This window comes from Hypanus sabinus, chromosome 24, assembly GCF_030144855.1.
Source record: "Hypanus sabinus isolate sHypSab1 chromosome 24, sHypSab1.hap1, whole genome shotgun sequence".
NCBI classification, from domain to species: domain Eukaryota; kingdom Metazoa; phylum Chordata; class Chondrichthyes; order Myliobatiformes; family Dasyatidae; genus Hypanus; species Hypanus sabinus.
In genome coordinates, this window is record NC_082729.1 from 5,920,192 (window position 1) to 6,051,367 (window position 131,176).

The following is a 131,176-nucleotide window of genomic DNA, read 5'->3' on the forward strand; positions in this document are numbered from 1 at the left end:
TCCCATACCAGGCAGTGATGCAGCCAGTCAGGAGTTAGAAAGGTTATGTTAAGCGATATAAAATGGCAGTTCAGCAAAGTACAACGTGCAGTTCTGACCACTATGTGAAAGGATATAATCATTGTATTATTTTACATATTATAATCATTAACACTTCTTCCTGCAGACTGATTTGCAGCATAAGAATTAGGTTTAACATCACTGTAAGATGTGAAATTTGTTAACCTTGTGGCAGTAGTACACTACAAAATACTACTTTAAAAGCTTAATTTAAAATATTGAAGGGGAGATTTGATAGAGATGTACAAAATTATGAGGGGTATAGATAGGGTAAATGCAAGCAGGCTTTCCCCAGAGGTTGAGTGGGACGACAACTAGAGGTTATGGATTAAAGGTGAAAAGCTAACAGGAACACGAAGGGAAACTTCTTCACTCAGGAGGTAAAATTGTGTAATGAACTTCCAGCCCAAGTGGTGGATGTGATTCTGATTTCAGTGTTTAAGAGAAGTTTGGATAGGTACATGGATAATAGGGGTGTAAATGGCTATGGTCCTGGCACAGATCAATGGGGGTAGGCTGTTTAAATGGATCAGCATAGACTAGATGGGCTGAAGGGCCTGTTTCTGTGCTGTGCTTTTCTATGACTCCAAGTATAAATTACAACAAGAAGCAATTTATTGAGCTACAGTATAGAATGGGCAACTCCAGGCCTTCAAGTCATGCTGCAGAGCAACCCACCGATTTAACCTCAGTCTAATCATGGGACTATTTACAAAAACCAGTTAACCTACAAACCCCTGTGTCTTTGGACTGTGGGAGGAAACCCACGGGGGCATGGGGAAAACATTCAAACTCCTTACAGGCAGCAGTGGAAATTGAAAAGTGGGTCGCTTGTTCTATTAAGTGTTGAGCTAACCAATACCCTATTAAAAAAAAATTAAATAAGTAACACAAAAAGAGAGGGAAAAAAAGAGAGGCAATGTGCATGGGTTAATTGTCTATTCAGAAATCTGACAGTGGTGGGGAAGAAGCTGCTCCTGAAACGCTGAGTGTGCCTTCAGGTTCCTTTACCCCCTCCCTGATGGTAGCAATGAGAAGAGGGCATGTCCTGAGTGATGGGGATCCTTAATGACCAAGGCCGCCTTTTTGAAGCATTGTCTTTTGCGGTTAGTCCTCGATACTGGGGAGACAAAAAGACCACTGGGTTTATTGGCCACTTCACTCTGGTTTGTTCTGAAGTGCCCAGAGATGTGGACACAGCATAAACTTATAGGTCTATGAGAATATTTCACCCCAGACGCAAAGTGAAGATTTAGTTTTAAGTTACAGTATTTCCAAGAAATAAAACAAGGCAGGCACTTAGTCAAATACTGGATTTATTGAATGGCTGTGGAAGTGAAAAGGTACCTGAGGAGCACTCGATCCCAGTACAAAGAGCAGCTCTCAATTAAAATGCTTTCTTAAACACTAACCCAGAGATCTTTACCGTGTTCCCATTCTTGTCCGGCTCTGAACCCAGTGGGAGCAGAACAGAATTGGAAATTCCTTCTCAGAATATACGTGGCCACGAGAGTGGCCACACCAATCAGTTACCCTTTGAGCTTCAGTGTGAAGCATTTCACTGACCTCAACACTGAACTGATCAGAGTCTATGGGCTCATTTTCAAGGACTCTACAACCCATTTGTTTAATTTATTATTTGTTTCTATTTTTGAATTTGCAATTTGTCTTTGTTTGCACATTGTTGTTTGTCAGTCTTTTTGTGCAGTTTTTCATTGATTCTACAGTTGTTGTGAATGCCTGCAAGAAAATTAATCTTTGTTGTGTATGGTGACATACATGTACTTTGGTAATAAATGTATTTTGAACTTCTAAAACTGGCTCAAACAACAGCAGGGGTGAGACTCTATTTGCTCAGTCCCTCGTTGAAGAAATTAGCAAGATACCTGAATCAAACTATTGAGTACAGGAGATAGGATGTTATGTTGAATTTGTACAGGACATTGGTGAGGCCCAATTTGGAGTATTATGCGTAGTTTTGGTCACCTATATGTAAATAAGGTTGAAAGAGTACCGAGAAAATTTTACAAGGATATTGCCAGGACTGGAGGACCTGATTTATAAGGAAAGATAGAACAAGTTAGGACTTAATTTCTTGGAACGTGGAGATTCGGTAGATATACCCCTCATAATTTTGTATAGATAGAGCAAATGCAGGCAGGCTTTTTCCACTGAAGTTCAATGGGACAACAACTACAGGTCATGGGTTAAGGGTGAAAGGTGAAAAGTTTAAGGGGAACATGAGGGGAAACTTCTTCAGAGGGTGGTGAGAGTATGGAACAAGCTGCCAGTATAAATGGTGGACGTGATTTCGATTTCAGTGTTTAGAAGAGTTTGGATAGGTACATGGATGAGAGGGCAATAGTCTGAATGCACGTCGATGGGTCTTCGCTATTTTTAATGATTCGGCATGGACTACATGGGCTACATTTTTCTGTGACCTCTCGGAGTCATTTGACCTTCCAATGACTTTTGAGGATTGAGAGATTTGTCCCGTAATACTGGCTTTGCTGAATACTCTCAAACTCAAGCCATGCAACTGTGACAGGGTCCTGGGTATTTAGACCTCATTTTTAATACTTCACACTTTCTCCTGGCTCAACATAATTACCCCTGGCTCACTGGAATTGTCATTAAAAAAAAATACCATGGCACCATATGCACTCTCGTACTTCCACTGTGCAACAGCACTTTAATTGCATCTTGTAGACAAAATACCCCCTAAAGTTTGTAAAGTATAAAAAAAAATTAAATAGTTCATCAGCTTAAAGCTCAATTATGCATTCTCCGACTGGATGTAACAGCACAACTTAAGACAGAATAATTCCACAGTACCGCAGTTTCACGGGTAATGAACACCAACAGATCGTTCAGTAAGTAAAATATAAAGCCAAATGCTGCAAAGTTCGTATTTGTCCCCTCCCAGAGGTAGTGTTGGATAAAACATACAACTATAAAATGGAACTTAGGAGTTCTGAACAACTTCAAGTGATCAAGCAATGACAGATAGTGACGTTCCAATTCCTATCTCCATTCACCATGTTTGCTTTGTACAGTGGTAGAAAACATTGAATTTGAAATCTAAAAGGCGTGAAAAAGATTTCAAATTCTTTCATTTAAAAAAACACGTACCATTCATTATTAGCAAAAAAAAACAACTCAAATCATTAAACCCCTCCCACCTCAGCAACATGATGATTATGGATAGATAATACTGTGATATTTAAATGGACACTGCAGTTCAGACACACGCATCCTGATTCTGTTGAAGTAATCGATACCTGTATATAAAAAGAGATGTAACACTGATGAGTGCTGAGAATGAGGGTTTATTTATTTATTTATTGAGATACAGTGTAGAATAGGCCCTTTGAGCCTTGCCACCCAGTAATCCCCCAATTTAATCCTAGCCTAATCATGGGACGATTTACAACGACCAATTAACCTACTAACTGGCAAGTCTTTGTACTGTGGGAGGAAACCCAAGCACCAGGAGAAAACCCATATAGTCACGGGGAGAACGTACAAACTCCTTACAGGCAGCAATGGGAATTGAACCCCAGTCACTGGCACTGTAACGTGTTGTGCTAACCACTACACTACCGTGCCATTTGGAGGAGACTGTTTCTAGTTTAAGGTGACGCTGGTGAGTCTCAGCGACTCCCGGCTGGTTGCTAACAAAACAGGGAAAACAACTAAGTAATTTGTTAATCGCTCTTTTTCTGGCAAATGATCGTCTTTAACCACCCTTTGGATTTGGTGGCAATTTGATGCGGCAGAGCCGAGGTGTAGTAGGGGGCTCACCACTGAGAGCCAGGAAGACCTGAGGTTTAACTGATTTAAGCACCGGGCCCCAGAGCACACCGAAGCAGATGTTTTGATGACAATTTAAGCGCTAGGCCATTTGAAAAGGCCAGGGTGTCAGGGCCCCCTCGAGGGTAGGGCCATTTCAGCTCAATGCTCCACACCGAACAAAGTGTCCCTGGACAAGCTGTTTTTGTGGACTTCGGTTCACAGCGTCATTTGCTTGAATGATTTGGGTTTTTTTCGTCTTCACATTGAGTGTTTGACAGTTTTTTTTTAAATACATTTTTTTTTGGTGGTTTGTTTTGTGGCTGCCTATAAGGAGACGCATCTCAAGGTTGTATAATATATACATACCCTGATAGTAAATGCACTTTGAACTTTGGAAAGTCAGTCTAGTCTCTCTGGAACTCAATCAGCTGGGTGACGGTGGACAATCACGCACCCAGTGGACATGCAAGATCAATGGACTTCTTAGCGAGGGGGCCATGGGCATGAAGCGGAAGGGGAGCAAATATTATATAGCAACATTACAAGTTGCCCAGTGTCATAGATTTACACGTCCCCAATGGGAATTTAAAGATCACAACTGCTGTCATAGAAAAGCAGCATTCATCATCAGAGATGCCCACCACCCAGGCCATGCTCTCTTCTGGCTGTTGCAAACAGGTTGGAAGGTACAAGACCCATAGTCTCACACCACCAGGTTCAAGAACAGCTACTACTGCTCAACTGTCAGGCCCATCAATAAAAGGGGACACTCAGTTGCCCTGCTGTAACTCTGGACAATGTCACCGGATAAACACTGAAGTGTTTATTCAGCAAAACGAGTAGCTATTCGAGACACCCGTGGAAGAAAAGGACTGGCCGACCCAGTATTACATGACATTTTTATATGCTAAAGATCAAATATAACAGCAGGACAATTCTATAGTTAATGTATCTACAGTACTTCCTTTGAATTACATATTGTTTTCAAACACCACCTTCACATCTACACTCCAGACATCCAAAATGAATGTTAAATCAGCATCGCCCCTCTCTCTCTCTCTCTCTCTCTCTCTCTGGATTCATGCATTTGCAGACATCAAGTGTGTAACCTGGTTTGCAATCCATCCCAGCCTGCAGCTCCAGGAAGACTATTGTTAGAGCTGCATTTTAAATTCAATCTACAATCCACATTCAGATCGGAAGATTGGTTGCTGATGTTAATATTTGCTATATACCCAAATCCAGAATGCACCCTAACACATCCCATTGATATGTCCTTATAGCCAATGATCTCAATTTAAGGACTCTATCCCATCATTTCATGTTCTTGTTCTTTATTGCTACTTATTTATATTTGCATTTGCAGTTTGTCGTCTTCTGTACTCTGGTTGGCCTTTCATTGCTCCTGACTGCATGAGTAATCTACCAGAAATATTCGGTGATCCTGTTCTCACTTAAGTTGAGACTTTTGTTGATCCTGTTATAGTTACTATTCTATAGATTTATTGAGTATGCATGCCTGCAAGAAAGTGAATTTCAGGATTGCATATGGTAATACAGGATAGAATTTTCTTCACACTTTGAGATGGATCAAAGTACCACCCACAGTGTATAACTAGTTTGTGTGTGTTCCCTCCCTCCCATAAGGTTATCTCTAAATTCAAGGGAAAATGTCGTCCAGATTTGATGAATAAGTTAATTTAAATAAGTAGGTTCTATAGTAGTCTGATAGCAACAGGAGTCCTCATGCATCCGGAGCTGTGCTGGTTAGGATTGATCATTAATTGGGGACCCAAATGAGCCATACAGGGAGCAGGCAGCCGCAGCGGAAACCAAACTGAGGTACACACAAGCAGTGCCTAATTAGGGTGGATGGAGTTTAAAGTTCCATTCTCAACCTTGGACATTTGTACAGGCCATAAAACAGACCCCTGGAAAACTTGCCCCTCTAAGCACCAGTTAACCAACAGACGACACCAGAAGACACACACAGCATTAAGCTAAGAAGAGGTGAACTCTCTCTAAACAAGCTGCCCAAATAGATTAACAGATGTCTAATACCTGGGGGTATGCAGCGAAGGTGAGAAGGAGCAGGTTCAAGTGGGATGTGAGGGGTAAGTTTTTGTTATATGTGGTCAGGGATGTCTGGAATGGTAGCAGAGGCAAATAAATTAGATGCCTTTGAGAGACATTTAGATAGGTGTAAATATGTGAGGAAGATGGAGGGATATGGACATGGCATAGGGAGGAGGGATTCGTTTTTTTGATTTGCCTTTTAGCTGGTTCGGCACAACATTGTGGGCTGAATGGCCTTTTGTGTGCTGATGAGGCCATCCACAAGGTGGAGGATTTAACAGCTTATATTCAACCTGATGGCGTGAATATCAATTTCTCCTTCTGGTTAAAAAAAAATTCCCTCCCCTACCTTTCCCTATTCCCCACTCTGACCTTCTACCTCTTCTCACCTGCCAATCACTTCCACCTCCCCCTTCCTGTTCTCCTATGCTCCACTCTGCTCTCCTATCAAATTCCTTCCTCTCCAGCCCTAGGCCTTTCCCACCCACCTGGCTTCACCCATCTCCTTCCAGCTATCCTCCGCCCCCTCTACCACCTTCTTATTCTGGTGTCTTCCCCCTTCCTTTCCGATCCTGAAGCTGGGTCTCAGACCAAAACATCACCTGTTTATTAATTTCGATAGACATCGCCTAACATGCCGAGTTTCTCCAATAGTTGTGTGTTGCTATAGAAATGCATGCTTTTCCCCAGAGAGGGAGACTGCCTCAATAGCTCTTTTTTTTTTAAGTTGACGCACGCAACTGTACGAGGTGAGGACTTTGCAATGCATGTCACAGAACTTACCCAAAGTTACGCAGGCGTCAGATTAGACGGCAGCTTTAGATCTACAATTTCAGAATCCGGGGAGCTGCTGCCACTGTAGTCACTGTACGTATCCCTGGGGGAAAGCGGCAGAAACACATGTTTAAAGTGACATTTGGAAAAACTACCAGTTGCAACAAGCACCTTCGCTCTGTCCACAACAAGCATGACTTCCTGGTAGCTAACTACTGTCAGTCCACAGCCTTCTCTACTACCAGGATGAAGCCTCATTCAGGTTGGAGGAGCAACAACTCATATTGTCTGGGAAGCCTCCAACCTGGCAGCATCAGCATCAATTTAAACCAGAAGGGAGCAGAGTTAGGCCATTCCATCAAGGCTGATCCATTTCTCTCTCCACCCCAATCTCCTGCCTTCTCCCCGTATCCCTTCATGCCCTGACTAATCAAAAACCTATCAACCTCTGCCTTAAATATACCCAATGACTTGGCCTCCACAAATGCCCGTGGTGACAAATTCCACAGATTCACCACTCCCTGGCTCTAGAAATTCCTCTTCATCTCCGTTCCAAATGGACAATGCGTTATTCTGAGGCTGTGACCTCTAGTCCTGGACTTCCCCCCCCCCCCCCCCCAAACAAAGGAAACATCTTCTCCACATCCACTCTTTTAAGGCTTTTCACTATTCGATAAGTTTTAGTCAGATTCCCCTCATTCTTCTGAATTCCAGTGAATACAGGCCCAGAGCCATCAATTAAGTCCTCATATCGTGGCCCTTTCATTCCTAGAATCATTCTCGTGAACCTCCTCTGGACCCTCTCCAATGTCAGCACATCCTTTCTTAGATTTGGGACCCGGAACTGCTCACACTACTCTAAGTGAGGCCTTACAAGGCCTTATGAAGCCTATCCTTGCTTTGTATTTCAGTCTTCACAAATGAATGCTAACATCACATTCGCCTTCCTCAACCTGCAAATTAACCTTTCAGGAATCCTGCATGAAAACTCCAAAGTCCCTTTGCCCCTCAGTTTTCTATTTTCTTTCCATATAGAAAATAGTCTACCCTTTTACTTCTTCTACTAAAGTCCATGACCGTACACACATCTGCTACTTGTTTGCCTGATCTGGCCTTCTGTAGCCTCTCTCCTTCCTCAAAACTACCTGCCCCTCCACCCATCTTCATATCGTTCACAAACTTGGCAAGCCATTGCAGCCATTACTCCAAAGACTGCCCACCACCCTCTCGAGCTCATAGGAAGCAAAATAGGTCAGACAAGCGCAGGTCTCGTCATACCTGGGTGACAGTCTACAGCCCTTTTCCAAATAACTCTGCAACTTGCCCGCAGCGGCCAGGGCTAGGCCGAAGTACGGGGGAGACGGTTTCATGGGCCTCGAGGTGAACTCCGGGTGATACTGCACGCCGACAAAATAGGGATGATCTAAGGGAGAGAGCAGACAGGAAACAAAACTCATTTAGATAAGCACTGGATTCATCAACTAGTCAGGAAGAAAAAGCCATGAGCAACATATGCAAGATCAGTCCTGAAGTGGTGGATACTCACCGTGAGGCCATAAGACAAAGAAGCAGAATTAGGCCGATCGGCCCACCAACTCCATTTCATCACAGCTGGCAACTCCCTTCTCCTACCTTCTGTCAGTAACTTTTGATGCCTTTACTAATCCAGAACCTATCAACCTCCACCTTATTGGCCAGGCCTCCACAGCTGTCTGTAGCAGTGAATTCCACATATCCACCACCCTTTGGCTAAAGAGATTTCTCCTCGTCTCTGCTTTAAAGGGACACCCTTCTGATTCTGAAGCCATGCCCAGTATAGAAAACATCCACTTGATGCCATTCAGTATTTGGAAGAGATCCGTGCACCCCCCCCCCCCCCAATTCTCCCTAACTCCAGCGAATACAGGCCCAGCCCTGTCAAACGCTCGTCATACATCAACCCTTTCAATCCTGGGAGCATTCTCGTGAATCCCCTCCGATCCTCTGATCCAGGGGTCCCCCATCTTTGTTTAATGCCATAGACCCTTACCATAAACCAAGGAGTCTGTGGACCCTAGGGTGGGAACACCTACTCTAACCATTCCCTGGACTTTCCTTCAGATTTCCAGGTCCTGCAGAATTTTTCTCGAGAAGGTAAAGTCGGTAATCGCGTGACAAAAGGTTGGGCACAATTCAGACTCTTTTGCTTCACCCGTCACCTTTTAGATATCCTCCTTCCCCCTCACCTTTTTATTCTGACATCTTCCTTCTTTCTTCAAGTCCTGATGAAGGGCCCCGGCCCAAAATGTTGACTGTTTATTCATTTTCCACAGATGCTGCCTGACCTGCTGAGTTCCTCCAGTGTTTTGTGTGCGTGTTGCTTCAGATCCCAAGACGTTTCCCAAGTTCTGAATTCAGCAGGGTCGAGTTTATAAAATCACGTGGTATATTTGGGGATTATAATCGAGATTTTCCAGTGTGAGTAATCTTTATTCAAAACGCTGATGCAGATAATACATTTTACAAGCCAAAATCTTGAGGAGCAATCGAAAATAAGATAAGAAGGTGGATTTGTGGGGCCTGATGCTGGTTTAACTCTGTAGTCCCGACACCCTCTCACTTCCATCCTTGTCTGAACTCTCCTAAGGGCACTCCAGTCAGCACTCCACACAACCAGCCAGTACCCTACCTCCCCATCCTCTCACCTGCAGTTTACCGGAAAACTCAGCACCCTAAGTTGAGGTTGACACCCGTCCCTGTAGGCTGGTTAAACACACTGAACGAGGATCTGGGTTTGTGAGAATTAGTCAAAGCAAAGAAAGGCACTGACTCTGACCCAACCGCCGGGAAATCTATTCATTCATCTGAGTGTGCACAGTTCAGGCTGGCTCCTGAAACTTGAGGTAACAGCAGTGGCAGACAATGGGTCAAAGGAAAAGGTTGATGTGGGCCAGACCCCTCATACTGAACAGACATCGTCAGCAGATGGGAGTGAAGACCAGGAAGTTCAATAACTTCCATCTGTTCCCCTTCCTCACCCTGACTTGCCTCTTCACTCACCCTCAAGCTCAATAACTTCCATTCGTTCCCCTTCCACATCCTCCCCAACGAATCGAAATCCCCTTTCCTCAAAGCTTTTCTTCATTTCTGGATTGACCTGAAACACAACCATTCAAGAGATTTTAATTCTGTGAATGTGGTGAGATCAATTCTCTGAATAAATGCAGGAAGGAAGTATCTAGTATAAAATGATTTGCATGCAATTAAGAGCTTAATCCTCCATGAGAACAACCTTGTTGTAGACGGTTTGGAGGCTTGTGTGCCTCAATGACTAGGAGAGCTATGTTGGCCGAGAGTCAGGGTTTTATATTTTGGCTCTTGGTAAGGTCACCCAAGCCAAACAGGTCAAAGGGTAGAGGTCAGACTAAGAGTGGTCCACCAGTCCTCCAGGTTCGGGCGTTCAACTCAAGGCCAACCACCCTCACTGCTGAAACAGAATTTTAACAGAAACAGCAATGAACAGTCCTGCTACATGTGACGGTATTCCCGAGTCTCCATCCGGGACTTGCATGATATAGACAGAAGTGAAAACCGAGAGGAAGCCACTGACACGATGAAGGAAGCCCTGAGCACTGCCAGAGATGGAGGACCTTCATTGCTGTCCTCAACGCCAGCGGCATAATGGACAGTAACAGGAGGTTAATAAGTAACCGACCGGAAAAGGAAGGAGGAAAATAGAGAGGCAGTCTCAACATTCACCAATGTCTGGACAACAATTTAAGTGCCAGGCCAGTTTGAAAAGATCGGGGTGCCAGAGCCTCGAGGCGCAGGATGCACCGATTCAGCTCACTGCTCTGCTGAGCTGATCTAAGGGTCTGTGGGAGGAATCTCTTCGCGGACTTCAGTTCTGAACACTACTAGCTTGTGTTTATTGTCCGCATGGTTTTTTTTTTTTGTTTCTCTGCACGTAATAAATGTACTTTGAACTTTGACTCAAGAAAAAAAACGCATTGAACAAAATGCTGTAGGCTTTTGTGGAAGCAATTCTAAGCCTTTTCACATTAATCACAGCATTAAGGAAATCCAAACCTCGTATCGATGCCTGTGTCTTTCCTCAATGGAGTCCAAATCCTTGTACAACTTCCCTGGAAGTTAAAGAGAGCAGGTATCAATTTAAAAGGAATGTGACAACACCGATCAAAAGCGAACACACTAGCCAACTATTTAAACTATCTTCAGCATAGTGATTTCTACTAATTGGGCTGAGTTTAACCCTTCTGGGACTTCTGCCCTTCCTGGGCTTGAGAACTGCTGTCGAACAAAATAAACTGGCTTACTACTGTCACATAAATTAATGTACAGTGGCGGGGAGATGTGAGGCACTCCTTCCCTCTGCCAGCCAGCAGGTCACCCTTGGGCAAGGTGTAGCACCAGCTTCGCGCCCCGATCAGGATCACGCGAAGCCATGGGAGCAGATGGCGGACGGTCGTATGAAACAAGGTAAAACAGTAACAGAATGCAGAATAAACCATTACAGGTTCAGAGAAGGTGCAGTGCAGATAAAGTGCAAGATTGGAACGAGGTGAACTGTGAGGTCAGGAGTCCAATTCATTGTACTAGGGAGCCAATCAACAGTCGTAACAGCAGAATAGACACCGGCTGGAGTCTGCTGGTACGTGCTTTCAGGCTTCTGCGTCTTCTGCCTGACAGAAGAAGGGAGAAGAGAGAATCTCCAGAGTGGGTGAAATCTTTGTGTTGGCTGCTTTATAGAGGCAGCTGGAAATGTACCCACGGCTTCATGTGACCATGATTGGGGGCTAAACAGGTGCAACACCTTACCCAAGGGTGACCTGCGGGCTAGCGGAGGAAAGGAACATCTTGCAGCTCACCCCACTAGCCAGCTCTCACAATGCCAGCTTTTCATTACATATTTAATTAATTATCCATCACCTGTCTGACCCTTTAACACAAGCACTCAGTTACAGCATAAACAAAATGCTTAGCAAAAGGAAAAGGAAAATAAAAGCTGCTTGCAATTTGAAAGCAGGAAGCAGAAACCTTACTGAGTATTGAATTTTTGTCTTTGAACATTGTGGTTCTCTTGCCGAGCCTCATGGTTCCTCCCATATCCCCAGGATTGTGCTCTGGCATGTCAATCACCTGTAGGAGAAGCGACAACAAATATTAAAACTCAGCCACAAAGAAAGGTGGTGACAGTGAATTCCCGATGCGGGGTTAATGCACTGCTGTAGAATGGTACAGCAAAGGGTGGCACGGTAGTGTCGTGGTTGGCACGACGCACTGCAGTACCGGCCACCTGAGTTCAATTCCCGCTGATGCCTGTAAGGAGATTCTACGTTCTCCCAGTGACTGCGTGGGTTTCCTCTGGGTACTTTGGCTTCAACGACTTACAGGTTAGTATGGTAATTGGTTAAGTAGGAGTAATTGGCACAGGCTTGTTGGATTAGAAGGGCCTGTTACAATTCTGTATCTCTAATTAAAACAAAGCAAGAGGTTAAATGCACCGTTTGCCTCAACAACAAACACAATCCGAGGATGTGCTGGGAGCAGCCCACAGGCATTGCAATGTTTCTAGCACCAAACCGTACATCTTTTGGAATGTAGGAGGAAACCCACACCAAAAACTCTCCCCACGAGGCAATCGGGAGTTCAATTCCCATTGCTGCCCATAAGGAGTTTGTGCATTCGGCCCGTGGCCAAGTGCATTTCTTCCGAGTGCCCTAGTTTCCTCAGAGAATCCAAAGGCCTATTGGCTGGTAGGTTAATTGGTCATTGCAAATTGTCCCTTGATGTGATTAGGCTAGGCTTAAATCAGGGGATTGCTCAACAGCCTGGTTCAGAGGGCCTGTACCATGCAGTATCTCAATCAATCAATAAATAAAGGCCTTTTGGCCCACAATATTGTGATGGCCTTTTACCCCAATCCAAGATCAATCTAACCCTTCCCTCCCACTTGGGCCTCCATTTTGCTGTCATCCATGTACCTACCCAAGAGTGTCTTCAATGTCTCTGATGCAACTGCCTTTACTGTCACCCTAACCCCCACCGCTCTGTGTAAAAAATCTACCTGACATCCCCCCACTATACTATCCTCATATTAGCCATTGTCGCAATGGGGGAAAAGAGGAATCCTCTTCCACACTCCGCTGATGGACATCGCATGCACCTCTAGTAAGTCTCTGCTTATCCTAGATGATAAACTATTAGTCTTGCTGCTATACCGCTTTCAACCAGTGAGTGTGAAAAATACACAAGTTTGTTTAAAAAAAAAGTACAAATCTTATAAAAGAATTATTTTAAAAAAGTGGTTACAGGCATCGTGTCAGATACTGGCATGAGTATAGATGGGTTCCTGATGACCTACATAGACATTGTGGGGCAAGGGGTCAGTTTTTGCAATTCTTTGTATCAGAGGAAAATGTCTAAGCAAGTTACCCTGAACTTTTGAAAGAGCTTCAAAAAACAAACAAAACAAAACCAAGCAAACATCCACTAGGATCATAACACATACATACCACAGGGTAGCTGGTGTTTGGATCAAATTCAGTAGAATTGGCATCTACAAAAGGTTAAAAAAAAAATCACATAGTGAAACACATCGTATGGAAAACTCAGTTTTATACTTTCATAAATTCTGGTTGCTGATTCGAGTGTAAAGTTGTCATTTCAAAGTTCAAAGTGAACTTATTATCTAAGTACATATATGCTACCATATACAACCGTGATTCAGTTTCTTGAGAGCATACTCAACAGATCTATAGCGGGATCAATGAAAGATCAACCAAGTTGTTAATTTAACTAGATATACGTATACCGTCAAACGAGACAATGTTTCTCCAGACCAGGGTGAAAAGCACAGTAGTACACGCAAAACGCACAATAACTTTGGAAAGTAAGAATAAAATCTACAAGTGAAGTATGCATAAACAAAGTAAAGTGGATAAATTAAATATTGTAAGGTACAGAGCAGATTAACCAGTGAATGTGATGTGACAGGGAGTTCAGAAGCCTAGCGGTCTGAGGGAAGAAATTGTTTCCCATTTTGACTGCTCATTATCAGAGTCTCCTGCCTGATGGTAGAAAGTCAAAGAGGATGCTGGATGGATGGGTGGGATCCCTGATAATACTAAGGGCCCTGTGGACGTAGAGCTCCTGATAAATGCCCCGAATGGATGGTAGGGAGACCCCTACAACCCTCTCACAGTCCTTTGTAGGGACTTACGGTCCGATGCTTGGCTGCTCCCACACCAGACGGAGATGCAGTTTGTGAGGACACTCTCAATGGTGCCCCTGTAAAATTCAGTTAAAATGTGGGGGGGGGTTGGATTCACCAATTATTACCGGTGCCAACAATGGGACAGAGTGCCTGGGGTGATGAAGGTCATTCTCTTTCACCGAACAACTTCCCAGCTCTTTATTTCACCCCTCCCCTCTCCCAGAGTCACCTATCATCTACAACCTTGTACTTCTTCCTCTGCCCCCTCCACCTCGAGACTTTGATTTCAGTCCCAAAGAAGGGCTTCAGCCTGGAATATTAACCGTTTACTCTTTCCCACAAATGCTGCCTGTCCTGATGAGTTCCTCCAGTATTTTGCGTGTCACTTTAATCAAGCGAAGGAAAGAAATTTGCCCGTACCTGACCAGTTAAGTTCATTTCGCGCAAACTCCACAACAGCCAACTGCATTCCAAGGCACACACCTAACAGAGACCAAACAACTCAACATTAGAATCCTTAATAACAATGAAATACCTCAAAATATTTAGCAGGGAGGGGGAAAGTGAGGTGGTTCATTGATTAAAATTTGACTCAGATGGTTTTAATCAAAGTTCAATGTAAAATTTATTATCAAAGTACATATATGTCACCACACCCAACCCCGAGATTCATTTTCCTGCGGGCATACTCAGCAAATCTATAGAATAGTAACTATAACAGGATCAATGAAAGATCAACCAGAGTGCAGAAGACAAACCATGGAAGCAAAAATATAAATAAATAATGAGAACATGAATCCTTAAAGTGAGATCATTGGTTGTGGAATGATGCGGCAAGTGAGTGTAGTTATTCCTTTTTAATCAAGAGCCTGATGGTTGAGGGGTAGTAACTGTTCTTGAACCTGGTGGTGCGAGTCCTGAGGCTCTCGTACCTTCTCCCTGATGGAGGCAGTAAGAAGCGGGCACGTCCTGGGTGACGGGGGTCCTTAATGATGGATGCAGCCTTTTTGAGGCATCGCTCCTTGAAGACGTCCTGGATACTACGGAAGCTAGTGCCCATGATGGAACTGACCTGAGTTTACAACTCTGCAGCTGACTTTGATCGTGTGCAGTAGCACCCACCTCCCACACCAGACGGGGATGCAGCCAGTTAGAATGCTCTACACTGTACACCTGCAGAAACTTCCAAGTGTTTTTTTAAGAGAGGCCAAATCTTTTCGAAATCCTAACGAAACATAGCCACCTTTGTGCTTTCTTTGTGGCTCTATCGATATATTAGGTTTCTGTAACTTTAACATTTTATTCTGCCTTCCATGATTGCTTTTTCTTGTACAACCTCAATGTAAATTTGCGATGAACAGATGCCATGCAGATTAAAGTTTCTCACTGTAAATGGGCACATTGTGACAGTGACAAATAATTCAGCGACATAATATTTTAGCGGCTAACGATGAAACTGGCAAATTTTTAATAATTTATTTATTGACAGGATGTGATGTCACTGACATGCTAACATCAACTTCCCAGGTTTAATTCCCACTGCTGCCTGTAAGGAGTTTGTACGTTCTCCCCCCTGACCATGTGGATTTCATTCAGGTGCTCCAGTTTCCTTCCACAGTCCAAAGATGTACCAGTTGGTAGATTAATTGATCATTATAGATTGTTCCGTGATTAATCTAGGATTAAGTTGCAGGAATGCTGGGCGGTTCGGCTTGAAAAGCTGGAACAGCCTATCCAGCACAGTATCCCAATAAATAATTGCCCTTGACTGAGGAAATGGTTTGAAGTCAACATCAGTTGTGGGTGAGGAGTCATTTTCAAGGATAGAAGGCTTTCTTTGCTGAAGGTTACTCTGTGGGTTTTCGTATGTATGTTATCAATTCCATAATCATACAAAAATTCAAAATACATTTATTTTCAACATATCTACGCAGTATACAACTGGGAGATTCACCTTCCCCACAGACGACCAAACACAAAGAAAACTACGGAACCTGTTCAAAGAAAAATATCAAACCCCCACACAAACAACAAAAAAAAACAAATTGCACAAATGGCAACCAAAAAAAAAGTTATTTAAGTGGGAATACAGACTGAAGGCAGTACACCAGACAAAAAGCTAGATAATTCCTCTTACCCAGAAATGGCTTCTTCTGCTTTCTGGCCCAAGCAATAGCGAGAATCTTCCCCTCCGTCCCTCGGACACCGAAACCTCCGGGCACGAGAACTCCACTGCAAGAGGAAACCATGGACACCGAGTCATCCAGCAACACGAGTTGGAACTTTCACAAAACCTAGAGATTTACCCAGTGATGCGTTCCAACAATCTGCCTACAAAGCAGTTGTAAACTCAGCCAGCTCGATAGGGCGATAGCCTCCCCAACATCAAAGACATCTTCAGAAGGCAATGCCTCAATAAGTTGGTATCCATCCACCATCAAGGACTCTCTTCTCATTGCTACCACCAGAGAGGAGGTACAGAAGCCTTAAGACACACACTCAATGTTTTTTAAAAAACTGGGATACAGCACGGAGTAGGTCCTACCACCCAGCATTCCCTCTAATTAATCCTAGCCCAATCATGGAACTATTTACAATGACTAATTAACCTACCAACAGGTAGGTCTTTGGACTGTGGGGATGGGAACAAGTGCACAAGAGGAAACCCACGAGGTCACAGGGAGAATGTACAAACTCCTGGCAGGCAGCGACGGGAATTGAACCAGGGTCACTGGCACTGTAAAGTGTTGTGCTAACCGCTATAAATGGTGTTGTCCGGCTCACCAGAATGCTGCCTAGATTAGAGGGCATGTGCGCAAGGGGAGAGTGGACAAACTTGGGCTGTTTTCTCCAGAGCAGCAGAGGCTAAGGCGAGATCTGCTAACATATTTTCACATTAAGTGCACAATTAATGGAATGGCAGTTAAAAGCAGGAGTTTCACAGCACCGATATTCAGAAGGATCTTGGATCCCAAGTCCAGAGCTCCCTGTGGCAGCGCTAGTAGATTAGGTCGGGTCTGAGAGCAAGGACGTTTGGACAATTTAAGCGCCAGGCCATACTGAAAAGGCCAGGGTATTGGGACCAGAGGCGAAGTGAGGCAAGGGCTGGTTCTGCTCACCGCTCTGCAGCGTTTACTCAGCTCGGCTCTGAACTGAGGTGGTGGCCTGTTCCCGTTACATGGACACCTGGCTTCACATCTGTGGCTTGTGTTTACTCAGCTCTGTGCTGAACTGATACCGTGGCCTGCTCCAACTGCAGTGATGCCTGGCTTCACGTCTTTCAGAAGACTTCAGTTCTGGATGTTACCTGCTGACTTTTATTGTTTGCACAATTTTTTTCCCCTCTCTCTGCGCATTTACAGTCTTTTAAATGGGTTCTTTTGGGCCTTGGTTCAGACTGCTGCTCCACCAGCATTGAACTATGGGACTCGGTTCAGAATGCTATCTGCTTGAGGTTATTGTTTACATGGTCTCTTACTTTTCTCTCTGCACACTGGGTGTTCCATGTTCTTCCTTTTCACAGGTTCTTAGTTTTGTGGCTGCCTGCAAGGAGATGAATCTCGAGCTTGGATAATATATACATACTTTGGTAATAAGTGTACTTTAAACTTTCACAAAGACGGCCTACAAAAAAAACTAGCCTTCATCACCATGGCAATGAGTCTAAGAGCTGGAAAGTTGAGTTACAGTTCTATAAAACTTTTTGATTAGGTCACATCTGGAGTATCGTATTTAGCTCTGGTCACCCCGTCATAGAACGGTTGAGGAAGCAATGGATAAGAGTTCAGACGATGTTTACTAGGATGTTGCCTGGATTAGAGGGCATGTAACAGGAGAGGTTGGGCAAACTTGGTTATTTTCTCTGGAACAGCAGATGCTGAAGGGAGTTCTGATAACACTTATAAGATTATGAGAGGCAGAGATGGACAGCCAGTACCTTCATCCCAAGACCTGAATGGTTAACACTAGAGGGTTAGGGTTTGCATTTAAAGTGAGATAGGGTAAATTCAAAGATATGCAGGGCAAGTTTTTTTTTTAAAAAGTTGGGTGCGTTGAATGTGCTGTTAAGGGTCATAGTAGAGGTGTTTAAAGAGGTTGGGTGGTGGAGCGGAGATGCATCTCTACCAAAGGAGATGTAAGGCGCTCCTTCCCGCTGCTAGCCCGCAGATCACTCTAAGCCCCTTGATCGGGGTCACATGAAGCCATGGGGGAGGGGAGGGGAGAAGCAGGCACATGTGGTGCACATCACACATCACAGCAGCTGGTGCACATCACACAAGTCCTGGTTCTGCGACCATGGGAGTCAATCTCTGAAGAGTACTGATAATGGCTGGGGTCACCCGTCTTGTAAAGACACTTCCCAGAAGAAAGCACTGACAAACTGCTTCTGTAGAAAAATTTGCCAAGAACAATCACGGTCATGGAAAGACCATGATCACCCAAGTCATATGGCACATGATGATAATGTCATATGACATGGCACACAATGATGATGTTTTAAGAGGAACATGGATGTGCAGAGAATGGGGCGATATGGACATTGTGCGGTTGAATGGATTAGGTCAGTCAGGCATTTGATTACTAGTCTATTTAGCCGAGCACAACATGGTGGCCCAAAGGGCTTGTTCCTGCCCTGGAGTGCTACTTGTTCCACTCGAGACAATGATCGCAAGATGTCCTCTGCCAATTCCATGCATCCCCTGCATAGTCCAGGGTTCCACCGAGTTCAAGTCAAAGTCAAAATAAATTCAATATCAAAGTATGTACTGTACATGTCACCGCGTACTACCCCAACATTCATTTTCCTGCAGGCATTTACAGGAAAATAAAGAAATCCAACGGAACTTATGGAAGAACGATGTATAAACAAAAGACCAATGAACAACCAATCTGCAAAAGGTGACAAACAGTGCAAAAATAAATAATAAGAGCAAGAGTTGCAGAATGCTTGAAAATGGGCCTGAAGGTTGTGGAATCAGTTCAGTAGAGGTGAATGAAGCTGGACAGTTGTAGGGTAATAACTGCTATGGAACCTGGTGGTGTGTGACCCAAGGTTCCTGTGCCTCTTGCCCGATGAGTATTAGTGAGAAGACAGCATGGACAGTAAAGGGTCCTTGATGATGGATGGTGCTTACTTGGGGCAGTGCTTCTTGAAGAGTTGCTCAGTGGATTGTTGGAATCCACTGTAAAACTAAAGTTGTCACTTAATCTTAATTTTGTTTTTACAAACTCAAGTATTTTTCAGCATGTGGCACTGGCAGAAAGCGATACAGCAGTTACATAACAGGTGACCACCTTTCTCATCTTTCATCGGCTAAGTGTTAGCACGTAACCATGTGATGCAATTGTGCAACCAGTGATTGGTTTATTCTTATCAGAGGAATTTCTTTTAGCTTGACTATAAAAGTGATGGATGATTCAGGCTTCTTCATCTTTACTTTTCACTGCTGTTTCTCAGCACTTCACTTAGTTTGATTAGTATTTGATTGTTTAAACTTTGAAAACAATGATCGACAAGAATTAAAACCCCCCGCCATTCTTGATCCTTGGAAAAACCCAAAGGATCAGAAAAATAACGGAACAGGATCAAGCAACAATTTCTAAACAGTATTCAAAAGACATGCTTCACACACTTTGGCAGCTGATCTGCATTTTGCGGAGACATTTATGAAGGGAAGGCTACGGCAGATGGAATTTCAGGGACTTACTTGGCACTGCATAGATTCTGCCAGGCCTCGTGGTATTTGACTGGATCTTCCTCCTGTCTTGCTGGCTCCAAGTCAGCTGAATCTATATACTGCCAAGAAAATAGTTAAATATTTAAACCACCTTCCACTTGCCCTGTGCAGACACATCAGCAATATTTAAAGACAAGGTGAGAGTCTTCGACATTTAGTGACAGCAAAGTACTCAACACAAACTGTTAGTATTACTTCCTCTCCAGCCCTTGCCCTTTCCTACCCACCTGGATTCACCTACCAATTTCCAGCTATCCTCCTCTCCTTCCACCCCACTTTTTAAGTCGGCAATCTTCCCCCTTCCGCCTCAGTCCTGAAGAAAGGCCAAGTGGTTAGGGCGTTCGTCTAGTGATCTGAAGGTCGCTAGTTCGAGCCTTGACTGAGGCTTGTGTGTGTGTCCTTGAGCAAAGCACTTAACCACACATTGCTCTGCGACGACACCGGTGCCAAGCTGTATGGGTCCTAATGCCCTTCCCTTGGTCAACATTGGTGAAGTGGAGAGGAGAGACTTGCAGCTTGGGCAACTGCTAGTCTTCCATAAAAAAAATCCTTGCCTAGGTTTGCGCCCTGGGAACTTTCCGAGGCTCAAATCCATGGTCTATCGAGACTAACGGAGGCCTACAAAACGACTGGGAACCCCTGATGTAGATCAAGCTCATCTACTGCCCTGACCTCATTGATCTTCCATCAAAATAAATGTTAAATTTGTAAGACTCCTAACTTAACAATACAGAAACTGAGGCAAGGAGTGAATCAGTACCCAGCCTACCTTCACTTCCAACTTCTGGTTAATCGCTAATGCGGAGTGCTCCAAGGCCTTGATCACAGAAGCATAGGAGTCCGAGAGTTTGGTATATTTGCCAACCAATGCAATGGAACAAATTTCTAACGTGCGGTCATATCTGGTTGGGTAAAGAGAAAGACAGAAAAAAGAACTATAGTCATTCCAAGACAGAACTGATTGAACTGGTTAATACAAGATAGAAAACCTCTCTGGTCAATGCTTTAGATAAGATATGAAATCTTTAATTCTTAGTAAGAACACAAGTTTAAGCCACCAATTCATATTTCATTAGTGGTTCTGATTTCACTCCTACTCAAACATAAAAGGAAAAGTACTATCGGTGTCATTAGCTACAGGAGAGGTACCCGTTGTGGTCTCCTGCTGCTGCAGCCCATCCAATTTGAGACTCTTCACCACACCATTGTTGTAACACGTGGCTACTTGAGTTACTGTCACCCTCCTGTCAGCTCGAACCAGTCTGGCCATTCTCCTCTGACCTCTCTCATTATCATGTATAACTTGTATTTACCCTATCTATACCCCTCAAAAGTTTGTAAACCTCCACTCAATCTACTAAATTCTAAAGAATCTAGTCCTAACCGAGCCAATCTTTCCTTTTACTCAGGTTCTCCAGTCATGGCAACATCCTTGTAAATTTCCTCTGCAATCTTTCAACCTTGTTCACACCCTCCCTGTAGGTCGGTGACCAAAACTGCACACAATACTCCAAATTAGGCCTCACTAATGTCTTATAAAACTTCAACGAAGCATCCCATCCCCTGTACACTATACATTGATCCATGAAGGCCAATGTGCCAAAAGCTTTCCTTACGACCCTGTCTACCGCTGACACGGCTTTCAATGAATTACGGACCTGTATTCCCAGACCGCTTTGTCTGCCACACTCCTCAGTGCCCTACCACTCAATGTACAGGACCTACCCGGGCTGGTCCTACCAAACTGCAACACCTCACACTGTCTGCGGTAAATTCCATCTGCCGGCAGACTTGGTAAGATTTTCCCTTATGCCGATTGAGCCACGAGCAGTTAGTTTTAGACTGGGGAAGACATGTCAGTAAAAACAGTTCACACCCAACTCAGATTCACTCTCCACAGCTGAACCCAAGGAATTCTTTCAGTGCAGCAAAAGTCAATCCTGTAAGCCAGATGTTATTCCTGAGGAATCCTAGGAAGTAGCAACACCATGTGGGAAAGTTGATTTGAGTACTGAACCAATAATAACGAGGCCATCCTCTCTGTAATTATTTGCAAACTATTTCATTGGTGAAACACAACACTCCATACATAAAGCACAGGGAGTTAATAGAATCATACGGTGTACTGGTAGTGGGGGAGATGCATCAGTGCGAGGTAAGTCGCTCCTTCCCTCCACTCGCCTGCAGGTCACCCTTGGGCAAGGTGTAGCACCTGCTCTGCCCCCCCCCGATCAGGGTCACGTGAAGCCGTGGGGGCAGGTGGTGGATGGTCCTACGAGCAGCCGGTGCACATCACAAGTCCTGGTTATGCGACTGCTGACGCCAGGCAGACGATCTCTGCTGAGTAGCGCTAACGGCTGGGGGTCACCCGGACTTTGCGTCTGCGGGCTCCTTGACATTTTCTCCACTCGTTGCTGAACGGACACTGCAGCTGTGGGGCTGCTCCAAGTGCCTCTGTTCTACAAGCTATTTGCTTACTCTTAATTTTTGCACGATTTGTTTTCTCCCCCCCTCGGTCTCTGCACATTGATGCTCGTTTTTTTTAAAAAATGCGTTATTTGGCTATTTTAGGTTCTTTTGTTTCATGGCTGCCTGTAAGAAGACAAATCTCAAGGTTGTATAACGTATACATTCTTTAAACAGTGAAAGCTCAGATCTTTTGCCTTGTGATAGAACGTGACTGAAGGGAACACAATTGTTGTTCCTTTCCGTGCCCTGTGACGCATCGGGTGGCAACCTTGCCAGCTTTTTAGCATTTTTGTCTGTTTTCAGACAAAACTCTCAACCCAGCACGGATGGAAAGCACGCAAGGAGTTGGTCGGATTCGAACCCGGGACCACTTGCCCCGAAGGCCGGTGCTGATGCCACAACAGCACCAGACCGCCGAGAACTCGAGATCGTAAATAACCAAGATTGAGAAGCTACCGTACCTGTCTGCCATATCCTTCCATTTGTTCAGTAGTCTTCTAGGTTTAGTTTCGTACTGGAGGTCAAGCCTTTCCTTAAAGTACTGCACAACCCCCTCGGCTTCAAGTAGCAAGGGAACTCGATAGAGAGAACAAACATCATACACGCAAATAACCTGGAATGAAACATATATTTAAGCCTGAGAAACATCACTAGTCATAGATTTATAGAACACTACAGCACTGAAATAGGCCATTCAGCCGAGCTATTAATCTGCCTCGTCCCATGGACCAGAGCTCTTCCTACCCCTCCGAATCTTGTGCCCATCCTAATTTCTCTTAAATTTTGACATTGAAACCAAATCCACCACGTCCATTGGCAGCTCGTTCCACACTCGCAGCGGCACGAGTGAAGGGGTTGTCCTTCAGTCAGTTTGTCACGTGGCACAAGTGGGGCGGTGGGAGGTTTGGGGTTCTGATGTTTTTCCACCATTCATACTTTGGGGTTTCTTATTTCATGGATGTTTGTGAAGAGCAATAATTCCAGGTTGTGTACTGTAGACATTCTCTGATATTAAACGGTACCATTGAGCCCATGACATCTCATTCTTGTCTCACCCAACCTCGGTGGAAAAAGTTCCTGCTTGCATTCACCTTTTCTATAACCTCAATTTTGTATACTAGTACACCAATATAAACAGTGTGTATCCTTCCCCAATTATGATTGGGAAGGATTAACTCAGCAAATTGTACTGGAATCACACTAACCCAGAGACTACAGAAGCTGGAATCCAGACAGGAAAATAAAAGCACTTTAAGACTCAGAGTTGCGCAGACCATCTTGTCTACGTTGAGCAAGCTGCATACCTTAGCTAATCCCATTTGCCTGCATTTGACCCATATCCTCCAAATCAGGGGTTCCCAATCTTTTTCATGCCATGGACCAATACCATTAAGCAAGGGATCCTTAGGCCGCAGCTTGGGAACTCCTGATCTCCATCTTCCCTATCAATGTAGCCGTCCATATGAACCCATCTCTACCATTTATGCTGGCAGAACATTCCATACACCCACCGCTGTGTGTGGAAAAACTTGCCGAGTTCCTCTCTAAAGACTTCTGTTCTCATCTTAAACTTGTGCCCTCTAGTTAAAGATTCCTCTACCCAAAGAAAAAAAAACTGCTACTACTACCCTATCTTCGGTCCTCATAATTTGATAAATCTCTTCAAGGTTACCTCATTGCTTCTTGGCTCAATGGAAACCAATCTCAGCCAAGTCTCCCTCTCCTTGTAATTGGAACCCCCCCCCCCAATGCAGATGTGTTCTTGTCGAGAAACTCTGCAGATACTGGAAATCCAGAGCAAGAACGAACACAAACACACACGCGCACACACCCGGAGGAACTCAGCAGGCCAGGCAGCATCTATGGAAATAATAAGTCGATAGTTCTGGCTGAGCTTCATCTTCAGAACTGAGAAGGAAGTGGGCAGACGCCAGAATAAAAGGTTGGACAAGGGGAGGTAGGATAGCTAGAGAGTGATAGGTGAAGCCAGGTGGGTAGGAAAAGTAAAGGGCTAGGGAGGAAGGAATTTGATAGGAGAGGAGAGTAGACCAGAGGAGAAAGGGACCTGGGGAAGGTGACAGGCAGGTGAGAAGAGGTAAAAGGCCAGAGTGGGAAATAGGAGGAGGAGAGCAGGAGGGAATTTCTTTTAAACCAGAAGGAGAACTTTTATGCATTCTCTATGACCAAATCACACTTTTTCTTTAATGTGAAGACAAGCTCACAAATTCCAAACTAGTCTCGCCAATGGCCTGTAAATCTGCGACACAATCTGCCAGCTCTTGTACTCACACAAAATGCTGGAGGAACTCAACATTCATGGAGGGGAATAAACAGTCGGCATTTCAGCCCAAGGCCCCTCTCATCAAGACTGGTAAGGAAGGAGAGAGAAGCCAGAACAAGAAGCTCGAGGGAGGGGAAGAAGGGTCTGTACCTGAAATGTCTGTTTATTCACATTCAAGATGCTGCCTGACCTGCTGAGTTGTTCCAGCACTTTGTCTGCACTGCTCAAAATTTCTCGTGTTCATTCCCATTACCGATGAAGGCATGTGTGTCACACACCTTCTCCCCCACCTTGACTACAAGAACGGTCATTTTTTTAGGGATCTGGTGTAGGTACTTGTACCTCTGTGTCACTCCCCAGGGCCCTGCCGAACACTATGTTCTGGCCTGGTTTATCTTCCCAAAACATATCACATTGAACTTGCACCTGCTGTTCCTTCGCCCATTTCCCCAGTTGATCAATCGTCATACCAAATGTCATCCATCTCTTTCCCTCCACTGATGCTCTCTGACCTGCAGACTTCTTCCAGTAGTTGTTCTTTTGCTCAAATGAAATCACAACAGCAAAAGACTACAACATCTTACTCTGAATACATTGGATGGGAAAGGTTTTGCTTCCTGAATACCTTTGGGCATATCTTATGGATTGTGGGCTACTGATCATGAAAATCGCCATGAAATTTCCCTATCATGTGCCATTAAAAACACTGCCTATATTTATTTGAATTCATAATTCAAGGCAGATTAACTGATGCCAAGATTGAGGAAGGCATTTCTGTTGGTCCACAAATCAAACAGGTCATAGTGAGAGGTAGTTCAAAGACCTTCTAGTGGGACCGGTGAAAATCACATGGAAGGCATTCAAGCCTGGTGTTGAAAATTTTCTTGGCAATTACAGAACACCTAACTATGTGCAGCTGGCTGACAACGTGCTTCAAGCATACAGTATTATGAAGTGCTACATGTCACTTTAGATTTGTTTTCTGCATTTCCATTTAGACTCCTTCCTGGCAAATCTGGGCACTGTCAGTGACAAGCATGGTGAAAGGTTTTTCCAGGACATCCAGGTCAGGGAGAAACTGGATCAGGCCAACTGGAATCCATCAATGCTGGCTGATTATTGTTGGACATTTAAGTGAGAAGCCTCAGACACTGAGTACAAATGAAAATCATCACTGAAACATTTTTAGCTGAATTAACTATTGCAAAGCATTAGCACTGTTATGCAATTAAATGCATTACATCCAATAAAAAGTTAATTTCTTGTTTCTCCAAATTCCTGTGTAATACAAGTAGTCTGAAATTATGTGTTCAGCTTCAAGCAGTCTATCATAAACTAAATTAAAAAAACTGAGGAAGCAACACTTCTGAAAAAATTTGGTTGTCAAGTGATATCTAGAGGTGATCATCGACTGTTCAGTCAGCGTTATGTAACTCCCGATCCCGGATGTTTACCTGTTCGGGTTCTACATGGCAGAACATCGAGATTTTTTCTTTAACAGACTTCTCCATGGGCGTCGTACATCGGCAGACGATCTGCAGAGACGGTTAGAGACAAGGTTTATTGAATGCCAGACCTACACTCACCACAACTGGGGACGGAAAGTAGAACATCTGTGGAGGTGTTTCGGAGGGGAGGGGGTGCGTACAGACCCTCCGGCGCACAATCTACCTCGTTATGACCTTTGCACTTTATCGTTTACCTGCACTGCGCTTTCTCGGTAGCTATTACACTTTATTCTGTGTTGTTATTGATTCTCAATGCACAACTTGATCTGTTTGTGTGACAGAGAGCACTTGGTATACTCACTCCTTACACATACCACACAAACATAGCTTTGCCATTCTGCCATCGTCATGCTGAGTGCAGACGCTTCAAAGTCTCCCCCTGATATATTCTCATAATGGGTCCCAAGCTGAGATGCAGTGCTCGGGTTGGCTTTACGGAGCCTTTCCACCATATATGACAGAATATTCCATTTCTTCAGTAAAGGGGGTGTGGCGCGGGGCCAAGTGGTAAAGGCGTTGGACTAGTGATCTGAAGGTTGTGAGTTCGTACCCCAGCCGAGGCAGCATGTTGTGTCCTTGAGCAAGGCACTTAACCACACATTGCTCCAGTCCACCCAGCTGAAAATGGGTACCGGCAAAATGCTGGGGGTTAACCTCGCGACAAGTCCTATCCGGGGGGGAAGTCTCGTACTCTCAGTCACTTCGCGCCACGGAAACCGGCATAAGCACCGGCCTGATGAGCCATTTAGTAATGGGAATGTGTAAGTCTACATATGTTGTTTGTACCCTGCATTTGATGTAGACACTTCTGTTTATAAATGATTGTAACTACATTGCGAGGTGGCTCATATTCCAATTCACGTCTAGTCTTAAGTTAAATTATTGGTAATTAAAGAAGGCATGTCCTAGTGCCTGCAAAAAAGGTCTTTGCCTCAGTAGGGGAGACAGAGAGGCTGCTGGGCATTTGCACTGGACAACAGTATGGAGCTATTACTGCATTTTCTGGTAGAAGGCACTGTAGCGTGGTGATTAACAGAACGCTTTATATTACAGGCGATCCAGGTTCAATTCCCGCCGCTGCCTGTAAGGAGTCTGTATGTTCTCCGTGATTGTGTGGGTTTCCTCCGGGTGCTCCGGTTTCCTCCCACAGTCCAAAGACGCAGCAGCTGGTGGGTTAAATGGTGGTTGTCCCATGATAAGATTAGGGTTAAGTTGGGTGGGAGGGCGGGGTTGGTGGGTATTGTGGCTCAAAGGGCCTACTCCGCACTGTATCTCAATAAATAATCCATTTTACTCAGCAGCCGGACCAATGAAAATGTTGGAATTGTTTTTGAATACTTCTTGTAAGATAATAGTTGAATTAATTCAAGACTTAAATTGTAGTTTTTATTTACTGTATAATTTGCATTTTTAACAAACTCATGTATTTTTTTTAAACAGAATGTGCTTCATCCCAACCTTACTGGCACAAAGCAGTACAGCTGCCATACAACGGTTTATCATGGATCAGTTTTTAATTTGCTGAGTATGGCAGCAGGAAAATGAATCTGCAGAGGTATTTTGTGACACATATATGGTGATGAGTGTTGGCGCGTGGCTTAGTGGGCAAGGCATCGGACTAGTAACCTGAAGGTCACTGGTTCGAGCCTCAGCTGAGGCAGCGCGTTTGTGTCCTTGAGCAAGGCACTTAACAACACATTGCTCTGCGACGTCACCGGTGCCAAGCTGCATGGGTCCCAGTGCCCTTCCCTTGGACAACGTCGGTGACGTGGAGAGGGGAAGGCCTGCAGCTTGGGCAACTGCCGGTCTCCCACACAAGCCCTGGAAACTCCAGGCGCAGATCCATGGTCTCTCGAGACCAACAGATGCCACCATCACATGGTGATGAATTTCACTTTGAACTTTTAAAAAGATTTAATCAGTATGAACAGTGTGCACTGTATTTCGGTACACGTGCCAGTAATAAACCAATCCCAATACACTAAGGCCTTGACCTTCACTGCCCAGTGACAGGGGCTAGGCTGTATTACCCGGGCTTCCACTTACCAAGTCCGGGGACAGGCCAAGCCCTCGGAGTTCCCGGACGCTGTTCTGCGTCGGTTTCGTCTTTTGCTCTCCTGTGGTACTTGGCTGAAACAAGACAGAGGCGATCAGGTCGGACTCAGAAACGTTACCTCTGGCTGAGAAATCCAGAGCACTTGGTAGATAAAACAGAGAACACAATTATTTTGACGGCTAATACCGGGAAAAAAAAGAAATTTGGAAAGCAGACTCAGTAACTCGTTTTACAACCCCTTCCAAAGTGTACTGAGAGCAGTTTTGGGCTCTGTATCTAAGAAAAGGATGTACTGGCACTGGAGAAGGTTTACAAGAATGATCCTGGGAATGAAAAGGTATGAGGAGTATTTGACGACTTTGGGATGGTACCCACTGGAGTTTAGAATAAGGGGAGATGGGGTGTGTGTGTCATCTCAAGAAACCTACTGAATTTTGAAAGCCCTGGTTGGGTTGACACATTCAACAGTACACGGACAATATCTCCTCACACGGTGGTGAAAATTGCCAGATTCAGAGAACAACTCAACCCAACCATCAACCACCCTAGATACACGTCTGCTGAACTATTTGCAATAAAAAGCCTAGACAGGGTGGATGTAGAGATATTTCCTATACGGGGGTAGACTAGACCAGAGGGCACAACCTCAGAATACAAGGACGTTCCTTAACAGCAGAGATGAAGAGGAATTTCTTTACCAGATGAAGAGGAATATGTGGAATTAATTGCTACAGAGGGCCATGGAGGCACAGTCTTTGGGTATATTTAAAGCAGAGGTTGATAGTCTATTGATTAGTCAGGATGTCAAAGGTTATTGGGAGAAGGCAGGAGAATGAAATTGAGGGGGAAAATAAATCAGTTATGAGGGAACGGCGGAGCAGACTCAATGGGCTGAACAGCCTAATTCTGCTCCTATGAAGTGTCATGGACTCTGAGTAAAGAGTTTTACAACCTCCAACAAGACTCCATATGTCAGGATGCATATCAAACATCACCTGGTTGAATCCAAGGAGTGTTTGAACATGGCTTCAGTCATTCTAGTTTTATTGCTAGCTCTGGTGAATGAGTCAGAGTCATGAATTTAAACCAACTGGATTTGGCAATCCTACACTGGAGAGGAGTGGCAAGACAATAACTCAGCTCCTGTTCTGCCAAAGGTTATCAAGTTCTTTTTTTAAAAATTATGCAGCATCTCTTGAGGGAGCAACGTGCCCGAAGTTGTGTCAGAAGCTTAACCACATTTAACATCACATCACAGTACAGGCCCTTCAGCCCACAATGTTGTGCCGACCTTTTAATCTACTCTAAGGTCAATCTACCCTTTCCAGCTCACACAGCCCTCCATTTTGCAATGTGCTTAGCTCATCATTATGAGCCATGTCATATGACATCATCATTACGTGCCATAATTTTTGACATGGGCGATCGTGGTCTTTTGACCATAATTGTCCTTGGCAAATTTTTCTTCTGGGCAATGACTTTACAAGACGGGTGACCCCACAGCCATTATCAATATTCTTCAGAGACTGTCTGCCTGGCATCAGTGGTGGCATAACCAGGACTTGTGATGTGCACCAGCTGCTCCCATGGCCTCACGTGACCCTGATCGTGGTCGGGGGCTAAGCAAGTGCTACACCTTGCCCAAGGGTGACCTGCGGGCTAGCGCAGGGTACACCTCTCAGACGCATCTTGACCCTGCCAGCTGGGTGCCGATCTATAACAAGCCAAATAAGCACCTCGCAGAGCCGACTGAGTGGTAATGTTTCTAAGAACCATCTCACCGAAAGACAGGAAGGGGCAGGAGGGGTATTCAAATGCTCACAATCTGGACAGCTGAAGGCACCGCTACTAGCGGGGCAGAGCATAAACGGGGGACGAGAAAGAGACCAAAATGCAGAAGCACAAAACGGGCGGTACGACAGCGCAACACTTTACAACGCCAGCACTCACTGATCAGGGTTCAATTCCCGCCGCTGCCTGTAAGGAGTCCCTGTGACTGCATGGGTTTCCTCCCATAGTCCAAAGATGTACAGCTGAATACGTTTAGTCAGTTACTAAGAAATAAAATTTCAACAAAAGCCAAACCTGCCAGTAAAGCATTAAACAAGTCAATATCCCCACTGGCTACTAAGACTGAGCAAACCCTGAGAATTTACACGGGTGTAATTGGGGGACATAGGCTCGTTGAATTAACAGGGCCCATTACAGTGTTGTATCTCTAAATAAATCCCTCGTCCTTGGTTTGGAGGTTTGTATGCCTCAATGACCTAAAGCCACGCTGGCTAGAGTCAGGGCCTTGTGCTGCGACTTTTCGTTGGTCACCCTTGTCAAGCAAGTCAAAGGGTAGAGGTCAGACTAAGGGGTTCTGCTCTGACTGGTAAAACAATATTGTTATGGAAACAGTAACGAAGAATCCTTCTACATCTGAGTGTGATGGTATTCCTGAGTCTCCACCCGGGATTTGAATGACTGACGGCAGTGAAAACCGAGCTACTGACACGATGAAAGATCCCTGAACACCACCAAAGATGGAGGACCTTACAACCCTGAGTGGTCAAGAAGTCGCCACGGAACAGCAATGAAGAATCCTTCTTTATATGCAATATGCACCGGCTGCTCATACAACCATCCACCACCTGCCCCCACAGCTTCATGTGATCATGACCAATTGGGTGGAGTGGTGGGGGGAGGGGGGGGGTTAGTGAGCAGGTGCTACACCTTGCCCAAGGGTCATACATCTTGTATGGTACAGAAATCTCCACTCCACCACACACTAAATAATGGTCAGCACAACAGTGTGGGCAGAAGGGCCTGCACTGCACTGTACGATGTTCTACACATTAAACAGAGAATTAAAATAAGTGGAGAAATTGAAAAAGCCAATAATGGACATAAGGGAGAAAGTTAATTGGATCAAAATAAATTAAAATTTTGAAATTTTATGTTAGGTTTCATGTTTCATTTGGATCACAGGAGCGCAAGATGATACATAACAAATTAGCAGGAAGCCAGGGTGTACAAAACCCCCGGTTGTTATATGCGCCAGATGGCCATACCTGTTTCAGAGAGGCACTACCGGGAACCTGGAAGTAGATTGCCCATTCTCAGTCACTCAGGGACAGTGTGCAGAAAAGAAAAGAGACATTATAACCACACTGGAAAAAGTTAAAATCCTTTTCTTCCCATCTTATTAAACTAATCCCTTGGGAGAATAGATCGGTCTGGATTTTTACGAACGAAAGCATTGACATTCGACGTTGGTCCCCCTACCAAATATTCCACAACCTACCACGATGGTAATTCCATTTTGTGGAATTCATTGCCACAGACGGCTGTGGAGGACAAGTATATTTAAAAGCAGAGGTTGACTGGTTCTTGATTAGTTAGGGTCAAGAGTTATGGGGGAGAAGGCAGGAGAGTGGGGGCTGAGAGGGTGTCTGGGTAGCATAGTGGTCAGCACAACGCTTTAACAGAACGGGAAAGCCAGGTTCAATTCCTGCCGCTGTCTGTAAGGACTTGGGCTTTCTCCCCCCCGTGGCCGTGTGGTTTTCCCCCTCAGTCCAAAGACGTATCGGTTGGTAGGTTAATGGGTCATTGCGAATTGTTCCATGATTCAGCTAGGATTAAACTGGGGCATTTCTGGGCGGCGTGGCTCAATAGGTAAATAATTCAGTCATGATGTAATGGTGGAGCAGATTAATTGGCCGAATGGCCCAATTCTGTAAGAACACTGCAGATGATGGAAATCTGACACAGAAACAGTGGGTCAGGCAGCAGAGCTGGGAAGAAAGAATTCTGACAAAACATCCTCAATCTGAAGTGTTAATTTTGTATTTCTATTCACAGATGCCTGACTCACTCAGTGCTTCCAGAATTTTCCATTTTTATGTTAACTTTTACCAGATTGGGATCATATTATTTCAGCATTTAAACTGTTAGGATTTTTAAAAAATGAACACTCAGTTGCCATTACATTAGCTACCTTCTGTAGCTAATAAAATGGTCGCTGAGTGATCTTCTGCTGCTGTAGCCCATCTGCTTCTGCACACAGAGATGCTCTTCTGCACCATGTTGTAACATGTAGTTATGTGAGTTACGGTCACCTTCCTGTCAGCTTGAATCAGCCTGGCCATTCTCCTCTGACCTCTCACCCACAGAAATGCCGTTCACCGTCTGATTTCGTTTCCCACACCATTCTCTGTAAACTCTAGAAACCATTGTTTGTGAAGATCCCAGAAGATAAGCAGTTTCTGAGATATTTAAAACACCCTGCCTAGTACCAACAATCATTACCTGGTCAAAGTCACTTAGATCCTATTTCTTCCTCATTCTGACATTTGGCCTGAACAACTGAACCTCTTGACCATGTCTGCATGCTTTGATGCATTGAGTTGCTGCCACATGATTGGCTGATTAGATATCTACATTAATGAGGTGCATGGGTGTACCTAATAAAATGGCCACAGTGCAAGTAATCTTATGCCTCTTATTTAAGATCACCTTCTCTCCATTCAATTTCCCTCTGTTTACTTAATTTTCGGAGATAACATGTTGAATCAGTTGGCATTTTCTTGTTCAGAGACTGGGTCACTCATTAATAACACTGGACAACAAAGATTTTGCTTCCTGAACACTTCTGGGTGTGCATCTGACGGATTTTGGGCTGTTGATCATGAAAAGCACCATGAAATTTCCTTATCACGCACAATTTGTTGAAATCGCCTATATTTGCATGTTAATTCATAATTCAAATCAGAATAGCTCATGCCAAGATTACGGCAGGCATTTTTGCTAGTCCACAAATTAAGCAGGTCATCAATGAAAGGCAATTAAAAGAACTTCTACTAGGACTGGAGAAAAATCGCATGGAAGACATTCAAAGATGCTGTTGAACATTTTCATGTCAACCTCAGAGCACCAAACTAGCTGCAGCTGGTTGACAACATGCTTCAAGCATACAAAACCATAAAGTCAAGTCACTTTTATTGTCACTTCGACCATAACTGCTGGTACAGTACATAGTAAAAATGAGAACGTTTTTCAGGACCATGGTGTTACAAAAACTAGACTGAACTACGTAAAAAAAAGAACAGAGAAAGCTACACTAGACTACAGACCTACCCAGGACTGCGTAAAGTGCACAAAACAGTGCAGGCATTACAATAAATAATAAACAGGACAATAGGGCAAGGTGTCAGTCCAGGCTCTGGGTACTGAGGAGTCTGATAGCTTGGGGGAAGAAACTGTTACGTAGTCTGGCCATGAGCCCGAATCCCAGACAGCAGGAGGGAGAAGAGATTGTACGAGGGATGCATGGGGTCCTTCATAATGCTGTTTCCTTTGCAGATGCAGCGTGTAGTGTAAATGTCTGTGATGGCGGGAAGAGAGACCCCGATGATCTTCTCAGCTGACCTCACTATTCGCTGCAGGGTCTTGCGATCCGAGATGGTGCAATTTCCGAACCAGTCAGTGATGCTGCTGCTCAGGATGCTCTCAATACAACCCCTGTAGAATGTGATGAGGATGAGGGGTGGGAGATGGACTTTCCTCAGCCTCAGTAGAGATGCTGCTGGGCTTTCTTTGTTAATGGAGCTGATGTTGAGGGACCAGGTGAGATTCTCCGCCAGGTGAACACCAAGAAATCTGGTGCTTTTTATGATCTCTGCCGAGGAGCCGTCAATGTTCAGCGGGGAGTGGTCGCTCCGTGCCTTCCTGAAGTCAACAACCATCTCTTTTGTTTTGTTCACATTCAGAGACAGGTTGTTGGCTCTGCACCAGTCCGTTAGCTGCTGCACCTCCTCTCTGTAAGCTGACTCATCGTTCTTGCTGATGAGACCCACCACGGTCGTGTCATCGGCGAACTTGATGATGTGGTTCGAGCTGTGTGTTGCAGTACAGTCGTGGGTCAGCAGAGTGAACAGCAGTGGACTGAGCACACAGCCCTGGGGGTCCCCGTGCTCAGTGTGATGGTGTTGGAGATGCTGCTCCTGATGAGGTCTCCCAGTCAAGAAGTCTAGGATCCAGTTGCAGAGGGATGTGTATTGGCCCAGTAGGCTCAGCTTTCCAATCTGTTTCTGAGGGATGATTGTGTTGAATGCTGAACTGAAGTCTATGAACAGCATCTGAACGTATGTGTCTTTTTTGTCCAGGTGGGTTGGGGCCAGGTGGAGGGTGGTGGCAATGGCGTCATCTGTTGAGCGGTTGGGATGGTACGCAAACTGCAGGGGGTCCAGTGAGGGGGGCAGCAGGGTCTTGATATGCCTCATGACGAGCCTCTTGAAGCAATTCATGATGATGGATGTGAGTGCAACGGGACGGTAGTCATTTAGGCAGGACACTGAAGACTTCTTTGGCACAGGGATGTTGTCTGGACCAGCAGCCTTCCGTGGGTTGACCCTGCACAGGGTTCTTCTCACATCGGCCACAGTGTGCAACACCGTCACTAAAGATTCATTTTCTGCATTCCCATTTAGAGTTTTTCCCTGCATATCTTGGCACTGCCAGGGACAAGCATGGTGAAAGGTATCACCAGGACACTGCAGTCATGGAAAAACTGTATCAGGACAACTGGAATCCATCAATACTAGCTGATTATTGTTGGGCACTTAAGTGAGAAGCCTCAGACACTGAGTACAAGTGAAAATCATCAATGAAACATTTTTAGCTTAGTTGAATTATTGCAAAGCATCAGCACTCTCATGCAATTAAACACACTATATTCGATAGAAGTTAGTTTCTTGTTTCTCCAAATTCCTATGTGATACAGGTAGTTCAACATTATATTTGTGTTCCATCTTCAAGTGGTCTATCATAAACTAAAAAAATCTTTGGAAGCAACACCTTTGCAAAACTTTTTTAGTCCAGTACAATCTTCCACGGCCAAAGTCACTTAGGTCACATTTCTTTCATGTTCTGAAGTTTGGTCTGAACAACTGAACCTCTTGACCATGTCTGCACGCTTTTATGCATCGAGTTGCTGCCACATGATCAGCTAATTAGATATTTGCATTAACAAACAGGTGTACATTATTAAAATGTGGCCAATAAGTGCCTCTTTTATTTAAACCCACTCTCTCTCAATCCAATTTCCCTCAGTTTATTCCATTTTCTGAGTGAGATAACAGGTTGAATCCACTGATTGAGACCCGGGGGGGGGTGGGGGGCACTCGTTAATAATTCTGTGCTACGACTTTCTGGAAAGACAGACTATGGTCAGCTTGCCGCAGTACAGCAGGCAGGTATTTTTTGGATGCATTTGGCAAACGTACTGCGGTATCTATAAGCGAGTGCCAACCACCAGAGAAACCAGCTCAACGACAATGAATAGGACCTTAATAGTCCACACACAAACAGCCGAGAAACAATGAGAACTCACCAGAGGCACTAAACTGACGTGAATATTGCAGAAGTTCTCTCTCTTAACTTTAAACTGGAACTGGCGAAAGGCTTCGATGAAAGGCATGCTCTCGATGTCTCCCACAGTTCCACCCAGCTGAGTGCACAGAAGGGAACAGCTGATTAGGTTACATGCTTTGAAAACAGGCAATAACCAAAGTTAAACAAGCCTTGTGAAGAATAGTAACAGAGCAAATGTTTTGAGACAACTTTATATATAACTACGGATCATAAAAGGAAAATCATAAAGTGAAACTATAATTAAATAATGCATATGTGTGTATAATGCATGGGGTGGCCCAGTAGCGTAGTGGTTAGCACAACGCTTTCTAGTACAAGTGACCTGGGTTCAATTCCCGCTGCTGTCCTGTGAGGAATTTGTACACTCTTCCTATGATTTTGTGGGCTTCCTCCGGGTGCTCCAATTTTCTCCCACATTCCACAGGCCTATGGTCAAGTAAGTCAATTGGGGTAATTGGGCAGCAGAGACTAATGGGGCCAGATGGGCCTGTTGCTGTCCTGTCTCTCTCTATAATTTCAATAGCTTTGTCTCATTAGCAGTGATTCAGGCAAATGCCCGCTCAGTTTACAAATGCCCTGATGGTCTTCGGTGAACCTGCGAAATTCATTGCCACAGGTGGCTGTGGAGGCCACGTTATCAGGTACAGTTGGCCCTCCTTATCCGCGGATTCCGCATGCATGGATTCAACCAACTGCGGATCGGGAAAACCCAGAAGTTCTCTCTCTAGCACTCGTTATTTGAGCATGTACTAACTACTTTTTCTTGTCATGATTCTCTAAACAATACAGTATAACAACTATTTACATGGCATTTACGTTGTATTAGGTATTATAAGTAATCTAGAGGTGATTTAAAAGTACAGGCAGTCCCCGGGTTAAGAACGAGTTCTGTTCCTGAGTCCGTCTTTTAGGCGGATTTGAAGTCGGAACAGGTACATTCAATATTATTGAGCGTCAGTTAGTCAAACGTTTGTCTTAGTATATAGTACAAATTTTACCTTTCTATGCATATAAAACACTTAACATACGTATTTCAATAATTAAACCACTGCATTGCCCCATTTCATCGGGGCAGGGCCTTTCACATGCTCCATTAAAATTGCTCTGATCATTGACCGACTATGGCCTAACGCATTTCCAATGACCGATGGTGTTTCACCTCTTTCTGATCGCTTTATTACTTCCACCTTATATACAATCATGATTATTTTCGTGAACAGAAACACCACGGATTCAGAGCTGCACCGCCAGGTCCTAATGTCCACCATAATGAGCATGTTAAACAAAGTCCGGGGTTCCACTGGGTCCTAAAGACCACCGCACTGAGCCAGGTTAAATAAGGGACTTGAGCATCCGCAATTTTTGGTATCCGCGGGGGGGTCTCAGAACCAATCCCCCGTGGATAAGGAGGGCCGACTGTATATACAAGGCAGAGGTTGATAAGATCCTTGACTAGTCAGGGCATGAAGGGATAAGATTAGGGCGGAGGGAAATGGATCCACCAAGATGAAATGATGGAGCAGACTCAATGGGCCAAATAACCTAACGCCGCTCCTCTATCTTATAGTCTTCAAGTCAAGTCACCTTTATTTGTCATTTCGACCATAATTGCTGGTACAGTGCATAGTAAAAATGAGAATGTTTTTCAGGACCATGGTGTTACATGACACAGTACAAAAACTAGACTGAACTACGTTAAAAAAAAAGAGAAAGCACTAGACTACAGACCTACACAGGACTGCATGAAGTGCACAAAACAGCGCAAGCATTACAATAAATAATAAACAGGGCAATAGGGCAGTAAGGTGTCAGTCCAGGCTCTGGGTACTGAAGAGTCTGATAGCTTGGGGGAAGAAACCGTTACATAGTCTGGTCATGAGAGCCTGAATGCTTTGGAGCCTTTTCCCAGACGGCAGGAGGGAGAAGAGATTGTATGAGGGATGCATGGGGTCCTTCATAATGCTGTTTGCTTTGCGGATGCAGCATGTAGTGTAAATGTCCATGATGGCGGGTAGGGAGACCCCGATGATCTTCTCAGCTGACCTCACTCTCCGCTGCAGGGTCTTGCGATCCGAGATGGTGTAATTTCTAAACCAGACAGTTTTGCAGCTGCTCAAGATGCTCTCAATACAACCCCTGTAGAATGTGATGAGGATGGGGGGTGGGAGATGGACTTTCCTCAGCCTTCGCAGAAAGTTGAGATGCTGCTGGGCTTTCTTTGCTATGGAGCTGGTGTAGAGGGACCAGGTGAGATTCTCCGACAGGTGAACACCAAGAAATTTGGTGCTCTTTACGATCTCTAACGAGGAGCCGTCGATGTTCAGTGGGGAGTGGTCGCTCCGTGCCTTCCTGAAGTCGGCAACCATCTCTTTTGTTTTGTTCACATTAAGAGACAGGTTGTTGGCTCTGCACCAGTCCGTTAACCGCTGCACCTCCTCTCTGTAAGCTGACTTGTCGTTCTTGCTGATGAGACCCACCAGTCATGTCATCAGCGAACTTGATGATGTGGTTCGAGCTGTGTGTTGTAGCAGTCGTGGGTCAACAGAGTGAACAGCAGTGGACTGAGCACACAGCCCGGGGGAGCCCCCGTGCTCAGTGTGATGGTGTTGGAGATGCTGCTCCCGATCCGGATGGACTGAGGTCTCCCAGTCAGGAAGTCTAGGATCCAGTTGCAGAGGGAGGTGTTCAGGCCCAGTAGGCTCAGCTTTCCAATCAGTCTCTGAGGGATGATTGTGTTGAATGGTGAACTGAAGTCTATGAACAGCATATGATCCAGGTGGGTTAGGGCCAGATGGAGAGTGATGGCAATGGCATCATCTGTTGAGCGGTTGGGACAGTATGCAAACTGCAGGGGGTCCAGTGAGGGGGCAGCAGGGTCTAGATAATTCCAGGCCTTCTGCAGTGTGGCTGACACTTAAGTACCCTCGCAATGCTCCAACAAGTACTCACTACAAGGACAATGTAATGACAAGTAACTGCTACCATACCAAGTGTCGGCGCGTGGCCAAGTGGTTAAGCCATTCGTCTAGTTATCTGAAGGTCTCTATTTCGAGCCTTGGCTGAGGCTTGCGTGTGACTCTTGAGCAAGGCACTTAACCACACATTGCTTTGCGATGACACCGGTGCCAAGATGTATCAGCCCTTGCCCTTGGACAACAATGGTGGCACGAAGAGGGGAGACTTGCAGATTGGGCAACTGCTGATCTTCCATTAAAAAAAAACCTTGCCCAGGCTTGCGTCCTGGAAACTTTCCAAGATACAAATCTATGGTCTATTGAGACTAACAGAGGCCTACACACCGTACTGTCATGGGTAACCCTAGTTTGTAACGGGGTCCAGAATAGACCCTATGAACTGTGCTGCTATTAAGAGAGAGAGAGGGAGGTGTCCAGCACAATGTGAGAGACAGACAGAAACTGCTCGAAGGATTGGTGTTATGGTTTCTCTGCAAACCGCAGCAACCTCGGTTTTTATCTCCCCATGTTGGACACCGGCTGTCCATCAACCTGCTCCACCCTCCTCTTTCTGCAGGAACTCTACAAGCAGGCAAGTGACCTTGGGGCAAGGTAAACAGTTTGCAGAGAAACCATAACATCTATCTTTCGAGCAGTTTCTCACTCTCTCTCATTGCTCTGGACTCCTCCCCCTCTCTCTCTCTCTTAATAGCAGCACAGTTCACAGGATCTATTCTGGACCCCATTACAAACTAGGGTTACCCATGACAATACCAACAATAAGGATTGCAAGAATGTGTCAATCTCATGTTTAATCTGACACTGCTAACTGAAATCTTATTTCACTCAGCGGGACTGGTGGTGTTTCCCAGAGCTATGGTGACAGGAGGAGATTTAAGAGGAGCTGGGAGGGGAAACACTTTCATCCAGAGGGTAGTCTGTTTTTTATTGAGATCACAGCACGGAATAGGCCCTTCCAGCCTCTCAAACCATGTCCCCCAGCAATTGCCTGATTTAATCCTAGCCTAATCAGGACCACAACCTTGTCGTAGGGTTTGGAGGCTTGCTTGCCTCAATGACTCGGAGAGCTACGCTGACTGGAGTCAGGGCCTTGTGCTTCGGCTCTTGGTAGGGTCACCAATGCCAAACAGCTCAAACGGTAGAGGTCAGACTGTTCTACCAGTCCTCCGGTTTCAGGAGTTCATCTGAGGGCTAACAACCGACTGGTAAAACAAAACTCTTACAGAAACAGCAATGAAGAGTCCCTCTACATCTGAGTGGCCAAGGGCAGACTGATGGAGAACCTTCACTCTATCCTGAACACCAGAAGGTGTAACAGGCAGTAACAGGCTTTAAAAAGGTAATGATCATACCAGTGCCTAAGGAAAGCAGCATGATCTGCCTTAATGACTATTGCCCAGTAGCACTCATATCTACTATGATAAAGTGCTTTGACAGGTTGATTATGTCTAGAATCAACTCCTGCCTCAGCAAGGATCTGGACCCACTGCAATTTGCCTATTGCCACATAGGTCTACGACAGACGCAATCTCAATGGCTCTTCACACTACCTTGGATCACCTGGACAATATAAACACCTATGTCAGGATGCTGTTTGTTGACAATAGCTCAGTGTTTAACACCATCATTCCCACAGTCCTGATTAATAGCCTACAGAACCCAGGCCAGTGTACCTCCCTCTGTAATTGGACCCTTGACTTCCTAACCGGAAGATCACAATCTGCGTGGAAAGGTGATAATACTTCCTCCTCGCTGACAATCAACACTGGTGCACCTCAGGGGTGTGTGCTTAGTCCACTGCTCTACTCTCTGTATACCAGGAGTCACCAACTTTTTTTGTACCGCGGACCAGCCAACCAGGGGGAGGGGGTGTTAATCATGACCAAAATGTAGGTGATAAGTCAGCTATAAGTGGCTAATAAACTCAATTTCGTTTCTAAAAGGGTTTACCTAACGAATTTAATATTAAACACACAGCGCATATTTTCCTTGTATGAACATATAAAATCATTGCAACACACCAATATCGCAGAATCAGTAGGAGCCCTGGCCTTGTTTCCCTGCAACAAGACGGTCCCATCCAGGGGTGATGGGGGACAGCCAGACTCAAAGGGATTCCTCATGCCCAGTTTATTCCACAATTTAGTTTTCGTGGCTGTCAGCAGTTGCCTCTGTCCCGCTTGTTTTTTTTCCTCACTCAAAACTCAGCGAGTTTGTCTTTAAGTGCAGGGTGCTTGGACTCAAGGTGCTGAAGCAGTTTTGAGGGCATCAATACCTCATTAGACAGCCTCCAGGCCCAAACTCCAGCCTCCCACCCGTCCACCGCCAGATGCCTTAGCCAGGTGCGGCTGGTCGTGGATGGGGTGAGAGGACAGAGTAAGGGCCAGAGGTCCCCGTGCCAGGGCCGCAGCAGTCGCAGTCCGGAGAGCGACGGGTGCCTGCGCCCGCACCCCCCCCCCCCCCCCCATAGGCAGGTAGGACCTATCGGCCGACAAAAGTTTGGCTGGAGGGATGACTTTCAGTAGGTCGCAGCGAGGCAGCTGCTCTGCTACTTATGAAACCCTGAACCCCGAATTAGGTTGCCTGCGAATATTTTAGCACTGGGTTCCCCACGAACATTTGGTGTGCTAAACAGGTTTAGTGGCGGCGCCCATCTGTCCACGCTCCAGGCCAGTAGCAATGGCACTTCTCACCGGCCAGTTACTCGAGGCCAACAAGTGATCCCTAGCGCGAGGGTATCACAGCGTTTAGGCAACTGATGACCTCATGTGTGTTCAAGTACAACAGTGGGCACGACAGGGAATGAGGAAAGGTGCAGCTGACTCATATTGTTTCATATCACCAAATCATATCGTTTCCTTGCGAACTGGCAGCACACACTTTGCAGCCTGGTGGTTGGGGACTACTGCTCTATACCCATGATTGTGTGACTCGGTATAGCTCAAATAGAATCTATAAATTTGCTGATGATACAACCATTGTTGGTGGAATCTCGAGAGAGATAAGAGGACGTACAGGAGCGAGATTTACCAGCTAGTTGAGCGGTGTCATAGCAACGACCGTGCGCTCAGTGTCAGTAAGACAAAAGAGCTGATTGTGGACATCATAAAGGGTAAAACAAGGGAACATGAACCTATCCTCAGGGGGTTCAGCAGTGGAGACAATGAGCAATTTCAAGTTCCTGGATGTCAAGATCTCTGAGGATCTAACCTGGTCCCAAAGTATCAGTGCAGTTATAAAAGAAGCTATATTTCATTAGGAGTTTGAAATGATTTGATTTGTCACCTAAAACACTCAAAAATCTCTACAGATGTACCGCAGAGAGTGTCAATGTCTGGTGGGGAGGGGCTACTGCACAGGACCAAAAGAAACTACAGAAAGTTGTAAAATTAGTCAGCTCCATCTTGGGTACTAGCCTCCATAGTATCTAAGACATCATCAAGGAGTGGTGTCTCAGAAAGGCAACATCCATTATGAATGAACCCCCCCTCCCTCCCAATCACCCAGGACATGCCCTCTTCTCACTGTTACCGTCAGGGAGGAGGTACAGAAGCCTGAAGGCACACACTCAGTGATTCGGGAACAACTTCTTCCCCTCTGCCATCCAATACCCAAAATGAACATTGTACCCATGAACACTACCTTACTTTAAAAAAAAAGTTTGCTTTTGCACTTCTTAAATTATATATATGGTAATTAATTTCTGTATCATCTATCACAGTGCTTCCCAGCATTTTTTAGCCCAATGCCCCATAATGTAAAAACATGTCTACCCTATGCTAACATGAGAAAAATGATTCTGCTTTAAAGTTTTTGTCTTTAAACCAGCTTACTCAGTACCTGTGCGCTGTACAGCAGCTTCGATATCAATGTGGTCTTTGAGCTTGATGGGTTTTTTTAAGTAAGAGTTGAAATATCTGGTTTAAGCTGTGACAGCGAAGTCCAGGAGTCCACACACTTAACAACGTCCAAGTGGTTTCTGACTTCCATGAGTATGTAGTTCACTGCACTGAAGCCTCTTTCAACAAGGTAGGAGGATAGAAATGCAATGAAGAGCAATTTGGTGAAAGAGTGCCATATTTTCCATGTGGGGAAACTGTGAGAATATCCTTCTCCCGATGCTTTGCTCTCACATTTCCAATTTCAGATTAAAGAGGACACTGCATTTTTTTTTGCCTGGATTAAATTGAAATTCTTACCCTGCTGTTTCATACTTAGAATGCTCATTTTGTCATTAATGTCGGCTGGGTATGCCACCTCTTCACTTAGAGGTTCAATCTTGTTTCCCAAGCTCTTATTGACCTTGAGCAAAAAATTCAACCACAGTGTCAAAAAGATCAAGGAAACATTTTAAGCATCAGCCTTTTGACAGTCAATGCACTTCAGTGTGAAGAAGCAAGCGTTCAATCTCTTTATCATTATCTTGGCAAAAAATTTCTGTTATTTAGTGGATGAGCTTTAATTTTGTTGATAGCAGGTATAACGAGAATCATGCCTGAAAGAAGTCGCTCGCTGAGTTTTTTGGCTACAGAATGCTGACGATGAACTACACAACGGATTGCAAACAGACGAGAAATTTCTTTTTTCACTAAACCAGCATGGCAACCTGTCATAATTGCTGTTCCATCTATTGCACAAGAAATTATATTCCTAGTCAGAATACTTTTATCCTCAATATACATTTTAAGTTTGTATAGACTGATTCTCTGTTGATATTTGTTCTTAAATTTTTACAAGAAAATCTCTTCATAAACTTTCCTTTTTAATAAACCGCACATATGCCAATAGTAATGCCTTTCTGTCTCGCAGTTGACTTAACCAAATGCAACCCAAATTCTATTTCTCACAGCTCTGTGCATAGTTGTCTTCACTCGTTTTGTCAATACGATGAGCTGCAGAGTTATTACTCGGAAGAATTGATTTTAAAATACTGGTATCCACTTTAAGAACAGTGGTGAGCACTTCTGACACAACAGGCATTATTAACCTTTCACCAATTGTACGAGATTTTCCATACTTTGCTATCATTTTGGAAGTGTTAAAAGAAGCAATGAAACCACTATCAAGGTAATTTTTAGCTTCTTGGCAAATGATTTGAGTGTGCAAAGCTTTTCAAATGCTTCTTTCATCTTCTGGAACTGAATAATGCTGTAAGTAACCTTTTCAGAGCGTCTTCTATGGAAGCGTTCCTGGAATCTTGATGGTTTCGCGGCTTCATTAGACAGTACTGTATTACAAATGAGACACATGGGGCACTGCTGCTCTGACGGGAATGGAATAAAATCATACTCCAGGTATGTAACATCGTACTGACACACTTTCTGTAGTTTCTGTTTCTTAGCAGGATTAGAATTCAAGGCTTCACTGCCTTCACTCAGATCAGGCTGTATTTATCCAACATTAATGGGGCTAAACTAAAAAAAAATTAACAAAAACCAGGAATTACTATTGGATGTTGATGACAGCAACAATTTGACACGATCGGTCAAGTCTTGTGCCTCAAGTTAAGGCCCCCCTAAGAATCTTGAATGCCTGATTTCCCCCCCCCCCCCATGACCTCTATTTCCCCAAATGCCCCTTTGAGACATGTAACTGCCTCCACTGGGAGTCACTGACCTATTACATTGTACCACTGCTGTTAAGTTTACTAATTTTACAACACATGCTGGTGATAATAAACCTGAAGTAATCGCGTGACAATTCACAATGACCAATTAACCTACCAACCAGTAGGTCTCTGGAAAGTGGGAGGAAACCGGAGCACCGAGGAAACCGACACAGGCACGGGGAGAACGCACAAACTCCTTTCAGGCAGCGGATGGAATTGAACTCGGGTCAACTGTAGTGTGAAGTGTTGTGCAAAACACTATGCTACCATGCCACACCCACGTTGACTATGCTGCCAGGTACATTAACAACACTTAAAGAGGCACCTGGACAAGTACAGGAATGAGAAAGGTTAAGGCATATGGGCCAAAGCTGGGCAAACAGGACAAGCTTAGATGGGAATGTCGTGTGCACAACAGTAATGGGGCTAGCACAACACTTTATGCAGTGCCAGTGATCGGGATTTAATCCTTGCCGCTGTTTTAATGAGTTTGCACGCTCTCCCTGTGATCATGCGGGTTTCCTCCAAGTGCTCCGGTTTCCTCCCACATTCCGAAGAGGTACCGGTTAGCATGCTACGTAGGCGCCGGAAGCACGGTGGCATCAGCAGTTACCCCGGCACAACCCCGGATTGTGGCAGACTCGATGAGTCTAATGGCCTAACCCTAATCCCACGTCTCAGGTTTTAAAACTGAGGTTTGACCCTGACCCGAGTAAAGAACTACTAAGGCAGATGCAGAGAATACTATTCCTCCCCTGTATTCACCTCTCTCCTCTAAGGGCACTACGACCTCACCGTAAGGTTTACAGGCTCACGTGCCTCAATGACCCAGAGAGCGATGTCGGCTGGAGTCAGGGCTTTATGCTTTGGCTCTTGGTGGGACTAACCATGCCAGACATGTCAAAGGGTAGAGGCCAAGCTTCGAGTGGTCCACCTGTCCTCCACGCTCAGGGATTCGGCTCAGGACTAACAACCCTGACTGGTCAAACAAAATTGCTACGGAAACAGCAATGAAAAATCCTTCTACATCCGAGTGTGATGGTATTCCTGAGTCTCCACCCAGGACTTGTATGAGTGGCAGTACTGAAAACCCAGAGGAAGCCTCTGACTCAATGAAGAAAGCCCCAAACACCTCCAGTGGTGTAACGGGCCGCAGGTAAGTCTTTATCGCTCAACAAAGGACGTCCCAATAAAACAGTCATTCTGGCCACCTCAAATGGCTCACTGAACGTGCAGAAACCTCACACCGAACTGCTCTCACACTGCCGCGACTTAAGTTAACTTGAATTAAGTAACTGGATTTCTGTGAGGTGACACGAAGCCACGGTAAACAGCACAGAAGGCCCAACGTCCTCACCTCGATAACGCACACTTCAGGTTCCACTCCGTCATTGTCCACCGGAATGCGAGCCTGCCGCAACACCCACTCCTGGATGGCGTCCGTGATATGAGGGACCACTGCAAAGGGGACAAAGGTTAACATCAGCCACAAAACCGCTTCCAGACAGACACCACTTCCCCTGACAAACTGCTACCAGCAGGCCGGCCTGCTGCATGAAGTCCCAAAGGGCAGAAAGATAACTTCAGCAGAGAGTTAGCAGCTGCTGGAAAATAGCTGGCAGACCAACTGAAATTACAGTATTGCGCAGTGTGTGTGCATCTGTCTGTCTGTGTGTGTCTGTCTGTCTGACACACACACACACTAAGCTAGGGTGCCCAAGACTTACTGGACTGCCAAAAAAAGAGAGCAAATTTCATGACTTGTGAGAGTGATGATAAACCCGGTTGTGCTGGCAAAAGGGCAAGGGAGAGGGGATGGAGCGGGAAGCACCAGAGAGACATTCTGTAACGATCAACAAACCGATTGTTTGGAATCAAATGACCTTGCTTGGCGTCTCGGAGCTGGGTGTGTCCGCATCCGCACCAATCCTTCTCTGCCACTTGTCTCACACTGTTGCCACGGTTTATAAATCTAAAACTTTTGCACAGTACTGGTGCGTAGTGGCACCCTGGTGGTGAGTGTCCATCGTGTCCGACAACGACAGGAAACCTGTGCAGGAGAGTTTGTAAAGTGGAAAAGCCACTGCACTGGGGCAACTCCACTCTCTTGACCTCGGAAGTTCGGATCCAGCGGTACACACAAGCGTCACAAGTTGGGTTCGTCCTTGGTTGCACTGGATGACCGTGACATCTTCTGTGCCTTGTCGTGACCTTCCTAGCTGTTGGATCTCACTGTAGATCTCATCCACCCAGTCTGCCATAGCGGTTGGCGTAAAGCTATTACAGCACCAGCGATCCAGGTTCAATTCCTCTGCTGTCTATAAGGAGTTTGCCCACACTCCCACAGGGCTCCCCTCACATTCCAAGAACATATGGGTTAGCAGGATAATTGGTCACATGGGCATAATTAAACAGCGCTAGCTTATTGGGCTGGAAGGGCCCGTTATCAAGTTTACTGTTTGTACGGGACAATAATTAACCAGTAGTAACATCAGCAATGATGGGATGAGTGGATTGTACCATCAGCCAGAATCGGATGGGGGCGGGGGAGAAAGAGCCAAAGCCAGAGAGGCTGACAGAGAAATGGGAAGGAACGGCAGGCCTATGGACGGCGATCAGCTTCAAGATCCAAAGTATTCTAGACTACACAAACCCTACAGAAAAGCAGGATTTGGTGATTTAGACGCAAGTGTAGGGAGAGCAGGAGGAAGAGACAAGCAGAGAGAAAAACTGGCCGTGTGGTCAACGGTGATGAGGAAATCTTTATTCCTCAGCACTGAGCACATCTACACAAAGCGCTGAAGCAGGAAAGCAGCATCCATCATCGGGGAGTCCCACCACCCAGAGCGTGCTCTCTTCTCACTGCTCCGACAGGGAGGTGGTACAGGAGCCTCAGGACTCAACACCACCGGTTTCAGGAACAGTTACCATCTCTCAACCATCAGACTCTTGAATCAGAGGGGATAACTTCACTCAATTTCATGTGCCCCATCCTTGAAATGTTCCCACAACTTCCTTTCAAAGACTCGTCATCTCACGTTCTCGATATTAATTGCTGATATATTATTATTTCTTTCTTTCTCTATTTGCAGCTTGTTGCCTTTGGTACACGGGTCGAAAGCCCTCATTGCTGCAGTCTTTTATTGATTCAGTTACGGTTATTATTCTTAAGTGGATTTACTGAGTGTGCCTGTAAGAAAATGAATGTCAAGGTTGTATATGGTGACATGCATGTACTTTGGTAATAGAATTTACTTTGAACTTTACACTACAGGGAGAGGGAGTTCAGTCATCTGAAGAGGAAAAAAAAAATCACAAGTAAAATGTAATCTAAATAACCGAAAGCCTGATGGAAGATGCAACAAGGTAAGCATCAATGAACACAATAGGAAGGAGACTCTGAAAACGCACACAGCACTCATCAGACCCAGCTTCAGTGGGCTGCCTCTCATTCTTGTCATCACATCAGAAGGTCAATTACACTATTAAAGAATACTTATGGCAGGTTGTCAGGGCAGGAAAATCTTAGCCACAAGGAAAGATGGACAGGTTGGGTTCGTTCAGAAGGGAAGCATTCTTCACTTCGGTTGGTGGTTGACACAAACAATGCATTTTACTGCTTATCTTGATGCAAGTGATTGTTAATTGAATCCTATTCTGATTTCTTACGGGCTTGAACAAGACTAAATAGTGGTAAATCTGCGGAATTCGTTGCCACAGGCAGCTGTGATGGCCAAGTCACTGGGCATACTTAAGGGAGAGGTTGACAGAATCTTGATTACTAAGGGCATGAAGGGATATGGGGTGAAGGCAGGAGATTGGGGCTGAGAGGGCAAATGGATCAGCCATGATGAAATGGCGGAGCAGACTCGATGGGCCAAATGGCCCAATTCTGCTCCTTTACCTTATAGTCTTATGGAAATAGCTCTTAACATCGGTGTTTATCATCAGAGGGAAGATTTTTAAGAGGAGTGTGAGGAGATTAAACTATAAAATCCAATGTCAGGACAGCAGCAAATACTATGTCGACCAAACTGGGAGAGAACTACCCCAAGGATCCACGAATCATCAACTGGCTATGAAGCGGCATGGCCAACTCTCCCTAGTCTCTACCCATGAAGATCGAGAGGGGCACAAAGCTGACTGGGCATCAGTGAAAGTCACAGCGCAAACACACACACAGCATGCAAGAAAATCAAGTCAAGTCACTTTTTATTGTCATTTTGACCATACCTGCTGGTACAGTACACAGTAAAAACAAGACAATGTTTTTCAGGACCATGGTGCTACATGAACAATACAAAAACTACACTAGACTATGTAAAACAACACAAAAACTACACTAGGCTACAGACCTACCCAGGACTGCATAAAGTACGCAGAACAGTGCAGGCATAATAAACAAGACAATAGGCACAGTAGAGATCAGTGGGTTGGTAGTCCAATGGCTTGGGGGGAAATCTGTCACATAAATAATCAGCTGGATGGCAGCGTCCGGGATTCTGCCTGTTTCTGTACTCCCGCCGAGTATTTCGTTGCCACAGATGAAGTCCAGTTTAATGTCCATTGGAGAGCAGAATGGACGGGAGGGCCGGCCGGCTAGGGCTTGTTTTTTTCCTGGCACGGACTCCTGCCCGCTCGCCTCGCTTCTGCTTCCTCGCGCACCGCTCACGACGTCCCCAACTCCGGCCACCGGCATCAGGCGACTCCGAGGACTGCAGGCCCGATTCCCTCAGCAAGCCAAGGTCACGCAATCTAACCAGCAGATTTTCATGAAAGTTTGTTTTTGGGCAATCTCTGTATTGTAGCAGTATCTGGCGATGATAGATAGTCACTCTGTTATGCATTGCCCTAAACCCTAACTGTGCTTAAAATTAAATTAAAAAACTAAAAACTAAAGTAGCACCGGTTCCGAAAGGCCGCTGCTGACGTGGTCCGCGCTGCCTGCAAAAGCGTGTTCCTAGAAGTGTGGTTTTCCGCAAACAATTCTATAACCAATCACGTAGACCTTGATCCTATTTATGAGCCAGAGCGGGCAGAATTCCAGAGCACTGCGCATGGAGTTCGCCACACAATAATCAGCGCCGGAATTTCCTCCCAACATCACAACTGAGTTCCCAAAATGACGACCAATCAGCTGACTGAAAAGTCTATAAGGCCAAGCATTCAGAGGCCACACCACAATCAGCAGTGCACCGACGACATCTCCTCATATAGTAACAAAACATTTGCAAGTAAGTTGTGAAGATCAGAGAACAACACTGCCCAACCTTCAAAAACTCCTCACGTTTCAAATGTATCTGGTGCACCTCAAGAGCCACGACACAAGACCATCTGGCCCATCGAGTCTGCTCCGCCATTCGATCATGGCTGATCGTTTTTTTTTCTCCTTCTCAACCCCAGTTCCAGGCCATCTCTCTGTAACCCTTGACGCCATGTCCTATCAATCTCTGCCTTAAATACGCCCAATGAATAGTGCTTGGCTGAGGAGTATCTTTATCTCCAGACTAGAAACGATGGGCTGAAAGGCCTCCCAACGTACTATATCCTTTCCGTGATTTGAAGCAATTGTGAGAACCCGCCTTACTTACCTTGCACAGTCTTGCCCAGGAAGTCCCCTTTCCTCTCCTTGTTGATAACCCACTGGTAGATCTTGCCGGTGGTGATGTTGTTGTCCCGTGTTAAACGGATGTCCAGAAACCGTTCATAATTCCCCAGGTCCAGATCCACCTCGCCACCATCGTCCAACACGAACACTTCACCTGCACAACCAGAATAACTTGGGTTCAGAGAGATGTCCCAAACTCGAGCATGGTGCTACAGACACCCTGAATAACACAAGCTTTGCATCCTACAAGGGACAGGGTCTTGGTCACTAGTGTGAGTAAAATCAAACCCAACCATCTTGAGAAAGTCAAAGAGAGCAGCATCCATGTGTTAGAACGTTACAGTACAGTTCAAGCCCTTCAGCCCACAATGTTGTGCCAACCTTTTAACCTACTCTGGAGTAGTGTAGTGGCATCCAGACATGGACTTGGGGGTTAGAGGTCCCGGGTTCAAATCCAGCCAGCTCCTTGCACGAGTTCCACCCATGCTGGGTTGAGCGTCAAGCTAGCAACAGCCTCGTAAAACATTCAAACACTAAAGTAACAGCATAGTTGCCACCCATGCGCAAATGAGGTGCCAGAGGAAAAAAAAAGAAATCAATCTAACCCTTCCTTCCTACACAGCCCTCCATTTTACTATCATCCATGTATCTGCCTCCACCACTACCCCAGCATAATGATCCACATGCTCACCACTCCCTGTGTGAAAAACCATCTCTGACACCCCCAATCATTTCAAAATTATGCCACCTCATTTTTAGCCATTTCTGCTCTGGATAAAAATACTAAGTACTAGAGAACTTTTACAGTGAGAGAAGAAAGGTTAGAAGAGTTTACAGTATTAAAGCAAACAGGAGTGGGGACAGAAGCGGATTTAATATCTTAAGATTAAAGAGAATTAGGCTATCTGGCCCATCAAGTTTGTGCCACTATTTCATCATGGCTGATTCATTTCCTTTCTCAGCCCCGATCTCCCGCTTTCTACCTGTATCCTCTTTCAGGTTGACTAATCAAGAATCTATCAACCCCTACCTTAAATACACCTAACAACTTGGCCTCCATGGCCGCCTGTGGCAAAGGATTCCACAGATTCGCCACTCTCTGGCTAAAGAAATTCCTCTTCATCTCCGTCGTCCTTCTAATCTGAGGCTGTGTCCTCGGGTCTTAGACTCCCCCACCACAGAAAATATCCGCTCCACATCTACTCTATTAAGGCCTTTCAACGCTCGATATTGGCATTCGCGAAGCTTTTAGGCAGACACGTGAACATGGAAGGATATGGACCAGGTATAGGTAGAAGAGATTTAGTTTAATGCAGCATTGTGGTGACCCACTTTCCAGCGCACTCGAATCGGCTCACAAAATGGCGCGCGCTGGCAGAGAGGCTGGCCCCAAAAAGGGTGCCAGGCTTTCTTCACCAGCAAGGGGAAAAGCCCACGCGTGGGAAGGGACTGTGGATATGCGCCCCCTGTAGCACTCCCACACAGGGAGGGCGGAAATGGGAAGGCTTAAAAGCGAGGCCGCGAAGTTTAAATAAATCTTTTATGCAACTGCAACTCGCCGTCTGAGTGACATTATTCCAGCGCTGTGTGTAGCAAAACGCTACAGCATTATATTTAGTACACACATGGTGGGCCGAAAGGCCTGTTCCTGTGCTATTCTATTCTATCCTCTATGGTCAGGTTCCATTGGGCATCATTGCATTGCCAAGCCCGATCAGGAAACTGAAAGCATAATGTCTGCTGTTTCCTACTGAAAAATTGACAAGGATGTTGCCAAGTCTTGAGAACCCGAGTTTAAGGGAAAAGCTGAACAAGTTAAGACTTTATTCTCTGGAATGCAGGAGAATGATTATGAAGGGTATTGATAGGAAGAATCCTCCAAGAGGATCACAACTTTGTTTGCGGGGTATGGAGGCTTGCATGCCTCAGTGACCCAGAGAGCTATGATGGTTGGAGTCAGGGCTTTATGTTTTGGCCCTTGGTAGGGTCACCCATACCAAACAGGTCAAAGGGCAGAGTGATCCACTGATCCTCCAGATTCAGGGGTTCAGCTCAGGGCTACCAACCCTGGCTGATCAAAAAAGTGTTACAGAAACAACAATGAAGAATCCTTCTACATCTGAGTGTGACAGTATTCCTGAGTCTCCACCCGGGACTTGCATGACTGACGGTAGTGAAAACCGAGAAGAAGCTACCGACACGATGGAGGAAGCCCTGAACACCACCAGAGATGGAGAACCCACGTTTGCTGAACCAGCTAGAAAAGCAAATTAAAAACACCCAAATACCAATCCCTCCTACCTACACAATGTCCACATCCCTCCATCTTCCTCACATCCATGTACCTGTCTAAACATCTCTAAAAGCCTCTAATGTATTTGCCTCTACCACCAATCCAGGCAGTGCATTCCAGGCATCCACCTCTCTCTGAGTAAAAAACTTACCCCTCACATTCCCCTTGAACCTACCCCCTCTCACCTTCAATGTATGCCCTCTGGTATTAGACACTTCAACCCTGGGAAAAAGATACTCCCTGTTTACTCTATCTATGCCTCTCATAATCTTATAAACCTTTACCTGACCTCCCGTCAGCCTCCGCTGCTCCAGAGAAAACAACCCAAGTTTATCCAGCCCCTCATGATAGCACGTGCCCTCTAGACCAGGCAGCATCCTGGTAAACTTCTGCACCCTCTCCAAAGCTTCAACTCCCCTCCTATAGTGAGGCAACCAGAACTGTCTGCAATCTCCAGATGTGGCCGAACAGTTTTATAAAGTTTTAAGAGTTTTATAAAGTTGCAATATTGAATGGTTACAATGGAGAGATTTTATGTATTTTCCAATTTACGGATAAAATTTACAGACATTAATATAAATGGAACCTGCAACTGAACTAGAGCAGTGCATTCGGACTATTCAGATTGGAGACAGATATCACAGGACAGCAATACTTCACCATGCTCGTAAGGCGAGAACGTTCCTGCATCGATGTTGATGTACGGATCGATCTTGATTGCTGTCACACGGAGACCACAGGATTTCAGGATGGTCCCAATGCTGCTCGCAATAATTCCTTTCCCGATCCCAGAGATGACCCCACCGGTTACCAAAATGTACTTCATTGGTGCTGTTGGAGCTAGTCAGAGCACAAGACAAGAGTAAGTTGTTAACAGCAGGCAACCACTGACCAAAAAAAAAAGCCAGACATAGCAGGATCTCCCAGTGACCATCCACCCATTTTAATTCCACTTCCCATTACAACATGTCAAGTCACGGCTTCCTCTACTGTCGTGATGAGGTCATGCTCAGGGTGTAAGAACACCACCTTATATTCCGTCCGGGTAGCTTCCAACCTGATGGCAAAGAATGTAGATTTTTCAAACTTCCAGTAATGGCACCCCCCTCACCAATCCCCGTCCCCTTTTTCCTCTCTCACCTTATCTCCTTGCCTGCTCATCACCTCCCTCTGGTGCTCCTTCCCTTCCTCACTTTTCTTTCTTCCATGGATGATTTTTCTCTATCAGACTCCCCCTTCTTCAACTCTATCTCTTTCAACAACTAACTTCCCTCCCAGCTCTTTACTTCACCCCTCTCCCTCCTAGTTTCACCTATGTCCTTGTGTTTCTTTCACTCTCCTCACTACCCTTTTTCCTCTAGTCCTGCTGAAGGATCTCGGCCCAAAATGTTGACTGTACTTTTTTCCACAGATATTACTTGACCTGCTGAGTTCCTCCAGTATTTTGTTTGTGTTAATTAATCTTTTTTTTTTACACAATTAATCTTGAATTTGACTCTTAAATACATGAAGGAGGAAATTTTGATTCTGGCATTCAGTTTCATCCAAGTATTTTCTTATAATTTATTTTACTTAACTTCTAGATCTGGTTTTGCAAACTCAGCGACAAAGCTTTGGAATTTTAACAAACCATTATGGGTAATTATTGGCTCTACATCCAAGGAAGGTCACAAGAATGACCCGGAGAGTGGGGGGGGGGGGGGGGGGGGGGACTTCACGGGATAACGTAGGATCGAGACGTGGAAATCCAGCTCTCCCATAAAAAACTAATAAATTAATGTTTAAGTGAAGAAAAGTTAGTAAATATTTTCTAAAAACTACATCTAAACTACTCAGGATTTTCCTCCTAAACAGACGCAGAAGAATACTACTACTTTGAAGACAGTACAAGCTGGGCCGGCCGAAACAATGAAGGAGCCTCGGACTCAAGTGCATCTTACCTCCGGCGATACAGAACAGGAATCGGCGGCAACATCAACAGTCTCCAAGAAGGAACAACAGAAACTGCACGTGCGCGAAGGGGCATGCGCAAACACGAGCAATTTGAACTACAAATCCCAGCTACGATTGGAAGTGGAAGTGAAAATGAATCCCAGGTGGATTCGGATTCTCTGGAACATACAGATGAAGATGAGGAGGCAAAAGAAGAACAACAGGAAGAGGTTGGAGGTGGAAGATTTTCTGGAAACATAAGAAAAGCTTTGGTGCAAATAATGCATGAATTAAAAACATTAAAAATAATAAAAGATATTAAAAATATGAAGACTATGTTTGATAAAATGGTGAAAAAACAGGAGAAAATGGACAAAAAAATTAAAAAGTTGGAAGAAATAACGGGAGGCACTATTGATATATAAAATGGAAGATAATATTCTTGCCTGGACATCAGAAAGAAAACGACTGTTGGAAAAAATAGACGTGCTTGAAAATTTAAAATCGTTGGTCTTAAAGAAGGGATAGAGGGAGAGGATTCAATAAAATTTTTTCAGAAATGGATCCCAGAAAATTTGGAAATGGAAGAGGGAACCCAGTTGATTGAAATCGAAAGGGCCCATAGAGCCTTAAGACCAAAACCTCAACCTGATCAAAACCCACGGCCAATCTTGATAAAATGCTTAAGATATCAAGATAAAGAAAAGATCCTGAAGGCGGCAGCCCAATGTGCCAGAAAGAGAAATGAGCCACTGATTATAGAAGGGAAAGCAGGTCTTTTCTATCCTGATATAAATTATGACCTTTTGAAGAAAAAGGAGGAATTTAATCCAGCGAAAAAAGTTTTATGGGAGAAGGGTTATAAATTTATATTGCGTCACCCAGCAACACTGATAATTTTTTTAGATGATGGAAAAAGAAGATTCTTTACTGATCATCGGGATGCAGAGGAGTTTGCATAAGAACTCCCAAATATTCGCTGGTCACAGTAAAGATTTAAAAGTGAAACAGATTAAAGATGAAGATAGGGACAGTGAAGTGAGTTGATAGACATTAAGGACAGAAGAATATTTAAATATTCTTTTAATTATATGATACAGGGAGAGGAAGGCAAAAATTTGAGAAATATTAATCGAGAGTAGTGATATTATTTTTCTTTTCTTATATATACTTTTTTCATGCTACGGGGGAGCTGGGGGAACTTCGGATCGATCGCTACGGGATTCACGTGTGTAATTATGGCGTTTGCCATGACCCGCACAACGGAGGGGGGTAATGTTTTTTTTCATTCACAACATTAGCAGGGGGGACTTCTGTTGTTTTTTTCTTTATAATCTATTTTTCTTTTATCTTTCTTTCTTTGCCTGGATGATCGGAGGGGAGACACATAGCAAAATGATGAATTTTAAAATAATTCCCCAAGGTACTACGGGAGTTGAAATATTATGTATTATTATAGATTGGAGTAACCCCTAAAAAATGATGACTAATTTAATGAATTTTTATAATGTTAATGGGCTTAATGGACCGGTGAAAAGAAAAAGAATTTTAACATACATTAAGAAAATGAAAATAGATATAGCTTTTATACAAGAAACACATTTAACAGAGATAGGACATCAGAAATTAAAGAGAGATTGGGTCGGAAATGTTATTGCAGCTTCATTTAATTCAAAAGCAAGGGGAGTTGCAATTTTGGTTAACAAAACTTTACCAATTAAAATACAAAACGTAATAATTGATTCTGCGGGAAGATATGTAATTATACATTGTCAAATCTTTTCAGAACTATGGACTCTTATGAATATTTATGCACCAAATGAAAACGATGCAAAATTTATACAAGAGGCTTTTTTGAATTTGGCTGACGCACACGATAAAATATTAATAGGTGGAGACTTTAACTTTTGTCTAGACCCAGTCTTAGATAGATCAACAAAGGTTGTTACAAAACCAAAAGTAGCAAAATTAACATTATCATTGATGAAAGATTTAAATTTGATTGATATATGGAGAATTAACCCAAGAGAAAGAGATTATTCATTTTATTCAAATAGACATAAAACTTATTCAAGGGTAGATTTTTTCCTACTATCAGCAAATATTCAAGACAGAGTTAAAAATATGGAATATTGTCAGATCATTCCCCCTTGATAATAACAATGATAATGATGGATAAGAAGGAATCGATTTACAGATGGAGATTTAATTCAATATTATTACAACATCAAGATTTTTGTGATTTTATGAAAAAAGAGATCCAGTTTTTTTTAAAGATACAAACTCACATTCAGTTGATGATAAATTTATATTATGGGAAGCGATGAAGGCATATTTGAGAGGCCAGATAATAAGTTATACTTCTAAAATTAAGGAATATATGGTAGAAGTAAATCAATTGGGAAAAGAGATTACAAAATTAGAAAAAGAATCTCAAAGATATATGACAGAAGAAAAACAAAGACAAATTGTTAATAAGCTACAATATGATACACTTCAGACATACCAAACAGAAAAAGCAATTTGAGAACTAAACAGATATTATGAACTAGGTGAAAGATCACACAAGATTCTTGCTTGGCAGTTAAAAACGACCAGCCAGGCTTCCAAAACGATAAATGCAATTAGAACAAGTGTAAATAAAATTACTTATAAACCTTTAGAAATCAATGAAACTTTAAAATTTTTTTATTCTGAACTGTATCAATCAGAATCACAAAATATTGTTGAGATAGAAAGATTTTTATCACAAATAACTCTCCCAAAATTGAATTTGGAAGAAGGGATTAGATATGCCTTTTACATTAAAAGAGGTTGAACAAGCTCTAGGATCACTTCAGAGTAATAAATCTCCAGAAGATGGTTCTCTGCCTGAATTTTACAAAAAGTTTAAAGATTTATTAATTCCTCCTTTTATGGAGCTAATATACCAAGCGGAAAGAACGCATAAACTTCCAGAATCTTTTTCGACGGGTATTTTAATAGTATTGCCAAAAAAAGACAGATCTTTTAAAGCCAACATCATATAGACCAAATTCTTTGTTGAACACGGACTATAAAATAATAGCATAGATTTTATCTAATAGATTAGATAAATACTTACCAAAATTAATACACATGGACCAAACAGGATTTATTAAAAATAGACAATTGGCAGATAATGTAACTCGGTTACTTAGCATAATTCATTTGGCACAAAAGAGGGAAGAAATGAGTGTGGCAGTTGCTTTGGATGCAGAAAAAGCATTTGATAGATTGGAATGGGATGGTTTATTTAAGGTATTGGAAAAATATGGATTAGGAGTATCTTTTATAAAATGGATTAAAACCTTAAATACTAACCCCAAAGCTAAAGTGGTGACAAATGGCCAAATTTCAACATCATTTCAGTTAACAAGGTCAACTAGACAAGGTTGTCCATTATCACCTGCTTTATTTGTGTTGGTGATAGAACCATTAGCTGAATTAATTAGAACTGACTCAGATATTATGGGTTTCTAAGTTAATCAGGAGGAATACAAGATTAACTTATTTGCTGATGCTGTTCTGCTTTATCTAACTAACCCATTGCATTCTTTGCGTAAATTAACTTCCAGATTGGAAGAATATGGGAAAATATCAGGGTACAAAATAAATTGGGATAAAAGTGAAATTCTACCCCTTACTAAAGGAGATTATAGTCAATGTCGATTAATAACTCAATTTAGATGGCCGATAAATGGTATAAAGTATTTAGGTATAAGAGTTGATAATGATATAAAGAACTTATATAAACTAAATCATTTGCCATTATTGAAAAAAATTCAAGAGGATCTTGACAAATGGATGATGTTACCAATAACATTAGTAGGTAGAGTCAATGCTGTAAAAATGAATATATTCCCTAGATTACAATATTTATTCAAAACACTACCAATACAATTACTGCATTAGTTTTTCTCAAGAGTTCAATAAATGTGTGAGGAAGTTCCTTTGGAAAGGCAAGATGTCAAGAATACCTTTGGAAAAATTGACATGGAAATTTGACCTAGGAGGGTTACAATTACCAAATTTTAAGAGTTATTACAAAGCAAATCAACTTAGATTTACTGCATCTTTTTTTTGATGAAGATAAACCGGCATGGATTAGAATAGAATTAGATAAAATAGGAGAAAATATACCAGAAGATTTTATATATAAATGGGAATCTAAATGGATACGGGAAAAGAAAGAATCTCCTATACTAAAACATTTGATTGATTTATGGAATAAGATAAATGTTGATGATGAGATAAAGAAATCTTTATTAGCAAAGAGACCTTTAATTCAAAATAAACTTATTCCTTTCACAATGGATAATCAACTTTTATATAACTGGTTTCACAAAGGGATTAGATATAAAGGAGACTGTTTTGAAGGAGGTATATTAATGTAATTTGACCAATTAAAGAATAAATACAAAATATCAAATAACACTCTTTTCTGTTATTTCCAATTAAGGGCTTATTTAAGAGATAAACTGGGTCAAACAATGTTATTGCTGAAACCTAATGAAATAGAAACTTTATTTATAAAGGAAAAATTTAAAAAAATTATTTCTGGTATGTATAATTTGATTCAAAAACAGGCAAGTAAACAAGGAATTCACAAGTCAAGACAAAAATGGGAAACTGATTTGAATATTAAAATTGATGAAACAGGTTGGTCTAGATTATGTCTTGACAGTATGACAAATACAGTAAATGTTCGACTGAGATTAGTACAACTTTTACATCAATTATATATTATACCACAAAAAATAATTAAACTCAAATGTATCTGATCAATGTTTTCGATGTAATCAAGAAATTAGTACTTTTTTTACACTCTACTTGGTCTGGTTTTAAAATTCAACCTTTTTGGACAAATTTAAGAGTTTTACTGGAACAAATTATTGGAATACAACTTCCACATAATCCAACATTATTTTTACTAGGCGATATTGAAGGGATAAAATCGAAATCCAAATTGAATAAATATCAGAAAGAATTCATAAAAATTGCATTGGCAACAGCCAAAAAGGCTATTGTAGTTACTTGGAAATCGGGTTCATACTTTATAGATCGTTGGAAAAATGAAATTTTTAGCTGCATTCCACTTGAAAAAATTACTTATAATTTAAGAGATAAATATGAAATATTTCTGAAAATTTGGTGCCCTTATTTACAAAAGATAGGATTAAATATATAGGTGCTCCGAAGATAAAATTAATGGTTATCTGGGGAAAGAAATAAATGTACATATTAAAGCTATTATGAACTCCATGGAGCATGTGGGGATCTTCCGATATCCAGGCATTCTTTCTTTCTTTTTTCTTCTATAGGGATATGTTAGGGGGCAGGGGTTAAGGGGAGTGGGGAAGGGTTGATAATTTTTTTCTCTTTCTGTAACCCATTTGAAAATTCAATAAAAAAAATTTATAAAAAAAAGAATGACCCTGGGAATGAAAAGCTTAACATGTGAGGAGCGTTTGATGGCTCTAGGCCTATACTTGATAGGATTGATGGGAATACTTGTGGGCTGCCCCCAGCACACCTTTGCATGGTAGGCTGTCTAGGAAAAACACACATTTGGATGTCCACGTGATAAACAAATATGGATAATGGGGGAGTCTCATCGAAACCTGCCAGATACTGAACGGCCTGGCTACAGTGGACACGGAGAGAGGATGTTTTCATTATTGGGAGAGTCCAGCCTTGGAACAGAGGGACATCTCTTTGGAACTGAGAGGAGGAGGAAGTTCTTCAGCTGGAGGGTGGAAAATCTGTGGAATTCTTTGCCACTGAGGGGTTGCAGAGGCCAGGCCATTGGTTATGTTTAAGGCAGAGTTTGAGAGGTTCTTCAGTGGTAAGAGAAGAGGGGTGAAGGGACGAGAATGGGGTTGAAAAAGAAAATCAGCCACAATGGAAAGGTGGAGCCGCCTCAATGGGCTGAATTGGCCTACTTTTTTCTCCTACATCTCACCGTGTTAGATTGCTGCAAGCGGCTGGTACTGTCTGCGCCGTGTGCTGCTCACTAGAGCAGCTCTGGCCTTTGAACCTAACAATGGAATGTACTTATCTCAAGACTGGTGCAATTTGGACTGTACAGGTCAACAGGGTTGGGGAGCAGGAACTGCCCAAGATTGGCCTTTTGTGTTCGGGACTTCAGAAGAGGTTATCTGGTTGAATTAGTCACCACTCTGAGAGGGGTTGATGGGTCAAATGTTGGAACAAAGCACAGTACAGGCCCTTTGCCCCACTAAGTTATGCCGACCTTTTAACCTACTCCAAGATCAATCCAGCCCTTCCCTCCTACGTAGCCCTCCTTTTCTCTAACATCCACATGCCTAAGAGTCCCATAAATGTTCCGAATGTATCTGCCTCTTCCACCACCCCTGGCAATGTGCTCCATATACCCATGTAAAAATCCTACCTGACACCCCCACCCCCCAATGCTTTCCTCCAAACAGCTTAAAACTATGCCCCTTTGTATTAGGCAATTCTACCCTGGGAAAGAGTCAGGTTATCCACTTGACCTATGCCTCTTATCATCTTTTACACCATTATCAACCTCCAAGAGGACAAGAGCCTTGGCATAGGATTCAGACACTTGTGTGCCTCAAAGACCCGGAGAGCGATGTTGTCTGGAGTCAGGAGTCAGGACTATGCTCTGGCCCTGGGCAGGGTCACCCATGCCAAACAGGGCAAAGGGTAGAGGCCAGACTAAGAGTGGTCCACCGGTCCTCCGGGTTCGGGGGTTCAGCTCAGGGCTAACAACCCTGACTGGTAAAACTAAACTGTTATGGAATCAGCAATGAAGAATCCTTCTACATTTGATTGTGATAGTATTCCTGAGTCTCGACCCAGGACTTGCATGACTGACAGTAGTTAAAACCAAGAGGAAGCCCTGACCACTGCCAGAGATCGAGGACCTTCACTGCTGCCCTAAACGCCAGTGGCATAACAGGCAGTAGAGACGCTTCTATTGAATTACCTCCCATCCTCCCTCACTCCAAAAAATCCAAACTCATTCAACCTATCAGAAGCAGTACTTACTAATCCAGGCAACATCCTGGCTTATCTCCTCTGAATAGAAATGATGAAGGTTCTTCGTCTGAAAAGTCCTGCCACTCCCTCAAAGGAGTTTCTACATTTCTCCCTGTGACTGCCCAAAGACATATCCACCGGTTGGGAGGTTATTTGGTAAATGGTCCCATTATTGGCTAGGATTAAATTGGGGGATTGCTGGGTAGAGAGAAGCCTGTGCCATGATTGACATCTCCCTAGAGTGAGGGGTTTAGATGGGGTAGAGTTTGTTAGGTGTGTTCAGGAAGGTTTCTTGACACAATATGTAGATAAGCCTACAAGAGAGGCTGTACTTGACCTGGTATTGGGAAATGAACCTCATCAGGTGTCAGGTCTCTCAGTGGGAGAGCATCTTGGAGATAGTGATCACAATTCTATGTCCTTTACCACAGCATTGGAGAGGGATAGGAACAGACCAGTTAGGGAAAAGTTTAATTGGAGTAAGGGGAAATATGAGACCATCATGCAGGAACTTGGAAGCATAAATTGGAAATAGGCATTCTCATAGAAACGTACGGAAGAAATGTGGCAAATGTTCAGGGGATAGTTGCGTGGGGTTCTGAGTAGATATGTTCCAATGAGATATGGAAAGGATGATAGGGTACAAGATCCATGGTGTACAAAGGCTGTTGTAAATCTAGTCAAGAAGAGCTTACCAAAGGTTCAATAAAATAGGTAATGACAGGAATCTAAAAGATTATAAGGCTAGCAGGAAGGAGCTTAATAATGAAATTAGGAGAGCCAGAAGGGGCCATGAGAAGGCCTTGGCGGACAGGATTAAGGAAAACCCCAAGGCATTCTACAAGTATGTGAAGAGCAAGAGGATAAGACGTCAGAGAAGAGGACCAATCAAGTGTGACAGTGGAAAAGTGTGTATGGAACCAGAGGAAATAGCAGAGGTACTTAATGGATACTTTGCTTCAGTAATCACTACGGAAAAGTATCTTGGTGATTGTAGGGATGACTTGCAGTGGACTAAAAAGCTTGAGCATGTAGATATTAAGGTAGAGGATGAACTGGAGCTTTTGGAAAGCATCAAGATGGATAAGTTACCAAGACCGGATGGGATGTACCCCAGGCTACTGTGAGAAATGAGGGAGGAGATTGCTGAGCCTCTGGCAATGATCTTTGCATCATCAATGAGGACGGGAGAGGTTCCGGAGGATTGAAGGTTGCGGATGTTGTTCCTTTATTCAAGAAAGGGAGTAGAGTTAGCCCAGGAAGTAATAGACCAGTGAGTCTTACCTCAGTGGTTGGTAAGTTGATGGGAAAGATCCTAAGAGGCAGGGCTTATGAACATTTGGAGAGGCATAATATGATTTGGAATAGTCAGCATGGCTTTATCAAAGGCAGGTTGTGCCTTACGAGCCTGACTAAACTTTTTGAGATGTGACTAAACACATTGATGAAGCAACAGCAGTAGATGTACTGTACATGGATTTTAGCAAGGCATTTGATAAGATACCCCATGCAAGGATAATTGAGAAAGTAAGGAGGCATGGGATCCAAGGGGACATTGCTTTGTGGATCCAGAACCGGCTTGCCCACAGAAGGCAAAGAATGGTTGTAGATGGGTCATATTCTGCATGGAGGTCGGTGACCAGTGGTGTGCCTCAGGGATCTGTTCTGGGACCCCTACTGTGATTTTTATGAATGACCTGGATGAGGAAGTGGAGGGATGGATTAGTAAATTTGCTGATGACACAAAGGTTGGGGGTGTTGTGGATAGTGTGGAGGGCTGTCAGAGGTTACAACAGGACATTGACAGAATGCAAAACTGGGCTGAGAAGTGGCAGATGGAGTTCAACCCAGATAAGTGTGAGGTGGTTCATTTTGGCAAGTCAATATGATGGTAGAATATAGCATTAATGGTAAGACTCTTGACAGTGTGGAGGATCAGAGGGATATTAGGGTTTGAGTCCATAGGACACTCAAAGCTGCTACGCAGGTTGATTCTGTGGTTAAGGCACACAGTGCATTGGCCTTCATTAGTCATGGGATTGAGTTTAAGCGCCAAGAAGTAATGTTGCAGCTATATAGGACCCTGATCAGAGCCCACTTGGAGCACTGTGCTCAATTCTGGTCACCTCACTACAGGAAGGACGTGGAAACCATAGAAAGGGTGCAGAGAAGATTTACAAGGATGTTACCTGGATTGGGGAGCATGCCTTAAGAGAATAGGTTGAGTGAACTTGGCCTTCTCTCCTTAGAGCAATGGAGGATGAGCGGTGACCTGATAGAGGTGTACAAGATAATGAGGCATTCATTGATCCTGTGGATAGTCAGAGGCTTTTTCCCAGGGCTGAAATGGCTAGCACGAGGAGGAATAGTTTTAAGGTGCTTGGAAGTAGGTACAAAGGAGATGTCAGGGGTAAGTTTTTTTTATGAACGCAGAGAGAGGTGAGTGCTTGGAATGGGCTGCCAGCAGCGGTGGTTGTGGAGGCGGAAACGATAGGGTCTCTTAAGAGACTCCTGGATGGCTACATGGAGCTTAGAAAAATAGAGGGCTATGGGTAAAGCCTAGGTAGTTCTAAGGTAGGGACATGTTCAGCACAGCATTGTGGGCTGAAGGGCCTGTATTGTGCTGTAGACTTTCTATGTCTCAATAAATAAATCCTCTCCATATTTGCTATCTGACTTGCATTGTGTGGGAGTTACACCTTAAACCGGCTCCATTATATATAAAAATCACAGCCAACCACTGTAACTTCAACACTGCACTCTGTTAATCAATAGTCCACCCTTCCAGCAACGGACAATAATCCAGCTACAGTCGGTCTCAGTGACCTCTATCTGGTTACACACAGTCTGAAACTCGATTGCAATTAAGGCTACACTACCCTATTTCCTGACCCCCTCAGTGATTCCTCTTCAAGGACACCCAGGACCCTTGTAGCACAAAACACTACAGGCACTCAGCAGGTAGGGCAGCACCTATGGAAAGGAATAAATAGTCGACGTTTTGGACCGGGTTCCTTCTTCAGGTCTGGAAAGGAAGGAGGGGGGGGGGTCCTCCTGAATAAAAAGTTGGTGGGAGGAGAAGGAGGTCAGCTGGAAGGTGATGGTGAAGCCAGGTGGGTGGGAAAGGAGGGTCCCCCAGGGGGGAGATGACAGACAGCGGGGAAGAAGGGAGAAGGACAAGAGGAAATCGATATGCATGCCATCAAGTAGGAGTTATCCCAGATGGAAAGGATGGTGTTGCCCCTCCACATGAGGGCGGCCGAGCTCTCATGTAGACAGTACAGCAAGACCCCCAGCGTAAAGTGACCGCGGGACCGACGCCGGGCACAGGCAGCCCGGGGATCTCCCCCATCCCTCCAAGGAGGGCACCTGCTGGGGCCTGTCACCACTTCATCCCCTTCACCTTCCAAATGCCAAGCACCTTGCCCTCAGCCACCCTCACTCCTCCCAAGGGGGGGGGGGGTAATAACTGGGAACTTTCCACTCCCCCTCCCCGCCAAAGGGAAACCCGGGAGCCCCCATCCCCCTGAGAGAAGATGCCTGAATTCCCACTCCTCAGCCCTGCCGCAGAAAATGCATGCGCTCCCCCCACCCCCAGGCAAAGAAAAGCCCCCTCCCAGCCCAGCGACTCCGGAGACCCTCCAAAGCAGACCTCTTCCCCCTGGCCGGCGGTGTCTTTCCACCTTGCATCGATTCGGTGCGCTCACTCACCGTTCCGCAGCCAGCGGCGACTGGAGACAGACGGATTGGGGTTGCAGAGGAGCCGGCGGCAGCGACAGACTTCCCGCAGCAGAGCCCGCATCCACCTCGCCCCCGCTTCCCGCAGAACACGCGGGCTCCAGGCCCCGCCGCGCCTGTCAATCACCGGCGTGACGTCAGGCCGGGCCCGCCACCTCCGCTCGTCATTGGCCGGCCAACGTCAAACCTCTGTCAATCATCGCCCTGAAGCCAGCCCAGGCTTGCCTCATTCGTCAGTCACCCACCTGACGTCAACCCATGCCCCGCCGCACTTACCAATCACAGTCCTGACGTCTGCCCGGCCAAGCGCTTCAACTAGTCATTGGCCTGACGTCCAAGCGGACCCGCCTCCTCTGTCAATCACCAGTCTGACATCATCACCACCACATCATCACTGGGCCCACCACTCTGGCGTGACGTCAGCCGGAGAGTTCGGAGTGAATATTAAAATACGTTGAATCTCACTTAAAGCATGGGAGTCTGCATTTCTGAAGGAGGTCATTCCATGCTACCCCTTCCCAATATGGGTCTGCAACCCTACAGCCCCTGGCTCTTCAAGAATACTAAATTAACATGAACAAGTTTATTTCTGTCCTCCACAGATGCATTTGCAGCTTTTTAAATATATATTTGAGATTTCCAGCATCCAGTTTGGTTTATTTTCCACTCTAAGCTATTGTTCAAGAGGGATTGGGACAGGGTGTGGCACTAAATAATTGAGGCAGTTAGATAATTCTATCAGTCACTGTAAGTCCTTCTGAGGCTGCGTCCTCTGGCCCTTGACTCTCCCATTATTGGAAGCATCCTCTCCACAGCAACACACGCAAAATGCTGGAGGAACTCAGCAGGTCAGGCAGCGCCTATGGAAATGAATGAACAGTCAATGTTTCAGGCCAAGACCCTTCCTCAGGTCTGGAAAGGTGGGGGGAAAGGGAAGGAAGCTAGATAGACTGTGATAGGTTAAGTCAGGTGGATGGGAAAGGTCAAGGGCTGGGAAGAAGAAATCTGATAGGAGAGGAGAGTTTACCACAGGAAATGGGAAGGAGGAAGGGACCCAGGGGGTGTGATTGATATCCTCTCCATTCCCATATTTGATAGATTTCAATGAGATCCCCCCCCCCTTTATTCTTATAAACTCCAGTGGGTACTGGCCAGGAGCCAACAAACATTCCTCATATGTTAACCCTTTCACAACCCCAACTTGTGAATGCAAATCAACATGTCACATGTCTCGAGCTAAAGTGAAAATGTTTTATTTTCCAAGCCATCATTGAAATATTGCTTGAAGTAACACAAGTGAGGTTCTTTAAGGTTGTTACAGCCGGGGACGGTAGTGGGGATAAGCTCCCGCTGACTTTTAAATGCTCCCGACGGCATGCGTCTCGAATAGCCTCTGACAACCATGTCCAGCACCTGGTCTTCATGTGTGGCTTGGCTACTAAGTCTAGTGGAACTGTTTCTACTGAGAACAGAAGGGACAAAGGAGTCTTCATGCAGATGGGACTCATCAACCCTGGTTGGCAGCTCATCTAGAAGGAAAACTCTGATCTCAAACCTCTGCTGCCTTGCGTCTAAACCCACTCATGGGAAAGGCTTTGGGAGTAAACCCTGAGGGAAATATCTGGAGCTGAACTCCCAAAGGCAGTGGTATGTTGACTTCAATGCTGACCGGCAACTCCTGGTGCCAAACTATCTCAGTCTCTACTGTTTCCTTGGGTTCATCAGAAGTGTGGAGAGGGGGAGCTTGCTACATGGGCAACAGAGAATACGAACACAACTCTGGAAGAACTCAGCAGGTCAGGCTGCATCCATGAGAAAAGAGTAGCCAACGTTTCGGGCCGAGACCCTTCATCAGGAATGGGGGGGAAGAGAGGGCCGAAGCCCAGTAATAGAGATAGGGGAGGGGGAAGGGCCTAGAGGCGCCAGGTGGAAAACCAATCAGAGGAAAGATAAAGGGGGGGAGGGGATACGCATGAAAGAACTGTAGAGATAAAGAAGCAGAAAGTTGAAAGGGGTGAGAGGCACAGAGGTGGACCTAGGATAGGGGAAGGGGAGGTTGAGGGAATTACTGGAAATTGGAGAATTCAATGTTCATACCACCAGGCTGGAGGCTACCCAGACGGTAGATGAGGTGTTGCTCCTCCAACCTGAGTTTGGCCTCATCATGGCAGTAGAGGAGGCCATGTATGGACATATCTAGATGAGAATGAGAGGCAGAGTTAAAGTGGGTGGCAACCAGGAGGTCCTGTCTATTGTGACGGACGGAGCATAGGTGCATAACGAAGTGGTCCCCCAACACGGGCAACAGCTTGCTCTCCATATCGTACTGCCCAGGCATGCGTGTCTAGAGAGGTGGGACGTAACGTCCATGGTCGACCCTGACCGACGGAGGACTCAGTACGTTGCATTGTACTGCTGCTGCAAAACAACCAATTTCTCATCATGTGTCATCCGTACAAGTCAAAACAATAACTAAATGCACAATAAAGTGTTAACATTACAGAGAAAGTGCAGTGTAGGTTGACGGTAAGCTGCAGGGTGATAATAAGGCAGATTGTGAGATTAAGAGTGCATCACACCACACCAGAGGGACATTTCTATCCTTGAGCCTGGTGTTAAGTACTTTCATGCTTTTGTATTTTCTGCCTGATGACAGAAGCGTAAGGGAGAATAAACTTGTCGTATTTCCCTTCGTTTGTTCCATATCCCTCTGAACTTTAAGTTCATTCATTGCATCCATTACGTTGTGATGTGGACGACCATAGTCTTTCCATGACCATGATTATTCTCGGCAAATTTTTCCACAGAAGTGGTTTACCATTGATTCTTCTGGGCAGCGTTTTACAAGGTGTGTGACCGCTCTCCCCCCCCCCCCCCCAAACCATTATCAATACACTTCAGAGATTGTCTACCTAGCATCAGTGGTCACATAATCAGGATTGTGATATGCACCGGCTGCTCATAAAACCATCCACCACCTGCTCCCATGGCTTCGTGTGACCCTGATACGTATTTACGGTAATTTATAGATTTTATTTTTATATATTACAATGTACTGCTGCTGCATAACAACAAATTACATCACATATGCCAATGATGTTAATCCTATACAACCTGTGACACCACTTTCCATGTATCTTTGAGGAAGTTCTTCATGCTTCTCTTCAAGAATGGACAAGTGGTCGATGCAGGCAACTCATGGTCCAAGAAAACCCTAGGAGTTAAGGAGAAGATTGAATTATGCCTTTCACATGGAACAAATTACATAAGATGGTACAGTAGCGAGACAGCTATTTATGCAATCATCAGCTGGGGTTCAATTCCGGCCACTGTCTCCCTTGACCACATAGGTGTCCTCCAGTTTCCACCCACATTTCACAGACTGACCTGTAGGTTAGTTAAGTTGTGGGCATGCTATACTGACATGACTGAGAGTGACTTTGCCAAGCTTTCGTCATTCCAAACCACGAGCCTCCAGAAGATCCTACGTACTTCCTGGCCGCGAAAGGTCTCCAACCATGCCCTAGTCCTTCAGTGTCACCAAGAGGACATGGCCACTATCGTCATGAGGAAACGGTGGTGATGGACTGGGCACGCGATGAGAAGTGAGGCCAACTCCATCAAGACTGCTCTTCATTGGATCCCTGAAGGACAAAGGAAACTTGGGAGATCAAAGGCAACTTGGCACCGTACCGTAGGGGCAGAAAGGTGGACTCTGAACCACACCCGGGCACAATAGAGAAGAAGTCCAAGGGCAGACAGAGATGGAGGACCTTCACGGCTGCTCTAAACACCAGCAGCGTAACGGGCAGTAACTATTGAACCCTGATCATGATTCAGATTCCAACATCTTGTACAACATCAACAGAACTATGGAAGGGATAGACTTGGTAGTGCCCTTTAATGGAATCTGGAGCAAAATGTCTTAATCATACATTTTCCTGTGTTTCTCTGTAGAGGCACTTGTGCTGCTTCAGCTTGCAGTTGGGCAACAAATAGCACCAGGTGTTCGTCTAAATTACATCAAGTGAGCACTTCAGTGAAATCTGCACATGGTCGGCTCTGTGAATAATAAATAACCTGCGGGTTGGTAAGTTAACTGCCACACTAAATTGTCCACTTATTGTTGAGCTTGTGGCTCCAAGAGGATCACAAGCTTCTCATAGGGTTTGGAGGCTTGCATGCCTCAATGACCCGGAGAGCTGTGTTGGCTGGAGTCAGGGCTTCATGCTTTGGCTGTTGGTGGGGTCACCCATGCCAATCAGGTCAAAGGGTAGAGGTCAGACTGAGAGTGCTTCACCGATCCTCCGGGTTCAGGCGTTCATCTCAGGGCTAACAGCCCTGACTGGTAAGACAAAATTGTTATGGAAACTACATTGAAGAATCCGTCTACGCCTGAGTGTGATGGTATTCCTGAGTCTCCACCCAGGACTTGCTTGATTGCCAGTAGTGAAAACCGAGAGGAAGCTACTGACACGATGAAGGAAGCCCTGAACACCACCAGAGATGCAGAAACTTCAGTGCTGCCTAAAAGCCAATGGCATTATGGACTGTAAATAAATAAATAGAGTTTGTGCAGAATCTGAGGGAACTCCTCAGTTCAGTTCAGTTCAGTTCAGTTTCAGTTTATTGTCATTTAGAAACCACAAATGCAATGCAGTTAAAAAAATTAGACGACTTTCCTCCAGAATGATATCACAAAAGCATATGACAAAACAGACTACACCAGAAAATCCACATAACGTTTGGCAATCCCCAATCCAGAGTCCGAAGAGGCTGCTGCGTATTAATATCACGCTACCCCCGGAAAGCAGCTCCAAATCCACCAGACAAAACAAGACTACCCAGACACACCAAGTCAGGAGACCAAGTCTACCACCCAACAAACCAAAAACTAAAGCTGCAAGACCTGTACAAAACCATATAGTTACAACAGTGCAAACAATAGCATAATTGATAAAAAAAACAGACCATGGGCACAGTAAAAATAGTCCAAGATGTTAAAGGACTATAAGTTCAAAAGAAATCACCACATAGTTTCCACAAGTCCCTAGGGTCCCGACAGACTCGCCATTCCACGCTGGCAGCAGAAGGGAATACCCCCACTATGAACTTCCACGGCGCTGCCTGACTCTGTGCCTCGCAGACACAGCACAGAGTGAAGGCGACCTGATCGCAGCGGACTCCGAGTCCATCGAACCTCTGAGCCTCTGGCACAGCTTCTCCGAGCACCATCCTCTGCCAAGCATATTAAGAGCACATCCCCTTCACCATCCAAAAGTCTGCCAGCTATATTGATGTCATCCACAAACTTCTACATCTGCAGAAGCTTGTTAGAGTGATCGGTGACAAGCCAAACCTCTTAACCTCTCAAGAAAATAAAGATATTGCTGTCCTCCTTGTGATTGCATCTGGTTCAAGTTTAAGTTCAAGTTCAAACTCTATTCTATGACTCTATCGGAGAGGTTTGGATATGTACATGGATGGTAGGGGCACGGTGGGCTGTGGTCTGGGCGCAAGTCAATGGGAGCAGGCATTTTAAATGGTTTGGCAAGGATTAGATGGGCCGAAGGGTCTGTTTGCTCTGCTTTTCTATCACTTCATGATTCCATGATTCAAGTTTATTGTTATTCAACTGTACTCATGTATAGTGCTGAACAAAACAATGTTCTTCAGGGAGTAATGTGCAAAACACAAAACATACTGTATTTATCACATGCAGCACATAAAACAATATTAATAGATTAAAGAAAACTATTCTGTAGATGTACAAGTTGACATAAAGTGCACATACAGAGATAAATGAACAACAGTATTGCTACTGGTGCTGTCATAAATTATGGGTGCTGGGCCCAGGACAGGTCATCAGATATGTTAAAGCACAGGAATTTAAAGCTCCTGACCCTCTCCACCACCGATCCCCCAATGTAGACTGGTATATGTTTGTCCTACTTCCCGTTCTTGAGTCCCTTCCCACCTACATCCATGACACTTCTCTCTTGATCTCCTCGCTAACTTTCAATTCTCTGGCCATGACTGCCTCATTTTCACCATGGATGTCCAGTCCCTAGACACTTCGCTCTTCCATCAAGAAATTCTTAAAGCTCTCCGCTTTTTTTTCTCAATAAAAGAACCAACCAGTTCCCTTCAACCACCACCCTCCTCCATCTGGTAGAACTGGTCCTCACCCTTAACAAACTTTTTTGGCTCCTAGCTCTTTCTCTAGACTCACGGGGTAGCCACGGGCACCCACATGGACCTCAACTATGCCTCCCTCTTTGCTGGATATGTAGAACAGTTCACATTCCAAGCCTCCCCTGGCAGTGCTCCCCAACTCTTCCTCCGTTACATTGATGGCTGCATTGGTGCTGTTTCACGCACCCTTGCTGAGCTCATCAATTTCGTCAACTTTGCCTCAAACCTCCACCCTGCTCTTAAATTCTACTGGCCCATTTCTGACAACTCCCTCTCCTCTCTTGATCTCTCTGTCTCCATCTCTGGAGACAAACTGTTGACCAGCATCTTTAATAAACCTACCGATTCCCACGGTTATCTTGACAATACCTCTTCCCACCCTGTCTCCCATAAGAATGCTATTCTCTTTTCTCATTTCCTTTATCTCCACCACATTGTTTCCGGGATGAGCGTTTCATTGCCGCAACATCTGAGGTGGCCTCGTTCTTCAAAGACTGGTGTTTCTCTTCCTCCACCATTGATGTTGCCCTCACCCGCATCTCCTCCATTTCCCAAGCATCCATACTCACCCACTGCCTTAACAAGGATGGAGTTCCTTTTGTCGAATGAGCCTCTGCATCCAATGCATCATCCTCCCCAACTTCCACCATCTCCAAAGGCATCCCACAAGCAAACGTCTTCACCTCTCCGCTCTCTCCACTTTCCACAGGGATCGCTCCCTCTGTGATCCCCTTGTCCCTCCCCACTAACCTCCCTCCCAGCACTTATCCCTGCAAGCAGCCGAAGTGCTTTACCTGCCCACTCAGCTCCGTCCAGGGCCCCAGACGGTCCTTCCAGGTGAGGCAACACTTCACCCGTGATTCTGCTGGGGCCGTCTGTTGTGCCCAGTGCTCCTGGTGCGACCTCCTCTACGTTGGTGAGACCTGTTGTTAAGATGGGGGACCGCTTTGCCGAGCACCTCCGCTCCGGCTGACAAAAGTGGAACTAGCCGGTGGCCAAACATTTTAATTCCAATTCCTGTTCCTATTCCAACGTGTCGGTCCATGGCCTCCTCTTTTGCCTTGAAGAGGCCACCCTCAGAGTGTAGGTGTACACATATTCCATCTTGGAAGCCTCCAACTTAACATAGATTTCACCTGCCAGTAAAAAACAATTTCTTCCCCTCCCCTATTCTTTTGTTCCCCACCCCAGCCTCTTACCTTTTCTCAAGGGCCTATCACCTCCCCCCGGGTCCCCTCCTCCTTCCCTTTCCCTTATGGTCCACTCTCCTCTCCTATCAGACTCCTTCTTCTCCAGCCCTTGACCTTCCCCACCCACCTGGCTTCACCCATCACCTTCCAGCTAGCCTCCGTCCTCCCCACCACCATCTTTCCTGTCATCTTCCCCCTTCCTTCTCAGTCCTGAAGAAGGGCGACAGCCCAAAACGTCAACTTTTATTCCTCTCCATAGCTGCCTGACCTGCTGTGTTCCTCCAGCGTGTTGTGTGCGTCGAATTAAGTCTTCCGTTTTGCTGATGCTGAGCAAGAGGTTGTCATTCTGGCACCACTGCTGTGTGCCCAAAGACCCGGGATCTTTACGACCTTTGGGAAAAGTGAAATAATGGACTTTTAACCGTAAACCAATGGGTTGTTTGTTATGTCTCCCCGCTCGCTGGGAAAATGGAGACACTTCCTTCTCCCTTATTTGGAAGAGAGAGAACCTGCGGTACGTCAAATGCTGGGTGAAACGCAAAGTCTTTGGGGTACTGCGAGTCTGTGTCTTTGCTGTAGTTTTGCTCGTTCTTGAGTGCTCGGTGCTTTTTTTGCCGGTGGGGGGGGGGGGGGGAAGGAGGGATTGTTGCTTGCTGCCGTTTACCCGCGGGAGGGAGGGGAGCTGGGGCCGGAACTTGGGGTTCTTACGTTTAGCTGTCGTTCATTCTTTGGGGCGCCTCTCTGTTTTTGTGGATGTTTGCGAAGAGAAAGCATTCCAGGATGTATACTGTACACATTTCTCCGACATTAAATTGGACCTTTGAACCTATGAACTCAGCCAGGTGTTGTGTCTCGTTCCTACAAGCCGACTCATTGCCATCCAAGCTTGTGCCAAGCATGGCGGTGGCAAATTCCAAGATGACATAGGAGCTGTGCCAAGCAACACAACACAAGGGGTTAGGCACACACCCTTGAGCTGCACCTGTGTTGCTGATCAGCAGGCTTAGTGTAAATGGGTACTCGAGGGCTGGCATACACTTATGGGCTGAAGGCCTAATTTCCTGTGCTGTGTTAGTACCATCCTCAACTGTGATGGCACGGTACGTGCCTTCTCAGACCTGATGGGAAGGGGTGGGTGGAGCCGTTGATTATGCTGGCAGCTTTACCGAGTCCTCGTGGGGGGGGCGGGCGGGGGAGAGGCTGGTTTCCGTGAAGTCCTTGCTGAGCCGTGGACACAACTCTCCGCAGTTTCGGCAGAGCAATTGCCGTACCATGCCATGATGCAGTCAGACTGGGTGCTTTGAATGGTGCATCGACCAGGTTCGGTGTGGGTCAAAGGGGACATGCCAAATCTCTTCGGCTGCCTGAGAAAGCGGAGGCACTGGTCAGCCGTCTCGGCTGAGGCATCTACGTGGCTGGGTCAGGACAGGCTATTGGTGAAGTTCACAGTAACTTTCTCTCGGCCTCAGCACTGTTGAAGTAGAGAGGAGCGTGTGAATATCCTAACCCCCTTCAATCCTGCCCGTTAGCAATGCAAACTGGCTTTTAAAAATTTCACGTTTGGAAATAATCCAAGTAAATCCTAATCTCTGTAAAACATTTAAGTACCAGTAATCAGGGATTGAAACTGAAGCTACTGACACTGTGACTGTAGGGGAGGGGTTCCCAACCTGGAGTCCATGGACCCCTTGCTTAACAGTATTGGTCCATGGCATAAATTAGGCTGGGAACCCTTGTTATAGGAGAATTCCCTAACAATTTGCATTCATTATCTGTCTCTGAACATCTTTGCCATCAATGCTTTAGGGAAATAAATTAGGCCTCTCAAGGATGAACTTTATTTCCAATATATTGTCATGCATTCTGAATTTTCTGTGGCGTTTTGTAAAATTAGTCAGCTCCATCATGGAGCTCCATCAGCTCCGTAGTATCCAGGACACCTTCAAGGAGCGGCACGGAATAAAATGTGCATAAGTATACAAATACCAGTATGTGTTTACAATACGAACAGGAGTAGTTTAAAGTTCTTATAGTACAGAGCAGTGACTGGAGTAATAGATAGAGGGGGGTGGGGGGGGTTCTAACAAGAATGGTTGATCAGATTAACTGTCTGGGGGAAGGAACTTTTAAAACGGCCTGAAGATTTTGTTTTAATAGCCCTAGAATGTTTTCCAGATGGGAGTTTTTGGAAACGGCACTTTGTAGGGGTAGGAAGTGTCTGTGAACAAAGGACACGACAAGTCATGGTCACCCACTGCGACCAAGGAAGACCCCAGCTTGTGATGTTTGTTCGTGCCAAGGGACCTGGACTTCTGAGGTTGAGAGATCAGAACTGCCCCCCGTGCAAAGGGTTTTCCACTTTAAAAACTCTCCCGTTCAGTTTTTCCATTATCATTGGATATGATCAACAACCACCAGTATCTGCAATAGCTTTTCCTGCCTGTTTCTTTGTCCTGGATGCATACAAATCCTGCAGTGACAATAGACTGCAGCCAGTGACCTTTGCTCCTGGCCTGACAGTAAGCAGGTGTTTTTCTATATTGTGGTAGGAGGATGCAACAAACCAGTTTGACTTCTTGTGGAAAAACAACATTACTGCTCTGGAACAAAGGTCATTCTCCAGTGCACATCCAGCAGTCATCATCATCTTTCTATTTAATTGCATGACATTTCTGGTCCCAGGAGAGCTATTAAAAATGAGCTCTGTTTACACAAATAGGACCTACAGTCCAGGTGGGGAAGTAAGAATGGTAGAGTGCTTTTGTTAGCAGTTTGCTTTGCAAAGACAGCAATGTTAGGGTTCCTCAAGTGCAAAATGTGTAATTCAAGCTGGATTATCAGCTTCCCGTTCCCACAGTTGACAAGAAACTGGTGACATCTCCGCAGAGTATATCATCCCTCGGCCAAAGGGCTCTCAAGGTCTTTATAAAGGGTCATCTTTATAGTTGAAAGGCAATTTAACAGTGTACATTAGTCATCCAATTATCACTACTTCATTGCCTTTTCACTTCTCAGTGAGATGGATGGGCTTGGTCCAGTGATATCGGCGGCTCGACATCAGGCCGAATGTCATTCAGACAGAATCTCAGACCCCCATGCTCAGCCATTTGCAGTCTGTTCTGTTGCTTTGAAAGAAGTTAGGCAACGGTACTTAAACTGTGCCCCCATTAAATATGATGCTGTAAAGTCGTTAAAGAACATCTTGACCTTTTTTCCACAGTGCAGGGTAGCATTCAGACATTTCAGAATCTGAATCAGAATCAGGTTTATTGTCACCGGCATGTGTTGTGAAATTTATTAACTTAGCAACAGCAGTTCAATGTAATCCATAATATAGAAGAAGAAGGGAAAAATAACAATAAAATAATAATAATTAATTAAGTAAATCAGTTACAGTATACGTATATTGAATAGATTAAAGTCACGCAACAGAATATATATTAAAAAAGTGAGGTAGTGTTCATGGGTTCAATGTCCATTTAGGAATCAGATGGTAGAAGGGAAGAAGCTGTTCCTGAGTCGCTGAGTGTGTGCCTTCAGACTTCTGTACTTCCTACCTATTGGTAACAATGAGAAAAGGACATGCCCTGGGTGCTGGAGGTCCTTAATAATGGATGCTGCCCTTCTGAGGCACCGCTCCCTGAAGATGTCCTGGGTACTTTGTAGGCTAGTACCCAAGATGGAAGCCGACTAAATTTACAACCCTTTGCAGCTTCTTTCGGTCGTGTGCGGTAGCCCCTCCATACCAAACAGTGATGCAGCCTGTCAGAATGCTCTCCATGGTACATCTATAGAGGTTATAGAGTGTATTTGTTGACATACCAAATCCCTTCAAACCCGTAATGAAGAATAGTCGCTGTCTTGCCTTCTTTACAGCTGCATTGAAATGTTGGGACCAGGTTAGAAATTTCTTTCTGCAGCCAAAGGTCTTGATATGAGTTTTTTGAACCTCAGCTACAGCTCAATGTCATTTTGCAGTGACGTCAGTTCTTCCTCCACCCTTCCTGTTAGTTCCTCATTACGAGTGTTCAGGAATGGATTCATTACCCAATCTGGAATTTGGGTTGAGAGAAGATCTTGAAATCCTGCTGACATTTTTTTATCCAGCTCACGCCGGTGGGCACAGAATACTTAAAGATGATCATCTGGTGTTCTTTTCTTTCTCTTCCGACTCAGAGAGGCTCGGAAATTGGAAAAGCTTGCAATGGCCAATGTTGCACTTAAATAGGATTAACTTGGGCTGTAAGGACTCTTTCTCTTGTGTTTTCATGCTCTCGTTATTTAGTGCTATTTATTTACATTTGCGTTTGCACAGTTTGTTGTCTTCTATGCTCTACTTGATCTTCCACTGATCCTGTTTACAGTTACTATTCTATAGATTTGTTGAGTATGCCCGCAGGAAAAATATTTTTTAGGGTTGTATGTGGAGACATGTTTGTACTCTGATAATAAATTTTATTTTGAACTTTGAAATGTGGAGATGACTGGTTTGACTTTGATAAGATTCACATAATTTCCTTGCAATTGAAGACTGATTTCATTAACTTTGAGAATAATTCCAACAAACTAGCAGTGTCATGCCTAATACTTTTGTATTGATTACTGAATGAAGCATTTGAGTCTTCAAAGAATTTCATCACGGTTTCAAAAAGTGCATAAAAGCATCTCAGGCAGTTTCCTTTTGAGAGCCATCTGACTTCTGTGTGCAACATTAAGCATTCAAACTGTTCATCATTCTCAATACAAAGCTCTCGAAATAGCTGAGAATTGAGAGCATGGGACTTGATGTTATTTACCACTGTGATCAGAGTATTTAATGATTTCTGTTGCTGATCACGTAGTTTCATTGTAGCAAGACATTGTCTGTGGATGACACTGTGAATAATAAATATGTTAGGTTCAGCTTTTTACAAGGAAATAATGGCCCTAGGATGGTGTCCTGTCATTGCTGGTGCCTCATCTATTGCACACGCAAGAATGTTGCTGTGCGGAATGTCCTTCTCTTTGAAAAATTGCTCAACAACCCGAAGTATTGAGTTCACTTTTGTACCTGTTTCTAGATCCCTTGCAAACTACGAACTCTTGAACCATGCTTTCATGTTTTATGAAGTGAAAATAACCAAAAAGTAAAGGTTTGTGGCCTTGCAAAGTCGATTCATCCAATCACAAAACAAATTCTGTTGTCTTAAGTATATTGCACAATATGTCTTCCACATTCTCAGACGTTTCATCTATTTGTCTTTGAACAGAGTTGCCACTGAGCAGGATTGCTTTAATCCATTGGTCTGTTGACCTATGCAAAGCTGTGCTCGGAACTTCCATTACTGCTGGCAGAATCAGTTCTTCTCCGATTGTATGAAACTTTCCAGATTTAGCAATGAGCAATGAAATGTCGTATAAAGCATGCAAGCCCAACACTGTTTTGTTGTGAAGTGCTAGCAAGCATGCTTTGAAGTGTTGTCAATTTCTTAACGTTTTCACGAAGTGACTCAAAAATAATTGAAGCTCTTGTTTGCTTTATCAGATGCATTCTCTTCAAACGTTGAAGGAGCCTGGATGGTTTCATTTCCTCAGTTGAATTTTTTTTCATACAACAGACACATGGGCTGCTGTTGGTTGCTTGGTACTGGTATAAATCCATATTTCAGATACTCCACACTATACTGTCTGCACGCCTTTTTAGTTTGATCTGCTTCTGCCATTTTCATTATGGATTAATGACCACAGTCAATTGCCTGTTGTTTAAATCCAACCTCAAGTGCTACGATCAATAAAGAGGAAAGTTATGACGTCATCATAGCTCAGCCAAAACCTTGTCTCCCTGCTGGAAGGTACATGAAATGGGGCAGCGATATCTCGGTTGACCATGGGCTAGAGAAATGTGGTCAAATCCATTCAAAAGAGCAGCTTCTGAACTTTACCCCATGCAGCACCATACCTTAATTCATGGGAGCTACATCGCTGTGTGATTAGACAATGGGACTCATACTGGCTAACACTGCACTACAGTAGTGAACAGCAATAATCCGTGGGCCAGGCCTGGAAATAACACGACTTCTTCAACACAGATTTCACACGATATGCCAAATCCAGCAGTGCTTTTCAACAAATATAATGCGCTTCGAGCAAAGTCTCAGAGAACGGTTGGTTAGTAAGAGATGAGGTGATTACACGATCACTGTAATCAATTATGAGCTACCAAGGAACAAATGCTTACAATAAGTAATTCATCTCTTAAATTAAGCGTGTAATCCCTTGCTACTGAGTGCCCCCCACTACCATCCCCTTTATCACCACCCCGGGGGTGCCATATCTCCCACTTTGCGAACCCCGTGCTTCAGAGAGATGGCAGAGGTTTACCAGGATGCTGTGTGGACTAGCGAGCGTATCTTATGAGGAAAGGTTGAATCAGCTAGAGCTTTTCACTTTGGAGAAAAGGAGGATAGGGAATGACTTGATAGTGGTGTACAAGATGATAAGATGCATAGACTTAGTGGATAGCCAGAGACTTTTTCCCAGGGCAGAAATGTCTAATATGATGGGGCATCATTTTATGATGATTAGTGGGCTGGATGTCAGAGGTATGTTGTTACACAGAGAGTGGTGAGTGTGTGGAACACTCTGTCAGGGGTACTTGGGAGCATTTGGGGCATTTAAAAAACTCCTAGATAGGCACATAGGTGATGGAAAAATGGAGGGCTATGTGGGAAGAAGGGTTTAGATTTATATTAGAGTAGGTTAAAAGGTCGGCATAGCATAGTGTACCAAAAGGCCTGTATTGCGCTGTACTGTTCTAGAATCAGAATCAGGTTTAATATCACTGGTATACAGCATGTCACGAATCTTGTCTTTGTGGCAGCAGTACAATGAAATACATAATTGTGGCGACCCACTTTCTTGCCAGGCGAATCGGCTCACAAATAGACAGCACGCGGGGAGAGACTTTGGTAATGCACCTCAGATGCCATTTCCGCCCGGAGAGGGCGGGCGCTAGGGATTAAATGCCAGCATCGCGACGTTTGAATAAACTAGTCTCGAAACGACTTACCGACTGCGTGTCGTTGTTTCTAGCTCTGTATGTAGCACATTGCTACATTGGTGACCCCAACGGTCCAAACAGGATTTGGACCAAAGGTGACCGATTCTTCATCTGTTCACGCAGTTTCGCTACAACTGCCGACTTTCTGGATGCTGCGACCGCGCGTGTGGTTTAGCCAAGCAGAAGCCCAGTTCCAGATTCGGCAGATATCCTCTGATTCCACGCGTTTCTACCACGTGGTGAGCGCCCTTGACCAGGAGACAGCCGCCCAGGTTGTGGATTTCATACAGTCGCCCCCAGAAGAAGGCAAATATGAAGCATTTAAAGTGCTGCTCATTGGGATCTTTGGCCTCTCACGGCGTGAGCGGGGTGCCCGCCTGCTTCACCTGGACGGTTTGGGAGACAGGCTGCCATCAGCATTGATGAACGAGATGCTGTCCCTGGCTGACGTACACAAGCATCTGTCTCATGTTCGAGCAAGCGTTCCTGGAGCAACTGCCTGAGGACATACATCTGCTGCTGGCCGACGCAGATTTCAGCGACCCCCGGAAGGTGGCGGCCCGGGCAGACGTGCTGTGGAAAGCCAAGAGGGAGAGCGTGGCATCCATTGGTCAGATTACCAGGCCACGTGCCCAACAGCAGACCAGACCAGGCCCGGCGGGGGGGGGGGGGGGGGGCACACACAACACAGAGGCAGGAGTGAGGAGGACAGTGAACAGTGGTGTTTCTACCACCAGCGATGGGGCACAGAAGCCCACCGTTGTTACCCACCCTGCAAGGGCCAGGGCCAGGGCCAGCTGCCGCTAATGACTATGGCGGCTGGCCACCAGGACAGCCTCTTGTACGTCCGGGACAAACAGTCGGGACGCCGCTTCTTGGTCAACACCGGAGCGGAAATCAGCATCTTGCCCCCGATGGGGTACGACACCCGCAACAGGAAGCCAGGACCCACCCTGAGGGCCGCAAACGGCAGCACGATACAGACCTACGGCACCCGCACAGTGCAGTTGCAGTTCAGCGCCAGACGGTTCACATGGGATTTCACACTGGCCGTGGTGGCCCAACCACTCCTGGGGGTGGACTTCTTGCGAGCTCACAGCCTGCTGGTCGACTTGCAAGGGAAAAGACTGGTACATGCCGAGACTTTCCAGACGTTCTCCCTGGGTGAAGCCAAGTTGCTGGCCCCACATCTGGACTCCATCATGCTGTCGGATAATGAATTCACCAGAATCCTGGCAGACTTTCCACCGATTCTGGCACCGCAGTTCACGGCAGCCATGCCCAGACACGGAGTACAGCACCACATTCCGACCAAGGGACCACCCCTCCACGCCTGCGCATGAAGGAAAAGCTCCGCCTGGCGAAGGAGGAGTTCAAGAGGATGGAGGAATTGGGGATCATACAGAGGTCTGACAGCCCATGGGCCTCCCCCCTGCACATGGTGCCCAAAGCAGCTGGGGGTTGGAGACCATGCGGCGACTACCGCAGACTGAACGAGGCTACAACTCCAGAACGCTACCCCATGCTGCACATACAGGACTTTGCAGCATACCTGCATGGGGCAAGAATATTTTCCAAAGTAGACCTCGTCCGGGGATACCATCAAATCCCGGGGCACCCTGAAGACCACCCCAAAACAGCACTCATCACCCAGTTCGGCCTGTTCGAGTTCCTCCGAATGCCATTCGGCCTGAAGAATGCTGCACAGACGTTCCAGCGGCCAATAGATGCGGTGGGACGCAACCTCGACTTTGCGTTCATCTATTTGGACGACATCCTTATAGCTAGCAGTGGTCGCCAGGAGCATCTGTCCCACCTCCGCCAGCTCTACTCCCGCCTGAGTGATTTTGGCCTCACGATCAACCCAGCCAAATGCCAGTTTGGTCTCGATACCATTGACTTCCTGGGCCACAGGATTACCAAAGACGGGGCAACACCTCTGCCCGCCAAGGTAGACGCGATCCGCCACTTTGCCCAGCCCAACATGGTCAAAGGTCTGCAGGAGTTCGTTGGTATGGTGAACTTCTACCACCGTTTCCTCCCCTCAGCAGACCGTATCATGCACCCTTTGTACACCCTGATGTCGGGTAAAGGCAAAGACATTACTTAGGACGAAGAGGCCACGGCCGCTTTCATTAAAACCAAGGAAGCCTTGGCAAATTGCCGCGATGATGGTGTACCTCAGAATGGAAGTTCCGACCGCACTCACGGTAGACGCACCCGACACAGCATTCAGTGGGGTGCTGGAGCAACTCATCAAGGGGCGCTGGCAACCCCTGGTGTTCTTCAGCAAGCACCTACGACCACCCGAACTCAAGTACAGTGCTTTCGACCGGGAGCTGTTGACACTGTATCTGGCAATCCTGTATTTCAGGTACTTCTTAGAAGGCAGGCCGTTCACCGCGTTCACGAACCACAAACCATTGACCTTCGCGTTCACGAAGGTGTCCGATCCCTGGTCGGCTCGCCAGCAGCGACATCTGTCCTACATCTCCGAGTACACGACGGACATCCAGCATGTCTTGGGAAAGGACAACGTCATGGCGGACGCACTCTCTAGACCAGCTGTCCAGGCCCTGTCCCTGGGGGTGGACTATGCAGCACTGGCGGAGGCGCAGCAGGCAGACGACGAGATGCCCAGCTACAGGACGGCAGTCTCAGGTTTGCAGCTGCAGGACTTTCTCGTAGGCCCAGGTGAGAGGACCCTCCTGTGCAACGTGTCTACTGGCCCACCTCGTCCCATCGTCCCAGCAGCCTGGAGGCGGTGAGTTTTCAACTCCATACACGGTTTGGCGCACCCATCTATCAAGGCAACCGTCTGGCTGGTCTCCAGCAAGTTCGTGTGGCATGGACTTCGCAAGCAGGTCGGTGAATGGGCCAGAACGTGCGCGCAGTGCCAAAAAGCCAAGGTGCAGCGGCACGCTAAAGCCCCGCCACAGCAGTTCGAACCCACCCACCGGAGGTTCGACCACATTCATGTGGATATCGTGGGCCCCCTACCAGTGTCCCGAGGAGCACGGTACCTCCTAACTATGGTAGACCGGTTCACGAGGTGGCCAGAGGCGATCTTGCTCACCAACACATCTGCCGATTCCTGCACCCGAGCGCTGATTGCAACCTGGGTAGCACGCTTTGGGGTACTGGCCCACATTACCTCCGACAGAGGCGCCCAGTTCACCTCCAGCCTGTGGTCGGCTGTGGCCAGCCTATTGGGAACACAGCTACACCACACAACTGCCTACCACCTACAGTCGAACGGACTGGTGGAACACTTCCACCGTCACTTGAAGTCGGCTCTCATGGCCCGCCTGAGAGGACCTAACTGGGTGGATGAGCTTCCCTGGGTCCTGCTTGGAATTTGCACAGCGCCCAAAGAGGATCTGCATGCCTCGTCGGCCGAGTTCGTGTACGACGCGCCCCTGGCCGTCCCAGGGGAGTTCATACCAGCCCCAAGGGGGCAAGAGGAAGAATCTGCAGCAGTCCTGGACAGACTACGCGAAAGGCTCAGCAACCTGGCCCCCGTACTGACCTCACAACACGGACAGACCCCGACCCATGTATCCAAAGACCTGCAGAACTGTAAGTTTGTGTTTGTACGAAGGGGCGGACACTGGGCACCGCTACAGCGGCTGTATGAGGGGCCGTCCAAGGTGATCAGCAACAACGGGTCCACACACGTTCTGGACATTGAGGGAAAAGAGGAGGTTTTCACGGTGGACCGACTCAAACCAGCCCATGTAGACTTGGCACAGCCGGTCGAGGTTCAGGCACTGTAGTGCAGAGGCAGACCTCCCAAACAGAGGCTGATTCAGACTGTGGACATTGTGGGGTGTATCGCCGGTTCTGGAGGGGGCGGGGGTTATGTGGCGGCCCACTTTCTGCGCAGGCAAACCGGCTCACAAATAGCCAGCGTGCGGGGAGAGACTTTGGTAATGCATCTCTGATGTCATTTCTGCCCGGAGAGGGCGGGTGCTAGGAATTAAATGCCAGCGCCGCGAAATTTGAATAAACTAGTCTCGAAACCACTTACCGACTGTGTGTCATCTCTAGCTCTGTATGTAGTACATCGCTACATAATAATAGAAAAAATGTGAATTACAGTTATATATAAACTAGTTAAATTAAATAAGTAGAGCAAAAATAAAATTATAAAGTAGTGAGGTAGTGTTTATGGGTTCAATGTCCATTCAGAAATCGGATGGCAGAGGGGAAGAAGCTGTTCCTGAATCATTGAGTGTGTGCCTTCAGGCTCCTGTACCTCCACCATGATGGCAGCAATGAGAAGAGGGCATGTCCTGGGTGATGGGGTCCTTATTGATGGTTGTCACCTTTGTGAGTCCTTGCTCCCTGAAGATGTCCTGGATATTAAGGAGGCCAGTGCCCATGATGGAGCTGACTATAGTTTACAACTTTTTGCAGCTTATTGAAATCCTGCACAATAGCCGCCCACCCCCTTACCAGACAGTGATGCAGTCCATTAGAACAGTACATGTGTAGAAATTTGTAGGTCTCTTTGATGACAAACCAAATCTCCTCAAACTCCTAATGAAATATAGCCACTGCCTTAGTAGCTGCATCAATACGTTGGGTCCAGGATAGATCCTCAGAGATGTTGACACCCAGGAACTTGAAATTGCTCACCCTCTCCACGTCTGATCCATGGTGACTGGTATGTCATCCCTCGTCTCACCCTTTCCGGAGTCCACAATCAATTCTTTGGTCTTACTGATGTTGAGTGCAAGCTTGTTGCTGCAATATCTATGTTCTAAATCCCCCTTATTTGTGAAATATTTTCAATGTATTTGCTTGAAACCAGGCAGTCCTTCAGTCAGTATATTATTGCTTAAGATAATGTTATTTTTATGAGCTTACATGTTTGGCTTGGAATAAAATTGCCTCCAAGCCCTTAGAACCTAATTTCGAGAGTGTTCAATTGTTCAAGGTGCTTAAACTGATCAGCCTTGTGGTGATCAGTACATTACCATGCGGGGAAGAGTTGGGTGCCGAGAGGAATCTCACCGAACTGGTTGTTAATCTCATTGCTGCTGCTTATGGGATCCTGACAGGTGAGGGCCGTTTTCCATCTCTGCCTGGGGAAGCTGGATTTAATGTGTGCAAAGTCGTTTGGCTTGTCTCTTGAGTTGAGTACAAATTTCAGTTTCACCGTCACGGTTCACAAGAAGCGTTGACGACTCAAGATGGAAACCCAAGGCTTGGTGAAGAAGAACAGAAATAATGAGGAAAAAGGTTGAACAAGTTAGGTCTGTATTCATTGGAGCGTAGAAGGTTGAGGGGGGATTTGATCGAGGTATTTAAAATTTTGAGAGGGATAGATAGATAGATAGGGATGTGAATAGGCTGTTTCCATTGAGAGTAGGGGAGATTCAAACGAGAGGACATGATTTGAGAGTTAGGGGGCAGAAGTTTAAGGGAAACATGAGGGGGTATTTCTTTACTGAGAGAGTGATAGCTGTGTGGAATGAGCTTCCTGTAGAAGTAGTAGAGGCCAGTTCAGTTGTGTCATTTAAGGTAAAATTGGATAGGTATATGGACAGGAAAGGAGTGGAGGGTTATGGGCTGAGTGCGGGTAGGTGGGACTAGGTGAGATTAAGAGTTTGGCACTGACTAGGAGGGCCGAGATGGCCTGTTTCCGTGCTGTGATTGTTATATGGTTATAAGTATGTTTAGTGGATGAAAATTATCGATCCAACACTTCCTGTTCTTAATACACAAACACGCGTAGGTGTACCATCCACGCAAACACACATACGTACACGTCTTCCCACAGACCGCCACGAGAATGAAACACCATAGAACCCATCCAAAGAAAAACACCAACCCTCCCCCAACATCCTCCACGTGTTGCAAATGGCAACAAAAAAAATGAGTATATTTGAATTGGAAGTTGATAGGTCCTTGATTAGTCAGGTTACCAAAGATTACGGGGGGAAGGCAGAAGAATGGGAATGAGAGAGAAAATAAGTCATAAGACAATATGTCAAAGGAACAGAATTTGTGTCCTCTAAAGTCAGCCATGATGGAATGGCAGAGCACACCTGATGGGCCGAATGGTCTATTTTTGCTCCATTGGCTTACGGTCTTATGAATTGAAACTGCTTGTGGTGTAGCTGCTCCCAAGATTTCAAGTATTCCTGCTATTGAAAAATGATCCCCCGCTAACATAAATTTTCCAGGAACAGCATTGAACAAATCTGAATCAGGTTTATTCTCACTGGCATATGTGAAATTTGTTAACTTTGCAGCAGCAGTATAATGCAATACATGATAATATAGAAAGGAAAAAAAAGTAGAATTACAGTAAGTATATATAGTATGTGTCTATTAATTAGTTAAGTTAAACTAAATTTATTTGATTATGTCTTTGGTCAACATTTCTAATTTTCCCATTTGGTCTGGAATTTATTTTCATAGTGACTTCTAAAGTTTAAAGTGGGATGGAAATGTATTTTTCCCCAGTCTGCTGGCATTCTGCAATATTTAGCTTGTTACATCAACTTTCATGATCCATTTTGCAAAATGATTAAGCTGTTAAACCCTGGTTTAATTGGTTACATATCCTGCAACCTCGGTAACATTTACTGGTGCTGAAATCACATTTTTCACTTCTAACTTTCAAAATAATCCCTCATTACTGTCAAAAAAAAAAGAATTCTAAATTGCTGGTATAATTTATAGATGAGCTCTGCTTTCTGAATCTCATTGGAATTCCAAATTACTGATTTACATAAATCTATTTTTGTAAGTGTTAACTATGGTCCTGGTCGCCCCGCTATAGGAAGGACGTTCAGACTTTGGAGAGGCGGCAGAAGAGGTTTACTGGGATGTTGCCTGGTTTAGAGGGTATTGTTATTACAAGAGGCTGGATAAACTTGGGTTGTTTTCTCTGGAGCAGCGGAGGCTGATGGGAGGTCAGGTAAAGGTTTATAAGATTATGAGAGGCATAGATAGAGTAGACAGGGAGTATCTGTTTCCCAGGGTTCAATTCCCAGAGGGCATTGAAGCTGAGAGGGGGTAGGTTCAAAGGGGATGTGAGGGGTGAGTTTTTTGCTCAGAGAGTGGTAGATGCCTGTGAATGTGCTGCCTGGTTTGGTGGTAGAGGCAAATACATTAGAGGCTTTTAAGAGACGCTCAGATAGACACATAGGATGTGAGGAAGATGGAGGGATATGGACATTGTGTGGGTCAGAGGGATCAGTGTTTGGGCGTTTTTGATTTGCTTTTTAGCTGGTACAGCACCACATTGCGGGCTGAATGGCCTGTCTTGTGCCGTACTCTTCTATGTTCTGTTTTTACAGTAACTAACACGATATATGCAGGCAGATGGATATCTTTGGAGCAGCACAGCAGTGTAGCGGAGAGCTTAACTCTATCACAGCGCAAGCCACCGCGGTTCAACCTGAGACCCTTTATCAGGACACCTGTCCTGATGAAAGGTCTTGGCCTGACTGTCTTAGGGGTGTGGCTCCAGCATTAGCTACATGTTGATTGGCTGCTGGTTGAACTCTGCCCCGCCTCCTGAGCAGGTCACGTCTCATTGAAAAATTCGCAGTGCTGTGGTTTCAGGGCAGGGGACGCTATAGTACGTTCTCTGCAGAAGGTAAGTGTAGTGGTATTGTGTGTTTAATATTCAAGTAATACTTGAGTTATCATGTACACATATTGTTTCATTAAGAATTCTTATTCATTTAAATAATTAATTACAGGTATATGTAAAAATGTTAATTGCATCTGTCGTCATGCTACTGCGGGATGCATGGCGTGCACGCTTAAAGAAAACACGGCCACATTTCAGACTTCTGTTTGTTCCTCTGAATTTGTTTAATGCTTCGAAGTTACAAAACATAACTGATGGGAATACTAGCTTGGCACGGACTGGATGGGCTGAAGGGTGTGTTTCTGTGCTCTAGTGCTCTATGGTTCAGTAACTTTGTGTGTTGCTCTAGGGTTTAGCATGTGTGGTTTCTCTTACTTTGGGTTCCTCCAGTGGGCTGGTTGCCACTCAAGGAATCACCGAATAGGCACAGAACAAAAGGAGGACATTCAGCCCGACATCTCCATACTAGCTCTCTACAAGCAACTCACTAGCTTCACTCCTTGGCACTTTCAAATGGTTCGATTTAATATCAGAGGATGTTTACAGTACACAACCTGAAATTCTTACTCTTCACAGACATCCACAAAACAAGACACCCCAAAACCTCCAACCTCAAGGACGAGGAGAGATCCAGTATGATTAATTTAAGTGCCAACCCAAACTGGAAAGGTTGGGTACGGGCCAAACTGCAGTGGTGGGGCCTGGGTATGAGAGTGTATCGAAGCGGCAGCATCCAGGTCTGAGAGCGAGGAAGGATCTGAGGTTTGGCCCATTTAAGAGCTGAGCCAGATTTAAAAGGTCAGGGTGGTAAGCCGGAGGTGAGGGACGGGCAGGTTCAGCTTGCTGCTCCATGAAGTCTACTCGTCTCTGCGCTGAATGGAGGCTGTGGCTCCTGGATCAGCTGCAGTGGTGACTGGCTCCATGGCTGAGGACTCACTTTCATGAACGTCAGTTCCGAATGTAACTTGGTGACTTTCATTGTTTGCACGATTTTATTTTTATTCTGCACATTGGGTGTGTGGCGGTCTTCTTTGTTTTTAATGGGTTTCATCGGGTTTCTTTGTTTTGTAGCTGCCCGTAAGGAGATGAATCTCAAGGTTGTATATACGATACAAACTTTGATAATCAATGTACTTTCAGCTTTCAACTTTGACCTGAAACTTTAACTCGGCTTATCTCTCCACCTGACCTAACGCATATCTGCAGCATTTTATCAGATAGGTTGTGAGGGCAAGAGTAAAGGGAGAACTTACAAGGATTTTGTTGGGACTGAAGGGCCTGAGTTATTAGGAAATTTTGAATAGTTTAGGACTTCATTCCTTGAATTATAGAAGATTGAGAGGAAATTTGATAGAGATATACAAAATTATGAGGGGTGTAGATAGGGTAAATTCAAGCTATTTTCCACTGAGATTGCCTGGGACTACAACCAGAGGTCATGGTTTAAGGGTGAAAGGTGAGAGGTTTAAGGGGAATCTTATGGGAAACTTCTTCACTCAGAGGATTGTGAGAGTGTGGAATGAGCTGCCTTCAAGTGGTGCACGTGAGCTTGATCTTAATGTTTAAGAGTAAGTTGGAGATATACGGATGGGAGGGATGTGGAGGGCTGTGGACCTGGTGCAGGTTGATGGGAGGAGGCAGTATAAATGGTTCATCATGGACTAGATGGGCCGAAGGGCCTGTTTCTGTTTTGTCTATGACTCTAAAGAAGACAACTTAAACCTACCTACCTTCAGGGATAGTGTTCTGTTATTGTGAAGCTCTTTTGTTAAATTTTTCAATTAACATTATGTCCTTTTCTGCGATATTTCATTAAAGGACTTCACCATCTGAGACATGTCTTTTTAGTGTACCTACCATCAGGGAGGCGGTACAGGAGCCTGAAGACCCCTCTTCTCATTACTACCATCAGGGAGGAGGTACAGGAGCCTGAAGACCCCCCTTCTCATTACAACCATCAGGGAGGAGGTACAGGAGCCTGAAGACCCCTCTTCTCATTACTACCATCAGGGAGGAGGTACAGGAGCCTGAAGACCCCTCTTCTCATTACTACCATCAGGGAGGAAGTACAGGAGCCTGAAGACCCCTCTTCTCATTACTACATCAGGGAGGAGGGACAGGAGCCTGAAGACCCCTCTTCACATTACTACCATCAGGGAGGAGATACAGGAGACTGAAGACCCCTCTTCCCATTACTGCCATCAGGGAGGAGGTACAGGAGCCTGAAGACCCCTCTTCTCATTACTACCATCAGGGAGGAGGTACAGGAGCCTGAAGACCCCTCTTCTCATTACTACCATCAGGGAGGAGGTACAGGAGCCTGAAGACCCCTCTTCTCATTACTACCATCAGGGACGAAGTACAGGAGCCTGAAGACCCCTCTTCTCATTACTACCATCGGGGTGGAGGTACAGGAGCCTGAAGACCCCTCTTCTCATTACTACCATCAGGGAGGAGGTACAGGAGCCTGAAGACCCCTCTTCTCATTACTACCATCAGGGAGGAGGTACAGGAGACTGAAGACCCCTCTTCTCATTACTCCCATCAGGGAGGAGGTACAGGAGCCTGAAGACCCCTCTTCTCATTACTACCATCAGGGAGGAAGTACAGGAGCCTGAAGACCCCCTCTTCTCATTACTACCATCAGGGAGGAAGGACAGGAGCCTGAAGACCCCTCTTCACATTACTACCATCAGGGAGGAGATACAGGAGCCTGAAGACCCCTCTTCACATTACTACCATCAGGGAGGAGGTACAGGAGCCTGAAGTCCCCTCTTCTCATTACTACCATCAGGGAGGGGGTACAGGAGACTGAAGACCCCTCTTCTCATTACTATCATCAGGGAGGAGGTACAGGAGCCTGAAGACCCCTCTTCTCATTACTACCATCAGGGAGGAGGTACAGGAGCCTGAAGACCCCTCTTCTCATTACTACCATCAGGGAGGGGGTACAGGAGCCTGAAGACTCACAGTCATCATTTTAGGAACAGCTTCTTCACCTCTGCCATCAGATTTCTGGTTGGACTATAAATCCTTGAACACCAACATTACTTTTGCTCTCTTTTTGACAACATATTTAATTTTCAATATATATTTCTTGTTTTAAGTTATAGCATAGTTTATAAATTTCACTGAGTGAGCTTAGCCTCATGTCAGTGGACACTCGGTCTTTTAGGAACAGCTTCTTCCCTTCTGCACCAGGTTTTTGAACGGACATTGAACCCATGAACACCACCTTGTCAGTTATCTTCTGCACTATTGAGTTCTTTGTGTAAGTTATGGCAATTTTAATGCCTTGCAATGTTTTGCAGCCGCAAAACAACACATTTCACAACATATGTCAGTGATAATAAAGCTGCTTCTCCAGCAATTGTTTCTATCAGGCTCAGCAGTGAGTCTGGGGAATTAATTGCAGATAACACTAAAGCAATTGGAGTTTACACAAGCAGGTCTTTCCAACCATCAATTCTGCTAAGCAACTGTGACAGCTGTTGAAGCCACACACGTCCTCAAACCAACTGTCAAACAGCTTACATAGCCGTGGTGGGTCCTTGAAGTCACAAACATTCAAAGAAGAATTAACTTCTTGCAAAGTTTTACCATCTTGTTATAAACCACTAATCTCTCATTTAGTTTTAATGATGTGTTCTAGTTCTCATTCTAGTTTGTTGTTACTACTTTCGGGTGATTTTTGAATCAGGGCAGCCTGCAAGTTATGAACTGAACTGAAAAGTGCCATTAGATTTTGTGTTTTATATTCTATGTATTCCCCTTTTTATTGGCATTTGTGTGAATCTTTTGCACGTGCACGTTTGATGTTTTTCTGCTAATGGGTTCTTTCTGTGGTTGCTTTGTGACTGTTTCAGAATTAGAATCGGGTTTAATATCACCAGCATATGTCTTAAGATTTGTAATCTCTGTGGCAGCAGTACAATGCAATACATAATAATAGAAAAATAACCCTGTGAATTGCAGTAACCATATATACTTACCGCAGTTCACAGGGTTATTTAATTTTCAAATTTGACTAATATATATAAAATAGTCAAATTAAGTAAGTAGTGCAAAAATAGAAATTAAAAAAGCACGGAAGACCATCTGTGGTGGAGAATAATTTCAGGGTTGTATACTGAATACGTGATTGGCAGCCATCTGTTTCGAAGCCTGGGCAGAGGGCATCGAGATCCTAAGATACTCAGTCATCAAGATCCCTCTCTCGGCCTCTCCAGTGTAATCCAAAGGAAAGCTTATGAAGCAAAACATTTGGCACCAGCTTGGCTGCAGGAGCTGCCGGAAGGATGTTCAATGACGTCCTTTGAGGATGAAGGGGCTCCACTCCGGATTTCCTGTCTGGGTTTACTGCCGTAGCCTTCGTCTCTCCCCGAGGCTGCCCACAAGGCAGTGGGGCTATTTACCCATAGCCGGGGATCTGGTTCACGAGCACCAGGGCGTGTCCGCACGCCGGTGGGCCCGCGTGCTACATGTACAGGGGCCAGACCTCCTCCCCGTCCTCTGTAGTTCAGCCCGAGTCTGAAAGGAGTTCAGTTTCCGTGTGCCGCCAGCGAGGAGGCGCGACCTGAGGCTTTGCTGTTGGAGAGGCCGTGTACTGGCAGGGAGAGACTTACACATTCAGCTCTCCTTTTTTGCAAGACTGCTAGCCAGCGGTGGAAGCTGAAAGTGAGAGCAACAGACACTATTCACTACACTGCCACACTAGATGCATCGCAACAACCATTTTGACACTGCATACAGACTTTGCTAAGTATGAATCTATGTATGCTTTGAATCTTTGAATAAAAGGTGAACTTTGTTCAGAAAATGTCAGCAAACTATTACAATAAAATTAAATGTTAATATAAAATAAAAATTGTAAATTAGATTACAATTAGGCTTATCTCACTGATATGGTTGTTGGATCTCTGTTTATTTTCTTATCCAGCAGTCAAGAATGAAGCGCAGTCTCAATTCTAACATGATGTATTTTGAAGTAAAACAAACATGCAAATACTGAATGCTAAATAAAGAGATAAGAAAACAAAGCAGAGAGGTGAAAGAACAGCAAAGAATGCGAAGAGAAATAAAAGGAAAGATAGCACCTCTAGGAAATCCATCACCTTTCATAATCAAGTTAACAGAAGTTGCTTTGATAAGAATGAACCAATCAATGGATGCACAAATACATCAGGGGGGATTGTGTTAATAGTTAGTGATTGCCAGCAGGTGGGGACTCCCTAACACATACTGTGAAAAATACATCAGTTTGTTAAAATGTACCAATGACTGAAATGTAACTTCAGTCTTACATTAATCCATCTTATGAAAAGGTATTTAAAAAACAGTGGCTTCCGACATAGGTCATGAAATTTCTTGTTCAGCAGCAGCAGTACAGTGCAACATATAAAAGTTAATATAAGTTACCAACAATAAATAAATGAATAGCACAAAAGAGGAATTGCAAGCAAGTGCTGGAGGACTGTTCAGAAATATGATGGCGGACAGGAAGAATCTGTTCTCAATTTTGAGCAGAGAGCCTGTCTCAGGTGGTGAGGGTTCTGAGTGATGATGCCACTTCCTTGAGGCACTGGCTTTTGGAGGTGTGTTTAGCGGTGGGGAGGGTGGTGCCGGTGATGGAGCTGCTGTGTCCAGAACCCGCTACAAACTCTTCAATACTACTCATTGGCGCCTCCTTACCAGATAGTGATGCAACCATAATCACTAGGAAGTCTGCAGACGCTGGAAATCCAGGACAACACAGTGGAAACGCTGGAGGAACTCAGCAGGTCAGGCAGCAGCTATGGAGATGAATGAACAGACGACGTTTCAGGACAAGACCCTTCTTCAGGACTGAGAAGGCAGGGGGAAGATGCCAGAATGATGTGGGGGGGGGGGGTGATGGAGACTGGCTGGAGGGTGATAGGTGAAGCGAGGTGGGTGTGAAAAGCCAAGGGCTGGAGAAGAAGGAATCTGATAAGAGAGTGGACCATAGGAGAAAGGGGAGGAGGAGGGAATCCTGGGGGAAGTAATAGACAGGAGAGAAGAAGTAAAAAGGTTGAAGTGAGGAATAGAGGAAAGGAAGGGGCAGAATTTGTTACCAGAAGGAGAAATCAATATTCATGCCATCAGGTTGGAAGCCAGAATGCTAACCACAGTACATTTGTCAGAGTCTTCGGTGACGTTCTTGCTTCTTCACAGCCATTCCTCTTCATTGATAAGAATGCAGCTGGTGAACCTGTCTGACATTTAGTGAGCAGAATTCCAGTTTGCTATCAGTCCATAAGACCATAAGATATAGGAGCAGCAGTAGGCCATTTGGCCCATTGAGTCTGCTCCACCGTTCAATCATGGGTTGATCCAGTTTTTCTAGTCATCCCCACTCCCCTGCCTTCAGCCCATACCCTTTGATGCCCTGGCTAATCAAGAACGTATCTATCTCTGCCTTAAATACCCCCAATGACTTGGCCTCCACAGCCACATGTGGTAACAAATTCCACAGATTTACCACCCTCTGACTAAAGAAATTTCTCTGCATCTCTATTCTAAATCCTGAAGTCATGCCCTCTTGCCCTAGACTCCCCTACCATGGGAAATAACTTTGCCATATCTAATCTGTTCAGGCTTTTTAACATTTGGAACGTTTCTATGAGATCCCCCTTCATTCTCCTGAACTCCAGGGAATACAGCCCAAGAGCTGCCAGATGTTCCTCATATGGTAACCCTTTCATTCCTGGAATCATTCTGGTGAATCTTCTCTGAACCCTCTCCAATGTCCTTTCTAAAATAAGGAGCCCAAAACTGCACACAATACTCCAGGTGTGGTCTCACGAGTGCCTTATAGAGCCTCAACATCACATCCCTGCTCTTATGTTCTATACCTCTAGAAATGAATGCCAACATTGCATTCGTCTTCTTCACCACTGACTCAACCTGGTTAACTTTTAGTGTATCCTACGCAAGGACTCCCAATTCCCTTTACATCTCTGCATTTTGAATTCTCTCCCCATCTAAATAATAGTCTGCCCATTTATTTCTTCCACCAAAGTGCATGACCATACACTTTCCAACATTGTATTTTATTTGCTGCTTCTTTGCCCATTTCCCTAAACTATCTAAGTCTCTCTGCAGGCTCTCTGTTTCCGCAACATTACCCGCTCCACCACCTATCTTTGTAACATCATCAAAGTTAGCCACAACTCCATTAATCCCAAAGTCCAGTTCATTGACATGTGATTGTTATGATAGTCCATTCTGTATTGCTGTACATCCTGATAGGAAGATTAGGGAGAACAAAAATCAGAATTCCATAGCTAGAATGAAAATAAATCCTGGTTGATCCATGTGGAAATGTCAGCTTCTCTGCAGGGATTCCAGGGCTTTAATCTTAGGGCAGTTGTTTAAGATATTGAGAAGGTCAAATCTGGAGTATTGTGTGCAGTTCTGATCACCTATGTTCAAATTTTATTATCAAAGTACACATATGTCACCATATACAACCCTGAGATTAATTTTCCTGTGGGCATACTCAGCAAATCTATAGAATAGTGACTATAACAGGATCAATGAAAGATCAACTAGAGTGCAGAAGACAACAAACTGTGCAAATGCAAATATAAATAAACAGCAATAAATCATGAGAACATGAGATAACAAGATAAAGAGTCCTTAAGGTGAGATCATTGGTTATGGGATCATCTCAATGGATGGGCAAGTGAGTGTAGTTATCCCCTTTTATTGATGAGCCCTGTGGTTGAGTGGTAGTTACTGTTCTTGAACCTGGTGGTGTGAGTCTTGAGTCTCCTGACCATCTACCTGATGGCAGCAATGAGAAAAGAGCAGGAGCTGGGTGGTGGGGATCTCTGATGATGGATGCTGCTTTCTACGACAGCATTTCGTGTCGATGTGCTCAATGATTGGGAGAGCTTGTTTGGAAAGATGTCAATAAGATTGAGAGTGTGCAGAGAAAACGTAACATTTTTGTGTTGGCTTGAGGACCTGTATTATAGGGAAAGGTTGAATAGGTTAGGACTGCAGGAGAAGGGAAGAGATTTGATAGAATTATACAAAATTATGAGGGGTATAGATAGGGTAAATGCACGGAGATCTTATTCATTGAGGCTTGGTGGGCCTAGATCTAAAGGTCATGGTTAAGGGTGAAAGTTGTAATACCCTATGCAGAACTCTTATGACCTGCAGTATGGCTGTTAGATTTTGTTTGATGAAGTCTGTTACTCACGTTTATCTACCACCTCCCAGAATACTACGATAACTCATTCTCATTTTTCACACCCCTGTAGGACCCGTCATACTGGAGGATGTTATTCTCCTACCGGTGGAGATACACTGGAGCTGTGATGGTTATTCACTTTCCGGGACCCAAGAGGCTTGTTGCCAACCTCAGCTTTCTAGCACAACAGCATGGCCCTTTCCAAAGGGTTGGAGTTAACCTTCGAACCAATATTCCTTGTTCGGCTTTTTGTTGTACATAAGTACACAACGAGATCTTCTTAGATCATGCTTTAACCAAGAGAAGCAATGAGGTCTACATTAATCGAACCCTGAATCAAAATCCAAATCTGAAAACTAAACAGAATCAGGTTTAGTATCATTGGCATATGTCACGAAATTTGTTGTTAAGTGGCAGCTGTGCATTGTAACAAATAATAAAAAAAATTACAGTAAGTATATACATATATACGCACAAAGTTAAATTAAGTAAGTAGTGCAAAAAGAGAGAAAAATAATAGTCAGGTAGTGCTCATGGGTTCAGCATCCATTCGGAAATGTGATGGCAGAGGGGAAGAAGCTATTCCTGAATCAATGAGCAAGTGCCTTTGATTTCTATTATCTCCTTCCTGATGGTAGCAATGAGAAGAGGGCATGTCCTGGGTGACCGGGGTCCTTAATGATACCTTTTTGAGGTTTCACTCCTTGAAGGTGAATTGGATCATAGGGAGGTTAGTGCACATGATGGAGCTGATTGAGGACATAACTTTCTGCAGCTTCTGTGGATCCTGTGCAGTGTCCTCCCTCCCCTCCCATACCAGATGGTGATGCAGCCAGTTGAATGATATCCAGGTTACACCTGTAGAAATTTCTGAGTGTCTTTGGAGACATATCAAATCTTCTCAAACTCCAAATGAAATATAACTGCTGTCACGCTCTCTTTGTAGCTGTATCGATATGTTGGGCTCAGGATTGCCTCTCAAAGATGTTGACTCCCAGGAACTTGAAATACCTCACTCTTTCTACTTCTGATCCCTCTATGAAGTCAAGTGTGGGTTCATTTAACATTAAACACTGCATTCACTTGATCTGATATCTTACTTGACTTGACTTGACTTGACTTACTTAATGTCCATTATGCTTTTAGGGCAGCAATGAGGGTCTTCCATTTTTGGCAGCGTTCAGAGTTTCCTTTATCGTGTCAGTAGCTTCCTCTCGATTTTCACTACCGTCAGTTGTGCAAGTTCAGGTGGAGGCTCAGGAATACTAGTCCTTGACCGTTCCCACCCACCTGGCATCACCTATCACCTTCCAGCTAGCCTCCTTCCCCCCCCGACCTTTTTATTCTGGCACCTTCCCCCTTCCTTTCCAGTCCTGAAGAAGGGTCTCGGGCTGAAACATCGACTGTTTATTCATTTCCATGGATGCTATCTGACTGCTGAGCTCCTCCAGTGTTTTTTGTGTGTTGCTCTGGATTTCGAGCAACTGCAGAACCTCTTGTGTTCGTGGAACCAGTTCCACAACACTTCCCACTTCTGTGCGGCAGTGATTGCAGATCCGAATTTTGGGGGGATGGGTGGTTTTGGGTGGGAATTGTTTTCAGGGAGGCAGACAAACGATGCATCAAGCCCTGGGAAAAAGCTTTTCTGCGGCAGGTAGACCCTTGCTGTGACAAACTATTTCCAGCAGATGGCAGTAGGACACAAGGCAACAGGACAACATCGCCTGCAATACTGGGAGTGAGAGAGTGGACCCAGCAAGAGACCTTACTCATAACTACCGATAAACAAACAGCCTCACAGAGTCAGCAAACCGGAATAAAAAGCAGAAAGCAATAATAAGCAACAGCGTAGTTGCGACTCTTTAGCAGCCCTTTGTTTTCATAACACTACAAGACATAAGGGCAGAATTAGGCCATTCAGTCCATCAAACATGCCTGCCATTTGATCATGGCTGATCCATTTCCCTCTCAAACTTTTCTCCTACCTTCTCCCCGTAACATTTCATACCCTGACTTATCAAGAATCTATCAACCTCTGGCTTAAGTCCTCCAAGTGACTTGGCCTCCACAGCTGCCCGTGGCAACAAATTCCACAGATCCACCATTCTCTGGCCAAACCTCCTCATCTCCATTCTAAATGGACGCCTCTTTGTTCTGAGGTTGTGCCGTCTGTCTCTAGACTCCCAGAGTATAGGTAACATCATGTCTATATTCACTCTATCTAGGCCTTTCGACATTTCAATGATATCCCCCTCCCATTCTTCTAAATTCCAGCAAGTACAGGCTCAGAGCCATCAAATGCTCCTCATATCTGCCTTTCATTCCTGGAATCATTTTTGTGAACCTCCTCTGAACCCTTTCCATGTGCACCTTGTTAAAGGCCTTCTGAAGGCACAGGTTTCCACGGTAACACCACCATGGTTACTCAAGGACAAAGATCTACCCTGCCACTCCATTGCGGGACTGAGAGGCTGCTACACTACCAGGTGTGCTCCCTTGGAGCTGCGGAATTAATTTCACATCCTGCCTGTTCTTTCAGAGGATGTGTGATTCTCTCCTTAGTCTCCCCAATACACCTCCCTTCGTCAGCATTGAAGAGGCCTCAGAGGGTTGTAGACTCAGCTTTGAGAACGATGATGTTGACGTAGGTTCACCGTCTTTGTTCTTTTCAATGAAGAGGAATGGCTGTGAAAAAGAAAGGCACGTCACCTGTAATACTCCAATACATAAAACTGACTGAAAGAAAAACATGGAACCAGGGATAAACGCGTCTACTTCATTCTTTACCTTAGAGAGGTGCGTACCTATGACGCGGTGGCGTAATGACGTATGCCATTCACATACTTTTACCTGTAATGTCCTGTAATGAGTTATGTAAACAAGCAAAGAATGCTTAAGCAAGCAATGTATTTACAATATTACTGAAATATTGAATACACAGCACTCCTCCCTACTTAGCTATAAATTCCAACTCAATATAGAATGTATTTCAACGTATATACATATGTATATATACAGTATAATACAACTACTAGGTAGCATGGCAACTTTGAATTGTCCCATTGATTTAATCACAATAAAGGACTTCTTACTCTTGTGAGATAACATCTTTCCTGACGGGGTGGGGGGAGGTCACCCTGCTTGGCAGGTGAGACTTGTGGCTGTGAAGCAATCTCGAGTGCTGTGGTCCCCTCCGTGGTGGTTGTAGGAGTTGACTGTGGGACGTCAGGAAGTGGCTCTGACAGCTCTGGATCATCTCGAAGAGTGCATGGCAAGCTGTCGATCTGCTGATCTACCCCAGGCCACCAGACAAAGCTTTGAGCTGACACTTTCGTCTTGACCATGCCTAGATGACTGGCAGACAGCTCCTCCAAAACCTTAGCCCTCAGCTAGAATGGTTCAACAACTCTCAATCCACAAATAAGACAAACCCCATCAAGAGCAAGTTCAACCCAACGGTGGCAAAAGTGGTGGAACTAGAGTTTCTGCTGCGCCTTTCAGCCATTTTGGGTTGCCATGTAGACCTGAGATAGTTTAGGGTCTTTTCTGGTTTCCCTTTGGATTATCTCTGCTGTAAAAAGGAGACTTTTGACTTGTATTAGGGGAAATTTGCCAAGAGGAGTGTCCTCTTTTGTAAAGATTTCTGGTATTTCCTTTTCCAAGGATAAATGGGACAATCCCTCAGCTTTTCCATGATTAGTTGTCATCTTCAGATCGATCTTGTAGTTGTGTGCTACAAGAAACTGAGCCCATCTGTGCGTTGGTGCTACTGCTATGAGTGGAACACCGTTCCGTGGATTGAAAATGCACACTTGGGATTTATTGAGCTGTAATGAGGGTAAACCCTCTCCCAGATGGGTACAGGTTGAAACGGTTTACTCTTCAAACCAGACTCAAAGCCACTCTGTCAATTTCTACGTAATTTTTCTCTGCTGTGGTAGGGGAACGTGATACAATGGCTACGGGGTGGTCACTTCCATCCCTCACTACATGTGACATGACTGCACCTATACCATAAGCTGAGTCATATCAGGCATGCTTCACAGGACAATGTGGATCATAATATGTGAGTATAGTGTCTAATGCCTCTAGTTCCTTTGCCTTTTGGAAAGCCACCTCACACTGCTTTGTCCATTGCCATTTCTTTGCTGTTCCCATTGATACAGCAATTTCAACAGCTCTTTTAAGTGTAAGTTGTGCTTCAGTTAGGAGCTATTTTTGAATGTTTTCTTGTACGATTCCACAAACTAAACAATTTCTCAGGGCATCATCAAGCCCATCACTGAACTGACAATGCTCAAGCAACTTCTTCATTTCGGTCATGTACGCTGAAGTGGATTCCTCTTTCTTTTGATTCCACTCATGAAATCTAAAATGTTCTGCATTAGCAATGGTCTTGGTTCTGAATGTTCCTACATTACTTTGACAATATCAGCAAAGCTCATTTTGGCTGGTTTGGTTGAAGCAGTCAAAGTTCCGAGCAAAGTGTATACTTTTCCACTTGTTGCACACAGCAAAACTGGCACTTACTTCTCATTGGCTATTTAATTTGTTTCAAATTACTGCTCAATTCGCTCAGAATAGACCAGCCTGTTATCTTTTGTGCAATCGAACGCTTCTATCTTTTTGATGTAACTAGCCATTTCTGCTTTTTTAAAATTTATAGTTATTGTCACCCACTACTCACTGTTTATGACCCATGAATTTCATCTGCTTTCCGCCCTTTTGTTAAGTTAACTGTCTCTGTATCCTTGTGAAGAAACACATGCTGGACTTTAAAAAAAATTCGAATCTCTTTCTCTTCTCCTCACAAAGAAAAAGGCACATCACATTTTCAGCAGGTAGGTAGTCGTCTCAGGGACGTCTTAAAGCTTACTTGTCACACTGTTAATGTCTTGAACTCCAAAACATAAAACTAATCAAAAGAAAAACATGTAGCTGGGAATAAACCTATTTACTTCATTCTTCACTTCAGTGAGGAGAACGCTTATGACCTAGTGACTTAATGATGGAATGCCATTCACTTACTTTTACATATAACCCACAATGAACTATGTAAGCAAACAAGGAAAATGTAACAAAAGAATATATTTACAATAATACTCAAATATTACTGTAATATTAAATACACAACATGACAAAGACTCTAGCAAATATTGTGGAGAAATTCTGACTGGTTGCATCACAGTCTGGTGTGGAGGCTCCAACGTGCAGGACTGAAGAGGCTGCAGAGGGTTTTGGACTCAGCCAGCCCCATCACGGGCTTTACCCTCCCCACCATTGAGGGCAGCTTCAAAAGGCGACTCTTCAATCCAACACTCACCATCCAGGACATGTCCTCTTCTCATTACTATTGTCAGGGAGGAGGTACAGGAGCCTAAGACTCACACTCAATGATCCAGGAACAGCTTCTTCCCCTCCATCATAAGATTTCTGTTATTCAGCATTTTCATATGATGTAACTTGACCTTTCCAAATTCCTATTATCAACCTTAAATGTATGGATAGAGGAGCGGAACTAACGGCATTAATGATTTTATCCGATGTAATATAATAGCCCAGCTTTGTTTAGTTTAGTATACTTTTTTTTCCTTTTTCAATTTTTTTTTTCTTTTGAGATTTTTTCACTTATATATTTTTTATCATGTTTAATTTACATGAAGAGTTTGGGAGGCTTAGTATACTCATGTTATTTCTAGTTTATATTTGTATATGCATTTATCAATGATGTAATCCCACTCTCTTTGCACTATTACTGCTGTTATGTATATGAATTTGAAAATTCATAATAAAAAGATTGAAAAAGGAAGAAATATTTCTGAATGGTCCATGAACCCATGCACACTACCTCATTATTCCTCTTTTGCTTTCTTTATGAATCTTTGTAACTAATTATTTATGTATTGCACTGTACTGTTGTCACAAAACAACAGATTTCATGATATAGGTCAATGATAGTAAACCTGATTCTGATTATAATTAAAGTGTACTGCAGTTTGAGTGCCAGATTTATTAAAAATATAGATTGCAGCAGATTATTTGGCCCCTTAGGCTTGCTCTACTCTTCTCTGAGGATGGTCACCTTGTTGTGGTGGAGAGGCTTGTGAATTCATGAAATCTGGAGTTTATCGGTCTGCTGCTTAGCTCCTGGTAGGGTTACCCTTGGCGGTAAGGTCAAGGGGGAAGTTACGCTGCCTGAGTGGGATGACAAATCTGAGGACTTGTGGAAACTGTGTGGTGGTTTCTTTCAAACTTATAGTCTTTTAACATCTATGGACTATTTTTACTGTGCCCATGGTCTTTTTTTTAATCAATTATGGTATCGTCTGCACATGTTGTAACTATATGTTAACTATAACTATATGTAGCTATGGTGTTTTGTGTTGATCTTGTAGCTTTAGTTTTTGGTTTGTTGGGTGGTAGAGTTGGTCTCCTGACTTGGTGTGTCTGGGTAGTCTTGTTTTGTCTGGTGGGTTTGGAGCTCCTTTCCGGGGAACGCGCTAAGGCGGTAGCGCGATATTAATACGCAGCAGCCTCTCTGGACTCCAGATTTAGGGATTGCCAAACGTTACGTGGATTTTCTGGTGTAGTCTGTTTTGTCACATGCTTTTGTGATATCATTCTGGAGGAACGTTGTCTCATTTTTTTAACTGCATTGCATTTGGGGTTTCTAAATGACAATAAACTGAAACTGAACTGAACAGACAAAGAGTGATCCAACCCTGATCTTAGTGCTGGAGCTGGCCAAAGATGGGAGTCATATCACAATGACAGTGAAGGCGGAGGAAGGCTGCAGCACTGAAGTGTCCCCAGTTGTCCTGTATTCTGTGCCACTGGACCCTGACCCCGATTTGCCAAGGACCACGTGGTAGCTGCCCACGTATCTCTATGATAAACAAAGTGATGCACAGACATCCATTAAGGGGATCCACTGACACCTCTTAGGAGAACATCAGGGTCGTTCATTCATCTCCATGTAACAGTTCCATTCCATTGCAACTCTAGCAAGCCCTGGTTAGACCATGCTTGACTTGAGGTGTTGGGTTCAGTTCTGGTCGCCTCATTATAGGAAGGATGTGGCCGCTTTAGAAAGGGTGCAGAAGAGATTTACCAGGTGCATGCAAGCTTGATTTCAAGTTTGTGAGGAGTTTGGGTAGGTCCATGGACAGAAGGGGTATGGAGGGCTAGGGTCCCAGTGCAGGTTGATGGGAGTAGGCAGTTTAAATACTCTGGCATGGACTGGATGGGCCAAAGGGCCTGTTTCTGTGCTGTACTTTTCTCTGACTCTCTTAGAGATCATGACTAATGAGGATAGGTTGAGCAAGCTGGGGCTTTTCTCTGCGGAACATATAGCCAAAAGTGATTGGAGGAAAGTTTACGGGGAACCTCAGAAGTAAGTACTTTCCACAAGAGTGGTGAGTGTGTGGAACACCCTGAAGGGGTGGTGGTAAAGGCAGATACAGCAGGGGCATTTAAGAAGCTCTTAGATGGGCACATGATGATGGAAAATCGGAGGACTATGTATGAGGAAAGGGTTAAAAGGTCAGCACAGCATTTTGGGCTGAAGGGTCTGTACTGTGTTGTGATGCTCAACATTCTATTTCCTATGTTCATTCGCTCCTACGCCCCTCGATTCCTTTTACAGCAAGAAAGGACTCCATCTCCTCGTTACGTATGTTCTGACTTGGCCCTCCCTGAGAGTGCCAGCAGTTCGCCTCCCTCCGGTGAAAACATTTCTCCTCATCTCCCTCCTGAATCTGTTCCTTTAACCTGTATCCTGAGACTGCGGCCCCCCAACCAGGAGCACATCCAGTGTCAATCCCACTCCTCTGGCAAAACCACTTACACCAACTTTATCTTCAGGGAGATCCAACCTATGGATAAAAACCTCTTTCCTCACATAGAAATCTCTGTATCGTGCATGGACCCCCACTACTATGCAAAAACACCATGCTGCTCTCTGAGTTGCCTCAAGCTTTGAATTTTTGAAGCATTGCCATCTTCTCCCCTAAGATACTTGATCTACAATGCATCGAGCGAGGGTGCCTCAGATTTCTGCACACGACTGTATTTGTCAACACGGTACGGAGAGCAAGTTTGTAAGAGTGAAGGATGCTGGGAATGGTGAGGGCGGAGCGCCATGGGAGGAGTGTGGGTCGGGTGACAGAGAAGAATTGCCAGGGATGGGGGGCGGCACAGGTGCAGACACATCCGGCCGTCAGACACAAGGCAAGGTCATATGATTCCAAACAAATGGTTTAGTGATTATTACAAAATGTCTCTCTGGTGCTTCCTGCTCGCTCCCCTCTCCCTTCCCCTTTTCCCAACTGTGATTCCCCTCTCCCTGCCCCCTTCCCATTCTCAGTCCACAATAGAGACCCATATCAGAATCAGATTTATCATCACTCACATATGTCATAAAATTTGCTTTTTTTTTGTGGCAGCAGTACAGAGCAATACATAAAATTACTACAGTACCGTGCAAAAGTCCTAGCTATAGATATGTGCCTAAGACTTTTGCACTGCACTTCTCTGCCACCTGTCCCACACCCCTCCCGCTCCACTCTCACCATTCCCAACATTTTTTGCTGCCGTTGGATTTACAAGCGTGCTCCACATTGACAAATACAGTACAGTGCGAAAGTCTTAGGCACCCAAGTGATACGTATGTGCCTAGGATTTTAGCACAGTACTGTAGCAGAGGGAAGCTGACAAAGCAACGTAAATTTATTATCAAAGTACGTACTGTTTCTGTCGTCATTGAGGTTCGTTTTCTTGCAGGCATTTATAGTAGAACGAAGAAATACAAACCAGTTAATGAAAAGCTCCATACGAACAAAGACATGCAGAGGAAAACAAACCGTGAAATAAATAGATTGAGAGATAAATGAGTACACACTGTAATGAGCTGAGACCAAGGCTTTGGTTCCTGAATGCTCCGGGATTCGGGTCGCTGGTCTCAATTTGGTTTGGAACGCTGTTATTTGCATGATTTGTGTTTTTCCTCTTTGTGAATTGGGAGAGAACTTTTAAACTTTGGTTCTTTCCGGTTTCTTGCTTTGTGGCTGCCCGTAAGCAGACAAACTCAAGGTTGTATAATGTATACATACTTCGATAATAAATGCATCTTGAATCTTTGAATAAACAAGTAATATGGAGAACATGAGTTGTACAGTCTTTGAAAGCGAGTCCATAGATTGTGGGATCAGTTCAGAGTTGAGGTGAGGGAAGTTACCTACATTGGTTCAGGAGCCTGATGGTTGAAGGGTAATAACTGTTCCTGACCTGGTGATGTGGGACCTAAGGCTCCTGTACCTCCTGCCATGGAGCCAGATAGATATCAAGTTAACCAACCCTCTCTAGATTCTTTATGATCTACCGTTCAGAGCAGCTTGCCCTGTGGAACATTATCAAGAACCTTACTGAAATCCAGGGCTTCCCAACCTGGGGGGTCCACGGTCCCCTCAGTTAATGGTGGGGGGCACACAGCATAAAAAAGATTGGGAACCCCTGATCTACACCAAGCACATCTACTGCCTTTCCCTCATCGATCTTCTTGGGCACTTCAGCAAAGCAAATATCAAATTTGTAAGACTCCTAATGTAATAAAGGAACTGCGGAGGTAAGCGGTGAATCGAAACCCAGGTTACCAGAAACCTGGAAGAACCTAAAGAAGCAGAGTGATTATGTTACAGGATTAATTTCCAGCAGCCTGAAGCATTGACCTGAGAGACCTCACTTCCCAGCACACAGCTGGGAGAATTAAACTCAGTTAACCTAAATCAATACGCAATATTTTTGAGAAACATGACCGTGGATGTCTGGAATTGTTATAAGGACCCACCTGGTTCATTTCTGTTCTGTAAGGATCAAAACTTTCGGGTGTTTTGTTTTGACTCAGACTTCAGAATATCATTGACCGAGGTGTACAACGTGCTAAGAGACAGGGATCAGGTGGACAGCCAGAGTCTTTTCCCCAGGCTGAAAGTGGGTAATACCAGGGGGCATAATTTTAAGGTGATCGGTGGGAAGCATAGGGCAGGGGTTCCCAACCTTTTTTATGCCATGGGGTCCTACCATTAACCGTGCGGTCCGTAGACACAAGGTTGAGAACCGTTGGTGGGGGGAATGCCAGGTATAACTATTATACGCAGAGTGATGAGTGGTAGAGGGAGATACACCACGGACATTTAAGAGACTCTTAGATAGGCATCTGAATGATAGAAAAATGGAGGGCTATGTGGGAGGGAAGTGTTAGATTGAGCTTGGAGTAGATTAAAAGTCTACTTCCTGAGGAGACTGAAGTCATTTAACATCTGCCGGTCGATGCTGAGGATGTTCTATGAGGCTGTGGTGGCCAGTGCTATCATGTTTGCTGTTGTGTGCTGGGGCAGCAGGCTGAGGGTAGCAGACACCAACAGAATCAACAAACTCATTCGCAAGGCCAGTGATGTTGTGCGGGTGGAACTGGACTCTCTGACGGTGGTGTCTGAAAAGAGGATGCTGTCCAAGTTGCATGCCATCTTGGACAATGACTCGAATCCACTCCATAATGTACTGGTTAGGCACAGGAGTACATTCAGCCAGAGACTCATTCCACCGAGATGCAACACTGAGCGTCATAGGAAGTCATTCCTACCTGTGGCCATCAAACTTTACAACTCCTCCCTCGGAGTGTCAGACACCCTGAGCCAATAGGTTAGTCCTGGACTTATTTCCACTGGGCATGATTAACCTATTATTATTTAATTATTTATGGTTTTATATTGCTATATTTCTACACTATTCTTGGCTGGTGCGACTGTAACGAAACCCAATTTCTCTCGGGATCAATAAAGTATGTCTGTCTGTCAAAAGGTTGACACACCACAAGCTGAACAGCCTGTTCGCTGCAGTAATGTTCTATGTTCTTAGCCAGCCACTGCAATCCAAAGATTTCAAGGTCAACAAACACAAAATGCTGGAGGAACTCAGCAGGTCAGGCAGCATCTGTGGAAATGAACAAACAGTTGAAGTTTCCGGCCGAGACCCTTCATCAGGACTGGAAAGGAGCAAGGATTAGAAGTTGGGGAGAAGAAGACGTGGAATATAAGCTGGCAGGTGATAGGTGAGGCCAGGCGAGAGGGAAATTTGGGGGTGGGGGAGGAGGGTGTGAGGTCATAGACAAATACAATAACAACTATTCAAAAAACCCTTGGACACCAGAGATTCTGCAGATGCTGGAAATCTTGAGCAACACATCCAAAATGCTGGAGCAACTCAGCAGGTCAGGCGGCATCTATGAAGAGGAATAAACAGCTGACGTTTCGGGTTGAGACCCTTCATCACGGCTGGAGAGGAAGAGGAAAAAGCCAGAACGTTGGGGGAGGGAAAGGGGTACAAACTGGCAGGTGATAGGTGAGATCAGGTGAAGAGGAGGAGGGATGAAGTAAGAAGCTGGGAGGTGATAGGTGGAAAAAAAATTAAGGGCTGAAGAAGAGGGAATCTGATAGGAGAGGGGAGTGACCGTAGGAGAAAGGGAAGGAGGTGGTTGTCAGGTGAGGAGAGAAGGTGTGACAGGGGAGCCAGAATGGAGAATGGAAAAAGAGAGAAGGGGAAGTGGGTGGGGTGGGGGGAAGAACTTAACCAGAAGCTAGATGAACCGATGCTCATGCCATCAGGTTGGAGGCTACCCAGATGGAAGATGAGGTGTTGCTCCACCAACCTGAGAGTGGCCTCATCGTGACAGTAAAGGAGGACATTGGATCGGAGTGGGAATGGGAAGTGGGTGGCCAACGGGAAATCCTGCCCGTTTTGGTGGAAGGAGCGGAAGTGTGCAAGGGCAGTTAGGGATAGGAAGTACGCACCGACATTGTTGATGTCTCTACTCATTCTGTTCCCTATCCAGAATGTGGTGCCTGAGTTTCAGTAAAACCGAGTCCTGACGAAGGGTCTCGGTCCGAACTGTCGACTGTTTCTTTTCCTTCATGGGTGCTGTTCGACCTGCTGAGTTCCTCCAGTGTTTTGTGTGTGTTGCTGTGTGACCATTTTGATCTCCTTGCACCGGGCACAGGGGCTGCACGATAGCACAACTCCTTACAGTGCCAGCAACCAGCCTGGATTCCTGTTTTTGTCTGTAAGGAGTTCGTACGTTCTCCCCATGACTACTAGGTGCTCCGATTCCACCCCCCCCCCCCAAACAGTCCAAAGATATGCGGGTTAGAAGGTTAATTGGTCACATGAGTGTAATAGCCTCCAAGAGGACCACAACCTTTTGTTGTAGGGTTTGGAGGCTCGCGTGCCTCAATGACCCCGAGAGCGATGTTGGCTGGAGTCAGGGCTTTATGCTTTGTCTCTTGGTAGGGTCACCCAGGCCAAACAGGTCAAAGGGTAGAGGCCATACATTCCAGCACCTTCATTGTTCCACAGGAAAACACCAAGTACAACGAAACAGAACGCAACAAGCAACAAAACAACGACAGAGAAATGAGCCCTGTTTCTCCCTGCCTCCCACACACACGCCCACAGCTGAAGTTCCAGGCAGCGTTGGTCCGACGGTAATTGGAGTACCGTGAGCAGGCTTTGGGCCCCTTATCAAAGAAAAGATGTGCTGGCACTGGAGAGGGTTCAGAGGAAGTTCATGAAAATAATTCCAGAAACAAAAGGGTTAATGTTGGAGGAGCACTTGATGGCTCTGTGCCTGTACTCGCTGGAATTTAGAAGAATGAGGTGGAATCTCACTGAAACCTACCAAGTACTGAAAGGTCAGGATAGAGTGGATGTGGAGAGGATGTTTCGTGTACTGGCGGTGTCTGGGACCAGAGGGCACAGCCTCAGAGGGACGTCCATCTAAAACAGAGATGAGGATATGGGCCTGTGGACATCACTCAGCCATCTGGTTGGTTGGGACCCAGCGGAGACTAGCAGCCAGAGTGACAGCCAACCAATCAGAATAATGAGCTGGACCAATGTAGACACGAGCACTCGGCAGAAACAATACTCAGCTATGCACTAATGATGTCACCTCAACTGGTGACGAGACATTTGCAGCCTCACCTCCAGTGGACAACCCTCTAGGCAAGCAGCCCACCCGAGCTGCCAACTTTCTCTTTTATTTCAAGGAATTTCTTTAGCCAGAGGGTTGTGAATCTGTGGAATTCGTTGCCACAGAGGGCATGCAGGCCAAGTCATTGAGTATATTTAAATTGGAGGTTGACAGTTTCTTGATTAGTGAGGGTGTCAAACGTTACAGGAAGATGGCAGGAGAATGGAGTTGGGAGGGAAAATAAATCAGACTTGATGGGCTGAATAACCTAAATCTGCCTCTATATCTTTGAAGCACCATCAATAACTCTGAGACGTGGGTTAAGGTAGGCTTTTATTGGCTGGAAGAAAGCACAAGCAGCAAGTGACCATCACACAACATCCTGGAGACTGAGGAAGGGTCTGTGGCTCCAATCGCCTTTATACCGGGGTCTGTGGGAGCAGTCAGCGGGGGGGGGGGGGGGGGTGTCCAGACAGGTATATGTAGTTCACCACAATCTTATGGTCTAATAGTACTCTAACTCCAGAACAGTTTCTTTGACCTCCATTCTCCAGTGGACTCATGGAGGTGCAAATAACTGGGCCCTAATTCTCTATAGTTGAGATTAGCAAACTAATAATTGTTGTTGTTTCAACCAGAAGTGGCATTGGGCAGAAATGTGAATCGTCATAAACATCAAGAGATCCTGTGGATGCTGGAAATCCATAAAATGCTGGAGGAGCTCAGCTGCTCAGGCAATATCTATGAAGAGGAATAAAGAGTTAACATTTCGGGCCGAGAGCCTTCAATGTCCGGATGAAGGTTATTGTTCCAAAATGTTCACCCCTTATTCCTCGGCTTAGATGCTGCCTAACCAGCTGAGTTCAAAGGTTCAAAGTAAATTTATTTTCAAAATACATATATGTCACCATATACAACCCTGAGATTTATTTTCTTGCAGACGCACTGAATAAATCTATAGAATAATAACCATAACAGAATGCAAGATCGCCCAACTTGGGCGTTCAACCAGAGTGCAGAAGACAACAAACTGTGCAAATACAAAAAGAAAGAAATAATAATAATTAATAAATAAATAAGCAATAAATATTGAGAACATGAGATGAAGAGTCCTTGGAAGTGAGTTCATTGATTGTGGGAACATTTCAATGATGGGGCAAGTGAAGTTACCCTCTTTGGTTCAAGTGTCTGATGGTTGAGGGGTAGTAACTTCCTGAACCTGGTGGTGGAAATCCTGAGGCTCCTGTATCTTCTGCCTCACGGCAGCAGCAAGAAGACAGCATGTCCTAGGTGGCGGGGCTCCCTGATGGCAGACGCTGCTTTCCTGCATCAAGGCTTCATGTAGATGTGCTCAATAGTGGGGAGGGCTTTACCTGTGAAGGAGTAGATTGTATCCATTACTTTTTGTAGGATTTGCCATTCAAGGGCATTAGTGTTTCCATACCAGGCCGTGATACTCTCCGCCTCACATCTATAGAAGCTTGTCAAAGTTATAAAAGTCATACCAAATCTCCACAAACTCCTAAGGAAGTAGAGGTGCTGCTGTGCTTTCTTTGTAATCACTCTTACATGTTGGGCCCAGGTCAGGTCCTCCGAAAGCCCATCACAGGCTTTACCCAGGTGGACCGGGCCACATTGACCACTTTTTGTTCTTTACGTGTGCTACGGTGAGACTTCACTGTATGGTGTCCTGATCTGTTATGTAGGGTGCTAACCATTTACGATGCTGTTACCTCAGGAAATCTGCCAGGACTTCAGGGTAAATCCTGTCCTTCCCTGCTGATAATTATAGAACTATTGCTCCTGCTTTAATTCCGTGTAGGATAATGAAGACAATTATCAGAAATAATGATCGAGCTGAGGTGCTGTAGTCTCATTAGTAATCAGAAGTTAACATAATCAGTGATTGAAAGCGCAGTCTATAAAAGAGATTGAAGAGGGAGACAATGGAAGCAATTAGCATTGATTCTTTGAAAAATAAACTAGATAGATTTAATTCAGAAAATATCGCTTTGTATACAGTAATTTGAGACATACAGGTAGGATTTTGTCATTTGTCCCCGTGCGTCTCCTTGGCTTGACCATAATATCTGTGAATTATCTCCATATTTTTGCGTGGGCTCCAGCCTGTGTCGTATCCAGAACACCTTCAAGGAGCGATGCCTCAAGAAGGCGACATCCATCATTCAGGACCCCCACCTCCCAGACCACACCCTCTTCTCATTGCTACCATCAGCGAGGAGGGACAGGAGACTGAAGGCACACACTCAACAATTCAGGAACAGCTTCTTCCCCTCTGCCATCTGATTTCTGAATGGTCATTGAACCCACGAACACTACCTCACTACTTTGTTTATTTCTATTATTTTGCACTACTTATTTAACTATTTAATATTCCTCACCCTCTGCATACCACCTTGGTTGAACAGAGGAGCCACTTTTACTACTAGACTAAGACAACTGTGCTGCTCCAAAGAGTGCTATATGAGGTCATCCTTACCCCCGGCCATCGGGCTCTGTAGCCGGGGAAGTGATGACCCCCTCCTGTTAGACTGTTTGTGGTAACTTATTTTTTATTATTTCTACTTCTCTACCAATATTTATATCTGTGCACTTGTGGTGGTACTTGGACACCGTAATTTCCTTTGAGATCAATAAAGTATATGGTTACTGTAATTTAAGCTTTTTTTCTCTATTATTATGTACTGCATAGTTTATAAACTTCACGACATACGCCGGAGATATTAAGCCTGATTCTGATTCTGATTCTGGATCACAAGGTGTTATGATGGTCTATCTGTTAACATGATACTATTACAGTGTTGGCGCGTGGCCAAGTGGTTAAGGCGTTAGTCTAGTGATCTGAAGGTCGCTAGTTCGAGCCTCAGCTAAGGCAGCATGCTGTATCCTTGAGCAAGGCACTTAACTACACCTTGCTCTGCGATGACACCGGCCCCTGCCCTTCCCTTGGAGAACATCGGTGGCATAGAGAGGACAGACTTGCAGTACGGGCAACTGGTGGTCTCCTATACAACCCTGTGTCCTGGAAAATTTCTTGGGCGCAAATCCATGGTCTCTTGAGATATAATACTATTACAGTTCGGGGTGGGATTCAAAGATCAATTCCAATGCCATCAGTAAGAAGTTTCTCCATCCCTCCAGAGAGTGCATGGGTTTCCTCCAGGTGCTCTGGTTCCCTCCTAGAGTCCAGAGATGTGCTGGTTAGTAGCTTATAATGAGCTCTTCGAACCTGCGTGGGGAGTTGGAGAACATAGATCGAGTGGACAGACAGAGACTTTTTCCCTGGGTAGGAACGGCTAATATGAGGGGGTCTAATTTTAAGGAACCATGAAGGAAGGATGGGATTTGCTTCCCAAGTTATTATGTGGCCACACAGAACATAAGAAACAGGAGCAGGAGTCGGCCATCTGGCCCGTCAAACCTGCTCCGCCATCCAATAAGATCGTGGCTGATCTGACCATGGAATCATCTCCACCTGCCTGTCTTTGCTCCAAAACCCTTAATTCCCCTGCTACGCAAAACTCTATCCAACCTTGTCTTAAGTTTATTTACTGAGGTAGCCTCCACTGCTTCCTTGGGCAGAGAATTCCACAGATTCACCACTCTCTGGGAAAAGCAGTTCCTCCTCATCCCCGTCCTAAATCTACTCCACCAAATCTTGAACACAAAAAAAAAGGCCACTATTGCACAAGAAAGGAATTAGAATTCAGAAAGCTCTGAGGTTTTTAGAGCACTTGAATTGGTTATTAGTTGCTTAACGAGAGTCATTAATCGTTTAGATTTCCTTGTGTTTTTCCCAAGTTACCCACTCTTGGTAACGCAGTCTCCTGGCACTTTCAGTTTACATTTGGTAAGGTTATTTTGATAGGATGGGGGTTTCAGTGTCACTGATATTACTAAAGGGAGTGCCTGATTACCACTAATCGTGGGGTCCTAATTTTGAGAAAGTAACATTTCGCAGCATCACTCGGCCGAGCCGTCGATGTTCCGTTCGAATTCTTATGAGTAAATTCCGGTTGCCATTTGTGCATCGGTTTCTGCCTTTCCTCCGCACTTGGGTTCTGATGTTGCCAGTGCACATTGGGACGGTAGTTTATATTGTCCTGTGATTAGGCTGGGGTTAAATAGGTGGGATGCTGGGGGGGGGGGGGGCGGGGGCGAGGTTTGGTGGGCTGGAAGCCCCTGTTCCGTGCTGTATCTCCAAGTAGATGGATACAATTGCAATGAGGATTATATGAAATTATCCACACCAAGCCATACAAAGCTCACTTTCAGTGAGAAGGATCACCTCTCTAAGGTGGAAGATCAGTGGATAGTTAGTGTTCAGTTCTGGTCTCACCTCATTATAGGAACGACATGGAGGCTGCAGAGGAGATTTACAAGGATGCCACCTGAATGAGAGAGCACGTCTTGTGAGGAAGGCTTGAGTGAGCTGGGGCCTTTCTTTCTGGACTGAAGGAGGACAGTGACTTTTCCCAGGCTAGAAATGGCTAATATGAGGGGGTCTAATTTTAAGGTGATTGGAGCAGTGTATAGGGAGGATGTCAGAGGTATGTTTTATACATAGAGTTTGGAGGGTGTGTAGAATGCATTGCAGGAGAGGTGCTGGAGGCAAATATGTTCGGGACATCTATAGGTGGAGGGGCTGGTAGTGCTGAGGAAACAGAGAGTCTGCAGAGAGACTTGGATAGATTGGGGGAATGGGCAAAGAAGTGGCAAATGAATTACAATGTCGGAAAGTGTACGGTCATGCACTTTGGTAGAAGAAATAAACAAGCAGATTAGTATTTAAATAGAGAGAGAATTCAAAGTTCTGAGATGCAATCTATCCAAGTCTCTCTGCAGACTCTCTGTTTCCTCAGCACTACCAGCCCCTCCACCTATCTTTGTATCATCAGCAAACTCAGCCTCAAAGCCATCTATTCCTTAATCCAAATCATTAATATACAACGTAAAAGGAAGCGGCCCCAACATGGACCCCAGTGGAACACCACTGGTAACTGGCTGCCAATCAGAATGGGATCCCTTTATTCCCACTCTCTGTTTTCTGCCAATCAGCCAATGCTCTATCCACGTATGTAACTTTCCCATAATTCCATGGGCTCTTGTTTAGCAGCCTCATGTGCGCCACCTTGTCAAAGGCCTTCTGAAAATCCAAATACACAACATCCACTGCATCTCCCCTGTCTAGCCTACTTGTAATCTCTTCAAAAAATTGCACTAGGTTTGTCAGGCAGGACTTTCCTTTAAGGAAACCATTCTGAGTTCTGCCTATCTTGTCACATGCCTCCAGGTTCTCTGTACCCTCATCCTTGACAATCGACGCTAACAACTTCCCAACCACCGATGTCAAGCTAACAGGTCTATAATTCCCTTTTTGCTTCCTTGTCCCCTTCTTAAATAGCGGAGTGACATTTGCAATCTTCCAGTCCTCCGGAACCATGCCAGAATCTATCGACTTTTGAAAGATCATTGCTAATGCCTCTGCAATCTCCACAACTATTTCCTTCAGAACACGAGGGTGCATTCCATCTGGTCTGGGAGATTTATCTACCCTTAGACTATTCAGCTTCCTGAGTACTTTCTCTGTTGTAATTGTGACCGTGCACACTTCTCTTCCCTGACACCCTTGAATATCCAGTATATTGCTGATGTCTTCCTCAGTGAAGACTGATGCAAAATACTCGTTCAGTCCCTCTGCCATCTCCTTATCTCCCATTACAATTTCTCCAGCATCATTTTCTATCAGTCCTATATCTACTCTCATCTGTCTTTTACTCTTTATATACCTGAAAAAGATTTTTAGCGTCCTCTTTGATATTATTTGCTAGCTTCCTTTCATAGTTCATCTTTTCCCTCTTAATGACCTTCTTAGCTTCCTTTTGTTAGCTTTTAAAAACTTCCCAATCTTCTGACTTCCCACTAATTTTTGCTTCCTTGTATGCCCTCTCCTTTGCTTTTACTTTGGCTTTGACTTCTCTTGTCAGCCACGGTTGCATCCTTGTTCCATTCGAAAATTTCAGATAACTTGCCCTGAGCCCAGCACATAAGTGCATTTACAAAGAAAGCAGCTTTACCTCCTTAGGAGCTTGCGAGATTCGGCATGACATCTAAAACTTTCATAGACTTTTATAGAAGTGTAGTGGAGAGTGTATTGACCAACTGCATCACAGCCTGGTATGGGAACACCAATGTCCTTGAACGAGAAATCCTACAAGAAGTACTGGAAATGGCCCATCCCATCATGGGTGAAGCCCTCACCACCGCTGAGCACATCTACAAGAAACACTGTCACAAGAAAGCAGCATTCATCATCAGGGACCCCCAGCACTCAGGACATGTTGTCTTTTTGCCTCTGTCATCAGGAAGAGGGTACAGAATCCTCAGAACTCTCACAATCAGGTTCAGGAACGGTTATTACCCCCCAACCATCAGGCTCTTGAACCAAAGGGGATAACTTCACTCACCTTCACTTGCTCCACCATTGAAATATCCCTCAACCAATGGACTCACTTTGGACTCTTCATCTCATATTCTCAAAATTTACTGCATATTTATTTATTATCGTTATTTCTTTCTTTTTGTATTTGCACAGTTTGTTGAATGATCTAGTTGGACATTATTTTATTGATTCTGTTATGAATACTATTCTATATATTTATTGAGTATGCCCACAAAAAAATGAATCTCAGTGTTGTACGTGATGCCAGTTATTTATTTAGTAATATTCAACATGGTCTAGTCCCTTCTGGCCCTTTGAGCCGTGCTGTCCAGTGATCCCTCAATTTAATCCTAGCTAGTCTCGGGTCAATTTACAATGACCAATTAACCTACCATCCAGTACGTCTTTGGACTGTGGGAGGAAACCAGAGCACCTGGAGGAAACCCACGCGGTCACGGGGGGAAAAAGTGCAAACTCCTTACAGACAGCGGTGAGAATTGAACTCAGGTCACTGGGACTATGAAGCATTGTACTTTGATAATTAATTTACTTTAAACTTTGATATTTAAGAAACACGATAAGCTGATGGAAGAACATAAAATGGAGGGCTATGTGAGAGGGAACAGCTTGCTTGGTCTTGGAGTAGGTTAAAAGGTCGGCACAGCATTGTGGGCCGAAGGGCCTGTACTGTTCCGTGTTCTATTTTCTATGATGGTGGTATTCATGGAGGGACCCGGGAGTGCTGCAGAGAGCGTCCAAGTGTCAGCTTTAGAATCAATTGTGTTCCTCATTTACAGTATATCGAGTACTTGGATTCAGAAACTCGATGTAAATCAGGCAGCTTGGAGAGGAATTAGAAGCAGCTGAGAAATTGCAGGCTGAGCCAAGCCAAGTATTTGTAGGGTGATGCGTATGAATACTAATACAACTGGGAGCCCGAGAAGAGAGAGTGTACAAACAGCCCGTCTCTGTCGCTTAGTCAGCTCGTGGGCAACCCTTCATATTTTCCAATCTCTCTCGCAATGCCCTGATCTCTCAACTCCATTGACATCGATAAATCTGAATAAACATGATCCCTGAACATCCATACCTTCAAGGGTAGAAAATTCAATTTGCAAATCTCTAAGTGAAGAAGCACTAGATCTGCTTGCTGTTGTATTTGGAGTAGGAGCTATTATGCATTGGACAGGAATTCGATTATGATAACACCTTGTTTGAGGCAATCTCTTCAGCTTTTCTCGGCCTGGAGACTGTGATTTTGTTGCTTTAGGAACAAACTTTTTAGAATTCAAATGCAGAAGATTTCTTTCACTCACTGTCTTAAACACACAACATAAAAGCAAGCCCCTTGGTGCACAATGCCCACACTGAACAGTGGCCCCACCTTATTCATGTGTCCCCACACCAATTCCAACTTATTATATTCTTTCCCCATTCTCATTAATTATTGTACAGAGCCCCTAATTTTTACCTCTCAGCCGCACGTGAGGGGCAATACACTGGGACTGTTTGGCCTATCAGCCTGTGTGTGTCGCAGTCACGGACTCTACTGCAGGGTCTACGCATCCTGGCAGGCGATTCGACAACTGTGCTCGAGACTATGCACGTTCCAGCTAATTACTGTTTCACTATGGTAGCAGTCAACTCCCAAAACCATCCACTGCCTTGCTTCCATCAACTTTCTTAGTAACTTCCTTGAAAGACTACAAGCTTGATTAGACAAGACCTACCACGCATGAAGCCATGCTGACTATCCCTAATCAGTCCTCGTCTATCCAAACACTCATACATTCAGTCCCGTAGAATACCTTTCAATAACTTTCCCATTACTAATGCCAGGCTCACCAGCCTATAATTTCCTGGTATATGTTTAGAACCTTTCTTAAACAACATTGGCCATCCTCATATCCTCTCCTGTCACTAAGGATGATTTAAATATCTCTGCTAGGGCCCCTGAAATTTCTGCACTTGCCTCCCATAGGGTCCAAGGAAACATCTCGTCAGGCCCTGGGGATCTACCCGAATTTGCCTCAAGAGAGCAAACACCTCCTCCTCTGTAATCTCTATACTTTGCTGTTGCTTTGCCTCACTTCTATAGCCTCTTGTGTCGATCTCCCAAGCCTACTTTCAGATATATAATGTCCTCATATATAATATGCAGGAGTTTGAAATATTCCATACAGTTTTCCGAACTTTCTTCAGGGTTCCATTCCTCAGTTCCTCAAGTTCCTTGGCTCTCTTTGTGTCCAAATTCCTTGCCATGTCTCCTTTGAGTATTCTGGTTTAAGGTGGCATTGATGGTTAACGAAACAAGGAAAACAACTAAATATTTGTTAGCCACACTTTTTCTGGCACACAATCATCGCAAGTAGTAGCCTGTAACTTCCCTTTGGACTTGAAGGCAAAGTGATGTTGCAGGACCAAGTTGAGGCGAGGTGGCAGGCTCATTGCCAAGAACGAGGAGGACCTAAGATCCAATCGATTTAAGCACTAGGCTGGATTGGAGGGGCCAGATACAGGCTGAGTTGAGGTGGTGAGGCTCAGGCACCAGAGTGTACTGAAGCAACTCAATCCAATGTTTGGATGGAGATTTAAGCCCGGGGCCAAATTGGGAAGATCGGCTACAAGCTGAATCTAGGTGGCGGTAGTCCCGGCCCCAGAGTGCATGGACGCAACTGAACCCAATGGTTGTACAGAGGTTTAAGTGCAGGGCCGAATTGGAAAGGTCAGATGCAGGCCAAATCGAGGTGGTGGGGTCCCGGCCCCAGAGCGTTTTGAGGCGATTAAGCATGATGTTTGGGTGTCGATTTAGGCGCTGGACCAGATTGAAAAGGTCAGGGAGTCGGGGCCTGAGGCGAGGGATGGCTCGGTTCAGATTGCTGCTCTATGACTCAGCTCTGTGCTGAACTATGGGAATCTCTTTGTGGACTTCAGTTCAGAACCCTTTCAGCGTGTAGTTATTCTTTGCATGATTTGTTTTTCTTTTCTCTCTGCACATTGTGGTGTTCGACGTCCTTCCGTTTTATGGGTTCTTTTGGTTTCTTTGTTTCACAGCTGTCCATAAGGAGATAATTTCTGTAGGACTGGCAAAATCCATTGAAAAAGAACATGTGGGATTTTCCTTTAAATTGCATCCTCCATTCTCCAACACAGAGACAGCATCTGGCTCCAGCAGGCTCCTGGAACTCTGAAGCTTTGAAGTCAATCATCATTTGGAAACGTCACCTGTTGACAGGCAGGTGAGCTAGTAACCTCAGTCCTGCCTTCACTCGATGCCAGTCGGCAGCTTTGGAGTTGTATAGTATCCAGGTGACCAACTTTCTTCCCCCTTGTCAGTCAAAATTACATCATACTTGGCAGCCAATCAGAGGTCAGCTGAAATACACTGTGGAACAGAGATCAGATCTAGACCTTGGAATGTGAAAGAAACCAATGTTCAGGTTGTTGGAATGTGTGGCTAACCAACACTGGGCAGACTAATCCAAGAATATTATATTTGGGCAACAACACACACAAAATGCTGGTAGAACACAGCAGGCTAGGCAGCATCTATAGGGAGAAGCGATGCTGCCTGGCCTGCTGTGTTCTACCAGCATTTTGTGTGTGTTGTTGTTTGAATTAGATAGATAGATAGATAGATACTTTATTCATCCCCAAGGGGAAATTCAACATTTTTCCATTGTCCCATACACTTATTGTAGCAAAACTAATTACATACAGTATTTAACTCAGTATAAATATGATATGCATCTAAAATCACCCTCCCAAAAAGCATTAATAAATAGCTTTTAAAAAGTTCTTAAATAGTTTACTAAAGTGCATTGAGTGGTAACTTAAGCTCAGTCCTAACCCCGGCACTTTAACATGTCTTGCCCCTGGTGGTTGAATTGTAGAGCCGAATGGCTTTGGGGATTAATGAGCTCTTCATCCTGTCTGAGGAGCATTCCCAGCATCTGCAGATTTCCTCATGTTTGCATATTATATTTGGGAGAGTTTTCAACTGAAATACAGGAATATTCTTCCTCAGAGCCTTCCCATAACACTGGACGGCAAAGAATTTGCTTCCTGATTACTTTTGGGTGTACCTTATGGATTTTGGGCTGTTGATCCTGAAAACCACCATGAAATTTTCCCATCATGACAATTTTATTTTGAAATTGCCCTATATTAGTTATTTCATTCATAATTCAAGATTTGAAGTAAAATTTATTATCAGAACAAAGCTACAGAATAGTAGCTGTAAAAAGGATAAATGAAAGAAAAAGAGCATAGAAGGCAACAAACTATACAAATGTAAATATAAATAAATAAATAGCAATAAATAACAAGATAAAGTGTCTTTAAAGTGAGATAATTGTCTGTGGGAACATCTCAATAAATGAGTGTAATTATCCTGTTTTGTTCAAGAGCCTGATGGCTGAGGGGTAGTAACTGTTCTTGAACGTGGTAGTGCAAGTCCTGAGGCACTTGTATCTCAGGGTAACTGATACCAAGATTAAGGAAGGCATGTTTGTTGCTCCACAAGTCAAACAGGTCATCAATGACAGGCAATTCAAAGAACTTCCAGTGGGACCAGAGAAAATCACATGGAAGGCATTCAAGGCTGGTGTTGAAATTTTTCTTGGCAACTACAGAGCACCAAGTTATGTGCAACTGGTTGACAACATGCTTCAAGCAGACAAAACCATGAAGTGCAACATGTCACTAAAGATTTATTCTCTTCATTCCCATTTAGACTCCTTCTCTGCCAGTCTTGGTGCAGTCAGTGACGAGCACGGTGAAAGGTTTCACCAGGACGTTGCGGTCATGGAGAAACGGTATCAGGGCAACTGGAATCCATCAATGCTGGCTGATTATTGTTGGACACTTAAGCAAGAAGCCTCAGACACTGTGTACCAATGAAAATCATCAACAAAATGCTTTTAACTTAATTGAACTATTGCAAAGCATTGGCACCACTATGTAATTAAATGTGTTATATTTTTTTCTCCAAATTCCTATGTGATACAAGTAGTCTGAAATTATATTTGTGTTCAGCCTTAAATGGTCTTTCAGAAACAAAATAAAAATTCTGAAGAAACAACACTTTTGAAAACAATTGCTGTCCAGTGTTATAGGAAGGATGTGGAAGCATTCGGGAGGGTGCAGGAGTGGATTAGCAGGACATGACTTGGGTTAGGGGGTTTGTGCAGAGTAGTTCAGAGAGGTAATTCTAGAGAATATGCAACATAGGACAATGTAGCACAGGAACAAGCCCTTCAACCCATGATGTTGCATCAAACTGGTTATTAAACCCAACTAAACCAATCCCTTTTGATTGGAGATGGTGTGGCAGGGTGTCCAAGCTGGTGCTGCTCCCTAGTGTTTGCTTGGCAGAAGACAAGCCATATGGTGTTCAGCATTCATGGATTCAGGGGCTTGCACTATATTTGGTCTTGTGTGACTGTATTTTACCAATACGTTATACGAGCTTGCTATCTTGTATGTGCGCGGACTGGGCCTTAAGCTGCAGTGTTGCCTGTCTGCAGCCGCCAGGAGGAAGGCATCAATGCCGGTGCACTGCACTGGGGGCGGTGTGGCGCGGAGTCCAAGCTGGAGTCAGTGCAGCCCCCAGTGTTCGCTTAGAGGAAGATAAGCCATGTTGCGTTCCTTTGCAGACCGCAGCAACATTCATGGACTCAGGTTCCTGGACAATATTCTTTCAGTGTGACTGTATTTTACTGCTGTCTTATATGCACTTGCTACCTTACATGTGCAATATGCGCCTTGTTCTGTGTCTGATGGCTGGTGCTGTGTCTGGCACCTTGTCTCCGAGTAACGCTGTTTCGTTTGACTGTAATCGTTGGTCTTCATGTATGGTTGAGTGACAATTAAACTTGAACAGAACTGATTTATTTAGAATTAAATTAAATATCTTCTGCCTGTACACAGTCAATATTCCTCCATTCTTTGTATCTAAAAGCATCTTGAATATCTTTATCATTTATGCTTCCACTGTCACCGCTAGCAACACATTCCAGGCACCCTCCACTCTCTGTGACATCATCATTATGTGCCATGTCATATGACATCATCTTTATGTGTTGTGTCATATGATGTAGATGATTCGTGGTCTCTCCTTGACCATGATTGATCTTGGCAAATATTCCTAGAGAAGAGATTTGCCATTGACTTCTTCTGGACAGTGTCTTTACAAGACGGGTGACCCCAGCCATTATCAATACTCTTCAGAGATTGTCTACCTGGCATCAGTGGTCGCATAACCAGGACTTGTGATGTGCACTGGCTGCTCGTATGACCACCTACCGCCTGATCCCGTGGTTTCATGTGACCCTGATCGGGGAGCTAAGGAGGTACCATACCTTGCCCAATGGTGACCTGCAGATTGCTGAAGGGAAAGAGTGCCTTAAACCTCCTTTGGTGGAAATGTACTTCCTCCGGGTCACCCACACTCTCTATAAAAGGAGGAATAATAGCAGTTTCAGAGGTGTTGTGGTCTGACATGGGCATTGAACTTATACACAGGGAATAAGAGGAAGGTACATGAGTAGATTGGATGTTACAGGGCACGTAGTCCCTAGGTTACGAACTTTAATTAAACATTCATATCCCCCAAGTTGCAGACACCAGAAATCTGAATATTCAACAAACATGCATACATGGACAAACATACTTATTTCAAGTCTAGTCAAGTCAAGTTTATTGTCATTTCGACCATAGACTGCTGGTACAGTACACAGTAAAAATGAAACAACGTTCCTCCAGGACCCTGGTGCTACATGAAACAACACAAAACTACACTAGACTATGTGAGACAGCACAAGGCTACATCAGACTACGTAAAACAACATAAAAACTGCACTAGATTACAGACCTGCACAGGACTACATAAAGTGCACAAAACAGTGCAGGGCAGTATAACAATTAATAAACAAGACAATAGGCACAGTAGAGGACAAATTACAATAAAATAATAAATGATGTAGATGTCAGTCTAGACTCTGGGTATTGAGGAGTCTGATGGCTTGGGGGAAGAAACTGTTGCACAGTCTGGTCATGAGAGCCTAAATGTTTCGGTGCCTTTTGCCAGATGGCAGGAGGGAGAAGGGTTTGTGTGAGGGGTGCGTGGGGTCCTTCACAATGCTGTTATCTTTGCGGGTGCAGTGCGTGGTGTAAATGTCCATGATGGCGGGAAGGGAGACTTCAATGATCTTCTCAGCTGACCTCACTATCCGCTGCAGGGTCTTGCGATCCGAGACGGTGCAATTCCCGAACGAGGCAGTGATGCAGCTGCTCGGGATGCTCTCAGTACAACCCCTGTAGAATGTGATGAGAATGGGGGGTGGGAGATGGACTTTCCTCAGCTTTTGCAGTAAGTAGAGACGCTGCTGGGCTTTCTTGGCTATGGAGCTGGTATTGAGGGATCAGGTGAGTTTCTCTGCCAGGTGAACACCAAGAAATTTGGTGCTCTTAACGATCTCAATGCACACAGGGCATACGTTCCCAATTGTCATGTCCACCACTTGCCTTAAGCATAGGGAGAGAGAGAGAGATCACACGTGCTCTCTATACACCCAGGATATTTGAAACTGGACACCAGGCAGCTAACCAATGGGAAAAGCAGCTATACTTTCTAACATAACCAATCAAGATGGAAGCAAACTTTCGACATTCAGAAGAAGGCAAGCCCCCCCCCCCCCCCACAAGACATGCAGAAACAGACCCTTTGGCCATTCCAGCCTATCCCAAACTGCTATTCCACCTAGTCCCATCAACCTGCATCTGGACCATAACCCTCCCATCTATGCGAGTTTCTCTTAAACATCAATCCTCTCTGGAATCTTCTTCCACACACCGTGTTTGATCAGTTTCAATTTACAAAAAAAAATTGGGTTTTAGAACCTTTCTCAGGAGCGGAATCCTTGTCATAGCCCAGGGCGCTCTGTAGTTTACTTTGTATAGCACGCAAAGATTCTGCATCATCTGAAAAGCACAAGTAAGACCTTAAGACATCAGAGCAGAATCAGGCTATTTGGCCCATCAAGCCTGCTTCACTATTCCATCATGGCTGATTTATTATTCTGCTCAACCCACATTCTCCTGCCTTAGTCAGCTCCATCATGGGCACTGGCCTCCATGGTATCCTGGACACCTTCAAGGAGCGATGACCCCAAAAATGGCGGCGTCCATCGTTAAGGACCCCCACCACCCAGGACATGCCCTCTTCTCATTGCTACCATCAAGGTGGAGGTACAGAAGCTTGAAGACACACACTCAATGATTCAGGAACAGATCCTTCCTCTCTGCCATCTGATTTTTGAATGGGCATTGAACCCATGACCACTAAGTCACTACTTTGTTATTTCTACTTTTTTGCACTGCTTATTTAATTTAACTAGTTTAACTAATTAATAGACACATACTGTATATACTTACTGTAATTCACAGTTGCTTTCTATTTTTTCATGTACTGCTGCCACAAAGCTAACGGCATATGCAGGTGATATTAAATCTGAATCTAATTCTCCCCGTAATCTTTGACATACTCACCCATCAGTTGGGCTGTCGTCTTGATAAAGACTTAGCATTAACATTTTAACCCCTGTATTTATTCTTCCTAATATTGTCTGGCTGGCAAATGCAATGCACTCCGTCTGATTTTATAGGGAGTTAACAGAAATTAAGGTTAATTTTCTGCCAAGCAAATTTCAACATTTACGTTATTAAGCAGTGCAATATTATCCAAACTAGTAAGATAAAAAACTGCCGGTCATAAATACACTTGCTAAGGCTGCAAACCTCTTTACAATGACATGGGATATTATATTAAGTATTCAATGCATGGATAAAATGGGTCTGATAGTTGAGTATCATAATATTTCATTCCCAGGGTCAATTACTATAACATAAATCGGCCCAAATTGATTCCAGCCGCCAATGACATGTAGATTCTCTTCTCCGTGCAGTCAGTCCAAGAACGATGTGCTGTGAAGTGGTTGCTAAAGTTAGCAACCAATTAAGATACCAGCTCTGCTGCAAGAATCCCTCAAGGTACCTCGTTTGAAACATGAACAGATAATTATACCTTCTGCTACTGTGAGACTTTCACATCATCTATCTTTTTCAAAATAATCACTTACGCTGGTAATTTCATTCCTGAATTTGATAAATATCCAAAAAAAGACAAATCATACAAGCCTACAGTTTTAACCCTTGTTGAGGGAGGAAGAAAAAAAAACCTTCATGTAATTGACATTTTGATCAGTACCTCTTGGCACAGAGTGGCCTTTGTAGTCTGGTCTATCTTGGTAAGTGAGAGGCATAGATCTGATTCATGAAATTTTAATTTCTTCCAGCACAGCTTTCCTTCTTTATTTTTTTTTTTTGGCTGCCAATCATTGCAGTTTGAGCTGGAGAATGCCTGTGAATTTGACAAGATTTCGAGTGAATGTGCCGAGTGATGATTAGCTCTCACTTGACGGAAAGCTGAAAAGCTGCTGAGGCGAAGGCAAATCTTCATCCGCCTCGCCGAAGCCAGCTGAAGATCGCTTGATAGACTCCTGTGATTGGCAGGTGGAGTTCGCTCAAAACAGCACCGTATTTGATAAGCAAATCAGAGATGATAGACAACGTGCGGCAAAATAGCAGTCTCGAGGGCTTGATTGATTGATGATAGGGGAATGCAAAGTGACTCTCCAATCTGCAGATGAGCTCAGCGAATAGCAGATAACTCACTCATCAGGCATTCGGGCTTGCTTCCATTTCACAAGAGAATAATGGGGTATTTACTTTATAATTCTCCCAGTGATGGCTGGATTGGAGGATATAGAGTCATAGACCATTGCAGAACAGAGGCCCTTCGGCCCATCTAGTTCATGCCAAGCTATTAACATGGCTAGTCCCATTGACTTGCACCTGGACCGTAGCCCACTACACCCCTCCCATCCATGTACGTATGGAGCTTATGGGAATCTAAGACCAGAGGACACTGCCTCAGAATAGAGGGGCATCCCTTTAGAACAGAAATGAGAAGGAATTACTTAGCCAGGGAGTGGTGAATCTTCCTAATGTATCATAAATGTCCCTTCCAGTTCTGAAATGTCAAATTTTTGTTCCCCTCCTACGCTACCCTTTTAATTGGGGCGGTACGGTAGTGTAGTGGTTAGCAGGGCACCTTACAGTACCAGCGACTTGGGTTCAGTTCTCACTGCTGCCTGTAAAGAGTTCATACCTTCTTCCCGTGACCGTGTGGGTTTCCTCCCACAGTCCAAAGATGTCCTGGTTGGTAGGTTAGTTCATTGGTAATGTCCGTTGATAAATTAAGAGAGAGAGAGAGAGAGTGGGTGTGTGTGTGAGTGTCTGTATGTGTGTACATTTATGGGTTTGTGTCTGTGGGAGTGGGTGTGCACGAGTGCGGTGGGTATACGTGTGTCTGGCCAGTGTGCACACAGGGTGTTATTTCTAGGCTCTCTGTCTGAGAGGCTGGTGGAGATAAAAACTCTCATTACATTTAAACCTCATCTGGCTGAATGCTCAAAGAGCACATCAGAAGCGTAAGAGAACGACGTACTTAGGAAAGAAGTTAAGAGGGCAAAGAGAGGTCATGAAACATCACCAGAGGATACGATTAAGAAAAATCCCAAGGCATTTTATAGTTTTATTCAGGGCAAGAGGGTATGCATAGAAAGAATAATGCTCATTAGGGACGATAGGAATGACCTGTGTGTGCACAGAGCCAGAAACTGCAGGTAAAGTATTAGGTGAATTCTGTTCATCTGTACTAACCGAGGAGGACGTATTTCAGTTGGGGTGATATGTATGTATGCCAATACACATATAGGGCAGGTTTAGATTAAAAAGTATTCATTTTAATTTTAATTTTGTTTTGGTTTTTACAGTATAGCCAACAAGGTTGTGTTAGCTGATTTCACCCATGTGACCAATTAATCTGCCAACCCAGATGTCTTTGGAATGTGGGAGGAAACTGGAGCACCTGAGGAAACTCATGCATTCATCGGGAGAACATACAAACAGCGGCAGAATTGAACCCGGATCCCTGGCGGCATAATAGTGTTACGCTAACCGTGCGGCTCGATTTTAGCGGACATAAAGGTGGATGTATCACAAAGACGAGAACATCTGGGGATGTTAGAAACCCAGAGCAACACGCACACAAAATGCAGGAGGAGCTCAGCAGGCCGGGTGGCATCTGTGGAAAAGGGTAAACGGTTGGCGTTTTCAGACCGAGTCTCTTCATTAGCTCTGGTGCTGGGTGCACGCTTCAGACTGCTGTTGAAGGCAAGGGACGATATTGCTGGGGCCCTGAACATGTGTGAGGTGGGTGGCGTGCTAGTCTAGTGGCTAGTATAATGTTATTCCAGCGATTAGGGTTCAATTCCCGCTGCTGCCCGTAGGGAGTTTGCACGCTCTCCCCGTGACTGCGCGGATTTCCTCTGGGTACCCTGATTTCCCCCCGCATTCCAAGGATGTACGGTTTAAGGTAGATTGTGGGCTTGCTTTGGGCGCTGGAGGAATAGTGACACTTGTCGGCTGCTGTCCGCACATCCTCGGACGGTGTTTTGATGCAAACGGAGCGTTTCGATGTACACACACCCAGTCCTCGTAGAGGGATCAGAAGTGGAGAGAGTGAGCAATTTCAAGTCGCTGGGTGTCAACATCTCTGAGCATCTAACCTGGGCTCAGCATGCTGATGCAGCTGCAAAGAAGGCACCACAGCAGCTATATTTCATTTGGAGTTTGAGGAGATTTGGTCTGTCACCCCAAGAGACTTGCAAATTTCCACAGATATCCTGTGCAGAACATTCGAACTGGCTGAATTAGGGGAGTGTAGGGGTAGGGGTGTCCACTGCACAGGGTCAAAATAAGCTGCAGAATTTTGTAAACATTGTCAGCTCCAACGTGAACATTAGCGTCCGTAGTAGCCAGGACATCTTCAAGGAGCGATGCCTCAAAAAGGTGGCATCCATCATTAAGGACCCCCGTCATTCAAGACATGCTCTCTTCTCATTGCTACCATCAGGGAGGAGGTACAGGAGCCTGAAGACCCCTCTTCTCATTACTACCATCAGGGAGGGGGTACAGGAGCCTGAAGACCCCTCTTCTCATTGCTACCATCAGGGTGGAGGTACAGGAGCCTGAAGACTCCTCTTCTCATTACTACCATCAGGGAGGAGGTACAGGAGCCTGAAGACCCCTCTTCTCATTACTACCATCAGAGAGGAGGTACAGGAGCCTGAAGACCCCTCTTCTCATTACTACCATCAGGGAAGAGGTACAGGAGCCTGAAGACCCCTCTTCTCATTACTACCATCAGGGAGGAGGTACAGGAGCCTGAAGGCACACACTCAGTGATTCAGGAACAGCTTCTTCCCCTCTGCCATCAGATTTCTGAATGGAATATTGAACCCATGAACACTACCTGACTACATATAAAAAATGTTTGCACAACTTAATTAAGTTAACTATTTTATATATACACTTACCGTAATTTACATTTTATTCCTCTATTATTAAGTATTGCATTGTACTGCTGCTGCAAAGACAAGTTTCATGACATATGCTGGTGATTATAAATCATATTCAGTCCTGCTGAAGGGTCTTGGCCCGAAACATCAACTATACATTTATCCACAGACGCTGCCTGGCCTGCTGAGTTCCTCCAGCATTTTGTGTGTGTTAACCATATTCAGATTCTGACACACGTGTGAAGTAAAGCTAATCCTAATCTTGGATGACTGGAAGACAGAGAATGTGTTACCAAGATGGGCAGCAGAGATAATCCTGGTTATTATGGTGGCATGGTAGCGTAGTGGTTAGCGCAGACCTTTACAGTACGAGCGACCGGGTTCAATTCCCATCGCTGTCTGTGAAGAGTTTGTACATCCTCCCCATGGCTGAGTGGGTTTCCACCGGGTTCTCCGGTTTCCTCCCACAGTTCAAAGACCTACCAGTTGGTAGGTTAATTGGTCATCGTAAGTTGTCCTGTGATTTGGCTGGGATTAAATCGGTGGATTGCTGAGTAGTGTGGCTCGAAGTGCTCAAAGGATGGGCAGGGCCTACTCCACGCTAGATCTCCATAAATAAACAAACAAACAAATAAATAAATAACTGGACACTAAGCCTTCTGTCAGTGGTTATTGGAAGAAATCCTGAGGCACAGGGTTAATCTGCACTTCGAGAGGCAGGAATTGATCAGAGACAATCTTGCAAGTAAATCAGATTGTCAGAGTGGAGGAACAGGCCCGTCGGCCCTCGGTGTCCATGGCGACCAGTGGTGACCTCTGTGTTGACCACATTCACCAGAAGGTGATTCAAGCATCAGGCTGTGCAAGTCTCTGCTTCAACCACCATCTTGGGCATGCACTCCAACACAGGCACACAAGTTTACAGGTTGAATACACTTGGAGTTCTGGAGAGACCTGATCGAAATTTATAAGATTAGAGCAGGCAGAGACAGAGTAGACAGTCAGCATCTATTACCCAGGGTAGATTAGAATAGAATAGAACATTATTGTCATTGCTCAAGACAACAATATCGTGGTGCTACTCCAGTCCGTGCAAAACAGATATTTACAATGCGTGTGGTACGGATTAATTTTTTTTTAAATTCCCATGTTTACATGCAACGGTGACTTTGATAGTCCATACCATTCAAAGGCCTTTGGCAAGCCGGGGTGTTGCATTATTCGGCTACACACAGCCCTGGGGAAGAAGCTGTTTTCCAGTCTTACTGTCTTGGCTAAGATGTTTCTGTATCTCCTACCAGACGGCAGGAGATCGAACTGACGGTGTATGGGATGGGATGGGTCTGTAATGATGATATGAGTGTGCCGTGGGCATTAAGGGTTGTAGATCATCTCCAGGTCTGGTAGCCGAGTTCCAATGATGTGTTGAGCCATCCTAATCATCCGTTGGAGTGTACTGTGATCTGTCTTGCTACTGTTAGAGTACCACACTGCCATTTTGTATGTCAGCATCCTCTCTATTGCACGTTGATACAAGTTGGTCAGCAATTTTTGGGGCAGATTAGTTCTCCTTAAGTACCTCAGGTAGTAAAGTCTCTGTTGTGCCTTCCCTACAATCAAGGTTGAGTTGACAGACCAGGAGAGCTCCTCGATGATATTTGTCCCCAAAAACTTGAGACTGGAGACCCTTTCCACTCCCTCACGATTAAGGAATAGCGGGGCTTGTTTGAAACCTCTTGCCTTCCTGAAGTCAGTTACCATTTCTTTTGCCTTCTGGACGTTGAGGGATAGGTTGTGGTTCCTGCACCAAATGGACAGTTTCAGCACCTCCCCTCTGTATGCAGATTTGTTAGAAATGTCAAGTAAAGCACACAAAATGCTGGAGGAACTCAGCAGGTCAGGCAGCATCTATGGAAATGATTGAACAGTTGAGGGGAGGGGAATGGAATATTTTTTTACTGGAAGGAGAAATCAATATTCATGCCATCAGGTTGGAGGGTCACACATGGGACATAAGCTGTTGCTCCTCCACTCGGAATGTGGCCTCATCACGACACAAGATGAAGCCATGGATTGACACATTGGAACAAAAATAGGAATGGGAATTGGAATTAAAATGTTTGGTCACCGGGAAGTTCTGCTTGTGGCGGATGGAGCGGAATTGCTTGACGAAGCAGTTCCCCAACTTACAACGGGTCTCACCAATGTAGAGGAGGCCACATCAGGAGCACCAGACATAGTAGTCGACCCCAGCAGATTTGCAGCTCAAGTACTAGAGAACATACATTTGAAGTGAGAGCGGGGAGAACCATAAAGGAGATGTCTGGAGCAAGATTTTTACACAGAGTGGTGGGTGTGTGGAACAGGTCGCCAGGCATGGTGGTGGAGGTCTACGATGCCGTGACATTGTAGAGGTCATCAGCCATAGTTGGCAGCTCATGTAGGAGAAGGAAAAGTCTGATCTCAAACCTTCTATATCCCACTATGGGGAAGGCTTTGGGAGTAAACCCTGAGGGAAAAATCCAGAGCTGGAGTCCCAAAGGCAGTCCTACGTTGAGTTCAACGCTGACTGTTCAACATGTCTTCAACCTGAGCCTGAGTCTCCAGAGGGTTTCTGTGCTATGGAAGACGTCCTGCCTCGTCCCTGTACCGAAGACGCCGTGCCCCAGTGGCTCCAATGACTACAGACCAGTGGCATTGACCTCCCACATCATGAAGACCCTGGAGAGACTTGTTCTAGAGCAGCTCCGGCCTATGGTTAGGCTACACTTAGACCCCCTCCAGTTCGCCTACCAGCCCTGACTAGGAGTTGAGGATGCCATCGTCTACCTGCTGAACCATGTCTACGCCCACCTGGACAAGCCGGCGAGCACTGTGAGGGTCATGTTTTTTGACCTCTCCAATGCGTTCAACACCATCCGCCCTGCTCTGCTGGGTGAGAAGCTGACAGTGATGCAGGTGGATGCTTCCCTGCTGTCATGGATTATTGATTACCTGACTGGCAGACCACAGTACGTGCGCTTGCAACACTGTGTGTCAGACAGAGTGGTCAGCAGCACTGGGGCTCCACAGGGGACTGTCCTGTCTCCCTTTCTCTTCACCATCTACACCTCGGACTTCAACTACAACACAGAGTCTTGCCATCTTCAGAAGTTTTCTGATGACTCTGCCATAGTTGGATGCATCAGCAGGGGAGATGAGGCTGAGTACAGGGCTACGGTGGGAAACTTTGTCACATGGTGCGAGCAGAATCATCTGCAGCTTAATGTCAAAAAGACTAAGGAGCTGGTGGTGGACCTGAGGAGGGCTAAGGCACCAGTGACCCCTGTTTCCATCCAAGGGGTCAGTGTGGACATGGAGGAGGATTACAAATACCTGGGGATATGAATGGACAATAAACTGGACTGGTCAACGAACACTGAGGCTGTCTACAAGAAGGGTCAGAGCCGTCTCTATTTCCTGAGGAGACTGAGGTCCTTTAACATCTGCCAGACGATGCTGAGGATGTTCTACAAGGCTGTGGTGGCCAGTGCTATCATGTTTGCTGTTGTGTGCTGGGGCAGCAGGCTGAGGGGAGCAGACACCAACAGAATCAACAAACTCATTCGTAAGGCCAGTGATGTTGTGGGGGTGGAACTGGACTCTCTGACGGTGGTGTCTGAAAAGAGGATGCTGTCCAAGTTGCATGCCATCTTGGACAATGACTCGAATCCACTCCATAATGTACTGGTTAGGCACAGGAGTACATTCAGCCAGAGACTCATTCCACCGAGATGTAACTCTGAGCGTCATAGGATGTCATTCCTACCTGTGGCCATCAAACTTTACAACTCCTCCCTCGGAGTGTCAGACACCCTGAGCCAATAGGCTGGTCCTGGACTTATTTCCACTTGGAGTAATTTACTTATTATCATTTAATTATTTATGGTTTTATATTGCTATATTTCTACACTCTTCTTGGTTGGTGCAGCTGTAACAAAACCCAATTTCCCTTGGGATCAATAAAGTCTGTTTGTCTGTCTGTCTGACTGGCAACTCCTGCAATGCTGCTGGTGCCAAACTGTATCGGTCTCTGCCATTCTTTTGGGTTCGTCAGATGCGTGGAGAGCGGGAGCTTGCTACGTGGGCAACAGCTTGCTCTCCATATCGAACTGCCCAGGCTTGTGTATCTAAACAGGTTGGACACATGGTCGACCCTGACCACCAGAGGCCTCAGACAGAGGGCAGCAAGCTTCTCCTATTGACGCTGGGTGAGACGACATGGGTTCCTCTTCAACGTTTCACCCTCCACCTTTCAGAGGAAGCTTCTTCACTCCGAAGGTGGTAAGAGTGTGGAACAAGTGGTGGATGCAAA

At 44.9% G+C, this 131,176-nt stretch overlaps 1 protein-coding gene across 2 annotated transcripts; it reads right to left on the reverse strand.

Annotated features, from left to right (window-relative positions):
* Positions 1-2,721: 2,721 nt before the first annotated feature.
* LOC132380424 (CTP synthase 1-like) lies at positions 2,722-64,721 on the reverse strand. Of its 2 annotated transcripts, XM_059949216.1 has the most exons (20): positions 64,564-64,721; positions 52,534-52,713; positions 49,564-49,734; positions 45,330-45,430; positions 35,349-35,465; positions 31,030-31,056; positions 27,964-28,047; positions 25,864-25,944; positions 22,590-22,741; positions 20,429-20,561; positions 19,630-19,718; positions 16,059-16,153; positions 14,342-14,404; positions 13,221-13,264; positions 11,748-11,844; positions 10,774-10,829; positions 9,745-9,841; positions 7,984-8,128; positions 6,715-6,808; positions 2,722-3,341 (listed from the first exon to the last, which is right to left on the reverse strand). In XM_059949216.1, the coding sequence occupies exons 1-19, from the start codon at positions 64,652-64,654 to the stop codon at positions 6,721-6,723; spliced, it is 1,911 nt and encodes a 636-aa protein (XP_059805199.1). In that variant the 5' UTR covers positions 64,655-64,721; the 3' UTR covers positions 2,722-3,341; positions 6,715-6,720. The 2 variants fall into 2 exon arrangements, with proteins under 2 accessions (XP_059805199.1, XP_059805200.1); XM_059949217.1 differs by lacking the exon at positions 31,030-31,056.
* Between the last annotated feature and the right edge of the window lie 66,455 nt (positions 64,722-131,176).

Bases quoted from the DNA above. Each gene is read 5' to 3' on its own strand.
- LOC132380424 (XM_059949216.1), bottom strand. From the start codon at position 64,654: ATGCGGGCTCTGCTGCGGGAAGTCTGTCGCTGCCGCCGGCTCCTCTGC. The intron at 31,057-35,348 runs GTGAGTTCTCAT...ATCTACTTCCAG, and splicing joins ACGTCAGTTTAGTGCCTCTG to GTTCCCGGTAGTGCCTCTCT. The intron at 22,742-25,863 runs GTAAACATCCGG...GTTTCATTCCAG, and splicing joins GCCATGTAGAACCCGAACAG to GTTATTTGCGTGTATGATGT.